Here is a 133,067-nt window from a genome sequence, read left to right on the forward strand (position 1 = left end):
ATTAATAGATTGCCACATCTTAACTACAACTTAAGTCTGGTTGTAGTTAACACAGTAAAGCTAAATAGAATATAAGACTGCATTTAATTGTGCTGCTTTACACAAAATATTTCAACTGAAACCATTTCAACTTGGGATAAATAAAGCACCCTGCATCTGAATCAACATTATTCATAAGTAAGCAAAATCAAACATCTGTATCTGTGAAATCACCCATAACATCTAACTATTCAGAGTATGCTCAACATTTCATTGCATGTTTTTTTTCTAGCAAAAGCAGGAAGCAAACTTGACGTATTATTCTGAATCCATATCCACATGACCACAGGATGACACACAGTTATCGCCTTGTTGCCGCAACAACAAATCATTCATCAAAGTCACACACACACACACGCATGCACACTCACACACACATACACACAACCTTTGTGGAATGCAAAAATAGAGGTGGCCTCTCCCAGGGGTGTGAGTACTCTCTCTGCGTCCACTGTCAACTGGCTGTCCAGCAGGTCTGATCACATTACTGGCGGCTCTTTCAACCCTACCGCGATCTTGACGTAAGCACCTTTGTTTCCTAAATGTGGTTTCCTGAAGCAGGATAGCACTTCCAGGTGTGGCTCTCTAATTATGTATCTGCTCTCTTTTTGTAAACTTATGTAGTGCATTACGTCTACACGCCCTGGTATATAAAAGCAGCAGACCCATCATTAGTGTTATGGGCAACACCGGTTTTTGTCCTGTGATGAAACTAGTGAGTTGGAGGAGGGTCTAGAAGGGAGTCTAGTGGTCTGGGTGTTTGACCCTAAGCCCAAAGGTTCTGAGGTTCCTACCCCAATGTCAGCAGTCTACCCCTATGGGCTCATTGAAGACATGTCTCAACTGAAATCTCTGTAAGTGGCTTCGGATAGAAGTGTTGGCTGGAGGACTTAACAGCATTGAAAGTGCTCCACTGATGCCCCAAAACCCCCCTGGGGCATCGGCTGAAGCACCCTAACGAGGATGCCAAAACAAATATGTGCCGACAAGCTACCCCAACTAGGGTCATGGGGGTGGTTGGGGATGAGGACATGGTTCAATGAGGATCAGAGGTTGCATGCTAAAATGAGAGCTAAAGTTCAATGTTGACCCAATATCTTTTATGTAAGGCAGGGTTAAAAACAGAATCAAGGAGTTGTTTGTTGTTACTCTAACGATGATGAACTAAATAATGCCACTTTCTACTTGCCCTACTTTTCTTGGTCAGCCTCGGTCAGGGAGCCAAAAGGAAAGGAATCAATGTTTCATAATGGTCTGTATTTATATTGGAGGGGTAGACGGAACGTCACACAGACAGACAGATCGAAATATAATTGGATGGTATGAGAACTATATTGACAGATAGATGGATAGATTGATGTACGAAACGATAGATAGATCGATCGGTGGGCCGACACAGGGGCAGACACACAGACAGACCGTCAGATGGATGAAACGAGAGAGCTATAAACAGAAGGAGTACACTGTCTGTAGAGCACATGATGAGCCAGGATGAGATCATGGGTGCCGCGTTAGGGTGTAACCGAATAAATTCAGCACGACACAACTCAAAAACATCACAGAACCAGGGTTTCACTTTCCCAGCATGCTCTGCTCAAGGCGCCCACTTGGCCCAACGGATGGCGTGCGAGGGATGACGCTGCATGTTACTGTGATATCCAGCCCTGGTGACAATTCGACCGCCGCTGTGGGTACACATTGCTGTTATTCTGCCTCACTGACGTCTTTGTGAAGTCATGATTAGCCAGGCTCCTCAATGCACAGTTCATCTTCAACAACAGGTCCGCACGCTGTCTTAACTGTACACAAACCCCTGGGAACATAAAAGGGCAATTACTAGTTACATGACATGGTTTCATTTAGACCCTTTCCCTTGATTGAACAATTTGGAGCACTGGTCTCCTGTCATAGGCTATGTAAATATTCAACCTATTTCGAGGAAGTGTGTCATAGGGCTGGCTGATGACAGATTTTCCTGAACGAATGCCATTCATCATCAAGACGAAACCAGACCACTGCTATTACTAATGCATTTCATTCCTTTTCTATCTCTCTCCTCTGTGTCATCCATTAACACAAATTATTGTTCATAGGTGTCAGTGCATGGGCATACATGTGTTAGGATTTACATGCATCGCTCATTTAATTTGTGAATTCCATTTAGGTTTACACATGATGTTGTATTTATTCAGAGTGAGAGATCAGGCGTGAGAGAACAGCGAGCCCTTCAATGGCTGGCATTGGGATGATAGCACAACAACACATCACCAGAGAGAGAGAGAGAGAGAGAGAGAAAGAGAGAGATGGAGAGAAGGGGAAAGAGCGAGGCAAAGAGAGAGACAGCGATAGAGATCCCACACTCCAAATAGTTAGCATCTCAAAAAGTTAATGTATCTCTAGCATCCTGTCTGCACCCCTCTCCCCTCTCCTGTACCTGCCTGTGTACCTTTCCATCACGTGTATGATCCATCCAACCAAGCCTTCTCCTTCCTTGGACTCACTCAATGCTTTACATGCTTCAAAATAAAAGAAAGATACACATGTATTGCATTGGTTCCTTCACTCACTGTTAAGTGAAACAATTCAAGTTTCTGTTGTAAAAAAGTGTGTCCTTTTGATGTAGCTGCCCTTGAGAATGTGTTTACAACAGCAGACATGGGGGGGGGGGCAGTGCGCACGCACATACAAACGCACACACACACACAAACACACACAAACACACACACACATACGCACACACACACACACACACACACACACACACACACACACACACACACACACACACACACAGATAACACTCACTGGACACACTCGCTGGAGTGTTGAAATACTTGTCACACAGTAGCTTAAAACAGAAAGCCATTGTTAGATGGCTGACCTTGAATCAGTCCCAGTTCACCAGGCAGCAGGTTCAGGACCAGAGCAGCAGGTTCAGGACCAGACAAGCAGATTCAGGACCATAGCCCCAAGCAGCAGGTCCAGGACCAGAGCAGCAGGCAGCAGGTCCAGGACCAGGGCAGCAGGTCCAGGACCATAGCCCCAGGCAGCAGGTCCAGGACCAGGGCAGCAGATCCAGGACCATAGCCCCAGGCAGCAGGTCCAGGGCCAGGGCAGCAGGTCCAGGACCATAGCCCCAGGCAGCAGGTCCAGGGCCAGGGCAGCAGGTCCAGGACCATAGCCCCAGGCAGCAGGTCCAGGACCATAGCCCCAGGCAGCAGGTCCAGGACCATAGCCCCAGGCAGCAGGTCCAGGACCAGAGCAAAGCATTCTGGGAAGATTCTTGTCCCCTTAACCATGTCTGGTCCTCACAGCACAGATTTGGACTTTCTAGACTCTCGTTCACTCACTTCCCTGCAGTTCCATCAAGCTTCAGTCCAGATCAATTTCAAAGGTAAACATGCATCCTGCCGACATGTCTACGTTTTTCCATTCCAAGAACAAAGCACCTCCTAGACTCCTCTTTAAGGGAACATTTGTTAAAAGCCCCCTCCACTTTTTACCTTCTTTCTATTCCCTTTTATGTCCCAGTGGACCCTTGTCCCATGATCAGTCAACTGTTGGGCACTTACACACACGCACACACACACACGCACACAACCACCCACACACACGCGCGCAAGCATGCACATAAATTCACTCACACGCGCACATACACACCAGACAAATGCACAAACGTACACACCTCCCTGTGGACTACATAGGAGCCAGTGAAACCTGGACCGCTTCCAAAACACACCAGCTCCATGCTTTCTTTACTTTATTCGCATATAGTACTATTAGCACTTTCCTATTGCCTTGAGTCTAGCTGCCTGGAAATCAGCTCTTTCAAAGAAAAGCAGATACAATCCATCTTGAGGGCAGCTTGACTAAAGTCTTGTTATTTATCACACCACCACCACCACCACCACTACCCCAACACCACCACCACCACCATATCAGGAGCCAACAAGCAAGGGGAACATTGTGTAGTGTTATCAATGAAGGCTACGGGCCTCATGTTTTTAGTTCCTATTAACAGCGGGAGACGAATGAAAAACATTTGTCCTCTCCTCTTCTTTTTTTGTGTTATTGTAGCCAATAGAAGAGCAGTGAGCTACCATGGTGGAGTCAGTATGCAGCCATCTGTGCACAGCTACTCTTGCGGAAGCATATGGGTCCTTCTTCTGTCGGAATGCCGGCTGCTCCCGTCTCCTGGACTTAACAAGACCAGGCTCCGATCCATCAAGAAATACATAAATAAAAGAAGGAGGGAAAAGATGGAGCATATCTTAACAAAGCTTCCCGGCCATTGGAAGTTGAACCAGTGTCACGGCTGTCTGTGTCTGACCAATGCAATGGGACAGAGGGGGGTTTGAGTGTGTGTGTGTGTGTGTGTGTGTGTGTGTGTGTGTGTGTGTGTGTGTGTGCATACATGTGTGTTTATGTTTGTGAGTTGTGGGGGGGGGGGGTTGTAGTGGCTTCAATCATACATAGGGGGAAATCATGTTCAGTGACTGACAGCGACATCTAGCATCTGTCATTACGTGTGAAACGATTTAACATCTGCTCCGCATTCGGTGTAACTCGGCTGTAATGAATTTTTTTTATAAATCATACTGTGAATTGTTTCAGAGCGCTTGTGGCATCACAGCCCCCCGCTATGTAATTGTATTGCTCGCAAGGTGTGAATCCGTAGCCATTCGTTAACCCATTGTCAGCATAAGTCAAACTATGTCATCGTCAGATGCATGAGGGCACAAACAGCAAAAAGTGGCAGTAATTTCAACTAGTCAGTGTAACTAAAAACAACTTAAGACTACATATTTGTATATGCAGATATATATATGTATATTTTGAAACTCTAACATTTAAGACATTTGTAGGTGTAACAGAGATTTTACATTGAATAGCCGATCCAAGACATCTATCGCATTCGCCTCGCACACAAGTCAAGGGTTGTAACAAAAATATGTTACGTTCACTTTGGCTTTTCTGACTTGATTAGCAACTATCGATCTCAATAGAACTGTCTTCTCCTTGCAGCTCCTCCAATCAGTAGTTTCAATGCAACCTGATCCGGATATCGCCGAGAGACCCCAGGAGCACACCGGTTGCCTCAACCCGCGGAAAACAGAGAGACGATTTTAGGGATGGGCACGGAGTGGGAGCCGCAGTTCACCGGCAAGGCTCCAAGACCTCCAGGCTTCCACCCATCTGGCGGCACCAAGGTCTGGATCTCTGGTCTCTGCAGTCCAGCATGACCATGGTCACCCAGGCAACCGCCCGGAAACTATCCACAAAGTGGCCCCCTGGAGGAAATGGTGAGCGAGGATGAGCGCTTAGGTTCTGATCCCACAGCCAAGAGGAAAATGGACATGGCAGACCATCGCCACCGCCAGCTGGGATGGAGTCAAGGATGCTTGACAGAAGCTTGAAGACTCACTTGACTAACATCAGATCGGCTTAAATTATGGAATAGCATTTTACCATCTGCAAATAATAAAATGTAAATAAATGAATGACAGAAGCAGGACAGTTTAACCTCACTTTATATCAGCGTTCTTTCCCATTATTAGCAAATCATAGAAAACAAAAACATAGAAATGAAGATAAGATAATGCCAGATAAGGTTAGTTTTATTTGATATGCATGTGTGGTTACTTTAAAAGTAAATTACAATTAATTAATTGATTACTCAAATTCATTAATTGATATCCTACTAGGTTATCATAATGACTAGCTAAGTCGTATCTGAGCAACGTGCTTCAGGTTTATTTTGAGATAGTTATTCAACTTATAAAATAAACACATACGAATAGCTTGTTGATAGTTTGGCAGCGTTTACAACATAACCGTTTTTTTAAAACACGTAAAAAATAAATACAAAACAATCCCAAAACCTTGCTGATTGGTTGGTAATGGAGAAAGCACGCCCACTTTGCACTCAGACCATGTGATCCAGCAGCATCCTATTCTCTTGAGACTGCCCTTGTTTTGGAAACGCCCAGCAGTGAGCCCCATCATGTTTCCTAACCTCTGCTCCATCTCTGCTCTCCTCTGCTGGCTAATCAGGATCCACTGCCACTTAGAGGTAGAATGGTGCAATGACAAGACACACATATAATGAGCCCCAATCCACCTTAGGCCAGCTGAAATCTGTGGTACTCCAGCCATCCTGCTAAAGCTTTTGATCTTCACAGAGGAGGGCTTTGCTTTGTGCCTCAATCCAGCCGCTGATTACGGGACAAGGAAGTGTTGTGTGATGCTGACCACAGACATGTTTGTTGACCTGTCCTAATGTGAAAGATTTGTCACAGTATAGCCGCAGTGTGTTCATCCTACAAACAAACACAACATCGCTTCACCTCTGCTGACAGTCTAATTGTCTTAACTGGTATCATTTTTCGAGAAGAATGTAGAATTAATGAACAAGCCATATGCATTCATACGCACATTGGGTTGCAGTCAAGTGAGGTATGAGTATACTCACCAAGGGGGACACAGTATTATAAAAGGCTGTGTGATGATGTAGAGGGTTAACTGCAGCAGAAAGCTCCAGCAAGGTGGTGAAGGAGATGATGGAGTGAGTGACTGGAGGCGAAGCAGACCAGGAGCCAAGGAGCCGGGGCCAAGCCGAGTGTAACCATGCCCCAGCAACAGAAGGGATAGGCCGGGTAGGGTTTCATGCGAGGAGGTGGGCAGCGGGCCCATCTGAGTGCCTCTAGCTCAGGCTATAGCGGTAATGTGCAGGGAAAGTGAAAACATTCAGGAAGTGAGGAATAATTCAAACCAGATCACAGGGGAAGGAGTTGCCTTTGGTTGTGTGAGTATGTGGCGACTCCAAACCCTATCGTGTGTCCCCATACGTAAATACATGAGGCTCCTCGTGGAAAATATACAACAGCACACACATGTGTACCGTTTGGAAGTTCTGTCTTGGTCAAGGTTGTTTTCCCACAAAACTTTTTTGCGAGCACTTTCAACAGTTTGAGGGCATAGTTCCAGTACTTTTCCCCCTATATATATATATATATATGTAGCCATGTATTGATAGATAGAAATGTCATCATATGTATCTTTAAGTATGGAAGCACTTTGTGAGCGCTTGTATCCAGAGGCTGAAACATGTGTCATGTGAAACCTGTCATCCCATAGTCTCTAATTTAATTCTACAAGCCATTCTGACAGCCATTTTGTGCCATTGGGGTTCAGTGTTTTATTCGCCCGCCCCATGTTTTACAACAGTACCACTGGAGCCTGTAAGGGATCTGTGATGATCGGAGCCAGGATCAACATGTAGCTCGGCCTCTACGTGCATTTAACATAAAACACACACATTCACAGATAAACGTACACAAATGCACACAAAGATGCACATACTCATTCACAGCGCGCACACATACTGAGGTAAGCAACCCAATACAGTGACATACCGATTAGGATAAATGGCAAACAAGTTATTAAGACAATGGTTGAACGCTATAGACATCTCACAAATATTCTGTCTAGAGCAATGTAAGAGAGAACCATATGGATATAGCTAGATAAAACACTGCTCAAAAATAAAGTTTTGAGCAGTGTGGACCAATCACAACCTTTTTGGCAGAAACTGGCAAAAAAAAAAGAATTTAACTCCTGTTTTATTTAAACAACATACTTATTTGAGTAATAATGCCAACAATGCATAGATTACTATTCAGACAATCATTTAAGACATATTGTGTTTAAAACAACAAAAAATGGTTTTGGGTTCATGGCCCCTTTAACAAGAGTCCCTGTCCTCTGAAGGTTTCCCAATCTGCATGATCCATATATTCTGCCTTCCGGGACCTCAGACACTGTGTTGACCATATACTGTGTCATGTGGTTGTGTCATGTTGTGTTTGCATGTTGTCTTGTTGTGGTTGCTTGAATTGTGTTGCATATTTTGTATTTTCTCTATATTAAATCGTTTTGCAATCGCAAGCTGGGATGTTGTGTGGCTGTCGTTCAATGATGTGCTGTGTCACTCTGTGTTGCTTCATGTTGTGTTGTATTCTCTGTGGCACAGACTCTGATGTCAAATGGCTGCCGCACTGCTGTAGGCCTTGGCTGTCACGGCAGGTTTGTGTCTGGCTCAAACTGTGGCACAGCTGCACAGACCCACTGTACAGAGGGAAATGTGTGCTTGCGTGTGTGTGCGTGTGTGCATCTGTTGACGGTTTCGGGATAGAGTTTGCATGCCGATGCCTGCAGATGTCCTTTTGGTCGTGGTTAAACAAGGGGGAAACAGGCTACAGGAGTTTCTCCAGTCATGGCACTGTCATTAGCAGTGGAGAAATTTGCCATCAGAAAGATAGTCATCAACATAGGCCTCATAGCTCCAGCATTCATTACAGCAGCTACTCCTAATGCAGTCCAACCACATTTGCTTCTTGTATTTCCTGTGTCGTCTGCCTAGTCCTCATTACCATAAACCTAGAGCATACTTTGACATACCCGGGTACATAAGTAGACTTGTGAAGATAATCTTCACAAAAAACGCTTTCGCTGGTCCTCTAGCAAACCTTTAGATATATTTCCAATAGCTACCAACAAAGCCCTATCCCTCTCACGTGTATTTTATCATGCGCTCCATAAGCTCTCCATAAGATCTCCTTTACCTAATAATATCTTACCCAAGCGTCCTCGAAGACGATGGCAATCCCTTGCTCCCTACCGCTCTCTCTCTCTATCTCCTTATATCCATTCACCCTCTCTCACTCCACCCTGGTCTCTCTCTACCTCTCTTTCCCTCAGATGTGTGGTCAACGTTTGCTCGGTGGTTCAGTACCATTTTACTGTTTTTTGTGTGTTCCCTCCCTCCCTTCTTTCTGCCCCTTTGTTCTCTTCCCGGCCCTTTTTCAATCACTCCTACAGGGAGGCGCTAAACATATGCTTACACAAACATTACACTGCGCTTAGTGGGGCACCGCTACACGCACACACATACACATAGGTACGGTACGGACACACACACGCATAAATTCTGCAGGCAAGTCGCCTATTGAGACAACGATGAGCAGGATGGGGGCAGGTCAGATGACCAGTAGCTCATGTGCGTAGTGGGCGTGTGCAAGGTTGACTGTTATTGTCTAAGCAATGACACCAGCACTATTTGAGCTCTATGGCTGTATATATCATGGCAGGAGCTAAAAGCACGATAACAGCCAGCACAGCCTTTGTGATGGTTAAGAGGGGAGCACAGTAACAGCAGTAATTAATATCATAATATCAGTATTATTAATGCGGGGTTAGTGTGTGTGTGTGTGTGTGTGTGTGTGTGTGTGTGTGTGTGTGTGTGTGTGTGTGTGTGTGTGTGTGTGTGACTGTGTGTGTGTGTGTGTGTGATGGTAGGTGTGTGTGATAGAGGGGTGTTATTAAACTGCCTAGCGCTAACCACTAACTAACCAATAACCAACCAATGATCACCTAGCATTAACTACTTAATATTGTCCACTGTCACGATCTCTCACAAAATATACTAACAGGTCAGCAGGAAAAGGAGATGTGATAAGACCCAAATGCAGACGAGAACTCCTGTGGAAAGTAACAAAATGGATTTTTATAAAGAAACCTAAAAAGTCACCCTTCCATGAACTGGCACATAAAATAAATATATAAAAAAAACGTCGTTTCCAAATAATTGGAAAACTAAACAACAATGTTATAAAAGAAGTGAACAGATATATATGGGGAGAGACTGATTAGGGAATGAGGTGCAGGACGGAAAAATTGGCAAGGACACTCGGGTTTATAAATAAACGTATTTCTTCCACGCTCTTATGCCTTTTCCATGGATGGCAGGGGTGCAGTGATCTGCAGGTACTGCTGTTCGGACTGTGGGGCGGGTGTGTGAGTGAGTGAGAAAGGAGCAAAACGAGAACAAATTAGATCCCCGGAGACTGAACCTTCAGTAGCATGTGTAGTACACACACTTACACATACACAGGCACATGCACATCGCAATATCATGGCTATAAAAAATAACATAGCATGTGTAACTAATTTGTATTGTAAACCACCTTTTACGGATTTGTGAAAATGCAAAGAAATGCTGGCAGGGAACAGTTGTGTTAATACAGTCTAACTGAAGCTATGATGTATATAGATCCACAAAGCAAAAGTGCAAACAACTACTTATACTCCTTAAAAGAAAACAATACTTTAAGAACCTATGCCTGCACATTGAGGTCGAACAAGGAAATGCTTCTATTGTTCTGCCAAATAAGCATCTCCACATATTATCTGTGCTCATGGCTCTCATGCTATCTGAGAAGGTAGATGGGTCTCAAAAATCAACATGCCTTCATGAGTACCCCATTAAAAATGCATCGTTCCAATGCCTCTGTAATAAGTATGTCACTAAGTAGACATTGGAATGACACACACGCACGCACACGCACGTGCACGCGCACGCACGCACGCACGCACGCACGCACGCACGCACGCACACACACACATGCACACACACACACCCTCTCAGTGTAAATATATTATGGCATCTGTGGGGCTTCTGCTTCCCAGTGCCGTTGGAACACATTTTGTGAAGCAGAGACCACATTCTCCACTTTGTCCGCAGACTCCATGGGAATATCAGCCCTGCTTGGCCACAAGGGGGAGGGCTATAGGGCTTGAGTTGCGGGTGAGATTGATGCTTTAAAGTTGTTTAATGAGATTAGCTGCATTGTTTCAATGGTCTTGGATCTGGCCTGGCTGGTATGATCCTGCGCACCCAAGCCAAATCGTGCTAGTTATCATGCTAGAACTAAATATATTCTAAGAGGGTGATTTTCATATTCAAATGAGCCTTGCATCATGCAAATGTGGACCTCAGCAACAGGTTTTTTTTGTTTCAGGCAAATAAAAGTAGGAGGAAAGTTATATAATAGCCATGACTTACTTTAGGTTAATACAGTTAAAACTACATTTTTGAATTGTTAGTTAGATTTAATGAGTAGATGGTTGCCTCTAAGCTTCCTTTTTCAAAAATTGCTTAGTCTGATCCTATATTCTCATCCATCGGCCAAAATAATACTCAATGCTTCTATAGAAAAACACATTTGAGCAAACTTTGGAATAGTAGGTTTTTGTCTCCTGTTCCACTGCAGTTATGAGCTCTCAACATAACCATTTATCTCTTACACTTTCTCTTTCTGGCATTAGACAGATAAAAAATAATCCCTCTATCATATCCTCCCTCGCTCATTCTCCCTCTCCCTCTCTTTGTCCTCCCTCTCTGGTCAGGTAGAGAAATAATCCCCGTATCCATACCATTAGTCACACAGGATTAGTCCCCTGGCAGAGAGAAGAGGAGATGAAGGTGAGAAGAGAGAGAGCGCGAGAGAGAGAGAGAGAGAGAGAGAGAGAGAGAGACCATGAACGAGAACGAGATGAACGAGACTGAGACAAGACAGTGTTTCGCAAACAAATGTATCGCAAATTTGAACCAAATGTTCAGAAAATTGGACAAAAAAATGCTATGTATGCCCGTTTCCATCAACTACTGTTATGTGATATTTGCAAATGGTTCACTGATAAAAGCAATTGGTGGCGATAATTCTCCAGTCAAAAACTTCATATGACAGCTATGTGCTCTTGGAAGAGTCCAGGGCAGCCCTGTGTACATATGAGCAGAAGCTTGACTGACATTTAACTCACAGATTTCTGTAATCATCTTGTATTCACATGTATTCGCTCGATCTGTTTTCATTGCACCAAGTCACATATTTAAAGTTTTGTCAAATGAAAAAGGTGCATTAAACACGTAGATTGAATTGCACCTAGAGAGAGAGAGAGAGAGGGAGATAAAGAGAGAGAGAGAGAGAGAGAGAGAGAGAGAGAGAGAGAGAGAGAGAGAGAGAGAGAGAGAGAGAGAGAGAGAGAGAGAGAGAGAGAGAGAGAGAGAGAGAGAGAGAGAGAGAGAGAGAGAGTAATGTAACTAGGTGTATGCACATGTTTTGAACTCATGAGATAAGGTGCACATAGTATCTACTTGGATTTAAAATATTGCTTTCCATAAGTAGATGGTTGCTAATAAGCCTACCTATCAAGTTTTGGTTAGCCTGATGCTGAGTTCTCATTCATCGGCCAAAACATTACACAAGGCTGTTGTTAAAAAACACATTTGAGTGCCACAACATTCGGAAACCTCAGAACAAAAAGTTTTGGTCTCCTGTTCCAATAAAAAAAGACACATCCTCAAAATCCATGACTGCCCTTATGAGGTTAGCAGTGCCAGCGATTATCTGTTTGTTAGCTTGAGTGCTTTTCAGATCTTATATTGTTGGACGGTTGGAATGTCCTACAGTGAACCTGCTGATGAATTGCAGGGCTAGGGGTTAGTCGCTAATCAGTGAGGATAGAGATCTCTCCACATAGTCTCACCACCCCGCAAACTCTTCCAGAAGCACATTTGAAAGTCGTGACTCATTTATCTGTGTATAATCTAATTAAACACAGCCTGCAGCATGGGAAGAAAACAGCAATCTGCTATTATCTGACTTAACCACTTGCTCAGTCGTTTTTATATAATTTCTTGGATATTTTACATTACACAGTCCACTTTCAGCTTTTTCTGTTTAAAGAGTTCATAAATGTTGTTTATGTGACTTGTGTTTTTTGTTGCATAATCCCTGTATTCCATTACACAACAGTTGTAGCTTGAACTCTCTCTTTCCTCATATTCAATAGTGGTAACACTTTACAATAAGGGTACATTAATTACCCATTAATTAACATTAGTTAATGTAGTAATAAATAATCATTAACAAACAGTTTAAAAACAGTTAACTCATGCCTAGGCATAATCGACTAATGATGTTGATGTTACCTAAGGAAATGCTGTTAATTTTAGATCTTAGGTTGTACATTATTTAATTTAGAGTTCAATAATGCTCACTGAGATATGCTAAACCTAACTCCATTAAAGTATGCTAATGCTACATAATAATGATTATTTCTGAATTAGATAATGTTTACTAAGGCTTAATAACATTACCCATATTGTAATGCGTTAACAAATGTCTCTGGATAAGGTCAACTTAGCAGGGGTCTGCTGTTACATAGCGTTATACATCCTGGTTTGTCAATGCTCTGCGACAAATGTTCTTTCAGGTCCCTGAAAGATTCCCTACCTCCAACTGAAATCAGTCTATACGATCTTATTTCCTCTCCATCTTCACAGAATATTAATATCAAGGTTTCTTTCAATAGTGCTTCATAATAGAAAGATATTATTCTTTAAAATGTATGCCCATCAATTTTTGCCTAACTTTGTGAGATACATTATCATAATTCGTAAAGTTCCGTGAATATTAGAACAATAAAAAACTGATGTACTATGATTGTTTGATGGATGGAGGTGCCTCGGTCAACTGTCCAATCCAATCCATTGGATAACGCACTAGAATGACGTGTGCCCCCCCTGTTGGTTCAATGAAATACTGCAGTTCAATTAAAGCGATAGAAGACAGGCATACACATTGAAAGGCAGACACAGCTGCAATGAAACTACTGATTATAAATGGGTTCATTGCTCTCTGAAGCAAATAGGCAATTGCCCATTACTGCTCGCTGAAAGACATTTGCCTCATTTAACCGAATGACCCCACAACAAGCATTCGTCACTATTACAGAACATTATCACATCCCAAGCAATGCACTTGTGTTATGTACTGCCATTTGTGTTGCTTGGTCCGCATACTCAGTCAACGCATTGTTCCACATATATTCAGTTGTCATTAAATAACGGGAGTCATTCCAGCAATGCCAGCAATCTGAGAACATTACCATGTGGTAATGTGTGCCAATTAGAAGACAGGAAGTGTTGACAGTACTTTGCTAAACAACTAGCGTCAGAGGAAATGTATTATTTATGTAAGAAGCCATATTAACTCCCTCCCAGGCTATTTGCGATTGCCTGGGAGTTTGTATGAATAGGAAATTGAGGCTTGGTGTAACAGATGTGGTAAGAGGTTGTTAGTACAAGACAGCACAAAGGAGGGAAAAACAAGGAACAGACATACAGTTGCAAAACACCAGTGTAAAATGTCCAGCTGTTATGAATAGGGGTGCACGACGTAACTGGTACGCAAGTACGCATGTGCGCCCATAATCAGGGATGCGTTACGTCTCTTAAGAGGCGGCTGCATGCTTCAGCGTTGGTGTTACGTAGTTGCGCAAAATTTACTCAAAGCAATTCATGCTCCCTTTTAGGTTGCGCGTGTTGCGCGTGTTGTCAAGCAACTTACCGCCAGAACAGTAGGTGGAGTAATATGTGGAGGAAAGTTTTTCGTTGAAGACGACCTCGAGAATGACGTCTTTGTCTGTGGGAGTCGTTGGTTTGTTTATGTGCCAGATCGTGTTCTCCCCATACACAGTGAATGATGGCAACAGACAGAGGAACAGGGGTGATGAAGTTGTTGATCATTGGGGTTGTATAAATGTGCATATCTCTCTACATTTTAAAACGACATAATGTGTTGGCAGCAAAGTTAACTTCACTTCAGGTTAATGCTTTTGTATATGAGCCTGCCGGGTGATACTCCAGACAGGAAGTAGTAACCAGACCAGCAAACCAATCACAGCCTTGCAGGCTGGGCGGCTCGCGTAAAAGCTTACGTAAAAAATGACGCAAGTCTAGAAAAATCGCCCGACGCACGCAAGACGTGAGAAGTCGCGCAAGGGGGGCGCAAGGGCGCGCAAGGGCCTCTTGCGCTTGCGCTTACGCTTACGTAACCGAGCATAAACCAGCCTTAAAGGCTTCAGTTGTGTCACTACGACACTTTTGCGTAACTAAAGGGAGAACGAAAAAAAAAGAAAAAACAAAATACATTGAGCAGATACTTTGGTGTTCGCCGCCAGCAAAGAAAAGGGCTGTGCACCGCAGGCACACTGGAGAACTGCGCAGAATCAGCTGATTGCAACGCTCCTTACTGTGAGATATTCAAACGCTCCGTGGTCAAGCTGCTGCAGTTTTATAAAAAAAAGGTGGCGCAAAAACACTGCTGTGCTTAAGAAGTTGTGTATTATAAATGGAATCTCCTTTGTGAAACTAGATAAGTTTCATAAGATCAGATGTTATCTATGTGGGGTGTGGGGTGCGTACCATCACCATCTCCCGATACTCACCTGAGTAACTCACTAAAAAAGTTATGTGCAACCCCATATAGATAATGTTGTCTGTTGCAAGTTGCAGAATTCGCCGGTGGTTTCCATGTGGATGCTATCAATCTGGCCCTCCACCAAATCCTCCCAGCCCCTACACCACCTGGACTCAGGCAGTCCACATATGAAGGATAGCTCTGCACTCAATGACCCCGTCAGGCCCAAAGCTGCTCCAGCGGCCTAACCCATCTGGCTGTGTCCACACCTGCCAGAGCGAGATGGGGGGGAGAGAGAGAGAGAGAGAGAGAGAGAGAGAGAGAGAGAGAGAGAGAGAGAGAGAGAGAGAGAGAGAGAGAGAGAGAGAGAGAGAGAGAGCACAGGTGCCTCCGCAGCTGTGTGTTACTCCCATACCCGACACCTCCCCCACTCCTCACCCCCAGTTTTACTCTCCACTAATTTACTTACCACTTTCTGAAAGAATGCTGCCATTAAATACCTGTCATGCCAAGAGCATGGAAGTGGGTGGTGGGTCACTACCCACATAATGATGAGAGTTTTCATCATTATCCACAATTTCCCAGAATAAATATTTAGCAATTTTAAGCAAAATGTACTGCCAGTGCAACTTTGATATTTATATAATGTAAGAATGATATAAATAAATTGACTGAAAAAATCTTCATACAATCATCTCAAAATATATAAATAAACTGATGAGCAAGTGACGCTAATGCATGCAGGCCTGACTTGGATGTGTCCACTTGGGACATATTGTTGACAACATCCGGGCTCAAACCCCGATACCTTTAAGCTAGGAGTCTAACACGGCTGTGTCCTTCTATTGTCTCATTCGGGTTCAAGTTAACATTGCCTCTCGATACAAGCTTTCAAAGGTTTTCCCCTCAAGAACAATTCCAACAAAAGCTTGAGGAATGACAAGTAAAGTGATGATTGTAATTCTAGTGATGCAGCTCAACATGTTTATATTCATGTGTAATGGTGCGTCAGTCAGACTCTTGGCAGGGGATTGTACTTCATCAATATTGGTATACAAGCAATTCATGCATATGTGTCTTTATTGAAGTCTTATGTCAACATTATGGACAGAGGGCTGGAATCTACAAACACCACTTCTATGTGTGTGTGTGTGTGTGTGCAAGTGTATGTGTGCGTTTATGTGTGGTGGTGTGTGTTTGCGTGTGTGCATGTGTCTGTGTGTGTGTGTGTTTGTGTGTGTGTATCGTGGTAGATCACTGGTTGGTTCACCCACTGACGTTTATTTTAGATTACATAAATGGATGCTTTGCAGTGTGGATATATATTTCAATGTCGCTTATTAATGGTGAGGCTTAATAGTGAAATTAGCATGTTAATGGATTTATATCACTGGAGAAAGTGCCATGCCCCTAAGAGAATTGTGTGGATCAATCGTTAGTGCATGAGAATGCTTCGCTTGTGTTGAAGGGAGATCAGAGCATGTAGAACCCTTGACAGTGATTAATGGTTTGAATATAAATGATAGATGTGGGGTTAATGAAGGCCCACGGTGCTTGTTCCTTCAGATAGGGTCATACTGATTAAAACACTCCTGGTGTCCTGTTTTCACACAAAAGGCTATACGTAGATCTCATAGCATACTTTTTTTGCTTTGTGCTGTTGTTCTTTATCTATATACTAGAATTAGTTATAGATTTTTGAGAACATACGATTCCCTTTTTTTCTGTTGCAATTTTCTGATTTTCTGAACGGCCACTAGATGGCACTCTGAGGCCATGGTAAAAGGCATTGATGTTATGGAAATGGAAAGGTTCAGGGTTGCCTTTTGCCAGCATTGTATGCAGTCTAAGGTCATAATTTGCAAGCAGGTAAGATCTGATGTAACATTTATTTCGTAATCAGTCATAATCATCAGCTGTACCAGGTTTGGCTGACAAAGACATCAGTATCAAAGTTGATATTCCGACCCCGACGGAAAACGTAATTCTTCAATCTTCATGGATGGAGAACTTTACAGAGAGCCATCGTATTGTTTTGCCACGCTTTTGACGGACGGCAAACAGAGATCCCTATCAGAATCCTGTTTAGCAAGCATACTAAGCAGAACAAAACTGAAAATGTGATGTCACAATGCAAGTGATGTATACGTGGGTGAAACCAAATGTCAAAGCAGGCAGGGAGCATCTGGAGCAGATCTATATTTCTATTAGGCTGCAGATACCATCAGATTGGCAAGCATGTTTGTGCATATTTCAATGTGATGCGACACCTTTATCTCCGTTGACCAATGTCGGTGGATGATAGCGATGCCCCCATGGGAATGTGTGCACACCTGACAAGTGCACAACAGACAAGCGCACACACACACACACACACACACACACACACACACACACACACACACACACACACACACACACACACACACACACACACACACACACACACACACACACACACACACACACACACCTCCCTACCATGTCACCATGTCATAGCACATGTCTTGGTTGGACCTGTCAATGTTGAAATGATGTTTACAGGCTTCGGCCCAGAAGCTCTTCAATGTCCTCTAATTCTGTCTGAGCCGTGGGTCTGCCTTTATGATCTGTGAGCGCCAGTCTGGGGTGGAGGCTGCTAACACCTGGTTCCTTCCCCGTAGGGACCTCCAGACATTGGTCAGGTCTGTCCTCGGCGGTATTGACCAGCCTTCTGCTCACTGAAATACAAGCAGAGATAGTGACGATTGTGTTGTCCTGCACCACCAGAGGCCAACTTCTCTGTGAGAGAGAGAGAATGTGCTCAGCTTGTCCCAAAAAACATATCAGCCTGGCTAAGCCACATCGACCCAAAGAAGTGAACAAGTTGAAAGAACAAATTTCGCTCACTACTGTAGGGGTATATGTTCTATGCATGTATGCATGTGCAAAGTGTGGCCTTATGCTCGACTGTGAATAAGTAAAATGCATATCATTTGAGTAGGTGGGTATGTATTTTCAGTGGTATGAGAAGCATTCTGTCGACCAGTGTATTGGACTCACTGTAATCATCAACCTACCTCATTATCATACACAAACTGCCTCTATCTGCATCTATTTAGCAGCAGAATGTATCATTGTCAGTGTCAATAGGGCACAAAACAAAAAACACAATTACATAGAAACTAAGAAGGTGAAATGATTTATCAAACCTTACAGGACACCAGAAGCACATCTCCCATGATTCATTCTCACAGCGCTTTGCAAAAATGTTGTTGTTTGGATGCACTCACCGTCCCCACCTCGGCACTTAGGCTATGACAAATGCGAGTGTCATCTTTGACTAGGAGGCAAAGCACAGAAAAAGGCCGGCCGCTTAATGCATGCTGGACGGAGAATTCCAGCACACTGCCTGTGATGAATAGATACCGCATCTCCTTTCGAGGGAAACCATTTTGTGCAAGTCGCTCTTTGTGAAGTCACTTTGAATTTGTGTGTCCTTTGCATCGGTCAGCAAAACTCTGCAAAGTTTTTCCCTGTTGTCCTTGTCCTCTCCTATCATCGGTGATCCCTCCCCAGATTATTGTCTTCCAATCCTGATTTAAATCAGTTCAAACTACTAAAAAGGGAGAATCCATTTTGCTTTTACAACCATTATCCATTCAAACAGTTTGGATTGACAAAATAAATTGGCTCATTGGCTGCATAGGATATAATAAAATATAATGTTGTTCATAAACAACATTACAGAGGGACAGGGGAGGGAAAGGACAAGGGACAGAGGTTGAGGTGGTGGTTGGGGGGTTGGGGGCCTTGTTGTGGCCTAAATGGGCCAGCGTTAAGGGCCTGCCGGACACCTATAACACAGCTGTGATTACAAACCTCCCAGTCGCAATCCATCTCGTTCCCATCCCAATCCCAGACCAGTTGGACCTCCGTGGACACCTCCCCTCCCCCCAGCTCCCCACAACCACTCTGTGGCCGCATGTCCGTCAGACGGCCCCACGCTCTCCGCCGGACAACAACAACAACAACATCAGGCTGCAGGAGCACAAAAGCCATCAGCAGGGGTTTGTGGGGAAATTCATCATGGCGATCGATAATGGCCAGCGCTGCCATGGGCACCGGCGTGGAGGTGGAGGAGAAGACATTTTAGCGGGGAGGTGTGTCGGGGCGGGGAGGGGTGATCTATCTATATTTAGGTAGAGGGAGCACGGCTCGGCAACGGGATCAATATGCGACCGGCAGCTAATACTTCAGAGGTGGCCCAGCGGGGACAGGAGGGCCTCAAGGTGTGGAGGTAACAGGGGAGAAAGGAAAAGATGGGATGATGACATGGCCTTGGAGTGGCGCTAGAGGGGAGGAAGGGGGTGCAACTAGTATTTGGAGCAGGTGGGTGCGCTGGAGGGTGGGGGGTGGGGGGGGGGTCAGGTGTGACACAGGAGTCGCCGGTGTGGCCACAGCGTGACAGCTTGTCGATTCAGTGAATTCATAATGAATTCTCTTTTATTCCTTCTCTCTTCTCTAACCTCTCCTCCCTTGCCTATTGCTTGCCTGACCTCGATTCCCCCCCCCCCAGAAGCTGTCCTCTTTCCCCTCCCTTCCCGTCTCTTGCTTTTAACTACCTCATTCCCCACACCCCCTTTTCCCTGTATTGCTGAACCACTTCGCCCCCCCCCCTCCCCCCCCACAACCCCAAGGTGTTTCTTTCCTGTCAGCAGGTGTGTGTGCTTTCACCTCCTGAACAAGCGTCAGTAAATGAAATAGCACCCCCCCCCCCCACCAGCCCCACTCCCCAATCGCCTGCACCCGCTGTCACCCGCGCCGCGACGATGTTAGGCTCGCTAACATCGTTATGCCTAATGCACCCCCCCCCACACACACACACACACACACACCCAGGACCCACACAACCTGCATCTCATGAATAATACTAGCGTGTCAGAGGCTGAGGTGTCATCAGCTGACAAATAGTGACCACTGCAGATGGCGCTTTCAAACATTGTCCGTGTGGGACGAAAACAACAAACAACAACAAACAGAAACAACATTTCGACAACTATGCTTGTTAAGAAAAGGGTCAGAGATAAGAGTGTAAAACAGTGAGGGTAGCAGGACCTCTTATTAAGCCATGATGAACACTTTTTATACGGAATTCAAGCAATGTGGCTCTTCTGTAGTTATACACACACTGATATATGCACACACGACCCACAAATGACCCCCCCCCCCCCCCCCAACACACACACACACACACACACACAGAAACACACACACACACAAAAACAAATGCACACTGTAGATAAAGTGTCTGAAAACTTTGGTTGAACTCTGAACGCCTCCGCACCTGCACTAATAAGCCTGCCCTGTGTGCTGAGGTTCACACTGGCTGTCATTCGACACGTTACACCTTCCCTAAGCAGAGGCAAGGCTTTTCTTTATTACAACCCACCGTACCGCTACTTGCCTACCACCATCAGCAAACCCCCCCCTTCCACCTCCACCACCTCTTCCCCTCTCCTCTTCGTCTTGGGGCATAATCCTCCCTACTTTGCCCTTCGCTTTTCAAAGACAGCCCGCGGGGTAGAGTGACCTTTGCTGACAGAGAACAAGTTCTCTCTCTCTCGCTTGCTCTCTCGCTCTCTTTCATCTGTGCAGGATGGTACTCGGAGCGGGGGTCAAGATCAATGGGGCTCCGTGTGAATCTACATAGACTCAAGGGGTGAATCTCTGTGACCTCACAAAGAGCTAAATGAACAACACTCCCAGTCACAACCTGACAGCTTTTTAAATTGGACTTTAACGCAGAGGAGATTCTGCCGCACCATGGAATTAACTTTGAAACGGGGTTATTCTGTGAAGCATATATGGTCGATATGAGGGCAGCAGACTAGTTGAAAGACTCTGTGAGCGCATTGTTCTTTGCCCTTAATCTAGGAGGTGCGTAATACCTAGTGAGGCGCAGGGTTCACTGGGAGCACAGGGGTCACGAACACAGGTGCAGAGCTGGGATGAGAATGCAGAGATATGCAGGGGCAGCCAGCACAGAGACCGACAAATGGTGGATAGAGAGGAGCTTTGAAATAATAAGTAACTGTTGTTTCTGTTTTGAAAAGGATAACTCATTGATTACCTCTGACCGGCTATACTTCAGGACTGGAGTCAGGGCAGCTTTATCACATCCCAGCTCCTACAAACCAATCAGTAAAAATACCGCAGTTGATTCAACATGTCTGATTGACATATTTTATTGATATATTGAAAAACAAATTGAGCTATGTTTGAAGAAATCCTATTACAAAATATGATCATTTACATAATCCAGTATAACACAGACAGTTCAAATTAAGTCAAGCCTGGCCGAAGGTGACCATAGTCACACACAAACAAGTTTCCTGTTTGCATCGCGACACAAGGAGAACGCAACCCTGGTTGCGCTCGGCTCTGGGTTAAGAAACAGCCTCAGTACCAACAGAAAGGAAAGAGAGAGAGAGAGACCGAGAGCAGGAGATAGATTATTAGCTGAGCGAGCAGCTCTCCTCCCATTTCTAATACAGATCAAGGACAGCGGTGGGAGCCAGAACACACAGCTGCGGCCCACGTCCACCGCCGTCCCTCAGAGACACACCTCCAGAAGATGGATGACGGGGCGGCGGGGCTTCAAACCGGCTATAGTCTGGCCCAGACCTCATCACTGTGGTCTGGGCAGAGTGAAGAGGTTGTTGGCCCCCACCCCTTCCCTAATAGGAACCGCTGCAGAGGGCTGACAGCAGTCCATAAATAACCTGGCGAGTCTCTGGTGCTCACCTGGCCGTGTCACCTCCCCACCTTCAGTCCAGACGTCACCTCCTTTCCCCATCACGTCCACACTCCATAGGCTGGACCAGGGAGGGCAAGGGAAAGTGATCCTGATGATACACAGTGTGTGTGTGTATTCTACTGTTATCAGTCACAAACTAGGTTACTTTTCATTATTACTAGGCAATAATTCAATATTTAAGAAGTACTTTTTTTTCGTCAATACAAAATATTGTAAAATGTTATGTAGCCTATTATATTACTTAGAACTAATATAATGCCTAAATAGTGTATAAAGGATACTACCATGTTTACCTACATATTCTGTGATAACTGTGATAATTATTGCATGTGCCCATATCTGATTTCATATCGTATACCACCGGGCAAAGTTGTGGAGTTCAGTAATGTAACAGCCTTATAGGGAAAAAGCTTGTCTATGTCTATGTTGGAGGTTAAACTTACTTAACCAATGTTGTACTCCTAAATAATTTTAAAGAGTGGGTTAGTGTTAAACATAATTTAAGGCAACATTTATCATCATAAACGATGAGGCGCATTTAAAATAGCTGTTGTGTGCATTTGATATTCAATGTTGAATAATGGGTTAATAACACATTATCACTATTATAACGATACTATTGTAAACATATCTAAAATATGATATATTTTCTTAAGCGAGCAGCGTTTCTTAAGCGAGCAGCGTCCATCCCTTCACCCCCCGTCCCTCTCAGCAAAGGCCTGCCTGTATTGTAGGCGTAGCCGTCTAGGCTTCGCCTTATGGGCTTGTCCCTTGCGCGCGCTCGCTGAAAATTCAAACTATGCACCTATCAGCGTGGGCACCGCCCACATTTCCCATGGTATCGTGTCTTTATAAGGCGGTGTATACCGTCGCTCATCCTCCACGCTTTTCTTTCAGCATTTGGAGGGTACAGCAGGTGGGAAACTAGACGGCTACGCCTACAATCATAGAACTAGAGTTATAATAACATAACTATCGTTCTATTTCATGTACGCCGTCTAGGCTTCGCCTTATGGGCTAAGGTGAAGCTGCGAGCGGAGCCCGATCAATGTACTCCTGCTGGACCCCAGTCAAAACGAGAGCACATTAAGACACATTAAGACTCAAAAAGCCAAGGAAGTGTAAAACACAACAGCTTAAACAGAAATGCAATAAATGCAAATAGACTTATACAATACATGGATTGTGTTAACAATCTTCCCTTACTTCAATCACATTAACATCAATCAAACAAACATACATTTTAGTGCGATTTTCCTATTTGGACATCAATTAGTTGTTTTAGTTTTTATCATGCACAACAATTGTTTGTTGTCATAACTGTAATATATAAAATATTTGTCTTCTTATTTGACTTTAAATTATGTAATGAATATATTTTAAGAACTCAATGTTTGTTGCATTATTTTTTTGTACATTGAATGAAGACACTGACTTCCCCACTGAAAATCTGACATGTAAGGTATTAAACACAATGTAATTTTGGACATGCAGTGAAAGAACAATGCAACATTGTTCCTATCCCCCATGGAAACCATGCTAAAATGATGGACGTCCTGTCAATCACCAACTCAGAAGAGCAACAATTGTCTGTTATATTTCAATTGCTTAAACTATTTAGCCAATACTTCTAAAGACTTTTGCCATCAGTGTTTCATTTGTGGTGATGACGGTGTTATTTAGCCCTTTTCAGATAAACCATGTTTTTCTATGTCAGATAAACCATATTTTTTCTACTGACTTTGATAGATATATATAGGGATCGAAATTCATATCAAACATGCGTTCATTACCATGGTGACGATGACCCCACAACTACTGCTGTCCTGTTGAAGAGGATGGGGCATGGTGGCTCCTCTCCACTTTATACTCCCCCAGTCATTCTTTGCGTGGCAGATCTTTCTCATCTTCAGGAATTCACTTTGGAAAACACATGGAGGTATCAAACTACATGCAATAACAATCTCAATGTCAGGTTTAAATAATAATAACCTTCTAATCAGCAAAGCCAAATAACTGCTTTAATTGACAGCTTTTTGGGATCTCTGTCTTATTCTGTTATTTGCAACCTTTTAACAAAATGGTGCATGATATCATACCAGATGCTATTGTCATCTTTGAAAATGTGTTAATTATTTTACACTGATTTCTTCAGGCAAATCTACTTAAATGTAAAATCCATCTTTATGAAAAAGTTGATGACCTACCCTATTCTTTTTGCAGCATTTTTGGACTCCGCTTCCTCGGCTTTGTTCTCCATTGGATCCACCAAAAAGACTGAGCATGTGGCAGAAATTATGTACTAAAAATATAAATGTTATTTAAAACTACATCACATACAGTAACAAAAACGGTTTTCAGACCGGCAGCCTTGAATCACTGACCAGTAGTTTCCAGTGTACTCCTCCAACATTCACAAATGAGAGTATTGCTTGGTACAAGCTGAAGTCAGTCTGTAATGAAAAAGAGAAAATCCTTTTAAGTTGAAGTTTGTTATGTTTTCTTTTGAAAAAATAAATTTAATTAATGTGATTTATTCAAATTCTTAAATTAGATAACCAAAACCTTCATGCTGTCATACTAAATGATTAAACTTTACAAATGCAGATCAACCTGTTCTTAATAACTGTTTTTTTGAAGTCCGGACAGGTTAATGGATTGAATACAAGCATTACCCTTGGCAAGCTGTGTTGTATCATTTGTGTGTTGTATCACCATTACACCTACGGTGTAATGGTTTAGCAGGTAAATACTCTGCCCACGTTGGCATTGGTTGGCATTTAGATGGAAGAGGCCCTCTATTACCTAAATTAAAAAATATAGATAAAGACAGAAGACAAAAGAAATACAGTGAATTACACAATAATCACATGTTCAAATAAACAATGTAAAAATATTCTTTTTTTTCAGAACTTGGAATACTTTGCTCAGTAATGTTTATTATTGATACTTTATTATATTGTGGGTAATGTTAGAACAACTAAATACCTCGCCTGTCAGCCATCTGTGAGGCCTCAGCGAGCACAGTTCGCTGTGATGAATTAGAAAACTGTGACCTGGATGTGTGAGGGCCAGGATCACAGCAACCACAGCTTCTGTGCTCTTTCTCTTCCACAGTGACTTTAGCTTTAAAACAAATGTACACATTTTTAATAGTTATATCGTCCCAATAATATCCCTCATATTAATAATTAAACAAAACTCTATATAATCAATCTCAAATCCTGTGAAATTTAAGTTAAATACCATTAACTTATGTAAATCATAAAAGAGCTGTCAACATAAGACCAGTCAACAAAAAGCAGCAATAAAAAATACCTGTATTATGGTAAAGCTGTGTGCCCCCCAAAATTTGATGAGAGCGTACACAGCATTGACTTAATACCTCAGAATACTCTTGTCCAGGTTCATCTGCTCCACTAGCCTGTGGCGATAGGGACCCTGGTGATGTGTGCTTTGAAAGAAACACAACCAACATTTAGTGTAAGGTTTTGTGTCCCCCAAAATTTGATGAGAGCAGTGACTTAATACCTCAGAATACTGTTCTCCAGGCTCATCTATTCCACTAGCCTGTGGCGATGGAGATGATGGAGATGTGTGCTTTGAATGAAACACAACCAACATTAATGTAAGGCTGTGTGCCCCCCAAAATTTGAGGAGAGAGCGTACACAGCATTGACTTAATACCTCAATATGATAAGTACACACCTTTTTAAATGATTGATGTGCTATACTTGAAGTCTTATTCGATGGATTTTTGTGTTTGGAATGCCAAGTCCGGTACAAACTTGACCCCAAAGTCCATCTCTAGCCCAGGTATTTGTATTTTGTTCAATGCCAGTCTTCATCAGGTCCTCACATTTTTTAGAAATCTGTTTGTCCAAGATTTCTTTTTTTTTGTTCTATTGAAAAAAAAAAAAAAAAGTTGCTCACCCCGAATAACTTGAAAAAGTAGACTCTATATAAAAGTAAAAGGAAGAAAATGTTACAATAGCACTATACATTTTCTTTATTATGTCCATGAGGGTAACATACAGGAGCGATTTGCTTCCGCGTTAAGGGGCCCAGACACGTGACCTAGTCCGTGACGTCCCGGATGCAGAGATCTTCTTCTTCTTCTTCTAGTTTAGTGGGAGATCATAGTTTTTCCCCATATACCGCCACCTACTGGACTACTACACAGGAGTTTGTGACAAGGACGTTGGCAAATGATACTTTAAATCATAAAAATAAATTCAAAGAAAAAAACAAACTAACGAAACAAAATAAAACAAACTAACAAAAGAAATGAATAAAAAAAAAAAAAAAAAAAAAAAATATATATATATATATATATATATATATATATATATATATATATATATATATATATATATATATATATATATATATATATATATATACTTAAGGTTAAATTCTTCTAATTAGGTTAGTATTTTGCATGGACGTAGCTGGTGTTAAACACCACTGTCACCAATGTCAATTTACTCGCTCACAAGATTACATTATTTATGTATACCTATTTATGTTTGTGTTGAATCGTTTTTTTTAGGGTCAGCCCAGCAAACGGAGGCTTTTGTGCGCCTTAGGGTGGCGCACAAACATTTATTTACCGGTGGAAGGGATAGTGCCACTATCCAATGTTGTAAAATTAACGCACAACCGAACATTTGCAATGTTTGTAATTTTTAATGAACGTATATAATTGTATTTTATATGATATACTTATGTGTTCAAAGCACTGGTAGATTGTAGGCATATATGAATGAATGAATCAGATCAGTTAAATAATATATCCAAACAAATACACGTTTATCATCTCTTTCTTTATCTTTTTCCCCCTGCATAATAGTAATCAACCGTACTGTAAATGTGATGCATGAATTAAGTTCTTAGACAATTTCACTTAGTTTTATAAACATTGAATGGATTTTCCTTTTAATAAAGACAATTCGATCAACCACAACAAAGCTTTTGTGACTTCCCCAAAGAGGCTCCATGCGAAGGAGACATGACCGCATTCATAACAGACAAAAGTCAAATAAATATCGATCAGCTTGATTGCTGCCATGTTTTATTCATAAGCGCACATGTGTTTACAAGCGGACACGCAGTATTAAAAAGCGGAAGCGGAAGCGCTTCCACACTACCAAGTCGTTCCCAAAGTCGCTAGGAAGCACTCGAGCTAGCACTCTAGTCCCATCTCCATAGGACGCGACTAGCAAGGACGCGTCCTAGCAAGGCTGCAGCCTTCACTTTGGGAAACAGCCCCAGCCCAGGAAAAGCTCATCCAGGTCATGTGGTCACTCTACGTCACAGGACGCGGAAGTAATACTCAAAAAATGGCAGCGTCCTTGACAGGCATGTTATTACTGCACTGAAGTTATAAACATGCTGTTAAGGTACATTTCAATATCAAAGACATTTTGTATCAGCTGACAAGACGGAACATAACATACCATGGAAAAACAAGCGTTTATTGCGTCCTTAACGGTAATGTCACGATGTATACAAATTCTGACAATCAGTCACTAACTTAACTGCTTAAACATGATCTATTTTATTGTATCTTTAATTCATTTTCAACGTTAAAAATCGACCAAGCCTGTGCATTTGTTTGTAATATACCTGTGAATATATAACGGTTTGTAGTCGTTTACTGCATACATACATTGTAAACTATGTTGGGCTGCAAACCATGGTCTGATGTTTTAACCTATAATAGTAAATTCCAGTAAATATAAGCAGCAATTCCATTAGGCTACCTATTCTTAAATACTAAATGTTTGTAAGAAAGGGAAAAGAGAATGGTCCTTTACGACAGTGTAATACAGTAGTTCTTGTTATGAATCTGCAGAGAAGGTAAACTACTTTGTGACAAATCAAATGGATCAGCATGTGATTCAGCACAATATAATATTATAACAGTCAGATTAGTGAGACTTGCATTAACATTCTGCGCCACTTGACACTGAATAACGCAGCCCTGCCGGCAAATAACGTTTTTTGTTCATGCTTTAGTGCCTAATATAATCAAAGTCCAAACAGATGACTCCTCTCTGTTTAACCAAGCTTAGTATGAGAACACAGGGCTCCATTGTTGAATGCTTGGATGAGCAGATTTAAATGAGGGTCTAGTTTTGCAAATAACCCCAAAATGATTTATCTTGTGTTTAGCCATATTCTATTTTGCCACACTGTAGACCCTATACACAGAGGCTTTGTTATAGTGTAAACACAGGTGTCTCTACCAACACTTACCAGGGGTATGCTCTTTTTATCTAAACTAGTGACGATATCACACATTGACCGTTTGCCCTGGTACATCGAAGTAGCAGATGAATAATTAGTGTTATGAGCAATCTTTTTTCTCCTTCTCTGTAAAAAGGTATATTGAGTTAAACTGCAGGTAATGGACATAAATGGGGTCACTGTTTATACTAATTTAGGATATCTATTTATTTATTTTGAGATTTGATGAATACTTAATCATCTTGGAACCTATTAAACGTGTTAAGTGTGTGGATTGCAGCAGACACAATTCAAATCAAGCCCAAACAGGGTCTCCGCATGAACTCTGAACTTGAAGTACACATGAGGGATTTTAATTATTAACTGATTACATGCTGTTAAGAATTTAACAGATTCAACATGTATTAACCGACAATGTAGGGTTTATGTACCTTTTCTTACAAACACGTTGGGTTTGGTCTGTCTTGTTAATCTAGGAATGGCAGTAGTTTGAGATTGTTTTGTTCGGCGATACCATTTGTTGAATAAGAGCAAGAACAGCTGTTCAAGTGAGAGCGTTATTGTTTTATAATTCTGTTTATTTGTTTAAATTGTTTGTGTTTCATGAATTAATGTTTCAAATAACTCATGTTACGTGGGAATTGTTTAAATAAAACGTAAGTTGAGGCATGCGTTTTGTATCTTGTTAATTATTAATGATTAATCAAGCAAGGATTGTTAACGTGTTCAACTATCGGAAAGGGAAACGCATTAACTTTGCAACCCAAATGTTAATAAAACAAACCACCCATTATTTCACTCACAGTAACAGAGCTTATACCTCCTCTGTGTCCCAGGCGGGGGGCTGTGCAGGGATGTGTGTGGATCTGGCACTCTTCCCCCTGGACACCATGAAGACCAGGCTGCAGAGCCAGCAGGGCTTCTACAAGGCGGGGGGCTTCAGAGGGATCTATGCTGGGGTCCCGTCTGCTGCCATTGGCTCCTTCCCTAACGGTACTACACTTGTTATGTCAACAGGGATTTTCAACTTTTAAAAACATTTGAATGAACTGGGCAAGTAGCTGAGAGTTCAGGTGCTGTTTTCAGAGGTATTCAGGCCTGATCGAGTTCAGGCGTGGGGCCTGAATTCAGGCTTGAGCTCGGCCATGTATGTTGTCAAGAAAAGTGAAAATAGGTGAGCGGTGCCTTTTAAAATGTCTAGTCAACACGTAAACCAACCTGACCTTTTGATTGACATGTCTGCCACCAACTAGGCATAGTCTATATAAGGAAGTCTTTTACCTCTGTATGTTTGCACTGAGGATGGTCTGAATGGGACTGAAAACGATTTGTACGCACTTTGGGTAGCACTTTACACTTTTACGCAATAAAAACGTATTGTTGCATCGGCTGCATGGTGTGCGAGTTCCGCTCCTTTTATTGTTGTCAAGAAAGGCAATTCTCTATGGTGTCTTTCGAATGTATTTGATTATTTCAGGCACAGATAATTTCAATTCCTATCAGCCCTGGGTATAACTTGATGGCACTGCATATAACGGCACCTTTATAGTCCGAGGAGGAGATTCTGGGTGGGGTTACAAAGTTGAAAATCACCTTCAAAGTGATATATTAGTAGTAGAAACAATCTTTAGGATTAAAACATAGTCTTGGATTTATGTCAATTGAGTAAAAAATTATGTTTTGGATAGATGCATAACATTAACAGAAATCTATACATATATTTGGATATGGTACCACAATCCATTATTATATTGACTCATTGTTCAGTTTCTGCTGTTCATTTTTCCAATCAATTTAATTTAGTAGTAGCCAATATTCTTTCACCCTAATTAGACAGTGGTTCACTTTTTGAATTATATTTTCTGCTAAACTTTTCTCTGAAATGACCATAATTAATACTTTTCTTCTCTGTGGCATGCCTCTCTGTAATTGCCCTCATATGAACACACACACACACACACACACACACACACACACACACACACACACTCACACAGAGAGCTCTGCTCCAGCCTGTCAGTGATGGTGAGGGGTATTAATGGCTGCATACTGGGCTGACTAATGGGCCTAAACGGACTGGGTTTCTGCTTGGTTTCAGCCGCTGCTTTCTTCGTCACCTACGACTGCACCAAGTCCCTGCTCGGCAGAGGCCAGGACGCGGCACGCATGGCACCTGTCAATCACATGTTGGCTGCCTCCCTGGGAGAAGTGGTAGGTGCCCACCTTCTGGTGTCTACCTTCTTTGTTTACTCCAAGTCCTGCGTTGCAGAAGTCACTTCGCCAGGGTGACTGTGTGCATCATTGTGTGTCTTAATGATCTGTATCTGAATACATTGGAAGGCGCTTTAGGACGAGAATGTCTGATGAATCATAGCAAAGATTTTCAAAGAGAAGGAACATTCTCCATCTTAGAGATATGCATGTCGGGGGCGGAGCTTGCAGATGAAACTGTGAATAGGGCGTGAGATAGACAAGTGGACTATAGCAAAGATCTAAAGCATTATTGTCAGTGGGAAATATTCAAATTGCAGAGATGTTTTGTTAATATTGTCTCTTAAAATTATTTGTGATAATAGAGCCCAGGTCTCGGTGTTTCCAAAGTGTATACATTCCATCGTCATTGTTTGCAAATTCCCCAAATTTAGGGGTGGGATCCACGAAGCATCTGAGAATGTTCTGACATCTATTAACTAGTGTCAAAAGCAAGGCAAAGCTTTCCAGAATAGTTTAACTGGGAAGTATCACCATCAGTCCAAAGCCATAGTGGTCACATCGTAGAATACCACAGGCATACCTTTAACCAACACTTTCAGCTACTGCCCTAAAGGGTAAAGGTACAGATTCCCCTGCACAAAAAAAGAACATACAAACAAACAAAGATGTTTGTCCCTGTTGCTATTAAGTATCTTAATAGGTAGGGACCACCATTTGAAGCCAGCCTGCTACCCCTCGGGCACAGTTAATTTAGAGGGCAGGCAGACTTTTCACATGCAAACAAATAAGAGTTTATACCTTTTTAATGCAAAAAGTAGACAATACAGCAAATGCCCAGTGAGCGGGACTGCGATTGCAGGGAGAATGCTCCCCATACTAGTCCGCAACAGCTGACACATTTGTCTATACTGTTTATAGTTTCATGCAGTATCTTCCCCTTACATCACAATCTTTGGGACAATCTCAACCTTTGCACTTTGTTCAACTGGTCAGGGCAGTGTGTGTGGGCAGGTGGGTGACCACATGTGGCCAGGTGGGTTAGACTGTCATCCTGGATCCTGGGACATCAAAGTCGGTGGGTTGTGTTCATGGCTTGATTCCTGCATCCCATCCCCCCTTAGCTTGGCAAATAAAAGTCTGTGGCTGTCTGTTGAGTTCACATTCAAATTTATTTCAAACTTTATTTGTGGCTGTCTAGATATGCAAAAATTGAGTTGGAAATAAATGAAAACATATAAACAATTTGGAAGGCTGTAGTGGGACCCTGGGGCTACAGCCTTGTATACAACACACTGAGGGCATAAATAATTTACACACTTGTCCCGTTCATCTGTATACCAGATGTTCCTTTAGGAAATGCTGTTTGTCAGTTTATATAGCCTATCATATCTAGTTAGCACAGAACCGCTAACGCTCCCCCCAGTATTTAGTTGTGCTACAATAGTATACTAACTAATTCAGCATCAAATTGCATTTCGTCTGTTTATCGACAACGGTTGGGTGATAGAAATAGAAGGATTGCAGTCCATCCAAACATGGCTTACGGATACAGGATTTTGAAACGATTACTTTCTTTGGTGTCCAATTCATACTTGCGTTTGTGTGTGCAATATTATATGTAAAAAGGGAGTTTGCTGCTCTCTCCAGCTTTCGGCCCAGGACTCCACCAATATTTTTTCAGGGAAGTGAGGCTTGAAAACCTATGCTATACCAATTTATTCAGCACGGCCCTCTCGATGGCTCACAGCGAGTCCAGGAATCGCAGCCCTCCAGGGCCCACGGGCATTAACATTGGCATAAAAATGGAGGGTGTGATGGATGCATGGATGTGAGAATGCCCCCCACATCTCCAAACCACCCCAGCAGGCTACAAAATGCAAGGTTTTTAGTATTCATGGGTTTTTGGATGGCTGTAATTTCCCAAGTGGGCATGTTTATGAAAGAGGATGTTTGTGTCTGGGTGGATCTTCTCAGTCTTGGAGTGCGCTGGATCTTGTGTGTCTCGCGGTGGTGGGAACAACAGCGCACCATGTCGCACATCAGCTCTAACTACAAATTGAATTAGTCCTGTGTTTCCTCTCCAGTGGCTTCATAATTAGTCATTTAGTTTTTTGTCATGACACTCCTGCAGCTGTAGCAGAAAAAAAAAAGACCCTTTCCAACCCGGGCCCCTTGTTGTGTTCCACAGCCGATGAGTTCGGGTGACGTCTTGGGTTGAGAGGAAGGTTGAAGCTATCGTTCACCTTTCTTTACCCCGTCTCTGGGATTTAAGTCCATCAAAGGAAGAAATCTTATGAGTCCAGCCTAGGCAAGGGAGGTGTGGTTTTCCCGCTGCGTTCCGGCTAGGCCGTTACGTCTTATGCTTCTGGGTCTAAAGCCAGTAATCTTCAGGCTTAGCCATAAAAGGCCCTTCCTAAAGGCAGCCTCCGAGTTCCACACGAGGCATGGAGTCTCCGTAATGTGCTGCAATCAGGCTCACATATTGTTCTTCTCTTCTCGCTGTACACGACCCTGCCAGATTTCAGTGGTAGCCTATTCAAAAAGTTCTCAAGACATAACAGGCTTGATTTCTCAATTTAGATGCCTGATTCCCTTCATCGGCACAAAGGAACACATTGGGGGTTTTCGGTTTTTGATTTGTTCTTGTTTCTGACATGTTTCGTCTATGACGTTTTGTCGAAGATCGCTAGTTTCCTTCCCCTGTTATTATTTATTCTCTCTCACTGCCTCTTGACTGGGAGCAGATGCATTTAACTATTAATGGGAGTTGGCACAGACAATGTGTCATCTAGATGTCATCAAGCCGCCTTTCCTCTCCCCAGGAAAGTTTCTCTAATCATTTTTACCAACGCTTTCCATTTTGCGACTTTCACCACACACCTCGAGGCCTAACCCTTGACCCATACCTACCGCCCCGTCAGGCGTTGGTTCTTGTGAACACAAATGTAATATTAAGATAAAATCAGTATCGTTTTCATCAGTTTGATTCTGATAAGGTTGAGGCTGATTGAAATGGATGATTTTTACTTGTAAAATGGTTCCAGATTAAATATTTCGTGCCTTACAAAGATTGTGTCTGTAAAAAGATTGTGGAAATATATTAAAATAGATGGGAATACTTCATCTTTAATGTGTTAATGCTTGTCCATTACTCATAGTGCTTTTCTCATAATGGTGATAGGCAATATGATATAGGTGATGTTATTAAATATTTGCATAAATCCTCTCGGTGGAATTCATTGTGTGAGCAATGCTGAGTAGCAATATGTCAGTTGTGTTTTGAGGTTTTGCAGTTGTGAGTGACGATAATTGATCCAACAATATCTGGACGAGAATTTAGAGTTTTGAATAATATGTCTTTCCGGATACTGTTTTTTTTTTATATTGTCCATTTTCATTCACATTCAGGGCATTTAGCAGACGCTTTATCCAAATTGACTGGCAATAAGTACATTTGTTTGAAGAAGGTGAAACAATACATCGCTGTCTATACAGTAAGGATGGTCATGCAAAGCACTAACAATTGTTGTCAACCCATTCCCCGTGCACACCAAAGAGAGCTAGGATTAATAGATGACATTGTACCATTGGTTAAGCGAAGGAAAGGAACACAAAGGCCATACGAGGCCACAATCAGCAGCACCAAGGAACCAGACAGAAGCAGACGGGACACAAGGAGAATTCCCTCAAGAATCTTAGGTCCCAGTTTTCTATGTGCGGCTATGGCGGCGGGCGGGGGCAGGCTCCCTTAAAGAATGTGTACGATGATGGCTTCTGTCAGGCTCTAGCAGGCGGTTATCTGGCCATTAGATCACATTCATCTTCATTCCCAGTCGCCCGACGTCTGCCCTGATAACCCATTTGTCAAGGCCTAGCGGCGGACGCCCCTATCGCCGCCTGCTGCCCCGCCCTCCAGGCCCACTCGTCTGTGTGAGGATGTGCTGAAAGATGCGGCGGGACATGGGAAGATGCAGTGTACAGATTAAGCCGGGCGGTGGGCAGTGTATGTTGGGGTCGGCTAGGAAGTCATTGTAGTTACTAGTGAGCGCTTGGCCGGTAGAACGGATCCATGCCTGGGCTCCCCGTAGCACTGGACTTTCTTGAGTACCTACTTTTGGATGGGGAGGTGTTCCATGTCCTTTCTCATCCTCGGCCGCCTTTCCTCTCCTCTATCTCTGTATAGATGAGTGTTTTTTAGGCGACCATGTTTTTCCCCAGAAATTTTGGGCACCTGGATTTTGTACTCGATCAAAGACTATTGAGTGGGGAGATATTTGTTTTTCCCATTAGCATTCAGTAAGAACCCATGAGGAGGACGTCCCCGGGGGTAATTCCAACTCTCACGCTGGTTTCATGTGTGTGACGTCTGTTTGGCATATAAGCAGGGCCCCCCAGATGTTCAAAGAATATTCGACTGCTATTAACCGGTGGGGATGCTAGGTTTTGTGGTAGGTATTCATAGCTAGCAGTTGGGGGTGGGGCATATCAAAGTAGTTTCTCTGGGGTTGAATCTTTGCTCACTTCTGATTGGGTCTCTCTTGTCGTCTTGCGGCCAGCCTCAGGTGAAACATGTTCCTGACGTGTATACAATTAATAAAAGTATAACATTTCCATGTCAGGATAGAGAAATGTATTTGAGCGGTCGATTCTGCTTCAAACATTTAGCGGTGATTTATTCTGGGCAGCATGAGTGGGCCGGGGGAAACCATGCCAGGTGCACCGTTCATGCCAGGACCTCCACTGCTACACGTTTTATCTGATGTGTCTATTTGTTCAACTTGACCTTAAGCGACTAATTCAGAATAATAGTGTTGCACAGTCTGTTAAGTAATATTGTCCAACTAATTTGGACATTTTCCTCTCCGGCCGGGCCGCGCCCAGAGCCAGCTCGCTGTCACTGCGTGCGATGCCAGCGCCTCTCAATGCCAACCCGGATTAAACGAGCTGGTGCTTCAAACCTAATGCTTCACGCGTTAACCTTTTATGGTTTCCAATGGCGATCGTTCCTGCCCGTGTGTTGTTTTCACCTGCTCCCTCTCTGCTGGTTTCCACGTTAATACTCCCGCAGATTAACCACCTGCTGGTTCTCTGTGGCCCTGAGCCGGTCAGTAGGAATGACTGGAGGGATGAATGAGGAAGTAATGGCTCTGGCTTGGGATGGATTCACCGGCCATGCAGATAATGGGCCTCGGGTCTGTGTTCATTTCCAGGGTGGTTTCGGGGGGGCCTTGATCGAGGACCGGCTATTCACCTTTTTTTTTTTTGCAGATGAGTTGTGGTGTATAAAAAAAACCGAAATAAAGTTTAGATCACAGTGTGTCAGACAGGTTTCACAACAAGCCGAGGAAAACACAGTCGATCGCAGCCAGCCAGACAGCCTTGTAATTAATGTTGTTCGGTGACTCCAAACAACTTGTAAATAAAGATGAATGGCGGCAGGGAATTCGGAAGACGCCAACAAGTTGCTAATGGGCTGACAAGCACGGCCGCAGGGGTAGCAGGTTGAGAATGAGGAGTGAGATGGGAGAAGTCTGCACAGACGCAATTGACATATTTGAAGGTCGGCCCTATTTTTAAGGACTATTGTTCTCCCTTTACATGTTGTTGATGAAAAGACAAGATGTAACGCTCCTTGTAGATCCACTGGCAAGATGTTGCGACAAATGAAGAGGCAGGGAGAGAGAAATCACAGCTAATCTTCCCCTAGTCCGGCGGCTCTATCAGCAGCTGGAGCACCCCTGATACCCTGCCAACGTCTCTGTCCCACCGTCCCTGCAAACGGGTCTCTAACAGCCCTGGGGACCAGGCGTGTAATCTCCCATCTATACTCAACAAGCGCTACAATTGCCGCCCCTTAGGCACAGAGATTACTCTCAAATAAACCATGTCCCTAATTCATTTGCTGTAATCTTGGGCTCATTTTGCGCTCTCTCCCCTCAGCAGTGTCGGGAGATAAAAGGTCCTTCCCGACCCAGTGCAGCTGCACCGGCCTCCGCCACCTCACCCATCCCCCAGTCCAATTAGATCCGTAATTACTTGTCACTGCCACTCTCGCGGTTTATTAAGCCTTATTCTGGTCCTTTGGAGAATTACATTTGGGAAAACATGATCATAAATGGTAACCCCGGCCAAAAAGAGAGCAAATTAGATCGCTGAAATGGATCCTGCCAGCTCGGTGAGCGTGAGCAGGGCCTGTAGGTTGAATGTCTGCCACTTGGTGGGGCTGTTGCACCACAGTAGATCTAAAGGACGGTCAATAACGCCTCTAACACAAGGCCAGCATTGAGATATCCGTAAAGATAGTTTGCAAATATATTTTACACATTCTGTTTAAAATTAAATTGATTTAAATTATGTGCAAGTTACATTGTTCAGTTTGTTCACCCTTTGCCCATATTAAAAAAAGTAGGTTTTACCGGTATACTTTTTCTCCGAGGCACCTCACAGCATCATTAAGACACGCTTTTAATGACAACAGAAAGTTGTGCACAGATGGCAGCAACCAACACTACATCTGAAGGGCATGGAATCCTTTGAGCTCGTCTGGTCGTTTCCTTTGCTTGCATTCATGGCGTTCCTCATACTGTTTTGGCATGCTCAAGCTTCCCCTCTTGCGCTTGACTGACAGAGGAGACGGCAGGGAATGATGAATGGCTGAAAGGGGAACGCCGTCTGACATTCTTCCCATGGACAAGAAGTCCCCTCGCATCCCTCCGTCACCCTGCGGAGGAGAGGTCGACTCAGGCAAAGGCCAACTCCGTCTTTATTACCACACGTCTGTCTCAGCCATCTTCTCCGCACACACGACGGCGCACACACACACACGCAGCCAGCACGCACACGATACTGTGGAGAGGGGGGGGGGGGGGCACCTGCAGACTGTCATCTGTGTGCCAATCTGTGCACCACCGTGGGGGTGGAGGGGGGGTCGCAGCAGGCCAGGGCTGGAGAGGAGTGCGCCGATCCTGGGAGAGACCACTTGCCGCTAGGCGGTGTTTCCACTCTGTGGTGGGATCTATGGGTAAACAAGGCGCCAGGTGGGCAGCTGTGCCCGTCCACCTGCCTTCCTGCCCGCCTGAAGGGGTGATACGAGCGGCCCAGAGCATGAATATTCATGTCTATCTTGATGAGCTGCATGCGCGCCATGCTTTTATTTACACATGAAGCTCAAGAGGAAGTTCCACGCAGCTGTGAAAGCGGGATGGCTCGGTTTCTTTGTCCTTGTACGTCTCACTGCTGTGTGTGTGTGTGTAAGAGTGTGTGTGTGTGTGCACGTATGCACCGATGTCTGACGTTTTCATTAACTGTTCACCTGTTCCTCAGGTGCTTTGGCCCGAGTTCGGCCGTCAAACCGGGCTTGCTCCTTAATTGGCCGCGGTAACACATTAAATCAAACAGCCATTTGCTCATTAGCTCGCTGTAATTACCTTCCACGGGCCACAGTATGTCATGTTGTGGTGTTGGTTGCCTGTTGCTCGGTGGAAGGAAAACACAGGTTAGAATTGTGTAGAGCAGCAATAACACGAATATGATCTCAGTTGTTTATATTATCCGAGCGTTTTTTTTCTCAAAGTGTTACTCTGTTTCAGAGTTCTAGGATGGCGGGGGATGTGTGATTATCCCTTTGGTTGTATCCCCATGGTTCGCCACACACTGTGGCGCCATAGGCTACTACGAGTGTCTGAGAAGCTTTATTACCTCTCTCTGACGCAATCAACAACATAACCGCTCCCCACATAGAGATCTGCCCCTCCACACACTGTGGCATTGGCCCTCACGGCATCGGAGGGTCGGGGTAAAACGTTCACAAACTAGTTGGCGGACACTGAGGAGAAATACAGTTTTGGGCACTACTTTGAACATGGGTGCTGCTCTCCCCTCCTGCAGGTGGCTTGTCTGATCCGGGTGCCCACAGAGGTGGTGAAGCAGAGGACCCAGGCCTCCCCCTCCTCCACCACATACCAGATGCTGCTGGCCACGCTCCGGGAAGAGGTAGAGTCCCATTCGGCTTCTCTCCCGCTCTGGCTTGCATTATAGTGCGTTCAGTAATGCTCAGCGGAGTTTGCAGACCCACTTAGGCACATCATTCCTTTTTTTTTTATGTGTGTTTTTTTTTTTTCCTAATCACAGGGTGTCAGAGGCTTGTATCGAGGGTACAGAAGCACAGTTCTCCGAGAGGTAGGATCCCTTCACACAGTCACACGTTGCATTCATTCATTCACTCACTCACATCCTGCTCTCCTTTGCTAATCTCTAGTGGACAATCTATCCGCTTGTATCCGTTCACCCTAATCCATATCCAATGTCTGTGTGGCCGGCTACAACCATCAACACACCTGCCAACCTGGCGACACAAACCGATGCAGGGGCTCAAGTTTGTGCCCCTGAAACAGTGGTAACCAGAGCGCATTCAATATCACACACGGATAAAACAAGCGCTGGCCCCCTGCAACACCAAGCAGTGGCTTTTTCCAACAGGCCTAAGAGATATTGAGGCTTTCCACTGTTCTGATTAGAAGCAATTTAATTTCTCCTGGGCTGTGTTGGGGTTGCACATATTGATGTATGGGTCTCTCTTTCTTCCCTCCACTTTCATCTCTTTCAATTATAAACGAACACCGGCTCCCCTCTTATTGCAAGTACAGCTGATTAATTAATGCAATTAGAGGTGTTATAAATGCAAAACAAAACGTGGATAAATGAGCATTGAGCTGCTCCCCCTTGATGGGCGCTCAGTTTTTGGTAATGAAGCTGCCGCTCCAGGCCTGTGATTCATGGCGTTCCGTTTAATCGCACCTGCACTGCATGGTAATGCTGATGGATACTGATTCTGGTCCGCAGGGCGAGCAAGACACAGGCACCCCCAGCCCTTAGCTCCCCGTCCTTAACCCCAGCTCCCCGTCCTTACCGCCCCACCCTGACGCTGTCAATACAATAGCTACAATAGTTCAATAATACAATTGCGAAGAACAGTGTGTGTGTGTGTGTGTGTGTGTGTGTGTGTGTGTGTGTGTGTGTGTGTGTGTGTGTGTGTGTGTGTGTGTGTGTGTATGTGTGTGTGGTTTGTGCGTGTGTGTGTTTGTGAAGGTGACAATGTTCTTTTCTTGGAAGGGAAGTGACGGTGTTTGTAGCACGTTTGTGTATATGTGTGTGTGTGTGGTTGGGGGGTGGGGGGGACGGGGTAATCTAGTTTCCCACCGCCGTGCTCGGCTGTACTTATTTTCTGCCTCACTAAATCGATGTTATTCACGCAAATTCCATCTGGACAGCCGGTGGGTGGTGGAAAAAAAAAGGGGGGGGACAACAAGACACTGTGATTTCTCTGAGGGTTTGTGAATAAATGAATACATTTGGAGGCTGGGCCACCGTTTGCGTGCATACTAACCGCGTGAGATGAAATGCAAACGGCAAAGGCGGGGAATTTTGGGGGCTGCGGCAGTGGCCCGCCGATCCTCTGCTGTGATTGGCTTTGACGTGTGTCAGGGCGGTAATTCATTTTCTCGCGGCTGCCCGGCATCGCCCGCCCATCTCCCCGTCTTTGGCCGGGCGACCCTGTCAAGATACGTTTGTTTATGTGCTGCGTGGTCCCCCCCCTCCCTCACCCCCCTCGACATACACACTCAGCGGTCCCCCTAATTGTGATCCTTCGTCACGCTGTATATTCATTAGGTGGCCGTCAGAAGCCATCTCCGATAGGCGTGACATCACCCCAGCGGAGCATGGGAGAGGGTACTAAAAGGGGCGGGAGGAAATGCAGAGGCAGCGCATGGCAATGAAACCTGTACCGGATCTCGAACCTCATTGTCCTGCTGCTGTCGGGAGCCAAACCCCATCACATAGCTGCTGAACAGACATTATCACGGCCCCGTGGATGCTTTCACTGCTGAGCAACGGATATCAAAAGCCTTGTTTAGCCCCTTAGTCTTGGGCTGGGCAATTATTCTATATTATGGTATTGTATTGTTGAAATGCAGATGGCAACAGATTCCCTAACCATACCGAATACCGTAACCGTAACTTCAAATTTGCATTTACTACAATGTATTTTCTTTTCAGTACTGCGATAAATTCATAATTTTCGTGTTCTTTATTTTCAATATTGCCCAGCCCTACTTTAATCCTCACTGTGCTCCACAAGTTGCCTACGAAAGACCTACACAATTAAAGCCCCCTAAAGGGGGGAGCTGCCTTGGCTTGAGAGCACATCAAATGAATTACTTTATTTGGTTAAACTGGTGTGGGATGGACTCATCTGACTCTAAATTAAAAAAAGAAGACTTAGTATTGCCATTCTGCTAGCTCCGTTGTAAGCTTTAAATTAAATATAATGATGGCTGGTACAATACTGATGCATATCGAGGAAATGTTATCTTTCACTGGCTCTTCCTATAGTTTTCCTTCTCCTTGTTGTTATGTCGCGCCCCGAAGTGACCTCTGTTGCCCCCCAGTGTGACGGGATCTCACTTCTTCATCCTCTCAATATGAACAGTTCCATGACCGACCATTAGATGGCATCCGAGGCTTAGCTCTAGACATTAGACCCTGCTATATTCAAACGCTCTAGCGCTCTCTCTCTCTCCCTCTCTCGCTCTCCCCCCCTCTTGCTCCCTTGCTCTCTCTCCGCTCACATCATACCAGGCTCTTTTTTTTTTCTTTTTTTTTCATATTTATGAGCAGCAATCACCTCGGTGGAAATGAAAGCTTTTAGTTATTTATTTTTTGATGGAGTGTCTTATATTTTTGTGCTCTAAAGCAGTCAGGTAATCTGGGCTGTGATCTCAACAGCTTGAGTAATGAGCTGCAGTCAGGTTATTAGATAGCAATTTGCTGATTTGTGGGGAGCGGGGTGTTGGGGAGCGGCTGCTGTAAGTGATGCTGACTCACTCCGACACGCTGGACTGATGCACCTGGAGTCCCCCCCTGATTGACTGGAACAGAAACCACGCCACTTCTGCTCGCTTCTGTGTTTTTTTGTTTTTTCTTCCACGGATCCATATTAATTGCCTTCCTCAAAGTTTCTTCCCCTATTTTTTTACTATCTCAACAACCGCTTCATGACAACGCTGTGCATTCCGTTCTCTTTTAAAGGAGAAAAGACCTTGGAAGTTGAGCAAGCTCGCTTAAAGTGAGATTCATCGCCTGGCGGATCAGTGACAGTGGGATGATGTGTGTGTTAACATTTTATTTTTTGCCGTTAAACGTTTCTTTCACTGGTCGACGCGTCTGCATCGTGCTTCTAAAGCAGCCCCTCCTTCCCTCCCTCCCTGCACCGATCACACCGGACTTCCTGGCACACTGACGTTTTGGATCTGGCAACCGCAGACAGGCCTTATGAAACACCTCTCCTCCGCTCCTGGCCCACCACCGACCAACGATGGCTCACCACTGCATCCCCCCCTCCTCATATTTTCGCTCCCCCACTGCTTTTGATTCCTTTTATTTTCAATCCGCAAAGCATGGAAACAACATACAAGCTCCTCCCCCCGACGCAGCTCGGCCGCATTACCTCCGTCACTGAATGCGGCTCTTCTTAAGTTGTCCTTCTAAAAGGTCACCGCTTTTTTCTTTGTTACCTTTAATTTTGTTGTCTTCTCTCTGACTCACTCGGTCACATTCTGCTCCAACTAACCTCTGACCAAACAATTAGTTTGAAATCTCCTTGTTTACCCATCTACTTTGGCTTGGTCCCACCAAATTATATATAAGTGTGTGTGTGTGTGTGTGTGTGTGTGTGTGTGTGTGTGTGTGTGTGTGTGTGTGTGTGTGTGTGTGTGTGTGTGTGTGTGTGTGTGTGTGTGTGTGTGTGTGTGTGTGTGTGTGTGTGTGTGTTTGATTCCTCATAGGGCCATGACCTCAGACACGACAGGGACCATTTTGGAAAGGGCCAAGCAATTCAGCTGTTCCATTCTTCATCGTATCGTTGCATCATTATTTTTCTACGTCTGAAAAGCGCTCCCAACACGCCAAAACAAGGGGATTTAGTTTATCTCCGATGTCAAGCTAAAGCCTAGCACCAATTCATATTTTGGGATGGCATGCATGTTGAGTTGTGTGACGCATGCTGGAGCTGGAAAGCGTGTGCGGAATCGCTCTCATATCCTGTCTGGGTGATCTGATCCACAGCGGCTCATGTTTAAACACCCTCATGTGACCCAGTGTGGAGGGGAGAGGGAGAGAGAGGGAGGGAGGGAGGGAGGGAGGGGGAGAGAGAGGGGGAGGGAGAGAGAGAGGGGGAGAGAGAGAGAGAGAGAGAGAGAGAGAGAGAGAGAGAGAGAGGGAGAGAGAGAGAGAGAGAGAGAGAGAGAGACTTCTTCTACAAACATTCATCAAATGATATTAAAAAAAGTGAACTAGTTACTTGATTATGGTGGGAACGCACTCACACATTTGTGAATAGACAAATATCCACAGCCACATTTTTTTTACTGAAATTCAGATGGGCATTATTGGCTTAGTGGGAATAAAAGTGAATTGTTTTGACATGTGCCACTGGTGCTACCTGATCGGCATGGGATCAATGAGTAGAGGCCCATGGGACACCTGTTGAACTTTTGAAGTTTGACCCCTGACCCAACATGACATCGGCTGACACTGCTGTGTGTGCATATGCCCGCCTGTGCGTGCCGCGCGCTCCATAATATGACCCTTGGAAGCTGACGCATCCAAACAGCCAACCCTGGCTATGAGAAGGGTGCTAGTCTGCCTTAAAATGGGTTGGCCGTCGGGGTTCATAGTGTCAGCACATATTTCGAGGCACCACTATCCACGAGGAGCAGAATCTATCTGCCAGATCATAGTTGAGACTTGAGTTATCAGTGTGTCGTTCCAAATGGCCGTGCTTGCATGTCCTTTGAGGTTTAATTCACAGATTATACTATTCCTCATGTTGTCAACGTAGTGTCTGTGTGTGTGTGGGGGGGGGGGGGACCCCGATGGAGAATGCTCTGCTTTTACGCTCCTCTTACCGACACAGAGATAGGGACACTGAATCCTCGTTTCATGGAAATCCTTCAGCTTCTATCCGTCCGCCTGTCTGACTTATGGCTCTCCTTTGTGAGCAGTGGGGCCCTTTTGGCGTGTTTTAAGGTCAAGCAGACCTTCCTCACAGTGGAGAAAGCCTTCCCTTGTTGTTTTGTTTCGTTTGGCGGGAGGTGAAGGCTTTGCTTTCTGTCACTGGAAGGCCGATATGGCTTTACCGCTCTTGTCACAGCGGGGATGAATGGCTCACTCCCACCGCTGAATGATGGATGGATGGGCTCCTCCCGCCACAAAGAGCTGGGACGTGCCTGCCGTTCCCATCAGAAGAGGCTGGAAGAGGCCGTGTGTCTCTGTCTACCCCTCAAACACACAGTATGTCCATGGAGGACAGCATTATCCTCTCTCACACACTCCCTCAGGGATGTCTCTCTCTCTCTCTCTCTCTCTCTCTCTCTCTCTCTCTCTCTCTCTCTCTCTCTCTCTCTTCCCCCCCCCCCCCCCCATCCACAGATGTGCAGACTAAACTCTGATGACCTCCAAAGAGTCAACAGAGACAAAATCACTGTATAGCGGGGCTGTTAAGCATTTTCACACTGACTGAAGGCCAAATCCACATACGCGAAGATCCACGCCAATACTGTGAGATTGTAAGATTGTAAATGGCACTTTTGTCAGTAGAGGTCTTGCAGCCCTTTCACTGATTGGTAAAGGGAGAATGGGCGCTGTGTTTTGTTTTGTTTACGACATATGGAGTCAGAACAGTCTCATTATTAATGAATGCACAGAGAAGGATTCACAAATGTATTTTGTGATTTATATATAAATTACTCTCTTCTCACAAATACATTTCGATGCACACACAAATGGATATCGGCATGTATAAATGTAAAATAAATCCATAAACAAAAATAAGTTTCACAAACATATTTCTGATCCACACACAAATATGTCTTGTTTTAAATAAAGGTAATATAAATCCATAAATATATTAATTTAAAAAAGATTTGCAATTTTCATCAAAAATGTATTTGGATGTTGTTACATTTATGTACAAACTGTTCAACTTGAATTTACAAGACGCTTTTCATTTGTGAGCTTGTTTGCATTTGTGTGTGAAACTGTCTGCATTTATGTGTGGATTTTTGAGACTCTCCTGACGTCGCTAGATTCACAAATGCATTTTTTTCAACAAGGAACTCTCTGTAGCCAATCAGATGCCTCCCTCGTTTTCAGCCAATCACATGGCTGCAGTTCCGACCTCTGAGTCCAGCCTCCGAGCCTCCCGGTTCTCTGTCAAATGTCTACTCTATCGGAAAGAACATGGTTTTTTGAATGATCGTACACAACAATCTCTAGGTGGTGAAGTAGTAAATGCTGCGTCACGACACTTTTTCCATCTAATTTCGACTGGGTTTTGGGATTATCGGTGCCGTTAAAGTAGTAAACGGCACCGACGTAAAAACCCAGTCACAGCAGTCATGTGGTTGACTGAAAACGAGGGAGGCATCTGATTGGCTACAGAGACTTCCTTGTTGAAAAAAATGCATTTGTGAATCTAGCGACGTCAGGAGAGTCTCAAAAATCCACACATAAATGCAGACAGTTTCACACACAAATGCAAACAAGCTCACAAATGAAAAGCGTCTTGTAAATTCAAGTTTAACAATTTGTACATAAATGTAACAACATCCAAATACATTTTTGATGAAAATTGCAAATCTTTTTTAAATTAATATATTTATGGATTTATATTACCTTTATTTAAAACAAGACATATTTGTGTGTGGATCAGAAATATGTTTGTGAAACTTATTTTTGTTTATGGATTTATTTTACATTTATACATGCCGATATCCATTTGTGTGTGCATTGAAATGTATTTGTGAGAAGAGAGTAATTTATATATAAATCACAAAATACATTTGTGAATCCTTCTCTGTGCATTCATTAATAATGAGACTGTTCTGACTCCATAACGACAGGACGAAGAATAAAAAAGCATTGCATCTGGCAAAATCAAAACCGATTGCAATACTCAAACTGCTCCTCAGCATTCATGCATTCCAATGATTATGTAACATATGGTTCCCTTGGATATTTCGCTTTAAATGAATGAGTTACATTTATTTTGTGATTCTATTTCCTGATTTTGCTCGGCTGTAATATGTAGATTTGCAGTCGGAAATGTTATACCTACTACATGCAAATATGCTGTGGATGTTTAAAAGCCTGCAGCCCAGCAAAGACTTGCATCATGTCTCTGAGACCTGACGTGGATCTTCGCACATGAACACACTTGCATTACTCCTCTATGATTCCAGATCCCGCTGTGGGCTGGGTTTGGGGGGGGGGCGGGCGGGCGGGAGGGACAGTGGAGAGCCGTGCCAGTGTGGTGCTGGTGGTTGTGCTTGCTTCCCTCAATTTTCTGCACATTTGCTTCAATCGGAGCAGAAAACCACCAGCCCACCACAAGTCTCTGATCACACACACACACACACACACACACACACACACACACACACACACACACACACACACACACACACACACACACACACACACACACACACACACACACACACACACACACACACTTAGTGAGTACAATATGAGATGTGTACGCTCACAGCCTTATGGGAGCACCAGCATAAGAAATAGAAGCAGAATCATAATGCTGCACATGGCAGTAAGTTGGGATAAAAGTTATCCCTCGCCCAAACTTTCTTTTGCTATCCTAACGTCAATAATTATGATGCTAACACACTAATAATGATAATGTTTTGTTAATGGCCTATGGTGCAGACATTACACCTGGAGGAGTTCAGCCTGTCACCCAGCACTAATTAGCGAGACACGCCTGGCGCTACCCTATAATTCCATCCACTTCTCAGCAGCGGGGCGAGCCATGTGAAAGTAAAAGTGCAGGGAGCGCGCTAGGGCAAGAGCGAACGAGCAACGCACCGCAGACACACGTGGAATTAGAGGTTAACCTCACTCTCCTTAAACACCACCGCCAGCTCCCCATGAAGGGAAGCACCCCCCGTCTCCTTCCCCTCTCCGCCACTGTCACCATCTTTCTCCACAAACTTGTTTTTGTTTTTAATGCAGCGGTAATTGCAATGTATATTGCATCACCTCAACAGGGACAAACAGGAGTCACATGGTGGTCTTTTTCAAAGCAGAAAGCAGTGCTTCCCCAGCAGCAAGTCCAAGGTAATCCTATGCTCTTTGTAAGCCACGATCTCCTCAGACCTCCACCGAACCCCACCCTGTTGGCTCCTGTTCCCCAGCAGTATCTAGATAGAGGCCCAGGCGTCAGGGCTCAGGGTCATCCTTAGGTCTTCACTTCATGACCGTCCTATGACCATCACAAACTCACAGGGGTTAACTGTGCTGCACTGCTTACTATGTTGTGTCTGTGCAGCTCAACTCAATGAACACGGTTTAATTTAGTGCAATATCAACCACTCCTGGCTTGGCGTAACGTGTTCCTGTAGACCATATTTTGGAATTGATCACAGTCGCATGTGCGTGTCTATGTTTGCGCACCAGTGTTCCCCTGCCGTCACTGCCAATAAACCCTCGTCTCACCATCAGCCCTCCGCTCCTTCCAGCTGGGCTGCTGCTGCATTTCTTATCTTTATCGCTGGAGCGCGTTCAGTTGGCCCAGCGGCTCTTGAGTGGCTGGCTGGTGCTCAGCTCTGCGCTGTATTGCTCTGGGCAAACCTCCCAGGGAGCCGCCAACGCTCGCCTAGCATATGGTGTTATCCTGTGCACATGTGTGCTCACCTGTGGGGACACTGCCGTTTCCTTCCCCCCCCCCCCCCCCCCCTTTTCATTAATTGTCTACCGGCCAACCAGGTGTGATGTACCTGCGTGTCTTGTCGGTCTGTCGGTCTGTAGTACCAGGCTGGGCTCCAACCAGCTGATGGTGGAGCCAGGCTACCCGATCGTGTTACTGTCCAAACCTACAACACAAGTGTTTTCTATCCTCAAAGCCTCCTTCCTCTCTTCCCCCCCCCCCTCCTGCCTCCCCCCAACCCCACGGGCTGCCATAGATCTCCTGCTGTCAGCAGCTAATTGGTTGACCCGCAGGGTGTCCTGTCTCACACCATACCGCCATTCATTGGCTAACATGCCCTCCGCCATTGATATCATCTGTCATTGGCTCTGACAGATACAGAGTGCTGTGCTTTCCAAATGAGTCAAATAAAAGTAATATGCTCGCTGAAGAGAGTGTGTGTGTGTGTGTGTGTGTGTGTGTGTGTGTGTGTAAATAAATATATATATATGTATATATAAATTTCACTTATATATAGTGAGTAGTGAGTAGTACTCAGTAGTGGGTGGACTATATATAAGTTGTAGTGTTTCCACATTTCGCTAATGCGCATGTAATTTAATGTTTCCTCTCACATGTTTAAGTGCAAGCCGATGGCCTGTTTCTCCCATAGACATATTCTCAAGTTTTGTATTCTCCCTGTGGCCGGTAAACCTTGGGACCGCATTTTCTTTATTTTTTAGCTAGAAGCCTGTGTCTAGCTTCTTTACAGACCTAATGTTTATTAGCAACAGGTCACACCCCTGCATGCTTCATTTAACCGTTGGGATAGCGAAACGTCTCAAGCAAAGGTGTCCATTGGTAGTGGTTGTGTGTGTGTGTGTGTGTGTGTGTGTGTGTGTGTGTGTGTGTGTGTGTGTGTGTGTGTGTGTGTGTGTGTGTGTGTGTGTGTGTGTGTGTGTGTGTGTGTGTGTGTGTGTGTGTGTGTGTGTGTGTGTGTGCGCGCGTGTGTGTTTTTGCATTATTTTCCTGGCTCATTGCCTCGCGCATCAACCTCCGAGCCGCAAGCTGCACAACACCGCAAACTAATGGGGAGTGTGTGTGCGTGCATACGTGGTAGTTGAGGAGTGGGATCACCAGGACAGCATATATATTATTCAGGACATTATTCAAGGGTTCTCTCAGGTCGATTGGAATGGCCGTCTTGAATGTTGGTCAACATATTCCAATACTGAACAGCCAAAGAGCCCTCTCCCTAACTCTGTTCCTTTATACATTTTTTGGTTCAATCTCTCAATCTCACTCTCTCGCTCACTCTGTCAACATCTGTTTCCCTTTCGCTCGCTCCCTCTACTACATTGTTGAAATACACTTTTTAAAACCTTGTGTTTTTGGCTGGATGGATGCACAAGGCCGGAGCTCCAGACCTTTAAGCGTCTCCCTGTTTGAATGTAAACATGCACCCCTCAGCCTTTAAATGCTGTCGGGGTGGAATTCTTCAGCAAGTGTATTCCCACTCGCTATAGATCTGTGGAGATGATGATGGTGATGATGATGGTGTGGGGGTGGGTAATAATGAGTGCTGGCTGGTTCCTTCAGGCTGCAGACTATTTGTCATACCACTAATAAGTTGAGGCCTCAAAGGGCAGACCGTACTGAAGTCCCCGTGACTTTAGTGGGTTGGGATCTGTGTGTGTGTCTGTGTGTCTGTGTGAGTGTGTGTTTGCGTTGTTTGTGTGCGCTCACTCTGCACAGGTGAATGTATAGTTGTTTTATGTCCATATACACTGTGTCTCATGTAAACCTCTGGTTGTCCAAACATAATGTTCCATAGCACTTTGTGTGTGTGTTTGGACCGAGAGTGTATGGGGGTCTGTTTTCTGTAAGCGGGAGAGCAGATCTTGGCTTTGTGCTCTACAACCACCTAGAGAGAAGTAATATAAGCCAGACTCTCCCCCTCTCCCCCTCAGCCCCACCTCGCTCTCTTGCTCTCTCGCTCTATGTGTGTCACAGAGTCTCTCCACCAGGCCTCTCCTATGAAGTGCGAGGCCAAACACAGGGCTCACACTGTTGGATCACGCTCCCTTTATCGATTGACTTTATTTATGTGTTTATTTATTCAAAAGGGCCCTGAGCCCCACGTCCCATGGGTGCACTTATGTGCTGCACACACACCTGCTAAATGTGTGTTTGTGTGTGTGTGTGTGTGTGTGTGTGTGTGTGTGTGTGTGTGTGTGTGTGTGTGTGTGTGTGTGTGTGTGTGTGTGTTTCCATATGTTAAGGTAGGGGCTGTGCTAGGAAGCGGGACCCTGGTTCGTTGTGACGCGTGTTGTCACTACTTAAAGCGGTGTGACATTAGCTCATATTTATAAGCTGTACGCACACGACACAGCCATGTTTAGAGGCACAACACAGAACCATTTTATGGGCTTAAGATTAACAACCTTGGCTTTCACACGGGGCCGAGTATCGGAAGCGATGAAGCCTTACTCTGGTGGCTCTTAAATGTATGTTTGTGCGATGAAATGTAGGCTGAGAAGAACTGTGGTTGAACCCTACGCACACACGCAAACATAAGTCTTTGTGCGTGTGTGTGAGAGACGGGAGAGAGTTTTGTTGTGCACACACCATTAACTTTGTGCTCAAGCAGGTATGTGACAAATTGTATGTGGTTTGTTTAAAAAAATACCACGGAGGCCCCACCGTCTTCTTTGGGGGCGGAGCCATCACCTCGCTTCCGTGAGCAGTTGCGTACCTTGATGTGATTCCAGCGTGGAACATAACATCAGTTGCCAAACAGGTTGCCCCCAACCACCACCACCGCACCCATCAAACAGTGGTTAGGATTGATCCGTTGACACGCTCGGGGGGGGGGGGGGAGCAGCGTCACCTGTCCCACTCCCAGGAATGATTTACGACTCCATCAAGCCTAAAACAAATTAAAAAATGATTTCTATCTCTGTCTGCGATGATTGTGTCACTGCTGACAGCTCCCTGACATATTTTAAGTGACACCTAGCAGATGGAATGAGCGCACAAGTGAGGGCGAGAGAGAGAGAGCGAGAGGAAATATATGTGTATAGCTTAGGGCTAGTGGTTCCCGTGTGCAGGCCCAGTGCATTAGCAGGTCATAAATGTGGATTTAGACTAAAGGCTCTCCTCGCTAACTCCTATGGTTTTGCATGCTGTGTGTGTGTGTGTGTGTGTGTGTGTGTGTCTGAATGTCTGAATGTCTGACAGTGATCCCTCATGCTGAATGAGCCCCACTGATGGCTTCACCATCTGACTCCTATCCGTCTCCTACTCAACCTTCTCCTGCATTTTCTTTCGTTTTCTTTTTCTTCTTCTACTTAATCCTGTCTTCCTTCACCTGCCAGTCATTAAGACGGTACCACCCTCTTCGAAAACTGATCCAAACCATGGCCGCTAGAAAATCATTCATAAGTACTTGAATGTAGGTGTTGATTGACATTTGGGCAACTGTATCTCAAAATAAAATCTTAAAGCTTGGAATATATGTTGTGATCCTAGAAGCATAAATGATCCGACCAGAGAAATATCTGTGGCTGACATATGCCTGAAACGCGATCAGTTATCATGAGATTCATATGAATTACAGTAGTGACCTTATTACTCCAGTAAATGGAGTAGATCTTGCTAAATACCTGGCAGCGGAAAGTCTTTCTGAACGTAGCCTCATACGACTGCCACACTGCTTTATAGACTATTAATACAAACTGAATAAATTGTGTTGATTAGTTTTGTCCTCTTCTATTTGGTCCTCTTCTGTACACAATAACGCTGTCATGCCTTGTGTTTTCAATGCCACGTACTTTTTCTTTAGACGTTTTGTTTGCCCCAAAAAAATAAATAATGTGTTTTGGCCTTCTTTATAAGTTTGCTATTAATATATATTCTTTTTTTACACAAATAAAGTTGAAGGGTTGATGATGACTAATTTGGGCTTTCATGCTACGACTACGTCATAGCTGTGCGGTTATTGAAACGTACCTGCCAGCCAATCACAATCGAGTATTTACCCACGCCATATTTCAGGCGAGGTATATGATGCCTTCTCGTCAGGTCTTCATAACAAACAGACTGCGCAAGCTGTTTCACAAGTGGCCTTGAAACATTCCAAATGATATCGAGTACAACGGACACTATGCCAGTAGGACCTCCTCTTCCTCTTCCTCCCCCCCCCCCCCCCTCCCCGCCCCCTCCCATCGGTCTGGATGCTCATTGGTATGCAGGGGCTGTGCTATGACCTATTAAAAGTCATTTGTCAAATTGCAGCCAACCGGTTTGTTCTGCGTCAGCCTCGACGTGAATATATTTTGACATGTGTTTTTTCTGCCCTGCGCAAAGCGCCTAAGGACCTGTGACAGCAACGCTCCCCGCTGAATGCTAATGCTGTTAGTGCTCAGACACACACACACACACACACACACACACACACACACACACACACACACACACACACACACACACACACACACACACTGTCAGCAGAATGACACAGCAGACACAGGCTCTGTGTTCTGATGATATAGTACCTGACAGTCATGCTAAGTGGCGCTGTCAATGTTGATCGCACGCAAACACGACAAAGTGAGTGTGTGTGTGTTTGGATACACTTGCGTGCGCAAAATCGATTTTACAGCACAAAAATGTATTCGAAAGTGCAAGCAAGTGCAATGCCTATTTAAAAGACGGAATACACGTGTGTGTGTGTGTGTGTGTGTGTGTGTGTGTGTGTGTGTGTGTGTGTGTGTGTGTGTGTGTGTGTGTGTGTGTGTGTGTGTGTGTGTGTGTGTGTGTGTGTGTGTGTGTGTGTGTGCTGCAAGGCAGTAGGATCCGGTCCCCTGGGGCTTGGCTGGACAACACAGATGTTTGTGGGCTGGGAGGCAGATGATGCTCAGCCCTTCTGGAACACATTGCTGTTGACTTCCAGCACCATCATATTTTCATTACAGTTGCAAGAGAGAGAGAGAGAGAGGGAGAGAGACGATAGCTCCTAGACAGAGGGTAGGATAGCTTCGACCAGGCTATAAAAGGGTGCTTAAAACATCAGGAGAGTTTAGATTTGTGTATTGGCTAGGCCAGAACAAGAAGAAATGGCTTTTTAAATGAAGCTCTAAATAACAACAAGTAGCGCAAGGTCTAAGGATGCATGGGAAACATTCCAAACCATCATAAAGTCCCATAAAAACATTTGGCCACTTTACAAACCCACTGAAGCCACTCAATGCCTAATGTGTTAATGCACAGCACTTGTTGAGTTTATTCTTGCTGAACAATAATATGGAAGCATAGCATTAAAGAGAGTGCCTGTGTTTGGTCATGCTGGGAGAATATTGCTCCTGGTAGCTCTTTAAAGAGAGGAACCCAACCACAAAATGCTTCCCTTCGGCGCTCTAGCCCTCGTAATGCAACCTCTACACTGTAAACCAACCCAGTGGGCCGCTTGCTCTGGAACACATCACTTAGTCTGTTTCTCGCATTTCTCTCTTTCTGTTTCATTCCCCTTTCCAGCCCGTTAGTCGACCACTAACAGGCTGTGTTTTCAAAACCTCAACAATGCGTTAATGTGCTGGCTGCGCGTGCCGCCCTTTGCTGTGGTGCAGCGTCGGCTGGCCATGTGGTCGCAGTAACACGCGGCTGCTCAACCCCGGCGAGGCTGGAGGGAGCTGTCCTCAGCCCTCTGGCAACCAGAGGGAAACCCTCAGTCAAAGCACCACCACTTTCTGCTCCGCCGCAGATGGTTTGCTCCACTCGTAAAATCCATATTTCTTTTCAATACGATGATGTATAATCAAGGGTTTCGGATTAGGAAAGTGTGGAAGGTTGACCACAGCAGCCCCAAATGCTATACACCGCGCAAATGCTGTAGAAAAAGTATAAAGTGTCCAAATGTGTTCCTCGTATGTGCAATCAGCGCGATGGATTACTGGGAATCGATAAATGGCTTCATAAAGTTTGTCGAAAACCAAAAGTGGGACGAACGGACAGCTTTCTGGCATCCTGGAACAGACACACAAGTTGTTTGCACACTGAGAACGTCGTAACACTGTATTGTATTATTTTCAGTTGGGAACCAATGAATTATTAAATATTGCAAAAGAAATTCTGAGTCAGTGCGAAAAAGATGGGGCTGAACAAAAAGTATTGGCTTCATCACCGTCCCTGAAAGGCGAATCATTGGAGCGTAATGGAGGTATTGTGTAACTGTCTAAACGGCTAATCCACCACACCTGATGAATTCCTACCATCACCCCTATCTGGTTTGCATTTGCATACACATGCCTGCACTAGGCGTGTGCGGTGTGCGGTCTGTGTTCGCCGTCAGTGCTTCCATTAAAGTTCATCAATATCATCTGACCACATGTAGCACTCAGGCATTCTGTTTCTCACACACACACACACACACACACACACACACACACACACACACACACACACACACACACACACACACACACACACACACACACACACACACACACACACACACACACACACACACACACACACACACACACACACACACACACACACACACACAGGGGCCATGCCAGGGGTGTCAAACCGAAGTCATAAATCACCAGAGGATCATTCTTCCTAGAACTTCTGCAGAACTCATCTCTCTCTCTCTCTCTCTCTCTCTCTCTCTCTCTCTCTCTCTCTCTCTCTCTCTCTCTCTCTCTCTCTCTCTCTCTCTCTCTCTCTCTCTCTCTCTCTCTCTCTCTCTCTCTTTTTTTCTTCTTATTTTTGCTCTCTCTTTTCCCTTCTCTGCTCTGGAAAAAGACTGAACTCATCATGGTGGTAATAAAAGACAGGTGTCCTTTATTCTTTTTTTGAATCTCACTTGCCCCCCCTTCCCTCCCTCCAGTGGGAGAGCAGAGCTATGCTCCATTCCTTCCCCGTCCTACACCCCGCCTCTATCAGGCTGGACACCAGACCCGCACTAAGCGGACCGTTGGCCTTTTCCTTCCATTAGTATTTAGGTTGGATTTAACATTTTCTTTGCAACATCATCTCTGAGGGTCTGGGACCGCTCGCATCCTGCCGGCGGTGCCTCTAGGCGGAGTCGTTGAAGTAGTACAAATAAAGAACGTTTGCTGGTAAATGTTTTGCCATTCAATTCAAATTGAGTTCATGGATATAGTCGATGGAAAAATAGCAAAATCAAGCAAAGCAAATTGAAGACATGACTTTGCACTCGGGTAACTTCTGATGGTATCTGCTTTTATTCATGAGATTTTCTAGACTCGGTTGTCTAAAATAATCAAGAGATTAGTAGACTATGAAAATAATGGTAAATTGCCGCCCTTTTCTACGGTTATGGGGTATCTGCAGAGCATACTTCTACCTAAACCTTGATCGTTGTTCCCCGAGTCTCAAACCAAGCTGCCCCCCAGAAGAAAGACAAGGCGATCCAAACATAACAGCCGGAAAGTTATGTCTTCAACTTGGGTGGTATGAGAACAAACAAGAGTGTGCGTGCGTGCGTGAGTGCTTGTGCGCGCGTGTGTGTGTGTGTGTGTGTGTGTGTGTGTGTGTGTGTGTGTGTGTGTGTGTGTGTGTGTGTGTGTGTGTGTGTGTGTGTGTGTGTGTGTGTGTGTGTGTGTGTGTGTGTGTGTGTGTGTGCTGTGCGAGGGATAAAACAAGGATTGCAAGGAGCAGAGAAAGCTGGTAGGATCTTGACCAGCTGAGTTGTGGACCAGACCGTGCCAGAAGGAAGGCTGTCCAGTGTTGTCGTAGTTTATTCATATCGATGTCCAGCATATGAAAGCAGGCTAGGATCAGGTGAAAGGAATTGCTATTGATGTGCTGCTTCATCTGGACTGCTTCACACCCCTCACTCTAGTGGTTGTCAATTCAAAAGCCCCCCCTTAACCCGTCGAAAAGCCCCTGTGACTCGGGGGTTGGCAAACGGCTGCTGCTGTTCAAAGGCTGATGACACGGCACACACCATCGCCTTGTTTATTATTTTCTGTCTTGTTTCCCCCGCTCTCCTCACTCCGCCACGTGTGGTTTTCTACCACCCAAAATATGGCCGGACGCTCCAGACTATCGCTTACTGTGTCTCTGCCTAGGAGGGTTTGGAGGGCCTGTGTGTGTGTGTGTGTGTGTGTGTGTGTGTGTGTGTGTGTGTGTGTGTGTGTGTGTGTGTGTGTGTGTGTGTGTGTGTGTGTGTGTGTGTGTGTGTGTGTGTGTGTGTGTGTGTGTCTGTGTGTCTGTGTGTGTCATTGAAATGTGTTTTCCATATGTGTGTGTGCGTGTGTGTGTGGTCTCTGCATGGCATTTGACCACTTCCTTGGCAGCAGTGTCATTGATCTCCACTATATTTGGCTTCTTGTTGCCAGTCAACTGAGCGCTGGCCGGCCGCGTCCCTGCTGCCAGTCTTTTTATAAGCGTTACTTTTCCACCTATTTTGCATTTTCTGTCATCTAATTTAAATACAGAAACATCTGTTTCAAAAGGAAAATATATATTTTTTCTCTTATCAAAACAAATCTCAGCAACTCATGTTTCCCAATGATAATATAATCCAGGGATAATTTAACTGAAGGTCAAGTATTTGGGCACATATTCTTTCAGATAGTATGCGACGCTCCATTAAAAAATAGCGGTGATCAAAGTTAACGCTTGAAATGTCTCAATGAGAATACCCCATTAACATTGTGGCCTTTCTCCTTTTTATCTCTCTGCAGATCCCGTTCTCGCTGGTGCAGTTCCCTCTGTGGGAGCATTTGAAGGTGCGTATCAGATCTCTGAGCATGTCTGTGACCGACTGCCCCTCTGTCTTTCGAACTGGCTTTCTCTTTTTTTACGACCTATCTATTTTATGTCCCGACGCGGCGCTGTGCCTCTATCACTCCGCTCCCTCTCACCCGTGTGGTAATTGCCGGGCGGCGGGCATTAATGGTCATTAGTCACCGTAATGTATTGGTAGTAAACCTGTAGCGGTGGGCTTACCGCCTGACACTTTAAAAGTCCTCTCCCTCGCATCCCCACTGCCACAACTGCGTATGATTATTAGTATTATTAGGTATTACTATTGTTCTTCATAAGTTTTATTCTTTCTTTCTTTCTTTCTTTCTTTCTTTCTTTCTTTCTTTCTTTCTTTCTTTCTTTCTTTCTTTCTTTCTTTCTTTCTTTCTTTCTTTCTTTCTTTCTTTCTTTCTTTCTTTCTACTTTGGGACCTATCTCCTTCCTCAATTTTTTACCTAGTAGGGACTCAATTCAAATTTTAGAATTGCGCGTTTATTATCAGATTATTTAAATATTTTATACTTTTGAAGATATTCTACTTTTTTTTAAAATACAATCTTTTTTTTAACATAGTAGTAGTAGTTTCATACCAGCTTCGTTTTCAGTTGGTCTCATTGATTTACGTTGACGCTGGAGCGTGAGGATGTTCAGCAGTGTTGCCAGATTGGGCGGTTTTTCCCGCTGGATTGGGCTACTTTTGGAGGACGTTCAGGCAGTGTTGCCTCTTGTGTTGTGTTCTCTTAAAGACAAACACACACACACACACACACACACACACACACACACACACACACACACACACACACACACACACACACACACACACACACACACACACACACACACACCAGCAGTGCAGGGCAATACATTTGACCTTTCAGATACTATACCCTTCACTTGATTGAAGCCATTTAACGTTTCTTTATGACTTATCCTACCTGAACTGTACTAGCTCCTACTTGGTGAAGTGGGGGTAGGTCGATCACCCCCCAGTTCGATAGTAGGAGGATCCACTTCGACGTGGGATGTTCCACTTCGACGGTGCACTTTTCTTTGTTGGAGGTGGGAAAAGTCCCACGTCCTACTGATTTGGATGGGCTCTGGAACACACCATTAATCTATGTGGCTTTATTAAAAAAGAAATTCAACCTCACTTTTTACTACAACCCCCACCGCATTTTCTGCAGGAAATGCATTTTCTAGTTACCAACCACTGTCGCAATTTTATAGATATTTATGATTTCCTCAATGTAATAATGTTATTCCCTATGGCTCTCTCTCTCATTCTCTCTCTCTCTCTCTCTCTCTCTCTCTCTCTCTCTCTCTCTCTCTCTCTCTCTCTCTCTCTCTCTCTCTCTCTCTCTCTCTCTCTCATTCTCATCCTCATCCTCTCTCTCTCTCTCTCTCTCTCTCATCCTCTCTCTCTCTCTCTCTCTCTCTCTCTCTCTCTCTCTCTCTCTCTCTCTCTCTCTCTCTCTCTCTCTCTCTCTCACTCATATTCTTTAATTGGATGGCCCTGGAGGGCCACTACTCTTTAAAGGTTGTGTTGGGGTGTTTTTTCCTCCTTGGGGCTGACGTCATGTCTCAAGGGCGGTGGAGGCGGGTCCCCGGACATTCCATCAATCTGAATCCCCTTTCAGACCCGCTACACCCTGCAGAGGGACAATACGGAGCACAGCTGTGTGTGTGTGTGTGTGTGTGTGTGTGATGGAACGCACACAGAGTAGGCCCTCCCACTGTTCGGTCCACAGATTTGGATGCGGTCACCCACAAGCGCCTCTTTGTCCCCAAACGTAAAGACCCTCTCTCTTTCTCTGTAAGCCATCTGGGCCCGGCCGTTATAGGAGAATTGAACGGTTTGAATGTTTCAGTTTTCCCTCCCCCTCCCACTCTCCCACTCCCACTCTCCCACTCTCTCCTCTCCGTCATTCCTACTTTATCAACTCTATATGTAATACTTTCCTGTACTCCTACTTGCGTTACCTCCAACTGGCGATGCTTTTCATTCTCTCTCTCTCTCTCTCTCTCTCTCTCTCTCTCTCTCTCTCTCTCTCTCTCTCTTTCTCTTTCTCTCTCTCCCTCATGTTTGTTTGCCTCTGTTCTCCTCTATTTGTTCATTCATTTTGCTTCTCCTTAAACCCCCTAGTGCTTTCTGGTCGGACTCCCTGGTGGTCCTGGTTAAGGAGTGCTGTCCTCAATAGCTAACGAGGCCTTTTATACCACCACATTCAGGCTACCCTGAACCAAAACAACAAAATTCAATCAACAGCACAAGAGCAAACCAATGACCATGAAGACTAGCCAGCCAATAGGAGGCTACTTTGTCATGTCTTCTTACCAGGGGTCCGACCATTCGGATTTTTATCAATTTGAATTCAATTTCGGATAGATGTTAATCTAAGTGGATGTTTGAAAATAAGGATGGAGATGGCGAAGGCCTGGGTTCCACATGGAGCCGAGACAGCTGTGAGAAACTAGACATGGACCTTTGTGTCTTTGAAAAAATAAATATCTCACGCCTGCTGTACACTGTAGATGTGTGCAGCAGAACACCTACTCATAGACACACACACACACACACACACACACACACACACACACACACACACACACACACACACACACACACACACACACACACACACACACACACACACACACACCAGAGCTACATTTGCGTGTCTTGGGGACGTCGACCAGGTGTGTTACCCCGAAGCGACACCAAATATGTATAGGGTTCAAAGGTCAGATCCGTTTTCCTGTGTTTATCTCCTATTATTTATTCATGAAACGGTGAGGCAGAGTTAGAGAGAGGGAGAGGGGGAGGGAGGGAGGGAGGAGAGGAGGAGGAGAGGAGGACGGAAGAGAGGGAGAAAATCCCAGAGCATGTCGGCCTTTGATGTGGAAAACAAAATCTGTTTTAATCTGCCGTCTAATGGAACACACATGAAGCATCCTGAGACCAAGACCCTGTCTTTCTGCTCTGATGCGTGTGTGTGTGAGTGTGTGCGTGTGTGTATGAGTGTGTGTTTGTGGGGGAGAAACTACTTGTATGTGCGTGTGTGGGAGAAAATACTTGTCTGTGTGTTTGGGAGAAAAAATTCTCACACAGACAAGTATGTTCTCACAAATACAAGAATTAATAATTGTCTGTGTGTGTATGTGTGACAAAATACTTATGTGTGTGTGTGTTGGAGAAAATACTTTGTTTATGATCGGGCTGTGTGTTTTGATTCTTGTGTATGCATATTGTGTTTTGTGTGTTAGTTGGCGAGCGACAGTAAGTGGGAGAAAAGATAATGTGTATTGTATGTCTAAGCAAAGGCATGGTCGTTCATCCTGTGCACGCAAATTGTGTGCGTGTGAGAAAGGCAGAGTGCAACAGGTTGAACGTGCATGGGGCACAGTCATAAGAAAACACAGATAATCACTCCATGATGTTCCTCAATTGCTTCCCCCCGAAAGCAAACATGGCTCAGGGTGCAAAGGCCAGCCCGACTAGCTCATGTTCATTCATCTTTGTTTTGCATAGGGGACCGTGCGTGTAGGGTCTTGTGTTTGTGAACTCAGACACATCTCATTTGGTTATCACATAAAAACACTTTTCGAACATGTCTATACAAATGCGAACGCATGAAGGAGGAATCAAATTTGAATAAATATCTGGACTAGACCATTTTCCTTGAAAGAAAAAGAAAAATGAAGTTATGTACAAAAATATAAAAGCGCTAATTTAAATGAAACAACTCTTCCTCTGTAAACATGAGTGCTATTCCCAGCTTCTTGGCCTTGTTGCCACATCCACTGCCTCAGCGGACTACAAATGGTTTGGATTTGATATTATTGTCTCGCTGCCATTGGATGATATCAGAGTCCCATGAAACCTATGAAAAAAAAGCTGGCTCCTATCTTGCCTACACAGAGCCTTATTTGCACGATAAACACGGATAATGATGAAACCCATCGTAGACGTATACTGTGTATTGCAGTGGAGGTGGGGGGGCGGTTGGGGCTGGTCCCTTTGGGAAAACGATGCAGCGTGACATCACCGGGGGAGCCAGATGGGGGAGAGCATGGGGTCACAAAAATAGCCTCGCAGCTCAGTTCCCAGACCCCTGGCCCCCCTGGCCGTGCAGCACGATGTGTTTTTAATGTCTGGTATCACCAATAACCACGCTTCTCTCTCTCTCTCTCTCTCTCTCTCTCTCTCTCTCTCTCTCTCTCTCTCTCTCTCTCTCTCTCTCTCTCCTCCCACACAGACTCTCTGGTCAGAGAGGCAAGGTCACGCGCTCTACTCCTGGCAGGCTGCGGTGTGCGGAGCCCTTGCAGGTGCATGGGATTATATGCTTGTGTGTGTGTGGATGAGAAGGGAGGGCTGAGTGATACCGGGGTGGGTGGCTGGACGGACGGACGGACGGGCGGGTGGGTGTGTAAACTGACGGTCAGCACTGCTACCAGAGGAAAAAGTCAGCAGACGCCGTCACGCCACATTCCTGGGGAGGATTGGACCCTGGCTGGTGGTCACTGGCAGGGCTGCTCCGCCTCACCTGCGCGCCAGACGGCAGGCAGGCAGCGAGCAGCAGAGCATCGCTCGGAGAGCAGGAGGAAAGAAATGTCAACACGCCGATCGACCGTTAACCCTTAAAAAAAACGAGAACACTCGAATCAACACAAGATCTAGAAATATATTTTTAAAGGTTTCACAATTGAGAGTCGATGTAGGAATGTAAAGGTAAATCGGTCTAAGTGCGATGGAGACCGATTCGGCAAATAAATGCTAAATCCTCTTGCTAAAATGTAACTCAGGCATCCACTCGTACGCACACTAATACTATTACTGTTCCAAGAGTAACATGAGTTGTTCAAAACTCTATTTCTCTCTGTCACAAAGCTTCATCTCGTTGCGCACTATTCTTCTGCGGGGTTAACACGTTACCTCGTTAAATTGTGCTTAGTATCTCAAAACACTTGGACGGATACGTGTTTAGTTTGGTTCTCGGGCCACGGCAGCCTTTTATGTCTGACAGTGTATCCTGGGGGAGAGATGGACGACCACGGGAGGGCACTGAGAAAGGAGATGTAGGGGTGAGAAGGGGGGTGATCCTGGACTGGGATCCTTGCAGCTGCATCCCCCCCCTCCCGGTCACTGGGGCCTGACGGGGGTGGGGGAGACAAGGAAACCAGACCAATAGAGGGTGAACGGAAATCCAAGAGAAGGATGGACTTCTCTTTGGAAAAAAACAACAAGCGAAGATTAGGGATCTGAGAGCGTAGGACTGCTCGTTTGGGCTTACCACTGCTCTGGCTTTGATTTAGACGAGGAAGAAGAGTCACGAGAGACATTTATTTACATGTCACGTACCGATGCCATATTTGATATGCATATATGAAGTACCCGTATATCATAAGCCCTGGTGGCGTAACCACCGTACTGACAACGGTCACTATGTGAAGAGTTTATTCCTGGAACCCATCATCCAGTCACTCTCTCTAGTAGGTAAATCTTTATTTATTAAGCCCCTTTTCGAACAATGTGTTCCAAAGTGCTGAACAGATGGCAGACCAACAGCAATAGCACACAAGGAGAAAAACATGTCAACGGTACACCCACAAAAATAGAACATGCATCAAATACAGGTATTATAAAAACTACACCCCAACTCCAGAAACATGACGACAAATAAATCTGTATTGATTAACTTCTTCATTTTGCTCTCGTGTTAAAGGCCTTGAGGACAACCGATCAACAGTGTATTGACAGGCAGGACAAATGGAACAGTACAGAAACCTTCATGCTAGCCAACCTGTGGCTCAGTGCCGCGTCCACCTGGACAAGCCCTATCCTAGGGCTGGGGGGGGACGGGGGACGGGGGGGGGGGGGCAGGAAACATGGGGGCTGGCCAGAAGGAGGGAGGAGGACAATGGACGGTGTACTCTGGAGAAAAGGCTGAAGGACAAGCAGCACTAAAAGAAAAAGGCCTGACAACTGCAATGCATTCGAAAGGGGCTTGGATTTCGATTATATTCGTGTGTCACAATATCTCGGGAATTTATATCCCACGTAAAAGGATGCAAGTCCCGCTAAATGTGTTGAAATGTGTGTTCAATCAAGGTCTATGTTGTCTATATGAAATTAGTGTACTGATTTAAAAAGTTGGTCTGAAGTTAGGGATTATTCTCTGAACAAGAGCATATCCTCCTATCCCTCAAATCGATCCATCTCAAGAAGTTCATAACCAAACTAGATTTTGTACTCTAAATGGTAAGCAGGCCTGGTGCTGATAGGACAGTTTTTTAGTTGTTCTTAAATCTTCCGGGACTCTGTGATGATTCATGAGATTAATATGGAGATGTCAGTCTTTAATGTCCATCCAAGATTATTGCACAACACCCTACGGCGCTTGTAGACCAAGTCGTTGTTTCACCGCTGAGTGTTTGGAAAGAATTTGCACACAAACGCACACAATCGCACACAATCGCACACAATCGCACAAACATCCCTCCTCCATTGACACTCTAAAGACCCGTTGCTTTTATGAGGACATGATATCGCGTAAGCTTGTGAAATCGGTCTCCATCGCCAGCCAGAATACACTTCCACTCAATAACAAGGTCTTGATGCTTCGACAACGCTTGTGTACAATAGTCTTGATTCAATTTGTTTTAAAATGTTCACGTCTGCCCTCCTATTGGCCCCAGTGTAGCCTCTTTCTCCTCCTGGGATACGTTCACACGCACAAAGTGGTTACAGAGTGCATAGCCAGGGTGTAACTCCTTAAAACATAGTGTTGGGACTGCTGGAGCCGTACTTTAGTACTTTTATTAATGAGGCATAATAGTGATGAGAATATGACCTTAAAGTAAAAGTAGTTAAGGCCAGGTAGTACCGTTAACTGACCGATAATGTTACCATAACTCTGAATGTGATCTTGGATTAAGTGAGAGGTCTGAAGATGTTTAAAGGCCTCCTAAGGGTATCTTCTCATAGTATATTTTGTGTTTTTGGTTGTTTGCTAAGTGTGTGCTTGCACGTTCTGTGTGGATGTAGGTGCAGTGGCAGCTTTTGTCACAACGCCCCTGGACGTGGCCAAGACCAGGATTATGTTAGCAAAGGTACACTCGCACACACACACACACACACACACACACACACACACACACACACACACACACACACACACACACACACACACACACACACACACACACACACACACACACACACACACACACACACACACACACACACACACACACACACACACACAGTGCCAGGAGATGTTAAACAGGGCTGTCAGGTGATTCCTCACAGTACACAGACAGAGCACAAGCCTCTACAAAAGCTCAACAAACCACAATAGGGAGAGCCTGGCAGTGGTTACACAGGGACACAGAGAGGACACACACACAGAGCACGCACGCACACGTCAATCACACAGACGTGGCCGGGGTCTCGGACGGGGGGTTTGTGGGGGGGTGGACGTGTTTGTGCTCGTGGTTAGTGTAAAGGCTTAGTTATGATTCCACATTGATGCAACGCAAGGGGGTTTACGACCCATTTCGTCCTTGCGGAACCTCCTTACGTCACCTCCTTACGTCCTCCACAAGGGCCTGACGTGCGCCTCCCAAAAAATGTAGGCGACGCAGTAGCAAGGGCTTCGATTGGTCCGAGCACTAAAACCCGACCCAGAACCAAAACAGGTTCACAACTGTGTCGACGGGTTCAGTTGAGTGTTTAGTCTGCTCGTCTTTGTGTTGCGTCGACGTGGAACCATAGCTGAGCCTTAAGAGAGCATGGACTAGGTAGGATCTTCCCGGTCCCTGTGTTCCACGTTTGTCATTCATCGATCTCCCTCCCTCTCTCTCTCAATCTCTTTTTCCCCTTCTTCTTTCTGGTCATGTCTCACCCTGTCTTTGTTTTTCCTCAGTCCTCCATTTTAGTCGCTCTGTTATGTTTCTACCTCCTCTATTGCTCCTCCTCTGCTCTTGTGATTCTTCTGGCTCACTGTGTGCATGTCTGGTTTCCCTCACTGTGTGTGTGTGTGTGTGTGTGTGTGTGTGTGTGTGTGTGTGTGTGTGTGTGTGTGTGTGTGTGTGTGTGTGTGTGTGTGTGTGTGTGTGTGTGTGTGTGTGTGTGTGTGGGGGGGGGGGTGAGGAAGGTGAGTGAGTTCAAACACACCCCCTGCAGCTCCCTGTGTCCTTGGAGAAGACTCAGTGTTCTGTTCCTGCACCCCTCACCCCTCACTCCCCCCCTCAACTCTTCCCCCTCCTCCCCCAACCCACCACCAAACTTACGGCCCACTAGAACCAGCAGCAGGACCCCTCAGACAGACCTGGACTCTTGTAGACCCTACCAAGCCCTCTTACAATGCTCCTGTGTCCACGCAGACACTGCGTGGACACAGCAGGACCCCCCCCACCCCCCAACCTGAAAGAGCAGGTGGCCTGTAACCCGACTGGTGGACGTGGTTTGCAGGCCACAGTTCCACAGTGGCCTTAACAAGGGCTGGGCACTTCTCTTTTCTCTTCTTTCAACCCCCCCCATCCCATTCCCTATTATTATTTGTTTTACAACGCCGTAAGAACGACATTCCATTAAGTACTGCACCCTCCCAACGCAGCCCCTAACAAGCCCAGGCAGGACTGGGGGTGGGGGGGGAGGTAGACAGAGAAAGGGAGCTATGGAGGTGGCCGGAGGAAGGGTGGATGAAGGTGTCTGAACTTGTCACATTTGTTTCCTTCCGGACTGTGTGGGGCGACCGCCAGAGCTAAGTGGTGGGGCACGGACCCGGTCTGTCATTGAGGCTTTGGTTGGTGCTTGTATGTGTGTGTGCGTGTGGAGAGTTCTTGGGGGTTGCACGGCTGGCAGTCCCCCCCCCCCCCCCCCCCCCCCGACAGTCAGCCGTCCTGCACCGGGTGGGCCGGCGGTTTGCCACACACAGCGATTGGCTCTGGTACCGTGGGCACCGTGGGGGGCCATGACACGCAGACTCCGCTGTAAAGGGAATATAAAAAGTAAGAGCTCCTGCTCCCTGTTCCTGGTGCCAGCTCTGGACCTGACACCCCCAGCCCGCTTCCCCTCCCCCTCACCCAACCTCCCCCCCCGGAAGCCCATCGGAACAAACACACTGTTGATTTGCAACCTGGCAGTCTGGGGGCTTTCTGCTCGTTTGGGTCTACCCTGCTGCCTTTTCCCAGGCCAGTAAACACCATCATTCTGCTGGGAGCACAGAGCCTCTCTTATGTGGCCCACAGAGCATTGTGGAGGAACGGGACGTTGGGTTCAGATTTGGAAGGATCTGTTGTGTTGCGCGGTCCCGGCAGCAGAGGGGTTGTAAAGACCTGGTCTGCTCATGCTGGTTAGGAACTGCTGAAAAGATTTCGGCAGACCTGCAGGCTGTTTTGACCGTGTTAGCTAAGTGTGTTGGTTTGTGTGTGTGTGTGTGTGTGTGTGTGTGTGTGTGTGTGTGTGTGTGTGTGTGTGTGTGTGTGTGTGTGTGTGTGTGTGTGTGTGTGTGTGTGTGTGTGTGTGTGTGTGTGTGTGTGTGTGTGTTTGTTAGTTAGTGATGTTTGTGTTTGTGTGCGTGTGGGTGTCGACACACGTGTGCATGGACACGTGGCTCTTCGTTTCCTCTCTGTTTACCCTGGGGCTGTGTAGGGAACTTGTCAGAGGAGCTGAAGGCAGACTTGTAACTCACCTGCTCCTCTCCAAGCCAAACAGGAGGAACTGGAATGTGTGGGGCGGGGTGGAGAGAGAGAGAGTGAGAACGAGAACGAGTGACCGAGAGAACGAGAGCAAGAAAGACAGAGAATGAGAGGGAGAGAGAGAGAGGGAGGGAGGCAGTTGCTCTATTTATTCTATTCCAGCTATAGCACATGCAGGAATCTTCTCCTCGGGTTTCCTCAGTCATTGCAGGTGTCACTGTTCAGAGTGAGAGAGTGAGCGATCTGTTTCCTGTGTTTCTGGTAGCGGTGGTAGGATAGGTATTAGAAAACGTCCTGTGTGTGTGTGCACGAAACACAAACACACACATATACACACACACACACAAGCACACTCACACACATAGTTATGCTAAACCCATCTAACAGCATGCAAAACTCCAGAGTCATGGATCAGAGGAACCCTGCTCTTTTCCGGGCTAAGATGAGTTGTGTAAATACAGGCATTAGAGAGAGAGGGGGGCAGGGGGAAGAGAGAGAGGCTGAGAGAGATGGAGAAGAGGGGGAGAGAGAGAGACAGAGAGAGAGACAGAGAGGAGGCATGGAGTTGCAGGGTTGGAGGGGGTTATCAGGGTGGTGGGTGGAGGGCATGGGATGGGGGGGGGGGGGGTGGGGGGCGGGCTGTGTGCGTGGTAGGTGTCACCTGTGCTGACACAGCTGTCGGTGAAGAGAGCTAGGGGTCTGGGGGTGTGAAGGGTGTAAAGAGAGGATTGGGGGAGACTAAACACGGCCCCTCTCCAGGAGCAGGAAGTGAGCGAGACAATCCATCCATCATCACGCCTCTATTCATACTTTCTCTCTCTCCATCTCGCCATTTGTCTCTCTTTCTGTCTGTCTCTCTCTTTCTCTCACTCTCTCCCTTCGAATCAGGTACGACAGAAGGCACACAATTCGAAAAACAATAACTTGTCTCAAATAAAGTTTAATACAAATGTAAATGCAAAACTAAGAGTCTCTCTCTCCCTCTCTCCCTCTCTCCCACTCTCTCTCTCTCTCTCTCGTGTATTTTTCAGGCTGGAACGGCCACTGCGAACGGGAACATCCCAACGGTCCTTCTTGATGTGTGGAAGAGCCGAGGACTTTCTGGGTGAGGATTGTGTGTGTGTCTGTCTGGTTGTGTCTATAGATGAGTGTGTGTGTGTGTGTGTGTGTGTGTGTGTGTGTGTGTGTGTGTGTGTGTGTGTGTGTGTGTGTGTGTGTGTGTGTGTGTGTGTGTGTGTGTGTGTGTGTGTGTGTGTGTGTGTGTGTGTGTCTGTGTCTGTTTAAAGATGTTTGTCTTTCTATGTCTATAGATGAGTGTCTGTGTGTCTATAGATGTGTGTCTATGTGAATGGTGTGTGTGTGTCTCCGTGTCTATATGTGTGTGTGTGTGTGTGTGTGTGTGTTTATAGATGTGAGTGTGTATGCGTGTGTGTCTATAGATGATTTTGTGTGTCCTTGTGTCTATAGATGTGTCTGTGTGTGTCTATAGATGAGTGTGTCTGTGTTTGTGTGTGTGTGTCTATAGATGAGTGTGTGTGTATCTGTCTATAGATGAGTGTGTGTGTGTCTATAGATGTGGTTACGTGTGGTCTGTAAACCTTCAGCTCTGATGGAAGTTCAGAGGGCGAGCGCAGCGCAGTTGTCGTGCAAAGACACCCACCCCCTTCACACGAACCCCCTTTTTATCCCACTTAATACAAAAACTGCTTTGCATTTTGCACGTGATTTGATTGAACTCGCCCCGCCGGTCTCTTACATAATCCAGTTTTGATGATGGAACCGCACCTCCGGGGACACAAATTTATGATCCAATTTGAGGAAGGAGACATCTAAAAAGCTTTTCTCGCCGACCCTGGGGTTGCGCCATATTGATTGAGTTTTTTATCCCGTGCGTTCCAGAGTGGCCGGTTCACCCGTGTTTATGACAGAGGGCCGTGGATAAAAGGCCGGGGCTGACGAGGGCCGCCGGCACTAAAACAAACCAGCCCTGTGAATAATAGACTCGTCGATGTACGAGCCCCTAGCATTTAGCGCAGGATTCACCACCGCCTGGCTCGTAACAGATCGGTGTTCAGTAAGAGGGCCGACCAGGGGGCGAGAAACCTCTCTTTCTGCTCTCCTCGCTCTCGTTCTCACACACCCACACACGCACATCCGCCGAAATATACACACACACACACGCACACACATACACACAGGCGCGTGCTAATACACTCAGCCGCAATAGGCAGTTGTTTGTGTATGCTGCAGTGCTGGAATCTAATCAGTGTGTGTGTGTGATCTAATTTCTGTTTATTTCTACCACTCTACTAAGCCCTAACAAGCAGCCCGGGGGGGGGGTCCATTACACACACGCACAGGAGTGGGGAGCATATTTGCATCCAACCTACCACGTGTGACATCACACACATGCGGTAACATCTGTGACATTCCTTAAGTCAACCGCCCACAAATCAGAGGATCTTGTTTGTCCTCAGAAGTGATTGATCAAAACGGGCGACGTCATTGGGACAAAAAGTGCAGAGAGAAAAACAATCAAATGAAGCGTTATTGGGCATTTGTGTGGATAAATAACCAGAATCACAAATGTGTTTGGTGGGAGACGTTTGGCTCCTGCTGTCGGGGAGAGAGGGAATAGAAAGTGTCTTGGCGCGGCGTGATTACTAGAAACCAGCCACCGGAGACGCTCCACAGAACACCTGGACAGCGCGCTGGCTGGAGCACGGAGACACACAGGCGATGGAAAAACACAAAGACCTGCACAACGGCGGGACGGGGGACAGGGGTGTTATAGACACAGAGCATGGAGCGAATGGGCGAGACGCGTATTAAACGGTACCGGGAAGAGGGAGCACAGAGAGCAGCACGTGAGTGCTTGTGTGGGAGGTGCAGAGGCTCTGTCTGGGCGGTTTGAAGGCTGCACCGGTGCATGCCTGCTGCACATCGCTGAGAGTTTAAAGCTGTAATTATGGTAATAGGCCCCATCGCAGTGCAGCGAGCCTTTAAAGTGCTTCCATGTGTTTTTGTGTGTGTGTGTGTGTGTGTGTGTGTGTGTGTGTGTGTGTGTGTGCGCGCACGTCGTGCCACAGGGACAGTTTGTAGCAGGGAAATGAAGCCAGGCCGCCTCAACTGTAATCTTAAAGCCAGACGAGAATCAAACCTCCTACAATAGAGACCAACTAGGACCCAATGTAACCTCCTACAATAGAGACCAACTAGGACCCAATGTAACCTCCTACAATAGAGACCAACTAGGACCCAATGTAACCTCCTACAATAGAGACCAACTAGGACCCAATGTAACCTCCTACAATAGAGACCAACTAGGACCCAATGTAACCTCCTACAATAGAGACCAACTAGGACCCAATGTAACCTCCTACAATAGAGACCAACTAGGACCCAATGTAACCTCCTACAATAGAGACCAACTAGGACCCAATGTAACCTCCTACAATAGAGACCAACTAGGACCCAATGTAACCTCCTGCAATAGAGACCAACTAGGACCCAATGTAACCTCCTACAATAGAGACCAACTAGGACCCAATGTAACCTCCTACAATAGAGACCAACTAGGACCCAATGTAACCTCCTGCAATAGAGACCAACTAGGCCACAATCTAACCTCCTACAATAGAGACCAACTAGGCCACAATCTAACCTCCTACAATAGAGACCAACTAGGCCACAATCTAACCTCCTACAATAGAGACCAACTAGGCCACTATCAAACTGTGCTCAGTGTCTCCTAAGAAGTATGTAGACTGAGGCCAACGCCATTGGAGAACGCGTCCAGTTCAGATGTTTGGCCCATATTTCTCTGAACATTGTGGGATTATTTTGAAGATAAGATAATAATAACAGCTCACTCTCTCATGTGCGTGATGCCCAAGATCACTTTTAGTGCGCTACTCACACCAACGATGCACGACTTTGTTCCTCCAGTCATTTCTAAGTCTATTTTTAGTCTGATTCTAATCCCAGAGAGGCGATTGGTTGACGGCGGGACGATGACTGATCTTAATGGCTGGCCAGTGGATGAAGTCACGCTGAGTCAGTGATGGGAACATTCTGAGCCCTGGCTCTCGCACTGTCTTGGGTTCCACAGGTGCGCTCGATCACAGACAGGAAGTGACATGCTAGCGGAGACGAGGAGAGGCGGAGCGGCGCCAGGGCGTCTTGGGTTGCAGACATTCTTAGTTTATTTCTGGAAATCTCAGTCCTTTGTGTGCTGAGCTGTTCATTTCTTGGCTCTTACATGTTATTTATTTTTCAGCCGAGCACTGGCCTAAAACACATCTGTCATCTATAATGAACATGTATACATGCGCATACGCGATCGATCTATCTCTACTCCGAATTGAGTGTGATTGGCCGTAAGCAACGCTTAACACTCATACGTGAGTAATGGCGTTGCGTCGCGTTGGCTGGCAGACACGCTGCTCGCGTTGCACGGCCCTGCGATGAAGGATGGGTGTGTTGAGTTGGAAGGAGCATGCTGGTTGCTGGAAGGCCAAGACTGCAGACTCTGAAGTAACGTCTCCTCGCTCATTCGGACCACCTCACGCTCTCACACTCGTACCTGCCCACCGGCCTGAGAGTCGACATCTTCCACTGATACACACGCCTGTCCTTTCTCAGTCCGGTCTTCACATCTCTGTCTCTCTCTCTCTCTTTCTCTGCGGCTGTTTGCATGGTAACCGCACACAGCACACACACCAAGTCCTCCGGTGCCCATCTGTTGGTGCAGGCCGACGCTGGGGGAGTTGTGGAACGCGGGCCCTGAGTGGATGGTTGTCGGGGCTGCTAGATCCCAGACATGCTTGGCACCTTGTACAGCTTTAGCACTTGACGAACCCTCCGCTGTACACACGCAAGTAGCACCGTTTGTGACCTGCCTTCTAAATGAGGACCCTCAAAACGACGAACCTGCTCCCCCCCTGACCGCGCCCACTTTGCATTTGAACCGCCACTGGTGCTGGGAGGCATCGGTGTGCTCCTGAGCTTTTTTTTACTAACGCATGCATATGCATACACGCACGCACGCAGCCATAAACACAGACAGACAGACCCACGCGATATCCCCGACATCTGGAAAAGTGGGTAACGGACCAGATGAGTGTGGGGGTGTGTTGGCCGACTTAGGGTCTTAACAGGCAGAAAACACAGTACGGAACGGAAGTGTTGAAAATGTCTGCTCAGCAGAGAGACAGAGTGAGAGAGACAGGGGAGAGAAAAGGAGAGGGCGCAAGACGGCGAAGAATTATCTCGTGAGTAGGAGCTTGGGTTCGTTGCGTGAGTGAAAGACGGAGGTCACACTGACCAGCAGATAAAGGGGAAGAGGTGAATTACCAGACGATCTGAGCAGAGCAGAACGCTAGCAGACATAGATGGCCTGACTCAAATTAAGTGGGCTGGGGGAATCTGGGGTTGGGGCTGACGGGTTGAGGCCTAATCCCCAAAACAGCTGTGTGGAGCAGGGAGGCCAGGCCGGTGGGTGGAGGGAGCAGGAGGCCCTGGGAGTATGCAGGCCTTCTCATGGCCCCGGCACATCCTCTACCCCCCCCCCCGAACCAATCCTCTACAGCTGGTTACAACCCAACCAATGCCTCTTTAAGCTCTTCTTAACTGCACCCACCCCCCTCCACCGACCTTAGAGTCGGTCGCTGAGATCCTACTTAAGCCCCGTAACCTGTAGAGTCCGGGCCGTCCTGTCATCTATGTAATTGATACAATATTTGATCAAATGTGTAAGTGATGGACCATGGTGTTCACGGCTTCCGCTTTGTTTGTCCGCTCTCTGCAGGCTGTTTGCGGGCAGCATACCCAGGGTGACCTTCATCAGCATGGGCGGCTTCATCTTCCTGGGAGCGTACGAGAAGGTGCGCAGCACCATGCTATAGCGTCTCCGAGCCCGAGCCAAGACACGCCACAAACAAAACGCACAAGGACACTCCTCCGCTCCCCGCAGACACGCCTCAACTGGACCGAGGCCAGGCAGCACCCTCAGTTCCCTGGAGGCCCGACGCCTCCACTCAGCTCCCCCCCCCCCTACCCCTCCATCCCTGCACATCCTGCAGGGCTACTCGGCCCCGTCATCCACACCCAGGCACACAGCGCTCTGGGCCAGAGCTCAGGGAGCAGGGACACCTGGTGCTGTGTGGAGGGCCATCCATCCGACGGATCACGTTACCCCCGTGGCTTTGCATTCCTGCTCATCAGCAGCACACTGCGGACGGGCTTGAAGTCCGCCGGGGCGGTCATTTCTTCCCTCCCGACTGAAAGCGAACACCCGTCCCATATGACTCATTTACCAGAGAGACTACAGTGTCCGGAGCATCTGTGTGGGCTGAATGACTTGCATCTTGTTATGGCTTCGCCCTTTTCTTTATTTTAGTGTTTAGATGATGGCCTGGTGATTACTTTTGTTATGTTATCGACGGAGCTACCGATGCTGATTTCTACCCCACTTCGGATGAAGACCGAGGGGGCATTAAGATCTTTTATGGCTCCCTCCAGCAATGACTTGGCACTTAAGTCTGCGGCGAGCCAGGCCACCTGTTTTTAAGACCCACTGGGGGGGAGAAGAGTCATATCTCAGTGTTTAACCAGTCCCACAGGAGCAACTCTGAGCTCATCCACCTGCAAGAGCTTTCATTTCATAAGAAGAGGCCCGCAAGAATGTCCCGTCCAACCATCACTTGAATATCTATTTCAATCATTGCATTTTTAGAGTCATCGTCTCTCCCACATAGACAGGAATACTCATGAGGTTATCGTTTGTTGTGGCTAGTTTGACTTCATAAATTATGGTTTAATTATTGTTAGTCCTATTATTGTATACCTCCATTACACTAACATCTTTGCGGCCGAATATGTGCACACATGATTTGATTTATGAGTGCAGTATTTATCTGGGGTTATTAAAAGCCAGTGAGTGAGCCACAATGTGTATGGTTTATTTTGTCTATGGGTGTGACTGTGTTCCCCGGGGCTAGACAGTCCTGCCTTGTAAGAGGTTATGCTTTTCTCTGGGTTAGATGGTCCTGTCAGAGGGTATGCTTTTCTCTGGGTTAGATGGTCCTGTCAGAGGGTATGCTTTTCTCTGGGTTAGATGGTCCTGTCAGAGGGTATGACGTTCTCTAGGTTAGACAGTCCTGTCAGAGGGTATGATGTCCTCTGGGTTAGATGGTCCCGTCAGAGGGTATGACGTTCTCTGGGTTAGACGGTCTTGTAAGAGGGTATGATGTTCTCTGGGTTAGACAGTCCTGTCAGAGGGTCAGGGAGACGAATAGCCTCACAGGTGGAAGTGTTTGTCACGAGGTTGGTCATGGACAACATCCATGGCCGGCTTGTGATTGGTGGAGGGCCGGTGCTGGGTGGGGTGTCAATCATCATAGGGACAAACATCAGTGTGGAATGCACATTCTAGGCAGGCACTGACCCTGGCTCAGCCCTCACTCATAAGAAAATATTTTAAACAGGCAGCTGTGGACAACCATGTCTGATGTATCTGGAGCTTAGGGAACGAACAAACACACAAACTCCTGGTTGGAAGAACCTGCTCCATGTGTGTTTGTAGTCCACACAGATTTAATTTCTTTGAAGATCAAGGTCTTTGAGGCGTGTGCGTGTGCGCGATAACTGCCCAGTCAGCTGTTGGAAATAACACTGCCGGTGAAACATTCCCACTTCCCTTCTGCTGCAATGGTTGCAGTCCAACTCATAATGGTGAAAGAATTCCGATGCCCACAACAGAATAGCAAAACATGATTTTATTAGCCACTTCAATGCCATGTTAGACGCATAAATGTTTTAGCTTTGACATCGGATCAATGGTTTCAGACAGTCTGTTAACAATAAATTACTGTGAAAGTGGACTGCACCTCAATACAGCATGTCCCTTTGTTTTCATACCTAGATATACTAGGACCATTTTTCCCAACGGGGACCTCTGATTGGTCTCACTGGTAAATCCAGCGATCTGATAGGCACCAAAATCACATGTAACCAGAGAAGTGTGTCCTCAAACCAACCCTCCCAAAGCCATCCCCTGATAAGGCCACTGGCGACTGTACACAAAACAGAAAGAGCACACTGGCAAAACACACATATACATTAGACAATGTAATCATCTTTCAACATTCACGTCGTCTCAGGAACGAGTGGGATTCAGGTACCATTGTGTTCTGAACGGGGGTATTTGAAAGCCTTGGTTTGGTTCGTGTCAATTTTGTCCAACATAGTGCACAGAGTTAAACTCTTCTGCAACTATTGTTCCTCCCTAAACACGAAACATACCGTCCCTGCCGGGGCAATGACAGTATGCCATTACAGTATTGTTACCAGATGGTGTTCAGACCAAAAATGCCTTAATACTGCCATTTTTCGTTCTAGAAACGCACAGCACGAGTGTTGAGGCTATGTAACAGCAGTAACAAAATTACTATTACATTAATGTATGACACCAGAATCCTTAAAAACGGTTCTCATGTGAACCTTAAAAGTCAACGTTTGCTACAATGTGTTTCTAGAGCAACAAATGCAACCCTCGACAGGCAAGATAACTAAATGTAATGGAACTACTAGGAATTCGGTTTCCTCCCGTATTGAATAGCGAGAGAGAGATCCGTTCCCTTTCAGAGCTGGTGGAAGGCTTTAGCTGGTTCTGAGTTTGCGCCCCACATCTGGTCTCAAACCCGTGCCAAGGTTAGGCGGCTCTGGCCAGAATGCAGAAGGTAACAGGATGCGTGGTTGAGAGCCGTGCGCTCCAGGTGGTGCAAGGCGAATCGCTGAAGCCTCACAGGAACGTTCTGCTATCTAGAAACACTTGGAAGAGCTTTATGGTTCCGTATAAAAAACAAGTGGTGTGAACTCTGCCAGCGTCGGTGGCGTCTGCCTCCCGACAAACCCGGACAAACGATTGGCAGACCTGCTTACTTAGCAGGTTTCAGATGTGTTATCGGTACAAAAAAGTGCTTGAAAATAAAATGGTATTATTTGACCCCATATGTGTCTCGTACCATCTCGTCAGTGTAGCAACATCTTAACGTGGAAGCTCTTCCTTCATTTTGACAGCAGTGAGTGACAGAGTTTTTTCTGTACCATATGTCAACGCACGTTCAATTGTTTCCATGGTGACGACTGAATGTATAATTGTTGACTTCGCTAACAACCACATCAAATGCCTGTTGATGCAAGACTTTTATGCCAAGTCCCATTTTTCTCGTTTTCTTTGATCATGCAATAAGGCACCGCAGCAGAATCTGGTAAAAGCTGAAAAGGGCTTGTTTTTTTGGAAAATACAAATAATCCCATCACTTCTGTCCATCATGCACAGAATAAATTCAATTCTCTCTTGTAAAAGTTATATAATATAAGAAAACTCTTATGTACAGCCAAATGTCCAAAAGGTAAAGTTCATTGTTTTTTTCCTCTCGCTTCCTCCTGCACACACACGCATACTGTACAATATTCCCTACATTTGCATGCTTCAAATGCAAGTCACATTATTTGGATGTAGGATTTAAATTGGTCACCTCCCAGGGGAAGGTTCTTAACGTAACACGCTCAGATGGGGCGCCACCCACACAAGCTCCGCCTTCAAATTCCGGAGTGCCACCCCTTCTCCTCCTCTTCCTCCCTCTCCATTTCCCCAAATCTTTGCAGGGGTTGGGGGGAGTCAGTTGGATCCAGGGATGGGGTGTGGTGGGGGTTGGGGGCGGGCATAGGCCTCAATTTGAGGTAGCGGTTCTATTCCCAGTGCAAAGATGAAGCTGCTGCTAGTCGCTGGCCCTCCTTAAGGGGGCGCTCTCACTCTGAGAGGCCCTGAGAGAGTGTCCGTTGGGCAGCAGAGCCCGCCGGAGCTCAGTGTCACGGTCAGTGTCCACGGCCGGCTTGACCAGTGTGTGGTAGTGGGGTGGGTGGTGGTTGTGGGGGTGGTAGAAGCCGTCCTGCGATGGCACGTCCGTCCTGCCCGATAACGAACCTGCGGGGCGAGAGAAAGAGAATTGAGTGGAGTGGCGTGTGCAGGGTGATTAGAGAGCCACCAAGGACGGCACACAGATCGGGGTCGCGGTGGGGAGCTTGGTCTGGCAAACAGATCGGTGTTAGATCGGAGTGTGACAAGCGCACACTTTATTTTTGTCATCCTTCCTGGCCAGAGGACCTCGGATACAAGAGCAAGGCCCAGGCCTGCTGCCTTGTGGGAGAGGCAGCACGGAGCTCCCTCTATGCCGCGGCTGGCCTGGCTCTTAATGCCCAATATGGCAGGAAATTGGAGTCTCTGCACATTATCGACCAGTATAAATATATCGAGAGGGCAATGCTATTTGATATCAGGGTTTTTCCACTGTGAGTCAGTTCATGCTTAAAGAAGACCTTGCATAACGATACACAATCGCCGGTACCTACCCCCGGACCGACTAAAGCTTAAATCAATCATCCGACGAGCCTTCATCATCCCCTTACCTTCTCGATCGCTGTGGTTGTGTTGTGACGTTCCGTGGTTTCTCGGAAACGTAGTCGCCTGCGCGTCCCTCCGGATCCCGTTGGGGGTCCCGTTGCAGAGGGCCTCTTGCTGCCCCGCGTGGTGGGGGTGTGTGTGCTGATGCGGGTGGGGGTGGGGGTGGGGGTAGTGCTGGGTCATGGGGAGCTGCTGGTACTCTGAGGCGGCCGGGTCGAAGCCCCGGCCCAGGTAGTCCTCCCGGGAGTAGCTGTTGCCGTTCTCCAAGCAGTCGGCGCACACCACCGTGCCATCGAACCCTAGCGGAGCGAGGGGTCCGAGGAGTTAGACTTGATGATGCACTTCTGCTCTAAAACAAACTCCTCGTCGTACAGGACAGATCACACATTGCCGCCATCGATACGATCGATCAGAGGGGAGCGTAACGGAGGGGGGAGGGGTTACCTGTGGGGTCTATGTGTCCGTTGGGCTGGGGCCCGCCCCCGGACTCCACCTTTATACACACGTCCTGTCTCTCGGACAACGTGCCCTGGGACGACAGGTAGCTGGGCACGTCGGGGGGAACGATGGTCTCGTCTGGGATGGAGGAGAGGAGAGGAGAGGAGAGGAGAGGAGAGGAGAGGAGAGCGAGAGAGAGAGAGAGATTAAGAACCTGCCATGGAGCAATGATTGCTAAAAGTACAAGGTGACATGCTGTACACTCGATCCAAGGGGGCTTGCGGTAAACGCAGATAAAAACACGCTGGTCACGTGACCCCTAGAGGCCAATCAGGAGACGGGGACGAGCCCTCACCTGTGTTGGTGACGCTGCACTCCTCGCTCTTCTTGCGCGTCTGGTAGATGATGCACACCCACACTAGCGACGTGGCCACGATGCTGATCACCACGGCGATGACGATGATGCCGATGGTGACCGGGCTGGCGGCGGCGCAGGGCCCCTGGTCCCGGCTGACCTGCAGCTGGCTGTGGGCGCGCTCCGTGCCCAGCGTGTTGGACATCAGGCAGGTGTAGCGGCCGGCGTCCTCGGGACGCGCCGCGGCGATCACCAGCAGCTGGTTGCCGGGGGTGAAGTGCAGGTGGTCCGAGGGCCGCAGCGGCTGGTCGTTGTGCAGCCAGGAGACGCGCGGCGGCGGGCTGCCCAGCGCCTTGCACTGCAGCGCCACCGTGTCGCCCACGGCGACCGTGCGGTCCGGCAGCTCCTGGGCAGCTTCTGCCAGGTGGGGCGTTTCTGTTTCCAGAGGGGGGGGGGGGGGGGGGGGTAGGGTTGTGGTACAGTTCAGTGATGCACAATCAAATGTAGAGAAAACGGAATCTCCCACTCTGTGGTTTTCAATGTGGATTGTTCCCTTGACAATAAGTGAGGGACGCTGAACCCTAGACAATGTTTCTGTGTTTACCGACTGCTGTCTAGACGGTGTGTGCGTGTCAGACAGACACAACCTGTTTCGGTACCCAGCTCTACCTGTTCCTTCTGACCTTTTCACACAGACACCTCCAGTGGAACTGTGTGGTTTCTTGTCAGGGGGAAGAGGTGTCAGGGTGGAGGTTTGAGTATTTCGATGCACCATTATCTATTCGTGCTGGTGGACTTCCGCGTTACTATTTCAAGATCATTTTGTAAATAAGGTCCTTCCCAAGAAACTACAGATTCAAGGTTTGTATGCATCATATGAAATCACAGTGTGCATTTCAAACAGTGAGATGAAGACCTTTGATAATAACAATATTGATAATATTATTGTTCCATGGGCTTGCGTTAAATCCCTTGGAACTTTTCACCAGTAATCAACACTGAAACCATATCTCGAGAACAAACAATGTTTTCAGTGTTTCCTTCTGCAACATGAATAGAAGGCATTGCACTGTGTGTGTGTGTGTGTGTGTGTGTGTGTGTGTGTGTGTGTGTGTGTGTGTGTGTGTGTGTGTGTGTGTGTGTGTGTGTGTGTGTGTGTGTGTGTGTGTGTGTGTGTGTGTGTGTGTGTGCCTCTCACACAGAGCACCAACCCTCCCAACGGGGTCTCTACAGATTAAGACACACACACACACACACACACACACACACACACACACACACACACACACACACACACACACACACACACACACACACACACACACACACACACACACACACACACACACACACACACACACACACACACACACACACCTCCCCCTCGTCTGTCTTTCTCGCCCAATAGTCTCGAACTCTTTGAACACACCGTTGTAAGAACACACCAGGTCCCCTCCCTGAGTGTGCTGGGCTTACTAGCGCTGGCGTAGGGCCGTACTAAGCTCTGCCAGTTCCTCCTGACCGCTGTGTCTCACAAATCAATGCTGAGCGCCACGGTGTACCTTGTGCTTTCTCATGTTGCATTGCGTAGATGTGTTGGGCTCACTTCTGGCTCTACTCTGGAACTTTCTCAATGTAAAAGAAAACTTGGAAGCGTATTTTTTGATGAGCAAACGTTTTAATTCGTTTTCTAAACGAGTGAAAATTTACTCACCCAGGGGTCTGCAGATCAGGGAGTGAAATATTACCATAGACGAGTTGAATAGTAAAATATAACTACAATCCGATCTAAACAGTGCAGCTTGGACATCTATTAACCCTGGCATTACCGGCTGGGGGGAGGGGATATAACTAACAAACATCCCTCTGTGAACCTCCCCCCCCCCCCCCCTTCTCCAACTCTGACCCCTCCGGCTGTGACCTTTGACCTCTGGCCTATAGCGAGGCCACAGCTGCCGGGAGAAAACCAAACATAAAGTGAGTCCTTCTGTGGCCTCGGGCCGAACAATTCCCAACTGGCCACCAAGCTATTTACAAGCGCTCCCTTCTGGAGATGTGGGAAAACTATCAGAGCTGTGCAGACCAAAAAATAAAGCTTGGCAGTAGAAAGAAGAACTTTGGTTTCCTTGCCCTGTGGAATATGTACAGAGATATGTACGGCCTGCAGAGCGGTAAATATGTGTCAGTTGGACACATTACTAATGAGTTTGCATTCTTATGCATTTTTGTGTTGCAAATAGTCTTTTTTTTTTTCTATATTCATTAAAATGTTATCGAAAAGTACCCCTCGTACATCTGGGAATAACAAACATGGGAATTACATACGTGGGAATAACAAACCAAGCTTTTTTCGAACAACCCATCCGACCCCATGGTGCTCACGGCGGCGAAGGTCTTACCGAGCACGCTGAGCGAGGCGTTGGCGGACACCAGGCCGGCCGTGTTGCGCGCGGTGCAGCTGTACACGCCCATGTCCTCGGGCTTCACGTCGGTGATGAAGAAGACGTCGTCGTCGGGCATGACGTGCATGCGGCGCTCGCGGGCGGCGGGGAAGTCGGTGCCGCCGTCCTTCTGCCAGGCGATCTGGGGGGAGGGGTGGCCCTCGGCGGCACACTCCAGCCGCGCCGTCTGGCCCGCGCGGATGGTGCTGTCCCGCGGCGTCTTCAGGAACGACGGCAGGACTGTGGGGCGAAAAAGATGTCACTTATGTACTTATTTTGGTATCTCTACTGTTTAGATGGCTTCCATTTTAGTGTTTGGTTAGCGCACCTTTTACTATAACTACTGTTTAGATAGCTTCTATTTTAGTGTTTGGTTAGCGCACCTTTTACTATAACTACTGTTTAGATAGCTTCTATTTTAGTGTTTGGTTGGCTCACCTTTTACTATAACTACTGTTTAGATAGCTTCTATTTTAGTGTTTGGTTGGCGCACCTTTTACTATAACTACTGTTTAGATAGCTTCTATTTTAGTGTTTGGTTAGCTCACCTTTTACTATAACTACTGTTTAGATAGCTTCTATTTTAGTGTTTGGTTAGCTCACCTTTTACTATAACTACTGTTTAGATAGCTTATATTTTTGTATTTGGTTAGCGCACCTTTTACTGTTACTACTATTTAGTTAGATTACTTTTTACGACTAATTATATTTAGTCAGCTTGTCGTTGCTATTACTGCTATTTAGTGAGTTAACAACTACTATTACTGGTATTTAGTTAGTTAAAATCTACTATTATTGATATTTAGTTAGTCCTCCTGGTTGGCCACGGACGTGGGAACTTTGTGAGCTACATTATGTAGTTGAATAAAAAAACGTTGTGACAAGCATAACTGTAATTGTGGTTAAAACGGAGAGAAAAAGCAGCCCGATGTTGAAGTGAGCTGGGCAGCGCGGCAGACTCTAGTAAGGGCGATAGTGATCTGAGGGAAGGCAGAATGATGGAGCGTGGACGAATCAGTCTCAGTCAGCGCTGACATGCCGCTAAATCAATTTGTTCCCCAAATGAGTGCGGAGTCGGACCGGGATAAGAGAGGAGAGTGAAGACTTTGTTCGAGTGGAAGTGGAAGAGACAGGGCGGGAGACTCTGGCCTGGTGGTTACAGAGACGTTGTTGTTGTTGTAAAGCGGGCTGATTATTTCAGCCGGAACGATCTTATCACACCACAAACGGAGATAAGATACAGTGACATGAGACATAATCCAATATGTGGAAACAAGGGAACAATCCTTTGAACGGGCAAAACATGTTTTAACGGTTTCTACTATAAAAGCATTTATTAAAAAACACAAGACGCAATATTGGGGACGAACAACGGTGAACGCTCATTACCGTTGACGGTGAGGCGGGCCTTGTTGGAGTAGGAGGAGCCAAAGTGGTTGGTGATGATGCACTGGTAGCGGCCCTCGTGGGCAAAGGTCACGTGGCGCAGGTGGAGGATGGTGGTGTACTCCATCACGCCGTTGCCCCCGACGACGACGTGGGCGGAGGCCCCGGTGTCAGCGGCGGCGGCGGCAGATTGCGGGGGGCTGTCGTTGTTGGCGTCAGACGCCCGGGCGAAGTTCTCCATGTCCCCGTTGGGCAGCAGCTCCTGGTCCTTGCGCCAGGCGAAGGTGACGGGAGAGGAGCTGCTGCTGGCGGCTGTGCACGTGAGGCCCACGTCGCTGCCCAACACCGTAACCGTGGTGGAGGGATGCACCGTGATCTGGGGCTTGGGGAGGTCGTCTGTGGGGAGGGGGGGGGGGGGGGGAAAGAGCCATACACCCGTGAGCGGAGGGGAAGGAGAAAGGTGTTGATGGACCGTTTGCTATAGCGCTTAGTTATCAGGCTTTAATCCAAAGCGGCGTGCAAGGTATTTCAACACGCTCTTAAGGAGCAAGCATGGGATGGCATTTGCTCGAGGATGATGAGTGGTCTGACACTTGGAGTCGAAGCCAGTGCCGGGCTCCGCTTTTTATTTGAATAGAGGAACAGAAAGTGTATGATGCCCGTGGGGCCCGATGTCCTGCGACACAATAACATCCTAGACTACAGCGCGGTTTCCTGGTTACAAACAAACGTCTGCAAACTGCACCAGGGCCAGGGGGCAATAAACTGTTTTGTTGCCATAACTACTGTGGTCCCATGAGGGACTACAGCACTGTTATCAAGGTATAAACAGCGTTGTACTGCGTTTAGTCTGATCTAGCCTGAGGATGTCATGATGAATGACTATTTCCAGGTGAATGTGTGTGTTTGCCTTTCTTTTGAATATTCATGCAACATAGCTCATGCTTGTCTGTAGTTTCATTAATGTCACAGACTCAAAGACTTTAATTTGACTGCATAAATACAACTACAGAATTGGCCCTCTTGTAATTCCTAAAAGGTTGGAAGGCTTTAAAAGGCTAAATCTGTTTGCGAACCATACCCTTATTATTCATCTCAAAGGGGTTGAACCCAATGGCATGGACATTTTTTTAAATCCATGGCTTTTGGGATTAGCGCATTTTAACGGCAGTTAAAGTCCTTGCCATCTTGTCATCTGTCATCTATGCTCTCTGCCCTCGGGTTGCGCGTCAATCCGCTGTGACGTTGCCCAGAAACCTCTCTATAGCTGCCTTGTTTCGGTGGCCGCGTGAACTCAAGAAGCCGATTGTCGGACAAATTAAAATATGCAACCGGCAGTTTAACACGCGCCATGGCACCGGACACACGATGCTCCGAACTAAGCAAAAAACGAGCCAAATAAACACTTTGGCACCACTAAACAAATACAGCGCATAATATGGAGACAGGAAACACACGACGTAATGCCTGCTGAGATGGAGCGACCGGCACGTGTGCAGCACACGGTGTGAGGGAGACTCACCGCACACAAAGCTGGTGGCCGGGGCGTGGAAGATGCTGGTTCCCTTCAGGGTCTCGGGGTGGGCGCAGGTGGCGTTGACCCCCGTCTGCAGCCGGCGGGCGGTCAGCCACTCGGGCAGCCACTGCAGCTGGCAGTCACACAGGAAGCTGTCGCTCTGCAGAAACCTGCACACACAGGAGACCGGAGGAGTTCAGGATGAGGCGAGGCAAGGGGTACGGATGATCGGAGAGGTAGAGGTGTATTGTAACCGTTTGTGTTGATACACTTTTTAATGTGCCAAAGCATATCGCATACGTTTCCTGGAGGGATTCTTATATTCTCTCTTGAGGGTGTCCCTGAAGAGAGGTATGTGTGTGTACGTGTGCGTGTGCGTGTGTGTGTGTGTGTGTGGAACTCACAGCATCTTAAGGCTCCTCATCTTACTGAAGGCGTCTGGCTGAATGGAGCGGATAGTGTTCTCTCCAAGGTTCCTGTTGAAAAATTCAAACAGATCCTTAGCCCACATACACGGACACCTTACAACACGTTGGAACAAGGTGGAAAGAGCCATGCATGTTACAACTAAAGGTTTAAAGTCTTGAGTGACTAAGTAAGTAGGGGGAGGAGGCTAGACACTAGATAACTGGAGGCTGGATGCTAGGCTAACAGGGGGGCTAGAGGCTAGGCTATTAGGAGGATAGATGCTAGGCTACCAGACGCTAGGCTAACGGGCGGTAAGCAGTTGGGCCCTCGCGATAAAAAAGGTCCATGCTCCGTTTACAAGACACTATTAAATTATAGATAGACTCCACCTCCGACATAAACTTTTTGGCAGCACATTGGGCTTTTCGCCACAGTGCATTGTGGGATACTCACAGGTGCTCCAGCGTATCCAGGCCAGAGAAGGCTTTCTTGGCCACCGACTTGATCTTGTTCCCAAACAGAGTTCTGCCGTTTCCAAACACACAGGGAGCCAATCGCCAGTGGAGGGAGAGAGAGGGCAAGAGGGAGAGAGATACACAGAACATGAGGACAGGACAGGGGATGAGTGAGGGAGGGAGGGAGGGAGGGGGGGAGGGAAGGGGGGAAAGAGAGGGGGAGGAGGGAGGGAGAGAGCGAAAGGGAGAAGCACAATTAGCGCGGCTGAATCTGATAAGAGCAAGGGGATTGAGGTTTTGGAAATCTGAACTGTGCAGAGATTAGCTAAGCAGACGGAGGGGGTAGGGAGACCAAGTACTGCTCTTCAAAGATGCCTTTTATCTATATTACAATGTTATAGCGTTGACAGGATGAGGCAGAGTGTGTGTGTGTGATAACGCTTGGTACTTTCTCACCAATGGGGACACTACAAGCTAGTGAAAAGCACGTGTGTGCGTGTGCATGTGTGTGTGTGTGCGTGCTTGCGTGTGTGTGCGTGTGTGTGAACATAGGAACTGAGGAATTAACCACTGGGTCTCTGACTGCTCCGGATACCTCAGCGTTATTCAGCAGTTTCCCCCTGAAACACGGGTGTCAGACACCTACTGCCCAGCGGCGGCGCGGACATGGGAGACTCCTGTTACGCAGCCCGGGTAACCAGAGCTGTTCTACTGGGATGCTCCGGTGCTTGGAGCTGCTGCTGAAGTTTCAATCCCCTTCCCCGGTTCTTTATTTACTGGATCAGCAAGATCTCCAAAACCTTTCTGGGGAGTTCCATCTCCCACAAACACGCAAAGCCAAAACCTCCCCGGCCCACATTCCTGGGCTACGAGGGGGAGGGTCATTTATTTAATCTAAATGGGTTTGACCGAGAGAGACTCCCTAAACGCTGAGGGATGTTGCCGTGATGACTCATACCACGGCCTAAAAAATGTCAGAATAGAACTTCTGATGGATAATGTAAGTTTTTGGTGTGTGTGTGCTTGCGTGCGTGCGTGCGTGCGTGCTTTCTGTCCTTCTATGCTGTCCCAGAGATGCAACATTGCTGCTGTTCCCCGGGACTAAAGCGGGCGGGGGTGTTCAGAAGGCCGGGCCCGCAGTGTGTTTGATGTTCAGGCCCCGCCCATCAATTTCACCCTCTCTCAGTTCCCAACAACAGGGGCAGGGACAGAGGAGTGTGTGTGTGTGTGTGTGTGTGGGGGGGCATTAGGGGCACAAAATCCGCCTGGTCTCCTGCCGATCTGAAGAAAAAGCCCCTTTTCACTCAGTGCTTCTCCTCTTTCTTTCTTCCTCAGCTGCACACACACTGGGAACCATCTTGGCCAGACACCACCCTCTCCACCCGGCTCTCAGAGGCTGATGAGTGCATAGAGGGGAGGGGAAGGAGGGGCTAAACCCCACCACTTGGTCCCGAACTCCTCAACTTTACATAACGGACTCGTCAGCCGTCACATGAGCGGCTCTTCTGGGGGGGTTGTGGTCGAGGGTTGGGGAAGTGGGCATAACCCTGACTGATTTTGATGTGTGGGTATGGGCTACTCACAGTCGGTTGAGGCTATCCAGTCCAGAGAAGGCCCCGTTGGTGTCTTCAATTGTTCCCGAGATGTCGTTATGGTCCAGCTCCCTGCAGAGGACGACGGGTAGAACACAGTTAGTCACGGGTTCTACTTCTCTCCGCCCGCCCACTCACTCAAACAACCTGTCTCTATCTGCACCTGGCCTCAAGCACGGCACCCCTCTCTGCCCGCTGCGCTGCCTGCACATTCTTTCACTGGGTGGCAGGGGGTGTGTGTGTGTGTGTGTGTGTGTGTGTGTGTGTGTTTGTGTGTGTGTGTAGTGGTGTGTGCGTGTGTGTGGTGTAGTGCGCATGTGTGTGCGTGGGTGGGTGTGGGTTTGGGTGTGTGTTGGTGAAATACCCCAACCCCGTACGGGGAGAACACATGTATAATTCATGACGGCATGGAAGGATTGGTGGGGCACAAAAAGTCCCCGTGGGAGCCCGATAGCGGGGCCCGTTGGCAGGTCTGACACCGGCCCGGTCCGGTGGCCGATGCCCCGCTTAATTAGCCCGGAGACGGAGGCACGTTGACTGGCCCGACTGACGAAATGAAGGAAACCCGACGAAGAATCGGAAAGAAAGGGAAAGACTCTTTGAGAAGTCTTGGAAATTGCTTTCAAAAGCACTTGTTGATTGCGCTTTGGAAACTAGCTTGTGCCAAACGATGCTAGCTCTCGGGGGGGGGGGGGGGACCGAACGGTAATAGAAAGATGGAAAACAGAGTAGTGAGTTGCCGCTCTGGTGCATGCTTTTGTCTGCATGGCCTTTAAGAGACTTTCTTTCAGGGTTGGGGACGGTGGGGGGCTTTCAGGATGATGGTCACACACACACACACACACACACACACACACACACACACACACACACACACACACACACACACACAACCGCCCCCTTCCCTCCTGAATTAAATCCCTCTGCCCCTCCTCCTGTTTTCCATCTTTCCCTAGTCCCCTTCTCTCCCTCCCCTCCACTCCTCCAGTGGCTTTCAGCCTCCTCCGGCCTGTGTCTTAGCTGGACGCGACTGAGGCCTGCCAATTTCCTACTCTTTCTGGCTGGCTGCACCTCAATGCCTGTTGTCTGGGGGGGGCTGCGGAGCAATGGAGGAACGGGAGTTGGCGTAGAGACGAGGGGGTTATGGGGTTGGGTGTGAGAGAGGGGGGGGGGGGGGGGGTGTGAGTGGGGGTGCCGCCTGGGTTGAAGAGGGGAGGGGACAGGGCAGTGAGCCAGCGGGTGCAAGGGGGCTGAATTAGTGAGTAGGCTGGCCAGTGCCGAGCTTTCACACCCCGGCACAGGCTCCGGCCCCATGCCAGTGAGACCAGCAGCGCGGGCCCAATTAAAGCTGCAACCCGGCTCTCTTTCAGGGGTTCAGGCCTGTGCCCAGCCTCCCCCTCCAGTGATTAGATTAGGCCTGCCTCGGCGACAACACAGCGAGAGAGGGATATAGAGCAAGAGGAAGGAAAGAAATAGAAGATCGAGGCATTGTGTTTGCTCGTGGATTGGGCGGACGTAGAAGATTCACTGCCCTGTATAGAGAGGAATCGAGGGGGAACATGAGACGCTTGCAAAGGACTATACAACAAAAAATGATGTCTTATAGGTTTGCCGGCAAACCTATAAGACGTTCCATCTTTCTTTTATGTTCCCTCTTTCTGGGAAGCTGCATTCCCTCTGCATCTAGCCGACTGGGTAGCCAGTGTGATGTGTAGCAGCAGAAGAGGACCTGCTGAATGCATTGCCTTTCACCATGCTGACACAGAGCTCCTCTAGTGAGCACAAGCACAGCCTCCTTGCTACTGGCTCTCCCCAGGGCGAACAGCCTCAGCCAAGATGACTTTAGGTTAGAAACCATCATTAACCCCCCCCCCCCCCCCCTCCCCTTTGCCCAAACCTTTCTCCTGGCATTCTCCCCCTACTAAGTCACTCTCTTTTCTTCATTTGATTCTTTTCATCTCTCTGGCCTATTCTGGCTTTTCGCGAAACTGTTTGGAACAGAGAGGGGACAGAAAACTCCCAACGTGCTTTTCATGGCACTAAACTAACCGGTGTCCGGTATTCAAGCATGAGGAGACATGTGCATCCAACTCCGTTACCAACGGACAGAGCGGAAAAAATGTGAATGAAATAAAAGGTCCAATAGACTCAGCGGCATATTGGACAACAAAAAAGTGTCGAGCCATTGAATAAATGGCAATGCAAATTAGATAAAACGTCCTAAACCCTGGTCGCCCTCGAGTGAACCAGCCTGCTGACTAGAACCAATGAGGCCTCATAGGCCCCATATTAACTATCACCCTGCGGGCCAGGCCAATATTAAAAACCTCTCCACTTTCACTGCACCCGAGAGGCATATTTCTCGCTCTATTAGCAGTAAGGGCAAGGTTTGTGTTGGGTGGATGGCGGTGGTGGAGGTGCTGGTGTTGCTGGCGAGGGCAAGGGTTTGTGTGTGTGGCTGGGTCGGTGGGTACTTACAGAACACGCAGAGACTTGAGGCCTCGGAAGGAGCCCTCAGCGACGTGGCTGATGGAGTTGTGTCCCAGACGCAGGCTGTGGAGGTCCCCCAGCACGGACAGACTGCCCTCGTCCAGACGGGTCAAGTTATTGTACGACAGATTCCTGGAGAGAGAGGGAGAGGCAGAGTCAGACTAGGAAGGAGGCCCGAGAGAGTGAGGCGGAACCGAGACATACACAGAGAGCGCAAGAGTTGGGGGAAAATGAGTGTAGCGAAGAATCATAATGTGAGGTCTGGGAGAAGGGGAAGGTTGGCAGCGAACAGGGGTAACGGAGACTCCATTAAGAAAGGGTTTCCTCGTAGTTGCAGTCTACTGGCCCCTACAGTGATGCTTTTTTCCAGCAGGACTTTACCACAAGACGTCTGAAAGTGGACCGCCCGATATTTGACAATAATGAAAAATAATTATATGTCCTCCTAATATGTCCGCAACTGCACTTCAAAAGTGTGTGCTAAACTGTCATAACCATGGAAACATCATATCTCTTTTGCGATAAAAAACAAAACGGGAAGGATTAGGAGTGTAAAAAAAGGTCTGGATTAGAATTGACTGCAAAGGGATAGATCCTCTGTATGCCACATGGGCTTGTCCGTTGATTTTCGGCCGCTTACTTTGAAAGCAGTGCCAAGGGAGAAGCTTCTATAAAGCACTTTCTGTTGAGTGCATATGATGGCTTCTAAACTTGATTCTGCATTGTTAAACCTTACGTTCAGCAGGATTGGCTACAGTCCTTCGCAGGCCAAATTTTAAAAAAGGTCAGAAAGCCGTCAGCTCCGACCCAAATAACATTGCGTGGTTTTGATTTCCATTCATACCAAAAACCCAAAAGATCAACCAGACTTCAAATACGTTAACACACCTGAGACCGAGACAAAACACTTCCCCAGGTGTTTTGTTTTTTAACAAGGACGAACTCAGCATTATGGGCACTGTGTGTTTTATTGGCCTCTCTATGGCCCTTGGCTGCTTGTGTTTAGGGCCCATGCTTTTGGCTCTGCTTGACCGCTCATGTGGAGAAACACTGAGCCCAGACTGGTTGCAATGCACTAACTAGCTGCCCGCACATACCTAACAGACTAGACGGGTAACATCACATCATTGGATTCTGAATCATAAAATTGTATTACAGGAGGACTGGCACAAATTGTAGAGAGAGAGAAGAGAATGATGCAGGCCCTAGTAGCAGACCCAGACGCCCATCTAGGGGCGAACAACGGAAGGGAAAAAACTCTTTGGGCCTTGTTGTAGTTTCAGTTTAGTTGCAAGAGGCAAACAAATGTGTGCGCCTAAGAACACCAACGGGTGCCCAACAAAAAGCAGCACCTGACCACGTGACGGTGAAAAGCTGGGAGAGATGTCAGATAAGGAACTCCCCTGATCATTGGGACAAAGAGCACTGGGATGATTCTGCGTTGCCGTTACCGCAACACAAACGACGCAGGATTACAAACCAGTTTGCTTAACCCCGTCAACACCACCACGCCTCGGAGCTGCAACAAAAACTCTTGTCGGAGGGCTAAGTACCTCTGAGCTCAGGTCTAATTATGGGATAAACAGGCTTATCTGGAGGCTTCTAGACCACTGCGGATAACATATGATCTGTCAGGCTACGTCTAACGGCCAAAATCGTTTTAAATATGGTCTGGGGTAGGAGCTGTGAGGTGGAACAGAAAGGTATAAATATATATATGTATAAGAACAAATGTTAAACGTACAATTCCCGGAGCTTCTGGCAGAACTTCCACCCGTCCGGGTTGATGTGGGCTATGGAGTTGTTGCTGAGGAAGAGCTGCTGCAGGGAGCTCAGGCCGTACAGCGAGCCGCTGTTCACTTCCCTCAGGCTGTTGTAGTCCAGGTGACTGTGGAGCAGGTGCAGGGACCGGTTAGCATACAGATTTACATCTACGTCATTCTATGGTTAACAGTAGATCAGCAACTTTTCTTTTGACGTCATTAAAAGGTGTTTTGTTAGGCATCTTGCACAGTGGTGCCGGCAGGTAGACTGCAGACTTATTGCTTCCAACGCGAGAATCTTTTGGCAGGGAGTCAAACCCTAACCATTGTGCTACCCTAGTGCATGGTATCCATATCTTTTCATGACAAAGCATCATACATCAAGCACGTTTGAGGATAATCACTCGGATTACCAGCGGCTATGCCAAGCAAACACAAAAAAGGAACTACAACCAATGAACCCAGTTTTAACATAGCGTGGTTATTGACAGTCTGCACGTTTGACTGTGGGATCCCATCTCCAACCATGGGAACGTTTGTGGTTGACTGCCGTTTTTGAGCAGCCTCACCTGGCCTGGGTTAGCTTGATATGGCTCAGGGGCTGGGTGAGGCTGCTAACCTGGGGTGCACCGGAATAGGGTAAGCCAGCAATCCGCCACACACATGCACCACAAATCACTCACAGGATCTTCATCTTGGCCAGGTCCCAGAAGGCCCCGTCCGTCAGCTTGCTGATGTTGTTCCTCTGCAGCTTGAGCACCTCCAGACTGGAGAGACCCTGGAAGGTCAGCCCTTCTATCTGACGGATGCGGTTCCTGTTCAGCTCACTGCAGGGAAAGACACGCATAAACACACCGAGAATGGATTAACAAAAGACGACGAGGGAAGAAACCTCTTTTGTGTTGATGATACTTATTCTCCAAGGGAATGAAACCATCTCACTGTACAACGAGGCCAAAAACAACCTCCACCTATTGACTGCTCTGTATATCCAACAGCCTATCCCAGCTATGGAATGCTGTGCCCTCATGCTGCATGTGCATCCATCACACCTTAGTCAAAGCCGGAGAATCCCTCGGCATACAAGAGGAGGGGATTTTTTTTGGGTGCTTGCAAGCACCTGGCCCATGGCAGCATTCTTGGGCTGTAGCTGTATTTCTTCCACCTGTGGCACTCAGGGGCCCACTGGTGTTTGTTTGTGTGCGTGTGTGTGTGTGTGTGTGTGTATGTATGCGTGTGTGTGCCTGTGTGTATGTGCGTGTGCGGGACAACGAAGTCCCTCCAGCACATGAACATGGCTTAATCCTGGGGGGGTCAAGTTGAGGACAGAGCAAGAATGTGAAAAGGCTGATATTTGTTGTGGTGAGATGAAAAAGATGAAATGTGAGAAGATGGCAGGGTTCTGATAAATACAGTTTCTCTTCCCTCCACCTTGTCAAAAGAGTCAGCCCTCTTCTGCGTGTGAAGTTCAACCCCGTACACCTATTGCACGTGTGTGTGTGTGCATGTGAATGCATGCATGTATCATTGTGTGAGTGCGTGCATGAGGGATGTAATGGCCCCTGGCACGGGGAGCATAAACATCCATTCCACACAGAGTCTTTTGTGTGCGGCGTGTATGGCCACCAGCGTTGGCAGATACAGTGTCACTAGGGGCCACCTGTCCCACAAAGGGCCCCTGAAGTAACCGCTGGAGCTATAGAAGAACCTTTTACATGTGTGCCTTTTCATAGGGCAGAGAATGAAGGTGTTGAGCTACGGATGGGCCTTGGCTCTACACGCTGGGCCTGGAGGCGTGTGGTTGGATGGGAGGGTGTGGGAGGGTAGGGGTGGGAGGTGGGTGGGGGGGGGGGGCTGGACTGGGACAATGGATCCCGGATCAGGGAAGGAGAGCACAGCTCGCGGGGATGTGGAGGTGAGGCTGTAAATCACCTGCAGTATGGCGTGTTTACCCAGGCGGACACCCCCAGACATGTAGCTCAACACTAATGGGGTTCTGAATGTTAAACACACAGCGCTAGATAAACACGCCAGCACCACCTCCTCTTCCCTTTTATACCCCTTCCCTTTTAAAACCGCCAACCGTTTCCTTAGTCGCCGTGAGCCGTCGTGTTTATCTATCCATCTTCTTCTTTATGTATATATATATTATTTTTGTATTCTCTCTTCTTTGCCAGAACCCCCTGCAACCGTAAACATTATAATTCACTTGGAAAGGACAATTCCCTTTTTCCCCCCATTGTCGCCTGGTGTTTATTGCTTATTTTACAGCCAAACCTAATCAACGTTATTTCCTCTCCAGCTGAATTGTGTTTCTCAGATGTTCCCAACCAACAGAAAGCCTGCAGCAGGCCAACACACAGCTGCCTAGCGTGTTTTCACTTTTCTTTCTTCTCCTTTTTCCTAATCCAATGGAAGCCTGAAGAATCGGATTACAGTCCGAAGCGCCCTTTCTTTTCTCCCACACTAATGACCTTTGTTTTATTCGCCTTTCCCCTTTAAGAGAAGAGAGCCCAGCCCTGCTTCCTGGGTGAGCGCAGTCTTTACAACGGCGTAAATAAAACCTGTGTGTCGGGTACTCACAGCTGGGTGAGGCCGGGCAGCTGGAAGGCCCGTACCGGGACCTGGCCAATCCGGTTCCTGCTCAGTCTGAGCACCTGCAGCGTGGACCCGAGGTGGTCCAGAGACCCCAGTTCCAACACATTGATCTTGTTGCTGCTCAGGTACCTGCAACAAAGAATGGATAGGATCAGGGGCAGTGAGACATCAGCACTCAAACATGGTAGGACCACCAATGGAAAAAAAAAACTTGGAATAGGTTGGGATTATCAAAAAGGTAAGCAAGCAAGAAAACAACATACCGGTATATTAAATAGGACTCAATATTGCATTGGGTGAGAAAACTATATAGTTGATGAGTGTGTTGCAATGCCTCATGCAGATGAGCTCCAAGGCTCCACTGAGCTTGTACTCACAGGTCTTTGATTCGGAGGCCCGCGGGGAAGCAGTGAGTGCGCAACTCAGTGATATCATTGTTGCTGAGGTCCAGGGTTTCCACCGACCCTAGCTCTCTGGTCCTGGTGCCATCGATGCTGCGGATCTTATTATGATGTCTGGAAAAACAGCATAGAAATGGTCCACTGTTAGCCAATTTCTTCCATTACCATTAGCAATCGTTATTCTTTTTTTTCCAGGACGTCGAGAATCTGCTGAAACACACGATAAATATACCCAACCCAGGTTTGCCCAAGTTTCCCCACTCCTCTGATGAGAAAACCCCACTCAACCAAACGTTCTTAGCTTCTGAGATCGGCCCTTGAGGAGCCAAGAGACTAGAGTACACAGTACAGAGTGGGTCTTGGGTTCTGGCAGCTAAACACACACACTCTAAAAAGGCTTCCAAACAGAGGACTGGTCCTCTATAAACAACCAAGTGGACACCTGAGCCATGGGTTTCCCTCCACGCAGTCCTCTCCAGAGGAGCCCGGAGGATTTAGGACTCACAGAGCACTTGAGACCACGATGGATTGTGGAGATAACTTATTGAGCGTTTCTCAAGGCGTCTGCGTAATGTCCGTTTGCTGATGATCATTTCCGATCAAAGGATTAGAACTACTGTTTAAAACCAAAATCCTACAGACAATGTTGCCGTATATGCTAAGCTTTACAATTTAAAAAAAGAGACAAAAAAAGGACCGATTTATGACAACTTTCCATCTGCATACGCACTTAACTATGTATACTTTATAGTCAATTTTCTCACGCCTTTAACACCCACTCCTTTAAAAAATGTGTTTAATATCAACAACTCGAGCTGTGGGGAGAGGGGGGGGGGGGGGTTGTTTGTACTTGACTCAATGTTGGGGAATTGCAGATAACACAAAGATTTGGAATCGATCGTAGTCTAATGTCCAATAAATGATGTGGGAAGCTTTAGCACTGAGATCACACTAGTGGTGAGTGTAGTGCTGTTGTAGTGACAGCTGGATGCTCATTGTCTCGACCCAATGAAACGGAGCTAACCAAACATGGCACAATGGTCGCTTTTAGGGTGTGATTCAGTGCAGGAAAACTGTCTCCCATGTGGTTAGGTGGAATTCATCTGTAAACATTACACCAAATATAGACGCCTTTTAATAAGACAAAGCTAGGTACTTCTAATTATTGAATGTTGAAAATCTTGAAGGCTTCCAAGATCTCCGCTCTAGTGTCCCTGTACGGGGCCCGGAGTTGGACGCAAGATCAGTCCTAGATCTGTCCCTGGTTCTGAGACAATTGCACTTTGCTCCTCTGACTGATATACTGTATAGGAAAGAACACATGCTTGAGAAGAAAGAAGGAAAAGGAAGAGTGAAATAAAGAAAAGAAAGAAAGAATGAAAGGAAAGAAAGAAAGAAAGGAGAAATGATTCCAAATCACGTCTCTCTGTTTACCTTGGAGACGGAGAGGATGGTGCAAGGAGAGGAGCACACAGCCAACTATGGAGACACGCACGCACACACAATGTGTCCTCGTTTTGGAGCGCACACAAGCTCCATCGAAGTTTTATATTAAAAATGTTTGACCAAATACGTTATTTTGCCTTAACCTTGGCAAAGGCCCAAAGGTGCCTAAAAAAAAACAAGAAAAACAAAAAGAACACTGAGGTTCAAGCATGACGCAGCATTTATGAAAACTTTCCATGGAGGGTTTGGATGCTGGTCAGATTGTGTGCATCTGTCTGCATGTCTGTGTGTCTATTCGTGCAAGCAGGTGTTCTACCAGTCAAACTCCATCAAAACAAGGTCAGTCATCATTCCTTTCCAGCCCTCTCTCACACACACACACACACACACACACACACACACACACACGCACACGCACACATTTACTTAGTGCCAGGGAGGAGGGGTAAATCTACAGTGGCCCACCTGTATAAACAGCACCGGAAATAGTTAAAGATGAGTTGGAGACAAACAAACAAGGAAAGGGACCTTCGTTCAAAGGGGGAGACAGAGAAGGACAGAGGGACTGAGAGAGAAAGAGAGAGAGAGAGAGATGGGGTCAACAGCTGGTGACCTTTGGTGGGAAAAACAGATCTATTTCAAACTGGTGGCCCCTCTCTCACTCTCCTCTCTTTCTTTTTCTGTTTCTCAGTCCACACGGGCCAAATTCCTTCTTCACTTCCTCCATAGTCATCTCTCTCTCTATCTCTCTCTCTCCCACACTCTGAGTGCAGCTGTGGAAGAGCAACAAAGTGTGCGAGAGAGAGGGAGGAGAGAGAGAGAAAAAGTCCCAAGCGAACATACGCTCTCACAGACACAACAGTTGTGTTTATCAAAACAGTGATTATCACACGTCCAGCGATAGCTCAGCTCAACAGAGTTCTGTGATGGCTGAAAGCGCTATTCACCATACAACCCCATGTAGATCCTTATCAAAAGAGGGCATTGGTCCTCCTGACACCTCTTTTGAAGGCACATTAGCGCTGTACAGTATTGCGTCTGTTCGGATTGGTTTTCGTGTGCTCGTTTAGAGGAGGGGGCAATGGACTTTCTTTGAATCTCAACACGGGGACAATAGCAGAATTATGTCAGAGATCTGATCCGCCCGCAGGCCATATGATTGTATCTTGAGTGCCGGGGACGGCTTTCTCTTGAATGTCCTCTTGGCCCATCAGTGCACAAAGACCCACTTTGTGCTGCTCCGCTGTCACTTTGAAGCGGGTGATTAAAAAAAAAAAAACTTGCTTTGCGATTTCTCTTTTCCTTTTTCGCTTTTTGTAGCCCTCCTGCTGGGCAGAGCATTCTGGGAGCCTGTGGGACACCAGGCTGGGCTGGCCAAGAGCATTATGGGGCTGTGGGAGCTTGGCATACGTTCCCATGTCTGCCCGGTTTGTTTTGAAGCGAAAAGCTGTCAAGTCCTGGGGGCGGTGTTTTTGTTTTTGCGAACGCGTGAAGTCCCCGCTAAGGAGTTCCAGCCATGCCTCCTTCTGGCTCGTCCCTCTGATTGGGAAATGAGCAAATTTGTCCGCGGAACATGGATGGGAAATCACCGGCGACGAAGTGGACTGCGTAGAGATTAATGCTGTAAGTGGCTTATCTCTGCCCCATGAACTCCAACAGAACGAGGGGCGAGAGATCAGATGGATAAGGAGTGAGAGGGAGAGAAAATAAAGAATTAACAGGGAGAGGGCAGAGAGCGAGAGACGACAAATGCGAGGGGAGAGGGATAGAGATGACGATCAGAAAAAAAGAAAGCGAGAGAGAACAGAAACAAAGGAAGAGTGAGTGAGAGACGAGTTGTCGAGCAACTGGTTCAGATCAAAATGAGCAACGCTCCAAAGTGGAGGCTCCCACAGCAACAGCTTCTCCTCCGTGTCGTTGTGGGAAGGGCGTGTGTGCGTGAGGAGGACATTATTCATCCTGTGTGTCACTCGCAGTCAGTCCCGTCCATCTGAATGATGAGCTCGGATATGTGGGCGACTTAAGTACAGAGACACTATCGGACCGCCACGTCTGAAGGGCTCTCTGTCTGTCCAAAGGACTGAGTCCAAGGTTACAGATCTTCTCACCCTGTGAGTGTCTGTGTGTGTGCGTGTGTGTCAGTGCATGTGTTTCTGTGGATCTCTGCATGTGCGTGCCTGCGTTCTTCCTTCAAACCACTTGTCACGCACAAACCCGCAGTCAGACGGCATTCCAGCCGATCCTCAACCACAGCAAAGGAATTTGGTCTGCGACGCACTGCCATCCACGTTCCGTGCGGCTGCGTACGCCAAGGCACATTCAACACACACGCGCACACACACACACACACACACACACACACACACACACACACAGGGAAGAGGTGAGTCTGGAGTGTGTACACAACCCTACACATCAGATCTCTCCTTCTCCCATCTTTCTCTCTATCTCGCTCGCCGTCTCTCTCCCCCATATCCTGCCTTCACCACATCCTCCTCCTCCTCCTTCACAGCCACGCCTCTTTGTCCCACAGTCATGATGATGTCACGCTGACCCAGCCGCTACTCCCTTACCGTCCCCCCCCAACACACACACACACACACACACACACACATGCATAGACTCACTCCCCCCCACACACACATGCTCCCTGTCACCCATTTTACAGTAAGCATTCTGATTGACAGCTGCAGCTGCAAGAGCTCCGATGGGCCTTCAGCTGTGCGGCTTCGTAAAGCTATGACCAACACCCCCTCCCCCAAGTACGCACTCCCACTCAAACATGCGCACACACACACACACACACACACACACACACACACACACACACACACACACACACACACACACACACACACACACACACACACACACACACACACACACACACACACACACACACACACACACACACACCTTCTCACTGCAGGCTTTCCCATAGCAACAGGCTATAAGTCAGGCAAAAAAAGACCACCGCCGCCACCCCTGCCCAACCACCAATCCCCTGCCTTGTAGAAAAAGACCAAGAGGAGAGGAATGGTGCAGGTAAAGGACAACTCCTGCAGAATAAACTTAACAGTGTATGTATTTTAATAAACACTACAAAAGCTAGCATGGAAACTGAGTGTTGCACAACGCTACCTTGAACTTCCCTTGTGAATCATGGGCGATGTCTGGACGACTTCTGAGAAGGCAGATGACACAGAGACGGCCTCGGGGCTAACCAGCGGCATAGCGGTCGACAGCTGGGCGTTTTACTAGCAGGGTAAGGGTGAGCGCGCTAGCGAGGTGTAAAAGGAAATACACAGACTGCCTGGGTGGAATGGCTAGCGCTATTATAGCTATGGGGTCTTTGCCTTGTTGTTTTCTGGTTAAATGGGAAGCTAGAGCGAGAGAGAGAGAGAGAGAGCCGATGGAGGCTGATAAGCAAAACATGCCAAGCGAGGTCTATTCCTTGGCAGTGTGTCAGTGATGACATTAACTTTCAAATCAGATTATCCATTTTGTTATTATCTAAATCAAATTTAACAAAAGAAAATGATATCTTCTACGTTATCCTCAAGAGGAATCAGACAAACATTTTTGACAAATTGTTTGACACACAAACACATATGTGCTGCTTTGCCTCTCCCCAAATAGGGCAGTAAATCTCTCAGCAGGAGGCCAGTAAGGGCCAACAGAAAAGGGTTTTACAAGGAGGACGCAACAGCAATGGCCGCGCGTCATGGGAACCAAGTCAGACGGGAACAGTCCAACCCGTACATGACTGGTCAGTTGCTTGACCACACACTCATGGCTGCCAACGCTTCAGCTGGCATTGGTGCCAGCAAGGCCCATGAGGAACGGGAGGGGAGACTTTTGTGTTTCATCCACGGCCTCCTCAAACTGTCACAAAGATCGCTCCACAGAAGATGATTTATGGTCTGTTCCGAATGGGGTCATCAAACATGTGACGACAATTGCAGGAAATGTAAGTGGGACAGTACTCACAGGTAGAGCAATGCAATCGTGGAGGCCGCCTGTCCCAACTCTGGTATGGAGGTCAGTTCATTGTGGTCCAGACGCCTGGAAATAAACACAAAAAAATGGAGTGTAAGACAACTACACAATTATTAATACAAAAGCATCTACCTAAAAGGAATTCTACCATAACAGGATATGCAGTAGATCCCTAAAAACGTCATTGTATTTTTCATAAATAAATAAAAATCCAGACATAAATCACGAGAGACTAAAACCCTGATCTATCCACAATAGCATTTCAAAATAAGGATAATCTCTTCCTGGTACAACTGTGACCAATCAAAACGTTCCATGACTGGTTGTGCAGAGCGAGTGACAAGTCTTCCCCTTTCCAGAAAAACCTTAAATAACATGAACGTGAAACAGATGTCTCTGCCACATATGTCACCGTGTCTGGTCCTGCCTGCCATGGATGTCACCAGAGTGTGTCACTGCTGATCCAGCGTGTGTGTGTGTGCGTGTGCTTCTATGTGTGTGTCCCACATGCCTCCGCTGAGCGACACAGAACCAGACCCTCTCCTCGTGGTATTAAATATTTACAAGGCCAGCGTTGGCCACGGTGTCGGGTGATGGGGAGAGACTTTATATAGAAAAACCACCACTTTATTCTCAATTGGCCGTTGTGCCTGCCTGGCGATACACACCAGGATGCTGCCTGGATATGCATCAGCAATACTAGGTGTTAAATCCCCTCCCCCCCCCTATCGTGGTTAAATTACCTGGAGATCACACTTGCTTGGTGAGGGAAATAGCATTTTTTGATTTACATGTGAAAAGGCACACAAACACACATATTTATACACACACACTGCACTAAACATAGTCTGCCACGATCTCAAAGTGAAAAGCTAGCCCTTTGTGATCGACTTGACGAGCACCAACGGGTTTGTCATGTCAGCCGATCGATAGCGCAGCCAACACAAAGGCGCTCATTTAAGAGTTAAAACCTAGCCAACACACAAATCAACCCCCCCTCCTGGAAGGAAACGACCCCCTGATACACATCACGGGAGGTGTCTGGGGGTGTTTTCCATGTTAATGACAGGTTGTGTTGAATGACTTACAGTTCTCGCAGGTTGGGAAGGTTGGCCAAGGCTTCGTAATTTATGCTGGTGAGCTTGTTGTGTCCAAGATTTCTAAAAAAGAAAAAAGGAAAAAGAGCAATGAACATCCAACGAACAGTTATTACTATGTACGCGAAAGTGGTAGATAGGCCATTCATAGTTCAAAACTGAAACCATGGTGTTAGATTAAAAACAGGTAACAAAGGAACATCGACTGTTGCCCAACTGGATTAAATTTGTTAAATTGGAGGAATACCCCCCCCCCCCTTCCTCCCTCTCTCTGCTGGTTCCTCAGGAGGTTGTGTGTTTGAGAACACAGGAGTTCCTCTGCTCAGCAGCCCAGATCAATACTATTGATACAGCGGGTGTGTGTGTGTGTGTGAGTGTGTGTGTGTGTGTGTGTGTGTGTGTCCCTGCTGGCTCACTTCCCTAACAGCCCGAAGCCATTCATCTACACGGCGCTCAATTTGCACTTAAGGCGAACAGCATATTTAATAGCTGGCACTTTACCTGGACAGCGGCTTATTAGAGAGTGATTTGTCAACTGGTATAGCGTTACCACCGCCGCCCAGAGACAGAGGGAGACGGAACAAACGAAAGGTAGTGTAGATCTGTGTGGATGTGATACACCTGGATTTCAGATAATAATTCCCACTCTATATGAAACTAATTTCCCTCTCATGCAAACCCAGTGCCAGCTCTCACTCACAAAATCACCCCCATACACACACACATCCTTAGTTCAGTAAGGCGGCTGCAGGTCATTATTTTGGTATGTGTGTGTGTGTGTGTGTGTGTGTGTGTGTGTGTGTGTGTGTGTGTGTGTGTGTGTGTGTGTGTGTGTGTGTGTTTAAGACCGAGGTAAACAATGCAAGCCCACTGTCCCTCGGTCCCAACTCGCGTCAGACCTGAGAGAGAAGGCCTGGGATTGTTTCACGGGGCTGCAAAGAAACCCCCGGTTGTTCATCCACTAGTGTATGTCCCGGACATGTACCCGACGCTCAACATTCCACCAGGTCCCACTATGGCCTCAAAAGACCACTGCAGGGCAGTCTGGGAGGGGGGCGGTCTGGAGAGGCATGGGTGAGGTATTGTTGGCACTCTTTCAGTACTGGTTAGTGTGCCCGAAAAGGATTCCAGAAGCCTTATTTAGTATGTTGTGAAACATATTGTGCCATAACATGTATCTGCGGCTTATTCTGTAAAAACGTATAAACAAAGATTGCAAAGATTCCACTGCTTGAGCCACACAAACATGTTTATTTGCACGAGATTCATTTCAATCTCAGCCCAATGTTTGCCCCCCCCCCACACTGTTACAGTGGCTTTCCCTTTCCGCTCTCCCTGTGTATGATGACCACTCATCCCGACTCCCTTGTTCAACCTGGATTGTGTGACAGGATAATAGCAGAGCATGTGCCTGCCCTCCAGGCAGAGACCTGACAGGGAGGTGTGTGTGACATCATGATCATTCACTGCTGCACCTCCCACCATTGTGCCGCAGATCACTAAATCGTCGTCCGCTGCAATAGGAGGCAATTAACTTGTTATGCTGGAGCTAAGTGAAAAATCACAGGGTTTTCCTGTGGAACGCCTGCCCAAGGGGGGGAGGAGGGCAGGGAGGAGGAGGTGAGTAAGCTGCCCTCACCACAACCATAGAGAGAGTGAGAACCGTCATCTGGTAAAACACTCAACAGTGTGTTTTCAACATAACAGGCATAGAATACCCCCTCCCCACCAAACACACACAAAGGCAAACAAGAATCCTACAGCAGCCACAAGACAGCAAGTCTGCTGGATTTCAGTACTGTAGCTTGTTATGCAATAAGGATAGGGCAACAACAGCAACATATGCTTACTTACTTAAGTAAAAAATATATATATATTTCATCATACAAATAGGGTTCAAAGTGAAAGGACAGGTATCTACGTCATTGGCATCATAAATGGATTTATTCGTCCATCCGTCTTCCAGGTTACCATAGTGTTAGCAGCCTGCCTCAGCAAGCAAAGTGCAAGGAAACGCTATATTTGCATGTCAAAGGACAACAAGATAGGAACTACGGAGATGTGAGAGCCTTAAAATAGATGAATGAAATTATTTAAATAGAAAGAGAGAAGGGGACACAAAACAACAAAAGACATTGGTAATCCCAGTTTCCTGGTGCTGAAGGTCAAACTAAACGGATCTTGTACATGGCGTGCGTGTGTGCGTGATCGTGTGAGATTGTGTGAAGTCCACCCAGTAACATCACACAAGAGGGGTGAGGCACGCAGCGATCACTCAACTATTCGTCTTACCGCCTCACTCACCCAGAGTAATCTTTGTGCCGATCAGATAGGCAGGAAGATAAGGGTCACACCATTTTAACACCTTCTGTAAGGCATGGAGATAACGCCCGTTTCCTTCTCATTCCTCTCTGTCTTGAGCTTGCAGTGGGGGTGGGGAGGGTGGGGGGGGGTGCCGCACCAATACTAACTGTGTCTAATGCCTTTCAGACGACCCCTGAACTTGCTATTTTACAAGCATTCACCCCAATAGGATTGTGTTTAAACAGCACAAGAAAAGCTGGCTGTAATAGGCCATCCTTGATTGCAACTTATTTAAATATACAAACACACAGATTTAGCCAAAAATAATAATAATAACAGCCCATCTCCTTAAACTTATTTTTTATAAGACCTAAACCATCAGGAGACCAAGCGGTGATGAACTATAGCAAAATAAAACAATGCATGGAGTGTTGCAAAGAGTGCTTTCCATGGCAGGGTACAATTAGAATGGCTGTTTAACAAGTCTGGGCTATTTATCCAAATGGGCATGGCTGTTTGACATTAGTCAGGTGAAATCTACGCCCCTAATCCCCACCCAAACCCAGTGCTAGATTTGAGAAGTGTTAGAAGGATAAGAGATGTTAAATTTCGTAAACTGCATCCTTGGCTGAGTAGTTTGTCACTAAATGGTTTTACCAGCACATATAGTATAGTAGACATTTTAGCCCAAATGTGCCAGAACAGAAGCAGAGTTGGTATTGGTCCAGGGATGTACTCTCTACAAAGTACACTGCAAAGTACACTAACTCAAACATGATAATCTACTCGCACATGCTAACATTTCACCAATGTTTTACATCTCCGTTCTCCCAGCTATCTGATAGCCATTGGTGACCACAGAAGTCAGGGTGACCTCTACTCCCTCAGCACTGTAGGGAGGCGTCGGTTTGGAGGGCAGCTGAAATCAGGGTGGGGGTGGTGGTGGTAATGGGGGGTAGGGAGAAGGAAGGTAAGGAAGTGCCCCACACTTTCAACACTGAACCCATTTAACAATGCCTAGCTCCCCAACCCCCTCCCCCAAGGCCCGTCATTAACACATCAAATCTGGTTTGAGATTAAGGACAGAGAGGAGGAACTCTGCATTTAAAATGCATTCGACAAAGAGGAACCAAACCTCATCTCAACCAGGCCAATGACACCGTGTTAAATCCTCCATTCTTTTGATTTGCCATCTGAGTCTGCGATTGCTGGGGGAAATGTAAAGCATTGGTTGCTTCTTAGAGAAGACACCTCACAGAAAATGGGGTCAGCCAGCAGTGAGTGTACCAAAGTTTCGACCACCTGTTGCCCCCCCGAGCACCAGAAAACCATTCAGCGAGCCGGCCGAACGGCCAGGTCAAACGACAACTGCCTGGGTCAGCAGAGCGGGTGGTAGAGGTCACCTGAAACAACCCAAATCTAGAACGTTCCCCCGGATGGTAGACAAGGCCCTAAAAAGAACAAGGATAAACCAACCAAGTTCCCCTCAGCGAGTTAAATATAATGAAAACTAACCTACGCTATGGCGCAATTAAAACCGCTGCAGAAACCACAGACACAAAGCCCATGCCTTCCCATAATACCCATCACATTAAGGCTGTGTGAACTTTGCTCACTGCAAGCAGGAGGTGATCAGTTGTGACCTGGTCGGCGGCCGAAGGCTCTTTAATGTCCTCCATTTCGAAGTCATAAACTAGTGCAATGATAACCTGTATATGAGACAGATAATACACCCACGCACACACACATACTTCCTGCCATAAAAATGGCACTTTATGGCCAGGTCGAAGAACAGTGATGGTGTACACAAAGCTAACACCAGCTCGAGGCCACCCTCCTTTTGTTTGTTTTTTACAAGCTCACCAACCGGAGAAACAGAGGCATGAGAAGGAAGAGCCGTGTCTAATCTTGAACTAACAAGACGCTAGAGGTCTGAGCTGCTACAAAAACCCACTGAAACTGCGTTGATGATACATTGGATGTGTCAATGATAAAGTGGATGACATGTGGAGGTTCTGTCAGAGAATAGCTCCCCCTTGATCCCCACACCCTGTCCATATGCTTAACCTGCAACCGAGATTCCAGGCAACAAATAAGAAGATCCTTACGGCACTTTGGAGATCAGAAAGGTTTCGGCACAGTGCTCTGTCTCCCTCTCTGAAGTTTCCCCACGCTGCAGACAAGGCGAGCGGGCTGGCGGGCGAGAGGCCCACATCTTGCAGCCATGTGGTCCGCTGCTAGCACTCTGTGGGCTGCCGGGGGACGGCCATTCCAAACAAACAGTGGAGGAGCTGGGAAGGAGAGTCCAGGCGAGCCCCAGGCCCCGAGCGTGAACCCCACAACCAGGACTGAGGACGCCATGGCCAGACACAGGCGCACATGGTTCACAGCAACACAACTCTTGGGGAGGGTGTTGTTTATGCGTGTGCACGCGTGCTGTCTGCAGACATGCATGCACACACACACACACCAAACTTCAGCCCCATGGGGGCAGGGTTTTTAAGCATGGGAGCCTACTAATGTGTTTCAGACGCCACCAGACGACCTGATTAGTAGCAACAGAAGGAAATGAGTGTACTTAATTCAACCGGAGGGCTAATGTAAATTCGGCATTAAGTGGAGCTGTTGTTCAACGCCTACCTGACTGCAAACCTTGCATTCTCTACTTCAAAAGGGAGGAAAGCCAATGATCGTGATATTATCAGTTTTCCCGCCTTTGTTCCTGTTTATTATGCAAGCAGACAGAACGCTGTGCTAATTTCAGCACAGCCAATACAAAGTGAAACAGGAGACAATTCGGCGCATGTCATGATTTGCAAACAGGTTAGAGGAGCCAAGATAGTCCTATACCTTCGGACAATGAAGGATAATTTTGGTTTGAATATTTTTTGGCGTGTGGTATGTTATCACTCAGAACCTTGGCTTCTCTCTCACCAGGTTGCCTGCATTACAAAACGGGTGGGTGGGGGAGAGGGGGTTCTCCACTCGGCATTCGCAGTCTTGCATACGCTCTTTCCAGCTCACGCTTCCCCCCCCCCCCCCCATTCTCCAACAGCTTCTCCAGATTTCCAAACTCTTACCAGATGTAGAGAATTCACAGATGATTCATCGATCAAACCCACTTTGTAGACACCGACTCCGCAGGGAGAGGGAGCAGGGGGGGGGATAAGTTGGCGCCCCAAAGTGTCTTAACAAAAAGGCTGTCTATTCTGCTGACTGGATTCTATTCTGCTGACTGGATTCCTGTGGGATGACTTGTGGCAGCAGCTGTTTGATTGTCATGGAAGCCAGTGCAGGACCATAAGCTCAGCCCATAACTTCATGTTAGTGTCGTCCTTTTGTCTGTCCTTACGAAAGTTGGAGTCTGACCTGGGCTTCTCCTTTGCCAGTTCTTCTCGTCGTCCAGTAATCAAAATAAGCTGCCCTCCCATTTACAGGGGAGACGCGTAGCCCACGTTTTTCCTGAAGGAGTATCTTTAATAGTGTAATAGCATACATTTATTAGTCATTCGTTATCTGATTACAATTTTGTTATCGCTATTGTGACTATGATGTAGATGTAGAAAAAGACCCCCCTCATGACTAACCTAGTCATGTGACCCAACCCCCCCCCCCCCCACACACACACACACACACACACACACACACACACACACACACACACACACACACACACACACACACACACACACACACACACACACACACACACACACACACACACACACACACACACACACACACACACCACAGTAAAGCTTCTCTTCCCAGCAGCATGCCCATTTTAAAATGGCGAGGGTCGGGAGGAGGGGGAAGCAGCGGGCCCCAGTCCTACTGTGTTTTGTTTTGGATCGGATCCCTTGCTCGTTTATGTGCCAGGTTCCTCCAAAAGGAGATTTAAGTTTACCGTTACCTAATGGCTTGAGTGAAGGACAGCTCTGTTCTTCTAGGCTAAAGAGCCAACAACGGCCCCGATAAGGGCAAAGAAAAAGTTAACAGCGCAACCATAACATCATCTTAAACCCCATTGGGAACCATCGGGACGGCCCTTTTCAGAAATACTGCCAGAGAACAGCGCAGTCACAAGGCTACAAACGCTTGGACAATAAACAAACTCAACGTAATCACTCCCCCGACCACAAGATTACAAGGCTGCGTAGCGAGAAATGCCCCAGAAACCACAAGGGCTCCAGAGTACCGCTGCTAAGAGCTGCTGCTGCTGCCGGAGCAACAACGCTGCTGAATTTTTCAAATTTCTGCCTTGGTGGTGACTCAAAGAAGAAACTGGAATCAGTCCTGTTCTCGCCTCACATCTGAACCCAGCATACAGGCATAGCACAGGCTCATGTGTCTGATGAATAGCCAACGTGAATGTATACAAAGGCTTAGGCTAAAAGGTAAACACTGATGACAATGTCCTTCTTGGCACATGTTTTGGCTATTAAAAAAGAGAAAATTAACATAGAGAGAAGAATTGTAAAAGGTTTAGAAAGAGCAAACCCTTCTCTTGTGTTGAATTAGTAGTTCTACCAAGACCTGACTGTCAAGCGGACCGTTTATAGGGAAATCCTTGCCGCTGGGGGAGATGGCTTTGAACTGAGGCTGATGCCAGCAGCAGCACCAGACCATGACATTGACAAAACCCTTCCCATCAGCCCCCACCATCACCACAAAGACCAGGTGATCTGAAACCCCACCCTGGTTGTGCCAAACCCCTAACCGGTCAAGCCACCAGACCCTGACAGGAAACCACCAAAACAAACCCACTTCCTGAGGGCAGAAGCCCAAATCCACTGGATATGGGTTATGTTTACTAATACAGAAGCTTTTCCTGACATTTATCACAGTCAAAGTGATGAATGAATTGTGGGGGCCGACCGCCATTGTTGGGTTCAAGTCCTTTAGGTGACTACTCAGGCAAAACAGGGAATGGAAAGGGATAAGTTAAGATCAGTCTGCCCTTTGATGGGTGACACAAAACAATGTATAATTTGAAGGGAACTTATTTGAAAATAAAAGTTGAAAGAACAGTATAATACCTCAGATGGTAAAACAGTAGTAGTGGTTTACAAGTGGACAATAGGCTTTGCTTTATCTCCATATGAACGTTGTAATCACTGCACGCATTAGTCATGCTTTCATGTCTTTGCAAAATCCCATTAACAAGATGGCATAGCAGGAAGAAAACCACTATTTAAACACATTACTAATGGTAACAATGGTAATGAACACCTTGTGTTAGCTTCTCACAGTATTATTAAAATACTGTGAGAAGCTAATGTTTATCAGTAATATATATATTGGACAGCACTCACTTGATGGCTTGGAAAAAGCTGAAGAGAGGGTTTAGGCTACATTTTACCTTTCATGTGAAGCTTAAAATGTTATAACCCTTATAATAAAACCTCCTTACCAGCAATTATTCAGAGTTGAAGGGTTTTAAATGTAAAGACATTTTTTATTGAGATTGTAGGGTTCTGATCAACAGTAAACGTTGACAAATTTACATTGTTAAATTAAGTATTTATATAAAATGTAGGCGTTCAAATGATACACAGTTGCTGAACTCTAAGACTGTGGTTGTCTTTGTACTGTTCATATGTCCAGGGTGAGTACATTGAGGTCAAGTAAGATTCATTTTTAACATTCAAAAGGAGAGTGCACTGTTGGAGTGGATTTATGCACAGCTTGTTATTGTTGACACCTAGCAGTAAACGATCAACCGCTTCTTCCACTCTGAGCTAAACAAACCGGCAACAGACTCTAACAAACTCAAACTAACTCATCGACAAAGTCAGTGACGCTGCGGGGTTGGCGCTTGACTCTCTGGTGGCGGTGTCAGAGAGAAGGATGATTTCCGAGTTAGGGTTAGTATCATCTTGGACAGCGCCAACCTACTCCTTCAATTGATGGTCAAGCAAAGGAGTACATTCAGTGCAAGACTCCATGAGACACCGAGCACAATAGGAAGTCATCCCTGCCAGTGACAATCAAACCTTTCAACTCGTCCCTCAAGAGTTTCAGACACTCCGAGTCAATAGACTGGCCTTTCTTATTTCACCCGTCTGCAGCTACCCCATACATGTATCAATCAATAACAATTGATATGGTTAACTTAACCTTACAATAATTTTCTGCAATAATTCCCAGAAGATTTGTTACTTATTTTATAACACACACACACACACACACACACACACACACACACACACACACACACACACACACACACACACACACACACACACACACACACACACACACACACACACACACACACACACACACACACACACAATTTCCCCCCGGGATCAATAAATTATTTCTGAAGTATTCTGAAAAAAGGACAATAGACAAAACTATTTCCAGCCGTCCTGGTTTCTGCTCTGTGTTGTTGTTTTTTTTATCAATGCTCTCCCATCCTGGGACCGTTGGTTTGGACAGGTTCCTGGGGTAAAAATAAACCTATCACGAGCTGTGAAGTAAGTGGCCTAAATTGTCTGTCCTAGTCAAGCTAACCCATCTCTCATTTGACGAGTGTGCTGCCCGATTTGGTACAGCACAGCATTCTAGTATTGGCATGACACTACACGTTTTACTACATGGGAAATTAATTATGAAAAGCAGTTCAAAGCAGTATTCACTCTGTTTTGTCATATCTAGCAGACCTGAAACTTTACAAACTCTACTTCATTGTACATAACTTGCTCAAGGCACTTGTAATGGGGACACATTCAGAAACTACTGAAATACTTCACTATCAAGCAATCGTACTGAGCTGGCACTTTTAAAACCAAAAAGTCAAGGGCTTTCTCTCTCTCTATCATCTCTCTACTAACCTGCAAGTTACAAAAGGGCACTATCTCAAGTGGTGTGGGAACCTGCAACCTAGGTGTTTGGAAAAGATAATTCTAAAGCAATAGAGCAATTCCCTTTGACAACAATAAGATTGCGGGTTCTTAAATCTTGACCGATAAGGTTGCTTAAAACAATAAGGTTTGCTCGCACGCAGACTTGGAGCCCCTTAGGATCACTAATGTGCTCGCACATGCGGGCACAAATCACATATACACCGGCACAAATCACATACACACCCGGTTGAAACTCAGTTCTCTGATATGTGATATCAGACACTTGTCTGCCGCCTGGGAAGACCGAAGAATTGGTGCGGTATAGTGGCTACACTCAAAATGGGCCAAATGATACTTTTGTTTAATAGGGCAACTTGGACAAAACCATTGTGTGTGTTTTTACATGTCATTTTTGAAGATGCATGCCTTATTTCCCAGGGGAACATTAACTGACTACCATGGGAACCTAGGAGCCAAGTGAATCCTGAAGTATATATTTCTCATGGAAAGCAATGCGACATTCACACTCACACACGTCATCTATAGAAATTGTGTAGCCTCATATTTGAAAATGACCCCTGCTATAAAAGCACAATTGTCCCAAAGGATTCATGAGCCATACCAACCTCTGAATTAGATAACAGGGGGAAATGCTGCGCTATCTCTAAGAAAACTGTCATTCAGCCAGAGGGCCATCTGATTTTATGAGAGATCCGTGAAATGGCTCCTTAACTGGTTAATTCCCTACAGGAACCTGAAGGCTGAGGTTTAACTGTGGTCTAGTCTGCCCCAAGGACCCCCTTCTTAAATTTACAAGAAAATCTTATTTGTGACCTTATCAAAATCAAGCATTAAGACAAACTCAAGCATTAAGACAAACAAGCATTAAGACAAACTCAAAATCAAGCATTAAGACAAAAAATGGCATTCAACAGCTAGAAACTTTTACTTTCAAAGAGTTAACATTTTTTTATAATGTTACATTTTGTCATCTGCAAAGCTAGAGAAAAATATCAGAAATCTTTGTGATGCCTGCAGGCCTACGATTTCTGCAAGATCCAAGAGAGCTTATTACACATAACAAAGTTTAAATAGACCACAAATTCTTATCACTATGGTATTTAGGGGAAAAGAGACACCAATGTTATCAGATTGCTTTGGGCCAAGCATTTTAAACTTTGCAGTGGTGTAAGTGTTAATTGTAGTTCCAAAAATAAAGTAACTTTGGCCCAACTAATCAGGGGGAAATTGTGATGCATATACAATTTCTGCTCGTCACAGGTGTGTTTGTTTGCTTGTATCCTACATTTGTATCAAATTCTGACCCGGTGTATGCATGGCGTAAGATATATAGTTTGGTATGAGGTAAACAAATTGGGGAAATAAAACACCTGGTGATTGTCAAACAATCAGGCGAAAAGACATTTAAATCAGTTGCCAGTTGTGTGCTACTGTCGTGAAGCGCTGATCGATAATACCTAATGTTTACATAAAATCTCTGCTGCTTTATTGTGGACCTTATTCAGAACTGTGCAACTGTGCGCCCCGATGACCCCCCCAGCACCACCGATATCCCGTTATGGGTTTGTCAATAAATAGGCTGAGGCAAAGACGCGCTATACTTACAAGGAAACTGTCCCAACTGGAAGGTCCAGCGGGATCGACGACCAGTCCAATTTGCTACAGTCCACCGAATCTCCAACGCAAGTACAGTTCTGTACACACCGTGCATCAGCACTCAGTCCCACATTGATAAGCAGTTGGAGCGAAAGAACTAAGTAAAAAACATAATGAGAAGAAACAGTTCCAATTCGTTCCAGGGACGCCGCCATTTTGTATCCAGGTTTAATGGAGCGGCTACTCATCTCCCCTGTTATCCACAAATTGAAAAAAAAATACTGAAGATAAAGTACTTTTTTAAAAAGGCACCTAAAACACCTTCTTGTGTGAGCAAATTGTGTATAGAAACCTCCTAAACTACTAATTGAGTACTCGAGATCTTAGTCCAACTTTGCCAACGCGGGTTGAAACCAAAAAAGGTGATTCACAATTTGACCAGCAAAAAAAAAAAACGCTTCATAGAATATTTTAGGCGCCCCGATTTTTTAATCAAAGTTATAGGTGAATGTCTGGAACATGTTGGGGACGAAGTTTCCCTCTGAAAACAACGTTTGTCTCCCTGAATAACATCTTCGGTGACTGGACGTTGAGAACGGTAGAGGACACGCTACGAGACGGCTCCCAAAGTAACTGTTGATCAACTTTATGTTACAGGGAAAGTGTTGCCCGGACCGCCTCGGATGAGAGAGTCGATCCCGACTCGGACCCAGGTCGGTAAGGTAACTTCAGAAAATGTTCCAAACTGTCCAGACGATGTGAAATGAAGCAACAACATTGACGCAAACGCAATGTCAATACGAGCGCTGTATTCCGCGAAGCACTTTGCTCATCATGTCGAACAACTCCAACTTTTAACATACAAGCCGCCGCCGTCTACGTTTAAAGGGTCTGCAGGGTGTGCAGTGATCGGGTGCAGTCTGTGTGTTCAAATAAATCCCGGCGATCCGAGTATTAAGCAAATGTAGTCTCCCGGTCCTTACGTCTCCACCATGAGTTTTCCCCCTCTTCAGTTACTTTCCTTTTTTCAGGCTGATCATTCCACAGTCCCACGTTGGATGCACAAGAGCGCCTTAGGTCCTCCCATTTACCTCTGCAATTGGCTGTTCAGATTTGAGGAGCGGGTTAAGCCCTGATCTCACTGGCTGTATAGGATTCTTTAGGCGTCGCAAAGTGCCAGAGCCAGTGACCGACTGTCACTCACCAGTCGTTGACCCCACCCATGTTTCCCACCCTGGGTGCGAAACCGCACCACCTCCTCTCACTCTCACTACTTCTTAAAGGGACAAAGACCATCACAAGCCACCACGTTTTAGTTTCTCGTTCTCTCGTTATGAAATAAATTATGAGAAAATAAATTAGCTCGCACACTGGATAAACACAAGCGATAAAACAACCAGTTGGTTTCGCCTGATTTAAAATTGGGTGAGGTTTGTAAAAGTGTATACTAATGGGTGTGATACTTAATTAATAAACTTTCTTTGAATACATTCTATTTTATTTTATGGAAAGAATAGCCTATTTTTTATTAAGGTTATTTAAACTGGAGCCTATATTTGAGAAAACAAGTTTTTTATGCTTATTGGATATATTGTTTAAATCCAATTCCAATAAATACATCTATTAATTCTGTATAATGGTCAAACAATACATAGTAATAATTGTAACGAAATAACAAGTGTGTAACATGTGCTGAAATGTTTATATATGCATATGCATATAATAAACATAAATCCATAATAAACGACACATTCAAAATATTTTGGCTGCAATCCCGCAGTAAACAAAGACTTTCTGGGAATTTACTTTCCCAGAAAGTATTTTACAAAACGATTTCCTCTAATTTGCATGTGTGTGTGTGTGTGTGTGTGTGTGTGTGTGTGTGTGTGTGTGTGTGTGTGTGTGCGTGTGCGTGTGCGTGTGTGATTGTGTGTGTGTGATTGTGTGTGTGTTTGTCTTCTCCATGACTTTATTGGCAGTCATTTCTCTCCTGGGGTAAAGTCTATACTGCTGAGTAGATTCAATAAAACCAATATACCTATTTATTCAAATTCATAAAATGCAACATAATTTTCCGCTTTAATATGTTACATGTGGAGTGTCTTATTAATGCAAGGCAACGTCTGCTTGGTTGCGCATAAACAACTATCTGTTTATAAGTAGGGCTCTTATACATTTGCATTTGTAGTGTTTTTTTCACACATATGCATGTGTGTGTTTTGAGAGGGGCACACCACTACATTGCACATACGCACTGATCTTTGCACCATTTAAGTGTGCCCCATAATGGTCTCATGATAGCACATAATTCTTCCCAAATGGTGAAGTCATGTCCGCTCGTTGTCTCAGAAATGCACATCTGTGATAAATCGATGGGGGCCCCTTCAGCCACTTTGGGCCCTATCAGCCACTTGGCCCCTGTGAACACAATGTTTTTTTTTGTTCCCATCACATTTCTTGCCCTGGCATTGACAGATCATATTGATTGACTTCGGAGACTTTGTCAGAGTTATTGCCATCACTTCGTGTTGGGATAAGTCCCAGAAGGAAGGTGAAGGAAGGTTGATGGTGTCTCTGAGTGTGTGTGTGTGTGTGTGTGTGTGTGTGTGTGTGTGTGTGTGTGTGTGTGTGTGTGTGTGTGTGTGTGTGTGTGTGTGTGTGTGTGTGTGTGTGTGTGTGTGTGTGTGTGTGTGTGTGTGTGCCTTGCCTTGCCTTGCCTTGCCTTGCCTTGCCTTGCCTTGCCTTGCCTTGCCTTGCCTTGCCTTGCCTTGCCTTGTGTTGGGGGGGGGGGGGGGATGCAGAGATATTCACACCTGGATCACTGCAGGCAGTTCCGCAGAACCATCCCCTGGTTCCCTTTCCAATGAATTGAAGTGGGTTTCACGTTGCATCATGGGTGTGTAAGTGTACACGGTAGCCCACAGGTGAGGCCCTGAGCCTTGCACACAAGCACAGGAAAATATCTGAGCAGCAGGGCCCTGTTAAGACATGACTTCATCAGCGATGGAAATATTAGTCGTTGGAACGGACGAAAAAAAAAAACATTGACATGCCCTACTAGTTGTTACATTAATAATTGTATTTATGTTTTTATGGGCAACAGAAGTTTGGATGGAGATATATTCACTGGTGTTGAAGAAAATACACAAGTCTTAGCAGTATTAACTTCTGAATATGTGTGTGTTAAAATCCATCTATTTGTTTATGTGACGTGATTGCAATCCATCTGTGTAGCTTACATTTTCAGCAATTGTTACAAGTGACTAGAGGACTACAATAACAACTATTCCGGGTATGCAGCCCTGGATCTGAATGCTTCTTCAGAAGATCTGGCATTTGGACCAGGTACTTAGGTGGTCTATTCTGAGACCACTGTTGACATGTCTTTTAATGTGATTTATTTGGTGGCCTACTTGCTAGGAATGACTTGGCACACAAATAACTTTTGTGTTACTAACACTGAAGGCAAAATACCAGGCTATACCATACCAATACTAGGCCTATTTATCTTTGTGCACACTGTTCGGTTAAAGCAAGCCGGAGCCAGTTTCCAACGTCCCTATTCACTGAGTGAGTCGAGTGTTGGACCACCTGCTGCTGATAACTCATTAGTCTGCTGAACACTGCAGCAGGGATTCTTCCCGTGATTAGTTTCCTCATTCTTTTATTGATAACGCAATTAGGATTTGATTATGTTGGATGCAAATGAGAAGATAAAATTACCATTTAACTTGATATTATTCACAATGGAGGTAAATGAAGTGGTCTGAAGCTAAAACTAAATCCAAATAGCTTGCATTAATTAGGTGAGTGCTGCATGCACCGCTAAACTATTTTTCTTCATGAGTTTTATTCTTTCTTTCTAAATTTCTTCTTTATTATTCTCTTCAAACATGGGAGTCAATGGGAGGACGGCGGGAGTCAATGGGAGCCGTACATTGTCCAGTAGATTTATGTTGATCCCATCTTCAGTTTACTTCTTCCACCAGCTCTTTTTGATAGTTCTCCTTTATCGCGATAGTCTTCTCAAGATTGTTCGTTATCTGGTCTACTGTTTTGTCACATGCCGTATCCAAATCTTTTTGTATTTCCTCATAAATTTTACCTTTCCTTACGGCCCAATCAAATTTTTCTTGTATGTCCATAGACGACCAAATAGCGATTAAAGCATTTGTTTAGTTTATCGACCACGGTTGAATTGTACTCTCTTGAGCACTCATTTTGATGTGACATTTGTGACGTCTGTAACGTTTGTGGTGCCCAACGGGGCCCAGCAACTTCAGGGAGACGTGCGGGTGCCGGCTTTTGGGCACCAAAAGCCGCATTTTAGTTGGAATAAACAGAACTGGTGCTAGACCCGGCAGTGGCCCGGCACCATGCTAGTGGATATTAGGTAAGTGTTGCGCTCTATCGCTTGCCGAATGCAAAAGTATGGCATGTCTGACATGTTCTCATGTTCATGTCAACAAGCGGCAGCTATCAATAAGAGCTGCACTGGGACTTGAAGATCAGAACTAACCCCAGAGCTGGTAGAGCACACCAGACTAAGTCAACAGCAAATCAAGATCCACCTGAAGACAAACTAAACCAAGGCCAGACCAAGGAGCACCTCAAGCCCAAACAGAAGTCCAGTAAAGAACCATGGAGCTCAAGTTCCTCCTCTTGGTGGCCTTCATCTTCTCCATCGGCCAGTGCCTGGATACAGACCCCTCCTCGGACTTAAACGCTGAACTGACCGTCTGCCAGCCCGACAGCTGCACCGTCATCAGCGAAATGTCCGCCATGCGGGAGCGTCTGGCGGCCATGGCCCGCACGCAGGATGGCCTGCTGGAGAGCGTCCGCTCCCTCAGGGCGGAAATATTTAATATTTTCAACCTCACTTTCTACTACAGCACAATTTTCTAGTTTATTCATATTATTTTATCTGTGAATGTTGGCCCTTTTTTACTTTAGATCTTTATTTTTTATATTTATGTTTGCAACTTTATACTAATATTTGATTTTATATTTATATTATCTATAATACATTTTAGTAGACTGAATATAGTGTTTGCTTTTAAACGTATGGAATGTCTCTTTTTGAAGAATGGAAGAAGATAAGCCTAATTTGTAATGTAAAGGAGGTAGGGATGATGACCTTACCAGATGAGATGAGTTCTTATCTTTGTGTGTGTGTGTGTGTGTGTGTGTGTGTGTGTGTGTGTGTGTGTGTGTGTGTGTGTGTGTGTGTGTGTGTGTGTGTGTGTGTGTGTGTGTGTGTGTGTGTGTGTGTGTGTGTGTGTGTGTCCACACACCCACACAAACCCACACACATGCACACACATGTGCATGTGTGTGCATGCATGCCTGTCTGCGTATCAATATTCCTTAACAGCAACCATATTTGAGTGGCCGCAGCTGGAGTGGAGGGAATGCTGTGTGAAATGTTTAAGCAGCTGAAGTTATGGTCTTGGATCCGGCTGGAAAATCAGAGAAGATCGTTATTCGAACAGTTAGATACGTTTGGTTGTTATTTTGCCCCAAAAATCTCCCCCCCCCCCCCAAAATCCAATGGAGGTCTGGAAGGCTGATGTGTTTGAAGAAGTCAGAGAGAGAAGCCTGGAGCGATTCATCACGCCCGTCTTACCACCATCTTCAAACATAAGCCATCTGCTCCAGTCATTCATCAGCAATAAAAAAAAAAAAAGGAGAGAGAGGCGTGAAAAAAATGTGGTGGTGGACTCAAGGCCCAGGGATGGCCTGCGGCTGTTTCTAGTGGCAGCGTGGAGATGCCTTGCTAATAGGAAGCAGAGACAGGCTCAGGGGTCCCTTTCGATAAGGGGTCACTTGCTAAGTGGCGTGATCCCCGGTTCGGCCTGGGAGAAGCGGACGGGTGAATGGCGCAAAAAATTCACAGGATGACAAATGCAGACAGCTTGAGACGGCAATGCAGGCTTTGAAGGCAGTAAGGGTGTCAGTGGGCAAGAGGCCAAGCCCCATAGTGTACATGCACACATGCCTTCCCCTGAAGACACCAGTCATTCACTCACTCCTTTGGTGTTGTCCTCATAGGGGGACGTCATGTGAATAATTTACTGGGGAAAATGTATTTGGGAATGATTGCCCTTAAAACTTGGCGACAGGCTGCCAAAGTCTATTCAGGGATTGTTTAAGCGAGAAATTCAGCAGGGTCATGATCCACAGAACGGGTTAATAAAGGAAGCAGAAACAGGAACTTGAACAACGGCTTTCGGCTTCTCAAACGTGGATCTACCTCTTTCTCCTTCTTTGCTCAACTATGAAGTGCGTAATAACATCTATTACACACATTTCTCACCTGCGCTTTGTTTAATGAGGAGGGTGAATATCCACGCCCTGCCAAGTTCCTGTCAGGAGTCGGGGCCGTTTGCAACGCTGCTGCGTCAGCCAAACAACGGGTGAAGAGAGACAACCGCACCCCCGAGCCCCATCTCCTAGAACCTGTTCGGGTCACGGGGATGGGCGAGGCCGCGTACTCTTGGCCAACTTTTCTGTTGATCCAGTCCCCCCACCTCGAGTGAAGGTACGCATTGTTAACAGCAAGCCCACAACACGGTCGTTCCTATCCAATTCTTTTCAACAGGTGTTTACCTGTGTCCACATCACTCACGTTCTCGCACTGCCGCACACAGCCGCCGAAAAGCCATTATTCTCTGGTTGACTAAACGTCTTTGAAAGATGGGCCGGGACTGGGGAGAATCTCTTGTATATTTGGCCGTGCTTGTTTTATTAGGCCTTGTCAATAGAATATTTTGTAGAAGAAGCGATGGCCTGGAACAGTTTTTGTTCTCTGCCAGCGGAGGAATGTGCTTATTTGAGGCTCTTTGAAAAGATGACTTCTGCGTACCACGGCAGGCACGGCTAAGCAGCGCTTTGTCTCTGTGTTTTTAGTGTGAACGCATTATTGCCAAGGAGGATTCCAACTCGCTCTCGCTCTCTCCTTTCTTTTCAGCCTCTATCTCCCAGGAGAAAGGGTCAAACACAGAATTTTTTCTTTGCATAGAATTTAGATTACCACAGTTCCACACAGCATTGTTGAGCCTGATTTGCAGTTTGTGTACAAAGACCACAGGTGTGCTGCATGGTTAAAGCTATTATTAAAATGTTCTCCGGCTGAAGCCCTGCCAGAGTTTCCCACTTGGTTCACCACATTTCCTGAATAAACCAGTGTGTTTTAGACGCAGTGACTCGCACAGTGGCTTCACCGCACGCTTGTTGTGGGTGGCTTAATTAGCGGGCTAAGTCACAATGACCCTGCCTTGGTAAATGCAATTACGCCGTCAAAGAATCCATCAAGGCTTTAGGGGACAAAGGTGGAAAACTCAATTTATCTGAAAGTAACTGGATCCCTGTTTACTTCATGGTAGAGCATATAGGCTCCCCTGTGTTTGTCAGTCTATGTATGTGTGTGTGTGTGTGTGTGTGTGTGTGTGTGTGTGTGTGTGTGTGTGTGTGTGTGTGTGTGTGTGTGTGTGTGTGTGTGTGTGTGTGTGTGTGTGTGTGTGTGTGTGTGTGAGTCATATATGTTTACAAGAAATTCTTTAAACGTAATTACTTTATCTTGAGGGTATCAACTGTGGAGAAATGGCAATTAAATGGTATGTTAACTGCCAACGTGTGTGTGTGTGTGTGTGTGTGTGTGTGTGTGTGTGTGTGTGTGTGTGTGTGTGTGTGTGTGTGTGTGTGTGTGTGTGCGTGTGCGTGTGTATGTGCCTGTTGTTTCAGTGCCTTCTATTCATAGGGACCAGCTTAGACAAACAGGGTTAGTCAAGGTTATCTGAAATCACTTAACTTCTCACTTAACTTCTCATTTGCTCAACCATAACCATTACAGTGCTGCAGTAATTAGTTTTAATTCACCATTTATTGCAATATTTTTTATCCATTACTGTGTAATGTTTCATTAAGACTCTGGAACCTTAATTGCTGTAAAAAAATAAATAAATAGAATTGAATAGCCCTTGAATAACTCTTTAAAGTAAAACTAAACTGAAAGCTGAAACACAACGTGAAAACACTGTGTGTCTTAAAAGACAAAACCGCTAACATTCCATCAGTGAAAAGAATCGACCCAAATGAATCAAACGTTCTTCCTTTATCCTTTTATAGAACTTCTCACTCCCTCTCTCCCTCTCTCCCTCTCTCTCTGTTTCTCTCTGGTCTCACTGTGAGAGGCTGGCTTATTAGTGGAGGCTTTGGGAGCACTTGTGTCACTACGTCGAGAACACAAAGAGAGAAAAGGAATCCTCATCTCCTTTGCTCTCTCTCTCTCTCTCTCTCTCTCTCTCTCTCTCTCTCTCTCTCTCTCTCTCTGTGTCTTTTCCTCGGAGGTCCCCTTTTGCTAGCCTGACAAAAGTATAGAGCCTGGGTGAATAGGGGTGGGGTGGTGACAGTGCTGAATGGGTCCAGGAGGAGCGGGAAGAGGGTGGTGGGAGGTGGGGTGGTAGGGGAGAGAGAGAGAGAGAGAGAGAGGGGGGGGGGGGGTGGATAGGTGGGGGGGGGGGCTCACTCATGCAGAGAGCTCCCAGATCCTCTATACCTGCCCTGGAGAGAAGAAGGGCCAGCTGCCTCCTGTGGGACGTTTCCCTGGGCTCAATAGGGACCTTGTGAAAGGAGCCCGGACAAGCTCGCTGAATACCAAGAGAGAGAGAGAGAGAGAGAGAGAGAGACGAGAGAGAAGAGAGAGACAAGAGAGACGAGAGAGACGAGAGAGAGAGAGAGAGAGAGAGAGAGAGAGAGAGAGAGAGAGAGAGAGAGAGAGAGAGAGAGAGAGAGAGAGAGAGAGAGAGAGAGAGAGCGTGAAAGAAAGAGAGAGAGAATGAGAAATGGAAGTTAGTGAAGGATGTAGAGAGGAGGTGGAGGGGGAGGAGGAGGAGGAGGAGCGGCAGGGCGTAGGGTTTGCTATAGACCATCGTTACGGCCCCGCTGGGGCCCGAGTCCCCAGGGTTTTGGCCCTGAAGAGAGGAGCAGTGTGGATTAATCAATCATAATGGAAATTAGGATGTCATAGTGAAGTGGCCGCAGCAGTCCATTATTTGTCCAGTTCAAAGAGAACGAGAGTGGCTCAAATTAAACCAAGCTTGACTAGGTCGCTTCTGAAGCTGACGAGCGTGGAAAAAGATTACTTGGAGGGCCCTTCCCACTGGATGGTACAGAAGTGGCGTCGTGTTGTACTGAGGGATCTCTGTGTGGCAGGTCTCCCATGATAAATGATTGCTGCTATTTTGCATTTTTATTTTCAGCTCATGTTTTTGTGCTTTGATCAACTTTCAGAGCCAAGCCCCCCTTCATACCCTCTCTCTCCCTCCCTCTTTCTATCCCCCACTCTCTCCTGCTCTCTCTTTATATCCGCCACTCTCTCCCTCTCTCTCGCTGTCTCTTATCCCCAATTGACTTTCTTTAGTTGGCCAAAGTGTTGCCTTGCTCCGCTATTGCTGTACTCACCCACCATGTGTGTGTATGTGTGTGTGGCCGTGTGTGTGGCCGTGTGTGTGTGTGTTTGTTTTCGTGTAAGGGAGGTCAGAGCCACAATCCACATGGGTGCTGTGCTACTCTTCTGAACTGCTAGGCTGTGCTCTATTTCTTTATGCTCTCTCTCTCTCTCTCTCTCTCTCTCTCTCTCTCTCTCTCTCTCCTCTCTCTCTCTCTCTCTCTCTCTCTCTCTCTCTCTCTCTCTCTCTCTCTCTCTCTCTCTCTCTCTCTCTCTCTCACTCTCCTTTCTCCCTTTCTCTCTTTCTCTTTCTTCCCCTTCTCTTCCCGTCTCTATGCACCTTCCGGCCTCTTGTCCTCCATCGCCTCCTTCTTTTCCTAATCAGCCCCCCCACCCTCCCTCCTCTTCCCCCCGACTCCCCACCATACCTCAACACTTTCCATGCCAGCTTCCCCCCCCCCCCCCCCCCCCCCACCTCGCCAGGCCCCTAGGCCTCGGTTGCTGCTAATAGGATAATGGCTGCCATGTTATGCACACTTAAGTCCCACAGAGTAGCACTCAGGGCACTGTGGCTGTGTGTGTTACTGTATGCGTGTGCCTGTGTACATGTTTACGTGTGTTTGTATTATGAGGCCTTCAACCATGCTGTGAGAAAGGCATAAAATGTATACTTCATTTTCCCCTGTGTGGAATTTGTGGTGAGCAAATTTTCAAAGATGTGACCACAGTTTAACTTCACTGGGAACAAATCAGCTGTAACTGCCACGGAGCAATACTACAGCCCTCTGCCCCCCCACCCCCCCCCGCCGCCCCCCCCCCCCCCCCCCCCCCCCCCCCCCCCCCCCCCCCCCCCCCACTCCCATTCTCTTCATTAGACAGGCTTTGCCGAATGTCCAGCTGAGGCCACTTGAAACGGACCGTGGGCCCTTTCAAAAACAGGGGGACCCTGAAAACCCTCATCTCCCAAAAGACCTTCGACAGCTCCACCATTCATCTGTCTAAATGGGCCCTGGGGCCCGGGGCCTTTCTGTACTGTTTAACCAGGAGCTTTCAGACCTCTCAACAGGTTTAAGCCCGGCCTCAACATCAAGGCTTATCGAGCTTAGTCCAGCTCACAATCTGTTTTTGCCTGTGGAGTTTATTGCAAGATTTCTACGCAGAATGCGGTCAAGACAGGGCTTTTAATGAAGGGATTTTAATCACTTGCCTATTGTCCATAAGACGTCCGGAAGCTTATCGTCCAGAGACCCCTTGAAACTGTATTTTTCAATAAAATAAAAAACACAAATTCTTAAATCCCTTTAAGCCCTTTCTAAGTTATTTATTTCATAATAATGGCAATCAACAGCCTGAGAAACGGAAGATTTAATGCTAAATATAACAATATAATATAATGTAGTATAACTTTGAGAATTGTGTTATACAACTTTAATTTGAAAAAGTTGGCGAAGGAAAAGCAAAGATGATGTCACAACAAAAGCGCCAGTTGGACTTTTTTGAGCTATCGCCAGATTCCAAAGGTGCAGTGTAAACTGCCGAGCAGATGTTTTCTGCTCGCAAAGCACGCCAAGTTCCTCCTCTAACAGAAGAGACTTCTCGCCACACATCTCTGCTGTGAAAGCCTGCTAAACCCATCGGCCTCCTCTGTTCTGTTAAACACTGTCGAATGAAACAGCCGTAAACGACAGGTATGGGAGGATAGAGGAAACAGAGACAATAAGAGCGATGCAGAGAGGGGGCCAGAGACAGAGTGAATGAGGGAGGGAGAGGAAAAAGGGGGAAAGACAAGAAAGTATGCTTGGCAACTAAATATCTTTCATCCACTATTGCTATAAAAGCCTCAAATGAAGAATAAAAGTGGAGCGAAAGAGAGTGACTCAAACCCCGGCCTCAGGTATCTGGAGGCAGCTGGAAGAGTTTTGAACGCTGGCCGCTGGACAGAAACCGGAGCGCAGCGTGTACCTCAGCTTTGTTCTCTGGAGGAATGTCAAAGATCAAGCAACCAAACGCTCTGTTCTGAGCTCACACTGAGCGCTGGTGAACACATGCCCGAAAACATGCGCACACACATACACATCATACGAACACGCACACACCAGACGCACGCACACACACACACACAAACCTTTGGTATGATTTTTTGCTTTGTTTCTCATTCTTAATAATAAAACAATGTAGCAGTAACGCAAACCAAATCATTACAACAATTCTATTAATGTTGCGGGCTTAAAGCCCATTGCATAAAGGCGTAAAGCCTGCCAATGACTTCCACAAGCCTTATTTGAATACATTATGCTTTGCAATACTACGTGGCTCTTGAGTGTATGACCTGATCGAAAAGCAAAGCCCTCGTGAATCACAGTTTGCTTGGTGATTTAATGCAGTCAGTTGCACAATACGTGGAGCAAGTGTGACCATGCAACAGATGTCTGGATTTGTAGACAAGAGAAGCATTAAATTGGAGTAAATCGAAAAAAGATCCGGACACATGAGAACAGTTTTGGGAAACAACTCCGCAAGAAACACGCACACAAAATGAAGCACACTTATTTCCACTGAAAACCATTTTCCCCACTCGTTCTGAAGCCCTGACAGACAGTGAGTGGCGCATGCACCCGCATGGCATGCTACGTGACTAATGGTATATCCATTTGACCTGGTCACCCCCAGACATGACGAGCAGATTAGTTTTGCTGCTAAGGTGCCGCTATGTGTCAAGCCTAGATGATGCTCCCCACCCCTAGTTTTCCACTCCGCTCACACACACACACGCACGCACGCACGCATGCACGCACACACGCACGCACACACACACACACACACACACACACACACACACACACACACACACACACACACACACATACCCCCACACACACACACACACACACACACACACACACACACACACACACACACACACACACACACACGCACACACACAGGGAGTCAGACGAAGGCACTCCTTCCTGTGCTGATCGGTTGTGCTTATTTAGCTCGGGCACCTCAGGCGTTTCTTGGGTTCCAGGAGCGTGACGAGACAGATGCACCGTGGTTCCGCATGTCTAACGCCGACCAGATACCCTCCAATACCACCCACCCACCCCACCCCTCTTTCTGACTCTTTTACTCACTTTTCCCTCCCTCTCTCTGCTTGATTTTTCTTATTTGCCGGTGTCGGTCTATGCGGCTGGCTAGGTGAGCTGGTGAGCTGAATATCTCAGAGACTAAACTCTTTAGGCTGATGGACTTGGATGTTGAACTATACAGAATAACACATGTGAAGTCTTAATGCAAAGGGTTAATATATATTGTAAATGGACTATATAAATAAAGTTTGATTTGATTTGTCTGATATATATAAAGAATAGATGTACCCTAAATTAAATTGTAGACGCATGTGTGGGGCCCACTGTAATGTTGGGCATATTAATGGTCACTGGACACTCTCCCCCCCAATTCTTGTGCTATGTCATCATGTGTTGTTTTTATGGTTCAGTTTATTGTTTTGTACGTTGGTGATCTTGGGTGGGTTGGTGGTTTTTGGTTGCAGGGAGGGAAGCTCTCAGGCGCTTTGGGGCAGCTTTTGGGGTCCTTCGGGTAAGATACAGGAGAGCTTTCTACTTTTTCCCTTTTTCTAATGTTTTCTGCACTGCCTCATTCCCTATTTCCTTCGCTGTCTGTGTTGCATTTGTGTATATGTGGCTCTCTAAATAGGTAAATATGTAAAGCGATGGCCTAAACTTGATTAATTGGAATATATTTTAAGCTACTGTCAATTGCTGTGTGTCTGTTCCAGTAGATAATTTGATATACGTTGTAATAGTATTGATGTCCCCTCCAAAAAATACTGTTCAAAACAATTCCATCTTTGTGTCCTAACATTTTAAGGAAATCTGCGCCCTTGGCTCTGCCTTACAACATGGAAGCAAAATGTGCAGTTAAGGGCTGACACAAGCTAGTGTAAATCTCCTTAACTCTGTTAATCTCCCTGTGATTTCGATAGTAGTAAATTAGAAATTATCATAAAAGAGGTAGTTCCTTAATACCTGCCGTTACCTTCCGCTTCAGGTGAAAGACGGCATTCGGCTCACAAAGGTTCCAGCTTAGACTGCCCTCAAATGAGGAAGATGCGTGTGAGTGTTCACGTGAGGTGCGTGCGGAAAGGAGCTCTTGATATCACATGAACAGTGAACGGAACCAATCATCTGTAAGTGAAAAAAATATGTATATTGAATTAAAAATATATTCTAAAAGTAATTTTACGTATTTTCTCTGAATTCTCAGCATGAGAAATATGAGGTAGGGTGTGTGAGCGTGAGAACTGGGTTGTTATGCGTGAGTCTAACACACCTTGGCCACATTGTTTCAGGGTTGCAATCTTTCACGATTCTGTCGTGTGGTGTGACACACGCTCAGAGGCGCTGCATCCCATTAGGCATACCAGGCAATTGCCTGGGGCCCCGCAATTGCTTGGGGCCCCGGGCCACTACTAGGGGGCCCCCTAGAGCCAAAAAAAAAAAAACGCTCCATAACCCCCCCCCCCCCCCGTCAACAATCGCTCCATACCCCCCTCCCCCCCCGTCAACAATTGCTCCATACCCCCCCCCCCCGTCAACAATCGCTCCATACCCCCCCCCCGTCAACAATCCTCTGCCTAGGGCCCCCACACTCCCTAGAATCGCCCCTGCACACACTTTCGTGTTCGGGTTCACTTCTCACGCTGCCCAAACAATTCTCGTGCCAAAACACAGCGACAGAGGTGAACAAGCCAACGTATTAAGGTTAAATCTTAATTGTTAAACCAAGCTCAGATCTTTGATAATAGAAGATCCCCGATTTTTTGAAAACCGTGTTTTTCATAATGTGTTTCCATGGAGCTGTCTCTTAAATGACTCCCTGAGTGGTGTCCAATGCTTATCTTCATGTATATTGGAAAGCTGGTCAAGTTCACACCCAGGAGCCTAGAAGGCGTTCAAGCAAGATTTGGATATTGGAAGAAACACGTCTTTGACTTTCATGAGTGAACAAACCTGTTGTTGGGTTAGTGTGTCTAATATTGTACTGAACTTAACTGCCTGTTGATCACACTAGCGGATTGGTAAAACACCAACAGTATTCTTTAATTCTCATTGCTCCAAAACCTGAGCCATTCCGATTGCTCGAAAAGCCGAGCCAGGTCGATTGCTTATAAACCCAGCCAGTGCAAACACTGGAAACTCCAGCTGGTCCGAAAGTTCTAAAACTTCAGAAACCCAGATTGCTTGAAAAGCCAGGCAAACCAGATTGCTCTAAAACCCCTGCCAATCAGATCTCTGAAAAATAAAATATAAGAATAACGATTAAAAAAATGTTTTATATTTCATTATGTTCAAATATTTATATTCCCTGTCCAGTGTCCAGTAATCTGCTCCAACAAATCACAAACCATCCTCTTCCTGTCATTGGGGGTTAGGCCTCGACACATAAAGTCACACTTTCACAAATAAATCTCATGCCTATCTTGCGTTAATTCATATAGGCTGACAGCCGAAGAATGAAGTGGCTGATTAAATCCCTGTTGAAATTATACACAACTAGGCCTGGAAAACATCAGTGCGCACATTTCCATCCTGGCCTGCATGTTCCGAACCTAGGGAACAGCATGGAGAGCGTCCTCGGGACAATCTGGGTTTTTGACACCTGTGGGGGCAGAAGCCTCCAAGTCAAACACGCAGGGGTAGATTAAAACATGACCATAACGGGACATGTGCAGTGGAATCTAACTCTCTTCATGCCGGGGTGAGGGGGGAGAGTGCTGTGAAGTCTGGCAGTCTGTGAAGTCAATAATAGGAGAGAAGAACGGATATTGGAAAGAGACCCACATGGCTTGTGTTTCTTTTTTGGCTCTCGATATATCTAAAAAAATGACCTCCTCTGTTTTTTTAATGTTCATATATTTAACTTGGCAAAATAAGATTGGTGGCTAATTGGAAGAGAGAGAGACATTAGAGAGACAGACATTTCAATTTGAATGCATCAACCATTTTCTTAATTTACCTGCCTGCATGTTTGTAAAGATTTGCAAAGATAGCTTACCCTGGAAGACTGGTAAGGACACGTTGTGAATGTATGTGTGTGTGTGTGTGTGTGTGTGTGTGTGTGTGTGTGTGTGTGTGTGTGTGTGTGTGTGTGTGTGTGTGTGTGTGTGTGTGTGTGTGTGTGTGTGTGTGTGTGTGTGTGTGTGTGTGTTTGTGTTGCTAAGAGGGGACAGTTGCCTCTGCTTCTTGTCTATTTTGAGGTTTCCAAAACTAACTGGTAAAGTTGAGTTGAGTTGAGTTCTTCTGCATCTGATATGCACACCTTCCTATCTGGCTTCTGTCCAACATACTGGCAATCAGTCGTTAGACCCTTTTTAACAGTAACCGTCTAGAGTTAACAGGTTCAAATAAAATGAGAACATGCACGTTTTAAAATGCTACAGGTCAGAGTCGAATGCCATCTGACAATGAAATGTCTCTGTTTATTCTATCTCTGTTAAGGCATGTTCAACTTATTGGCATAAATATCATGGTTACATAAAGTCTCTTTCAGTCTTTTTCCAAACAAATTATTCCAATAAAATGTGTAATGCAATTAAATTCCAGGGGGTTAAATATTGGTAGTAAGAAAGGTATTTGTCAAAGTTACTCAGGATTTTGGTCTTTGCGTTTTTCTATGTGTGTGTTTATATGTTTATGTGGTTTATGTGTGTGTGTGCGTGTGCGTGTGCGTGTGCGTGTGTGTGTGTGTGTGTGTGTGTGTGTGTGTGTGTGTGTGTGTGTGTGTGTGTGTGTGTGTGTGTGAGTTTGTGTGTGTGTGTGTGCATGAGTGCCTTGCCTTGGGCAATTTCAATCCGTCATTTCAAAACCTGCAGTGGGGAATTTGTTTAAAAAATCACACCGTTGAATATATCAACAAGTTCAATCTCTACAATCTAAACAGACTAGCTATAGGCTGCCCCTAAGCTGTGGGTAATCTAGCAGTAGTGTATCAGAACCCAGTGTTGGCAGATCTGGCACGAAAATGACTGTGTGACTGTGTTCTAGATGTCTCTGAAGCATTCAGCTCCTTCTAGTTGTGTTGAGTGACATGGTTCAAAGTACATAGTGACATAGTATAAAGTACACAGAGTGACATAATTCCGATACAGTCATAAATTATTTTAATATGAAGTTAATCAGGGATTAACCCTGAGGGTTAAGCTACAGGTAGCGTGTTCTGTAGTAGTGGTGTAAGCATATTATCAGTAGAAAAGCGTCCACGAGATAAACGGAGGAACTTGACTAAAGTCACACTGGTGGTGGTGACTTAGGTCCCCCAATTCACTGTTAGCGTCTTTGGGTAATTGAAAAGCGCTATATAAATATAATGAATTATTATGAATTATTAAAGCAAATCCCGATATGTGGAAATGTAAAAATTGACGGTGTTGTGTATGTCATACCAAAGATATTTAATGCACCACACCCCGGGAGAATTTCACAACCTTCACACCTGCACGCCCTAGACCTGTTTAGCACCTGGTGTGTGCACATTTGCATGAATGCAATCATGTGTATATGTATGTGCGTGTCTGTGCTCGTGTATATCTGTGTGTGTGTGTGTGTGTGAGTGTGTGTGTGTGTGTGTGTGTGTGTGCGTGGGTGTGTGTGTATGTGTGCGATACAAATATGAGATAGAGCTCAAAGATCAGAGAAACTAAATCTAGACTGCAGACGGCCGTTCCGTCGTGGGACAGAAATCCCCAACATGGGGATTTCTGTTCCCCCCCCCCCCCCCCTCTCCCCCGGGACGACCCCCAGGACCTCCTCAGCGCACCGATGCTTTTTCGAGTCACCTCACAACACACACCAACCCAAACACACACACACACACACACACACGTACGCACACACCCCCTGCAAGTCAGGAGCCTGGTTTCCATCACCAGGCAAATTATTAAAGTTCTGCTTTGGTCAAGGAACACAACTCTCCATCGCTGCTCACAGCCTGGTTTCAAGCGCCTTATGACTCATGCCCGTAACTGTAACTGTGCTTACAAGGGAATAACGGTTGACTCCCTCACAAATAAACCCAAAACAAGCAACCCTTAACTAAACATATACCCACTATATAATCCTGCATGCTAACTAATCATCTCTCGACATAGAAACCTTGTGCGACCCCGTTGTGTGTTCTAAGCAACATGCGACCGTTAACGCGTGAGTGCTTCATTTCTTAAAGTCTGGCGTGTTTGTTTACAGTTGGAAGAAGATAGATCTTTGAAACTGTTCACTATTCCTACTCAACAGTGACTGCCATTCACAGAGCTCAGCTGCGGCAACGGAACTATCACGGACAGATGGGAAACAAGCCGCCATTACTTAGCATTGCTCATTTATCTCTAAACAGCCGCATTTAAACATAATTATCTCTATTGCAGGGCCCATCAAAACAGCACGACACAGGACATCTGTGTGTGTACAAGTGTTTGTGTGTGTGTGTGTGTGTGTGTGTGTGTGTGTGTGTGTGTGTGTGTGTGTGTGTGTGTGTGTGTGTGTGTGTGTGTGTGTGTGTGTGTGTGTGTGTGTGTGTGTGTGTGTGTGGTACGAACACACGAGTGCTGTGTTCACATGCACATGTGTTAATAGGGACTGGTGGAAAATTGAGATGCTGATAATGTTCCATCTATTTTTCTTGTTCCAAAGTGCCTTTTTTTTTTGTCTCACACATGCAAATATGCACAACAGATGTTTTTGTGCATCGGGCCATGTTTTTACAGCTTTGGAACAGTTAGGGATCCTTATGGTAATTCAGTGTGTGCAGATCCATTGGGCTCCTCCACACTATTATTCCTCCTTGGTTTGTAGACTCATCTGTCTCATAAGTAAACAAGCTGCAATGGGTTTTGCACAAGAGAAGTGGAAGAATTTCATAAATATTTACGCCTGGTAATTCCACAAACCACGCAATACTGATTAGTATTACTATATCAGGTCTTATGATTCAAGAGTTACATTTTGATATGTTTTTTTTTTTCAGAGGTTGTGAAATACAATGCTGCATTAAATCAAGAATGTTGTATGTCATATCTAATTAGCCAAGCTACATGGCTACAAGGCTTGCAGCCAACAGGCAATCAGGCGTCATTGTGGTGGTAAAGATGCATTACGGAGATCTATACACGATACACATAAAATAACCGCGAGTAGCAGTATGTCTGCAGGAACATGTTCGGCATAGTGATACGTCTTCCATGGCTATTGCCTACATGCCTGTTCCCCTCCACAAACAACAGACCTAGCTAGCAGCTAGATGCTACCCCCAGGGCCCTAGCTTCACAGGTGCAAACTTTGGTATGCCTCTACCCCCCTCTCCCCCCCACCCCCACCCCCCCAGAGAAAAAAACAAAAACTTGACCCTGTGTCATTCAAACAAAAACAAACTCCGGGCTGTAGGTGGCCAAGGTTGTTCCTTCCATGTTATTATTTCCACCGTCTATCCATTTCAACGGTCCGTTTTGTTGTTTGGATTTTTTTGTTTAAGGGACGCCGCCCGCGACTGCCCGACTACAAAGCCCGGAGAAATGTGTTAACGTGGGGTGTGAAAAGGGGGGTGAACGGGGTATTTGTTGTGACGTGTGTGTGGTGAGTGAGTGGCCATGTGTGTCGGACATTCCTGACGCTGAGCTGCTGCTGGTGTTTTCTTTGTGCCCCGCTGAGATGTTTAGAGAAGCCTGCGCCCCGCCCCACGGCTCACCTGTTGAGCTTCTGACAAGCAAATAAATGGCTTCCATCATGGCGCAGATTGACCTCTGACCCCAGGGGATGGAGTGGGGGGGGGGAGCTTTGAGTTGCCCCCCCCTGCTAAACACTGGGTGTTTGAGAAGATCTCCACATACACATACACACACACACACACACACACACACACACACACACGCACAAACACAAACACACACACACACATACACACAGACACACACACACAAACACACAGATGCACACACACACACACACACACCCTCCGCCCCACAGCAGCTAAAGCATTGAGCTATTTAACACCTGTGGCTCCGTCTCGTTGAGCTCCCACATAGCCGTCCGATGCCACCTTCTATGTATACACACACAGACACACACACACACACGGAATGCATGACCATTTGTCACTGGCGGGCATGTCTTGGACCCCAGGAAACGTTTTGTTACATCTTTACCGTGGTTGCCATGAGCTGCCGGATGGATTTCTCTGTTTATATTTGTCTTCACTTTGGGTGAATGCGTTCTGCAAGGTGCGGCGATGCATCACACATTCACACTCTGTGTGTTTTGCACACACAAACAGACGGACAGGTCTTCGCTTTAAGGGGTGGCAGATGTAGTTTGTGGTTGAATGTGAACACAAGTGACAACAGAAAACGTAGGGGCCATCTCGATGCTGTGGAGGGGGATCCCTCACCAAGGGGGTACCAACCGCTCAAAGGCATTGTGGGTATGCAGATGTGAACCCCCTCCACAGAGCTGCCGAGGTGGGCCTGAAGTTAACCAACCCAGGACATCTGGAGTGTGGGTGCTTCTCCTATTTATTATTTTCTGTTGCTATCCGCTCACTCTTCTGCCACCCTTCCTTTCCCCTCTTCTCCTCCTCTCTCCTCCTTCCTTTTCCCCTTCTTTCATTGCTTTTCCCCCTTCTCCCCTCACTCCGTTCCCACGGTGACCCCTCCCTCCCTCCATGCTCTGGCTACTCCGTCATCCACCTTGTTATTAGCAGCGGATCCGCCTCATAGCACCGCGTCCACTACTGAACATGTGTCGCTTATCAGCCTCCTGGCAGGAGCTTCATTACCCAGAGCTCACACCCACTGAGCACGCTCAGTCTCCCGCAGGTCGGTCCTCTCCTACTGTTTGGTGGGAACACTTCCTAGTCTCACTGCCCGGATAAAGAGGACCTTGTTTCAGACATTACGACAGCATCGCATGTATGGATGCATACGCACGCACGCACGCACGCACGCACGCACGCACGCACGCACGCACGCACGCACGCACGCACGCACGCACGCACGCACGCACGCACGCACGCACGCACGCACACACACACACACACGTACACACACATCTACTAATCTTATCACAAGCGTGCACACCCATTATAATTTGAACACACCCACACACATGGTAGACACAAAAATGTATTTTTTTGTGCAGCATTCAAAGTCCCCTACTAAAACACAAATAACACCGTGTCCCTTGTGAACATTAGACAGGTGTACAGCAGAGCACTAGAGGAATGTCACTGTTCACCTCGAGATGCCGAAAATGAACAGAAATGCTGCTGATCCAGACTGCTGCCACGCTGTAGAACATCCACACCTGAATTTGTTCCACACTCTACGCTTGGGTGTGTACCTGTGTTTGTTTGTGTGGTTGTATGTGTGTGTGTGTGTGTGTGTGTGTGTTCAAATGGTTGATGTCTTCCGTGTCAGTGCATTGGGTGCTGGCGGCGGTGACGATCATGTGCTTCTGTCACAACTTTCCTATAGTTGCCACCAGATCCTCGGTCTTGTCCGCAGCTCACTGCCTGGTGTGATCAGGTTCCCCTCATGTCCTGATCAAACTGAACGGAAGGACGTGCCATGTTTACTACCATTTCTTACATTGAAGTGCAGCGTCATAGCCTCCGCATGCACGGGTTTGGATGATGATGATGATGATGATAATGATGGTGAGGATGATGATGGTGAGTATGATAATGATGGAGAGGAAGACGATGATGCAGCATCGCTAACGTAAGATCAACAATATCTGCACCATAATGACATGTTGCAAAAACATTTGCCCAAAACATATCAGTTTACCAGGAGGCCAAACCTGCCTCCTTCAAATGTAATGATGGCTCTTTTGTTTAATTTAAGAACTTCCTTCCTCTTCACAAACCAAATTGATTAAACAAAAAAACAACGACAACAACATGGATAACTTGTATTCTCTAGATAGTCTTTGATCTAAAGCGATAGCTGAAGGGAAAATTGTCCAAAGTTCAGGCGTATGAGTGCATAATGGTGATCTGGTGGGAGATCCCATAGCCTGCTTGGCATGATGGAGCCGCCTACCACGAAGAATGCCTTGGGCTGTTTGTCAGAGGCTTACTGTAGACAGCTCGGTACCCATCCAGCCTTTAAGACAATATCGATAGCATGCCATCGACAAATCCACATCTAATGTCATACCTGTATCTTTAATCCCACTTCAGCCCAAAACATACACACACAGCGATACCTACACGCACACTCACTCACAAACACACACAGACACACACACACCAACACTCCACCCAGAAGCTACCGTTTCGACTGCGTAGCCACTGGGCGCCAGTCTCTTTTGCGTGATGCGATGTGTGTTCCGCAGGGCAGATTGTGTATTTTGAGAGTGTATTGGGAGTACAGCCCCTCGATAAATATTTGATGACGGTGCCACCTCCGCTCCCCAGTGCCCGCAGCGCAGGGCGATCATCTCCCGACCTTCACGCTCCCAGGACCACATGAATTATTGAGGGGCCGGGCTGTCAGTCAGCCCCGGCCCCGTCCAGGTGCAATCGGAGAGCTGATGCTATCTGTGATCACATCTCACTGGGACGTCAATCAAAAGAACCCCCGCTCCCCCGCCCATCGGCCGCCACCTGCTGATAGGGTAGAGAGAGAGAGAGAGAGAGAGAGAGAGAGAGAGAGAGAGAGAGAGAGAGAGAGAGAGAGAGAGAGAGAGAGAGAGAGAGAGAGAGAGAGAGAGAGAGAGAGAGAGAGAGAGAGAGAGAGAGAGAGAGAGAGAGAGAGAGAGGGAGGGAGGGAGGGAGGGAGGGAGGGAGGGAGGGGGAGAGAGGATTTCTGTCGGATCAGCGGAATTCTTTGCTTACGATTCAATGTTCATTCAGATTGGACAATGTTTGAAAAGTACACTTCTACACAGACTGTGATTAAGGTTATTAATACAGAGTGTAAGCGCTGTGAGATTTATTCCCCTTGGGCTACAGTCCCTCTGTGACTGGTTGAACGTCACCACTCAGCTGTGAGAAGGTGATATGGTATTCATCAATGTGTCTAGGATGGATTTGGGTGTGTTTTCTCATCCATGTGTTTGTCTATTGTGTTTGGATCGGTGTGTGTGTATATGTGTGTTTGGGTTCGCATTTATTAGTTTACAGGTTTGTGATTGTCTGTGTGTGTTTGGCAGTATGTGGGTTTGCATGTGTACTGTGCGGCTGTTTGTGTTTGTCAGTGTGTTTGGGTGAGGGCGTGTATGTGTGAGGGTGTGTATGTATGTGTATGTGTGAGGGCGTGTATGTGTGTGTATGTGTCTGTGTATGCTTGTGTTTGTTAGTGTGTGTTTTTGTTAGCGTTTGTATGTATTTCTGTGTATGTCCGCTTGTCTGTCTGTGTGTATTTGTATATGTGTGTGTATGTATGTGCGTGCGTTTGTATGTCTGGGCATGTGTCTATATGTGTGTGTGTGTGTGTGTGTGTGTGTCTATATATTCATCAGTGTTTCCCCAGACCCATGGGCCCGTGGGAGGCAGCCTGGCCCAGAGTAACCTTCTCACATGGACGTTGTCTCATAAGATACTTCCTCAGGACCGGACACCATCTGATCCCCAGTCCAGCACCTCCACCCAGTCCCCTCAATCCCCTACCCTCAAGGCTGACAACACCCCCGTCTCCCCCATCACCTCCGTCCGTCAGCCCCATCACTCACCCCCACGTCTCGCAGCCGCACACCCAGACTTCCCTGTCCCTGTGTGGGACATGGGTTGGCCTCTCTCCCGGCCCCTCCACACACCCCGCCCTTGCCGTCTCCACCTTCCCACCCTTCTCCATCTTCCAATCCTTCTCCACCTCCCTCGGCCCCAGCAACAGCTGGGCTCAACTTGCAGCTGATCGGCACTTTAGCTCTGTTTTGGCGGCTGGGTTGACATTGGGGGGGGCAAGTGCTGCGTGTGTGTGTGTGTGTGTGTGTGTGTGTGTGTGTGTGTGTGTGTGTGTGTGTGTGTGTGTGTGTGTGTGTGTGTGTGTGTGTGTGTGTGTGTGTGTGTGTGTGTGTGTGTGTGTGGAGAGAAGGGATCTGATGGTTACAGCAGACTGTTGGTGACTACACGTACACACATACGGCAATCTGGTTTGAAAGCTTATACCGTGTTACTACAGTATGTACTATTCTGCTATGTGAGCAAAACAAAATAATTATATGAGTATTAGAAAAGCTTTTGATTCTCTCTGAGGAAATATTGATTATTAGACAAACAGAAGATGTCTTTCCTTCTTAAGTCATGAAAAACAAAGTCAAGTTTACCTGAT

General features: G+C 46.4%; 2 protein-coding genes and 1 long non-coding RNA gene across 4 annotated transcripts; 1 reads left to right on the plus strand and 2 right to left on the minus strand.

Moving 5' to 3' along the window:
* Positions 1-21,180: 21,180 nt before the first annotated feature.
* Positions 21,181-26,089, minus strand: LOC130402385 (uncharacterized). Of its 2 annotated transcripts, XR_008903927.1 has the most exons (11): positions 25,945-25,997; positions 25,651-25,844; positions 25,474-25,542; positions 25,328-25,396; positions 24,931-25,068; positions 24,618-24,747; positions 24,327-24,395; positions 24,150-24,244; positions 23,736-23,862; positions 21,930-22,030; positions 21,181-21,312 (listed from the first exon to the last, which is right to left on the minus strand). It is a non-coding gene; the product is annotated as an uncharacterized LOC130402385 (long non-coding RNA). The 2 variants fall into 2 exon arrangements; XR_008903926.1 differs by having other exon boundaries at positions 25,651-26,089.
* Positions 26,090-27,134: 1,045 nt separating this feature from the next.
* On the plus strand, positions 27,135-73,095 carry slc25a26 (solute carrier family 25 member 26). The gene is made up of 10 exons (XM_056605164.1): positions 27,135-27,435; positions 29,031-29,187; positions 30,293-30,405; positions 38,296-38,400; positions 38,539-38,586; positions 55,885-55,929; positions 60,205-60,274; positions 62,994-63,058; positions 66,682-66,755; positions 71,460-73,095. The coding sequence occupies exons 1-10, from the start codon at positions 27,403-27,405 to the stop codon at positions 71,554-71,556; spliced, it is 807 nt and encodes a 268-aa protein (XP_056461139.1). The 5' UTR covers positions 27,135-27,402; the 3' UTR covers positions 71,557-73,095.
* Positions 73,096-73,244: 149 nt separating this feature from the next.
* On the minus strand, positions 73,245-110,489 carry lrig1 (leucine-rich repeats and immunoglobulin-like domains 1). Its single transcript, XM_056605163.1, has 18 exons — positions 109,285-110,489; positions 98,495-98,566; positions 97,398-97,472; positions 91,938-92,075; positions 91,546-91,689; positions 89,646-89,789; positions 88,944-89,087; positions 87,188-87,331; positions 84,701-84,781; positions 83,116-83,187; positions 82,659-82,730; positions 82,261-82,424; positions 80,742-81,134; positions 79,311-79,592; positions 76,912-77,346; positions 76,563-76,694; positions 76,124-76,417; positions 73,245-75,641 (listed from the first exon to the last, which is right to left on the minus strand). Exons 1-18 carry the CDS (start codon positions 109,521-109,523, stop codon positions 75,436-75,438), a joined length of 3,231 nt encoding a protein of 1,076 aa, XP_056461138.1. The 5' UTR covers positions 109,524-110,489; the 3' UTR covers positions 73,245-75,435.
* Between the last annotated feature and the right edge of the window lie 22,578 nt (positions 110,490-133,067).

The sequence above is a fragment of the Gadus chalcogrammus genome, chromosome 13, assembly GCF_026213295.1.
Source record: "Gadus chalcogrammus isolate NIFS_2021 chromosome 13, NIFS_Gcha_1.0, whole genome shotgun sequence".
Lineage (NCBI taxonomy): Eukaryota > Metazoa > Chordata > Actinopteri > Gadiformes > Gadidae > Gadus > Gadus chalcogrammus.

Excerpts from the sequence above, each read along its gene's own strand:
- slc25a26 (XM_056605164.1), top strand. The coding sequence starts at position 27,403 with ATGGAAAAACAAGCGTTTATTGCGTCCTTAACG. Across the intron at positions 29,188-30,292 it reads CATTGGCTCCTTCCCTAACG|CCGCTGCTTTCTTCGTCACC; the intron begins GTACTACACTTG and ends GCTTGGTTTCAG. Across the intron at positions 38,401-38,538 it reads TGGCCACGCTCCGGGAAGAG|GGTGTCAGAGGCTTGTATCG; the intron begins GTAGAGTCCCAT and ends TCCTAATCACAG.
- lrig1 (XM_056605163.1), bottom strand. The coding sequence starts at position 109,523 with ATGAGTAGCCGCTCCATTAAACCTGGATACAAAATGGCGGCGTCCCTG. Across the intron at positions 98,567-109,284 it reads CCAGTTGGGACAGTTTCCTT|AAATCTTGGACACAACAAGC; the intron begins GTAAGTATAGCG and ends TTTCTTTTTTAG. Across the intron at positions 89,790-91,545 it reads CTGCCCGGCCTCACCCAGCT|TGAGCTGAACAGGAACCGCA; the intron begins GTGAGTACCCGA and ends CTTTCCCTGCAG.